The sequence below is a fragment of the Chironomus tepperi genome, unplaced genomic scaffold (genome assembly GCF_022539635.2).
Source record: "Chironomus tepperi strain 1889 unplaced genomic scaffold, CSIRO-AGI_Ctep_v1 contig_346, whole genome shotgun sequence".
In the NCBI taxonomy this organism is placed as follows: domain Eukaryota; kingdom Metazoa; phylum Arthropoda; class Insecta; order Diptera; family Chironomidae; genus Chironomus; species Chironomus tepperi.
The window spans coordinates 412,653-525,728 of record NW_027226468.1 but is presented as its reverse complement, the minus strand read 5'-3'; the positions used below and the strand labels follow the sequence as shown (position 1 = coordinate 525,728).

General features: G+C 30.6%; 11 protein-coding genes and 1 long non-coding RNA gene across 17 annotated transcripts; 5 read left to right on the top strand and 7 right to left on the bottom strand.

The window, feature by feature from the left end:
* Positions 1 to 5,982: 5,982 nt before the first annotated feature.
* LOC139093856 (uncharacterized) lies at positions 5,983 to 13,342 on the bottom strand. 2 transcript variants are annotated; one of them, XM_070644708.1, is made up of 7 exons: positions 13,219 to 13,342; positions 12,959 to 13,145; positions 12,041 to 12,355; positions 11,574 to 11,627; positions 11,188 to 11,514; positions 10,523 to 11,127; positions 5,983 to 10,413 (listed from the first exon to the last, which is right to left on the bottom strand). In XM_070644708.1, the coding sequence occupies exons 2-7, from the start codon at positions 13,034 to 13,036 to the stop codon at positions 6,495 to 6,497; spliced, it is 5,298 nt and encodes a 1,765-aa protein (XP_070500809.1). In that variant the 5' UTR covers positions 13,037 to 13,145; positions 13,219 to 13,342; the 3' UTR covers positions 5,983 to 6,494. The 2 variants fall into 2 exon arrangements, with proteins under 2 accessions (XP_070500809.1, XP_070500807.1); XM_070644706.1 differs by having other exon boundaries at positions 12,959 to 13,336.
* A 765-nt stretch (positions 13,343 to 14,107) lies between these two features.
* On the top strand, positions 14,108 to 14,836 carry LOC139093858 (pre-rRNA-processing protein TSR2 homolog). The gene is made up of 2 exons (XM_070644710.1): positions 14,108 to 14,291; positions 14,347 to 14,836. The coding sequence occupies exons 1-2, from the start codon at positions 14,178 to 14,180 to the stop codon at positions 14,797 to 14,799; spliced, it is 567 nt and encodes a 188-aa protein (XP_070500811.1). The 5' UTR covers positions 14,108 to 14,177; the 3' UTR covers positions 14,800 to 14,836.
* A 6-nt stretch (positions 14,837 to 14,842) lies between these two features.
* LOC139093857 (uncharacterized) lies at positions 14,843 to 16,730 on the bottom strand. Its single transcript, XM_070644709.1, has 5 exons — positions 16,474 to 16,730; positions 16,367 to 16,413; positions 15,513 to 16,309; positions 15,303 to 15,428; positions 14,843 to 15,244 (listed from the first exon to the last, which is right to left on the bottom strand). Exons 1-5 carry the CDS (start codon positions 16,673 to 16,675, stop codon positions 14,956 to 14,958), a joined length of 1,461 nt encoding a protein of 486 aa, XP_070500810.1. The 5' UTR covers positions 16,676 to 16,730; the 3' UTR covers positions 14,843 to 14,955.
* Positions 16,731 to 17,080: 350 nt separating this feature from the next.
* DZIP1 (DAZ interacting zinc finger protein 1) lies at positions 17,081 to 19,140 on the bottom strand. The gene is made up of 3 exons (XM_070644756.1): positions 19,020 to 19,140; positions 18,397 to 18,966; positions 17,081 to 18,315 (listed from the first exon to the last, which is right to left on the bottom strand). Exons 1-3 carry the CDS (start codon positions 19,129 to 19,131, stop codon positions 17,081 to 17,083), a joined length of 1,917 nt encoding a protein of 638 aa, XP_070500857.1. The 5' UTR covers positions 19,132 to 19,140.
* Positions 19,141 to 19,325: 185 nt separating this feature from the next.
* Sld5 (DNA replication complex GINS protein Sld5) lies at positions 19,326 to 20,275 on the bottom strand. The gene is made up of 3 exons (XM_070644755.1): positions 20,016 to 20,275; positions 19,911 to 19,953; positions 19,326 to 19,852 (listed from the first exon to the last, which is right to left on the bottom strand). Exons 1-3 carry the CDS (start codon positions 20,079 to 20,081, stop codon positions 19,326 to 19,328), a joined length of 636 nt encoding a protein of 211 aa, XP_070500856.1. The 5' UTR covers positions 20,082 to 20,275.
* A 621-nt stretch (positions 20,276 to 20,896) lies between these two features.
* Positions 20,897 to 23,536, top strand: LOC139093977 (rhodopsin-like). Its single transcript, XM_070644844.1, has 5 exons — positions 20,897 to 21,203; positions 21,700 to 21,842; positions 21,920 to 21,952; positions 22,027 to 22,059; positions 22,464 to 23,536. Exons 1-5 carry the CDS (start codon positions 21,029 to 21,031, stop codon positions 23,214 to 23,216), a joined length of 1,137 nt encoding a protein of 378 aa, XP_070500945.1. The 5' UTR covers positions 20,897 to 21,028; the 3' UTR covers positions 23,217 to 23,536.
* A 2,891-nt stretch (positions 23,537 to 26,427) lies between these two features.
* Positions 26,428 to 32,579, top strand: Hey (Hairy/E(spl)-related with YRPW motif). 2 transcript variants are annotated; one of them, XM_070644841.1, is made up of 4 exons: positions 26,428 to 26,617; positions 27,202 to 27,968; positions 28,281 to 28,495; positions 31,806 to 32,579. In XM_070644841.1, the coding sequence occupies exons 2-4, from the start codon at positions 27,712 to 27,714 to the stop codon at positions 32,546 to 32,548; spliced, it is 1,215 nt and encodes a 404-aa protein (XP_070500942.1). In that variant the 5' UTR covers positions 26,428 to 26,617; positions 27,202 to 27,711; the 3' UTR covers positions 32,549 to 32,579. The 2 variants fall into 2 exon arrangements, with proteins under 2 accessions (XP_070500942.1, XP_070500943.1); XM_070644842.1 differs by lacking the exon at positions 26,428 to 26,617 and adding an exon at positions 26,792 to 26,919.
* Positions 32,580 to 54,220: 21,641 nt separating this feature from the next.
* LOC139093939 (uncharacterized protein DDB_G0283357-like) lies at positions 54,221 to 65,586 on the bottom strand. The gene is made up of 2 exons (XM_070644802.1): positions 65,108 to 65,586; positions 54,221 to 56,561 (listed from the first exon to the last, which is right to left on the bottom strand). Exons 1-2 carry the CDS (start codon positions 65,147 to 65,149, stop codon positions 55,488 to 55,490), a joined length of 1,116 nt encoding a protein of 371 aa, XP_070500903.1. The 5' UTR covers positions 65,150 to 65,586; the 3' UTR covers positions 54,221 to 55,487.
* LOC139093988 (uncharacterized) lies at positions 57,070 to 57,774 on the bottom strand. Its single transcript, XR_011544744.1, has 3 exons — positions 57,613 to 57,774; positions 57,375 to 57,543; positions 57,070 to 57,321 (listed from the first exon to the last, which is right to left on the bottom strand). It is a non-coding gene; the product is annotated as an uncharacterized lncRNA (long non-coding RNA).
* A 2,180-nt stretch (positions 65,587 to 67,766) lies between the features above and the next one.
* fs(1)M3 (female sterile (1) M3) lies at positions 67,767 to 74,573 on the top strand. Its single transcript, XM_070644754.1, has 9 exons — positions 67,767 to 67,786; positions 68,156 to 68,257; positions 68,339 to 68,432; positions 68,498 to 68,930; positions 68,986 to 69,266; positions 69,334 to 69,767; positions 69,840 to 70,149; positions 70,275 to 72,558; positions 72,728 to 74,573. The coding sequence occupies exons 2-9, from the start codon at positions 68,210 to 68,212 to the stop codon at positions 74,571 to 74,573; spliced, it is 5,730 nt and encodes a 1,909-aa protein (XP_070500855.1). The 5' UTR covers positions 67,767 to 67,786; positions 68,156 to 68,209.
* Positions 74,574 to 75,127: 554 nt separating this feature from the next.
* On the bottom strand, positions 75,128 to 78,288 carry hpo (serine/threonine-protein kinase hippo). Its single transcript, XM_070644826.1, has 6 exons — positions 78,105 to 78,288; positions 77,790 to 77,916; positions 77,582 to 77,716; positions 77,245 to 77,516; positions 76,151 to 77,183; positions 75,128 to 75,892 (listed from the first exon to the last, which is right to left on the bottom strand). The coding sequence occupies exons 1-6, from the start codon at positions 78,125 to 78,127 to the stop codon at positions 75,722 to 75,724; spliced, it is 1,761 nt and encodes a 586-aa protein (XP_070500927.1). The 5' UTR covers positions 78,128 to 78,288; the 3' UTR covers positions 75,128 to 75,721.
* A 1,420-nt stretch (positions 78,289 to 79,708) lies between these two features.
* On the top strand, positions 79,709 to 110,944 carry yki (Transcriptional coactivator yki). 4 transcript variants are annotated; one of them, XM_070644790.1, is made up of 7 exons: positions 79,709 to 81,324; positions 107,468 to 107,628; positions 109,448 to 109,630; positions 109,794 to 109,888; positions 109,960 to 110,101; positions 110,180 to 110,244; positions 110,300 to 110,944. In XM_070644790.1, exons 1-7 carry the CDS (start codon positions 80,492 to 80,494, stop codon positions 110,315 to 110,317), a joined length of 1,497 nt encoding a protein of 498 aa, XP_070500891.1. In that variant the 5' UTR covers positions 79,709 to 80,491; the 3' UTR covers positions 110,318 to 110,944. The 4 variants fall into 4 exon arrangements, with proteins under 4 accessions (XP_070500891.1, XP_070500892.1, XP_070500890.1 ...); XM_070644791.1 differs by having other exon boundaries at positions 79,710 to 81,324; positions 109,448 to 109,570; positions 110,318 to 110,944; XM_070644789.1 differs by having other exon boundaries at positions 79,710 to 81,324; positions 110,318 to 110,944.
* The last annotated feature ends 2,132 nt before the right edge of the window (positions 110,945 to 113,076 follow it).

Sequence of the window (113,076 nt, the reverse complement as noted above, 5' to 3'; positions counted from 1 at the left end):
AGCATGAATGCAATAAAAAGCTTTTTCCCGATGACCTCAATTATCGTTCCTTCAATTTAGTATGGAAATTTTCTTGACCCTTTTTCCATTTTTCATTTCTGCAAAGAAATTTTCCCTCATTTTTCCCAGAATTGAATCGATTTCACGTCTGACCGTTGAAATGAAAATTACATTCTCATTAAGAATTAAAGTCATTAAAATGTTAAAAATTCAATCCTTTTGCTGTCCACCATAAATATTGCAAAATTTTCTAATGTTATTAAGTATGTAGGCGTCATTAATTATTCAAAATATTCTAAATTGAAATTTTATTTCTTTTCGTTGTTATTTTAATTTTAAATTCGCGTTTATTGCTCTTCTTGCTGTCAGTTTCTTAGTGTAGGAAAGAAGCATGGAAACGAAAAAAGATAATTGAAACTCTTTTTATGGCCAAAAATGTCTTATTATTAAAGAAGAGATAAAAGTTTTCCCGAGTGGCATAGTTGGATAGGTCATAAAATGTGATGAAATTGTGTTCTCATAAGAATGAAGTCATTAAAATGGAATTTTTGAAGCTTTATGACACAACATGTGGTGCAACATATGTGACACAACATAAAAAAACAATTGAATTAAACTGGATCAAGTTGTTACACTGGATTATAGCTTTGTTTGAATTATATCTTGTCGAGTCGCACAACGTCATTGTTAGAGCTCGCCGTACTAACGATAAGACGCAAAGTTGCCTTACTCTCTGTGCCTGAATATCAAAGGTAAAAATTGACTCAAATTTTGTATGTAAAAGTCCAAATTCGAGTCGACTTTGAGCTATACTGAATAAAGAGCATGAAGATTTGTGGGAATCTTAGTAAGAATGCTTTACAGAGTTAGTTCTAAGTGGATTAACTGTGTCAACAAACACGCAGAAGTGCTGGAGATTAGAAACTGGAAGAGTTTGCCTAAGGAAAGACCCAGCATTCAACGAATTCTATTATGTGGCAAAGTGTGCTTTTGCCAAGAAACTAAGTTGGTCTTGATCAGGAAAGTACAGATGTTGGAACCAAGAAGCTTTCAATAAGAGCATTTGCGCACTTAAATCTGAAGCCCAAGTTTGACATGAAATAAACTGATTCATTACAGCTGGAGCATATCCATGCAATTTTTGATGGAGAATTACATGGAACGCAAGTATTTAGTACAAGGAAGGGTTGAGGTTGCTATTTTTAAGTTTGTACCCTTAAGTTGGAAGTCTGACTTCTGCACTGTATCCACAAAATCCTAATTTTCAATACAAATACTTCCATTTCTACTCCAAATTCCACATCATGACTCAATTCCGAAACTATTTTTACGATATTTAACTTAACGACCCATGCAAAATCATTAAAAATCCATATTTAATAGTGTATTGTTCGGACACAAAGCAAAGATGTTGAAGCAACAAAAAGAGTCTATTGTGTGGGAGATAATACTTTTATGGCATCAATTTACAAGAAATAATATTTGAATAAGATGAACTTTTGAGCATTCCAAAAATTTCTTATATACTCCATAAATATGCAGCAGTGATTCACATGACAACGACCAAAAATGCTCAGAAAAAGAAAGCAGTTTCAGAATAGGATATAAAAATTGTTACACAATAGCCGTTAAGCTGGCGTCTAAATGACTCATTCAAGCTAATAAAATAAAAATACTACAGACACGCGTCGTAGCACCATGACCTTCATCAAATTATGCTAGGCTAACAAAAAACTTAATGGCGAGCATCTTATTGATTTTAAACATATTGTATAAAGCAACAGTGGTGGGCAACTTGTGTGTCGCGGGGTAATTTTTTGTGAAACTGCCACGAACCGTGTCTCGTGTACGATTCCGGTCACTAAGGTCCACCACGAGCATTTCGAACTGGCAGAAATCCTCGAAGGACAGAGGACCCGGCTTTTGGGGTTCTCTATGCGAGGCAATGGCACCCAAACCAAGGAAGGAAGTAAGCAAGTGAAAATGCTATGAACCGTATCTCGCATGCGGTTTTGGTTGAAGTTTTCCTCGAAGCTTCAACGTGCTAATGGGCCTACGTAAACTCCACTAAGGTATGCAGTGAACCTGATATTATAGACGGACACACCTTGCAGGCAAGCCTCTACTGAACACGAGATGCGATTCATGGCAGAGAATCGTAATTCGTGTGCGGTTTCGGTCGAGGCTTACCCACAAGGCGTGCCCGTGGACAATCCCAGTTTGCGAACCACTGCTACAGAATATTGTATACATTTTCAATGCTAAGCATGACATGAAAGAGCTAATAAATTAAGGCAACTTAGCATACATGTGATGATCTCACAGAGAAGATGAAGAGAAAATATTTTGTATTTAGTGCCAAAAAAGCATCTGTTCATCAAAAAAAGACTTACTCTTTCGGACGCTCCTTTAGTTTCGCTTTGATTTTAATTTCATCATCAATTTTAGGTCTTGTTGGTAACATTAATGTATAGTAATTGCTCATTTTTGGTGATTTAGTATAGTTGTTAAGGTTAGTGCTGTTACTTTGGTTATTATCCTTTGGTAGGCATGAAGTAAAAATATGAAGACAATTATTCACACGTTCGAGACAATCTCCCATTACTTTCCAAGGGAAAAATTCACTTTTGAGGGATTCAAAATATGAATCCAAATCACTCAAAATTTTCCTTTGAAATATGCAATGGATTTAATAATTATTACTGTTTATCAATTATCTATAGAATGTAATTGTTTGAGTTTCTTATCGACAAGATAACGACAATAAGGTTTTGTTCTCTTTTTTTCACTTTATAGTTAATTAAACTTTTTTGTAATTTAAGGCCTTATTTTTCACTTTGATGTTCTGGTACTGCTTATCGAATTTCGTAAATTTTTATTTTTTTTTTTATTTATAGATTTTGAATATATAAAAAATTTTCTTTAAGGCATCACAGCGAAGAAAAAAAGAAATAGCGAGCTACGTAGTTTGCCGGCAAATTTAAAACTGAATGAAAATCGTACATTGAGAAATGAAAATAAATACTATACACATGTGAGGTGAGCACAGAAAAATATTTTGAGAGAGAGAAATGTGGAATTCTTTCTCACGATTTATGCTTAATATAAAAATGAATTAGAGGCATTGTATGAAGAATTATGCATTGACTTATAAGAGATGTCAACTTGTTAATTAAATATTTTTTCTTGAATTGTGGAACTTGAGTGAATAAATAATTAATTATGAGAGATGTGATAATCATGTCAAGGATATTTGACATTGACATTCAAGGAAGTAAGTGTATTACACCATTAAATGTAATTAAAGTACTTAATAAACTGAATAAAATCCAACAAAAAAAATGTAACTGTCAAAATAAATTTGAAATTGTCAAATTAAATTCAAATTTTCTAACGATCAAATTGAATTTGAATTAATTAAATTCAAAAAATTAACGGTCAATTGGAATTCAAAATTATCAACCGTCGAATTAAATTCAAAAAATCTTTCGTTCAAAATTTAACGAAAATAGGAATTCAAAAAAAAATGACGGTTATTTTTCAAATTTCCAAAAACCGTTAAATTTTACTGGTTCAAAAAAACTCTCGTTCAAAATTTAACGAAAATGGAATTCAAAATATTAATGACAGTTATTTTTCAAATTTTTGAAAACCGTTAAATTTGAAAGGAATATTCTAGCATAATTCCAACTAAATACCCCTCATTTGCATTACAATATTTGTTCATGAATTTTTATTATAGCATGAAGCTTTTTTTATCACGTTTTACAATGTATATACGTTGTTAATTTAAGTAAAATTCTTTATCAATTAACAAATAATAAAATTATAATTTATGGATATCGACGATCGACTATTGTTATAGTCATCATTTATCTCAAAAGTGCGATTTTTGGCCAAAAAATCGAAAGAAATAAAACTTAAAAGTTAATTAAAACATTAAACAGAGCATCAATAAAGCTCTTTGATCGATGAAAATGTTCTTATGCATGAAAATCTCTCTTAGTAACTTTTATTTTGTGCTAAAAATAGCAATCAAAAATCAGAGAACATCGATTTTCTCTGCCGCGGTTTATTGATTGCTATTTCAAGCAGAAAACAGAAAACTAATTGAAAACTTCAAAATGAATCGATGCATCTTGAAGTTTTCAAGAATTTTTCATTTCCTCTTAGTTCCGTTACTAAAAAGTCATCATGCATTCCTTCCTATAGCAAATTTTTTGAGTCTCATCTAGTCACATATCATCATAGTGTGCACACTGTTACGTGTAAAAGTCAAGTTTGGATATATGAAACGACGAAAGTCTAAATTTGGATAGAAAGAGATGTAGACAAAAGATTAATAACAAAAAAACTGAGAGAAATAAGTGGAATTAAAGAGATTTGTCCGGTTTTGTGTCATCAATGAAAAATCTTACGTCATTTTCCATTTTTAATGACAAATCTTCGATCATCGATACCAGTAAAAATGTGAATCACGTGGAATCACAATAATATAAAATACAGCATTAATTTGTGTAAAATAAAAATAATAAAAAGTCGGGCGCCTAACATAAAAAATAAATCCACAAGAATGTGAAAAATTGAATGAATTCGAATATTGAGAAATTCCCCATAAAATCCGTGGCTTAACATAATGTCGTCATCAATTTAACAGTAAATGAAGTAAAGAACTTTATCCCGGAAGCTTCCAAAGGCAATTTTGAAACATTAGTAACCCAGCATAACGTTGACTAATGGCATTTTTTGTCTGTACACTTTGAATCCATATGACGGATGCTTTATTGCAATCTCTGGCGATGCAATATCATTTGAGTCAATCTCGTCAATATTGTAACGAATGCATTTCTTTTTCCAACTGAAAATATGTTTTGGAAACGCAATTAAAATGGAATTAAAATGACTAGTCTACTTACCAGCAAGGTTTGCACCATTTATCCCTCTGTGCTATGCCATATCTCGCACGACACTTTTTTTTGCCGAGAGCTATAAGATTATTAAGGATAAAGTCTAGATTAATGCAGTTAAATGAATTTATTGATGATTATTAGTTCCTATTGATCTGTTCCTGGCTTAAACTGCTCCTTTTGCTAGTTGCTGTGCCTTCTTCTTCACAGATGTTGGGGAAGGATTCCAAATTTATTGGGTCAAATTAATCTAAATATCGTTTACACCTACGCTGAATATCGAAATGATTGTTAAGTGGCTGAACTGGTCATTAAAAGTAAAGCTTCCCAAATACAACTTGTTCGTTAGGCCACCGCTACGTGGTCGTATTGACGATAAGACGCAAAGTTGCCTTGACGTCAAATTTCACTGTATTACTCGGGATTTAATTTCAATTACTCTTATCAATGTCATACGATCCACGACGTATTTATAGGAACTAATCATCATCTAGAATATAATCTCAAAATGTACTTAAATCAATGGATTTATTTTAATCCCAAGATTTATTTGAACCCAATTTTTCACATTTAGCAAATTTACCATTATAAATTGATGAATCGTCAATATGCTCCTCACTATATATCGGTTTATAATGCCAGCTGTTTTCGATGATTTTTGGCTCAACATGATAACCGGTCTGAAAGAAACAAAAATATTAATAATTAAATTATTAGAGTTGACAACATTAGTTAGTCAGGGTCAGGGTCAGGGTCAGGCTACTTTAAAGATATTTAATTAAATAAAAGTCATGTTTTTTTAATATTTCATAATTTATTATTTTTATGCTTCAAGTATCTTAAATGTAAATTAATTTAATTATTTTCTATCAAAAGACATTCAGATCACAACATTATTATCGAGGCTTACTTTCATGTTCGACCGTCAAATTCAATATTAATACATTTAACTAACATTTATTTAAATTGATATAATTCTGTTATAAAGGAACTAAATAATAAATTCATTACTCATGCTTTCTTAGAATTATTTTTTACATTATTTACAAGAAGTGCTAATTAATTAGGTAATAATAATATCAGCGAAAAACACGTGGATCAATTAACTTAAATTAGCAAATGATATATAAGAAGTCAATGCGTGAACATTTCGGATTGATTTAATTAATGCCAAATTTTTATGATTATATACAATATAGTTTTTTAACGGTTTTTTGACATTCAAACCATTTTTCGAAACCTATAATTCTGTAACGGTTTTCAAAAATTCAAAATTTAACGGTTTTGTTAGATTCAAATTTCGTTGTTTAGAATTTTTATTTTCAACTGTTTTTAAAAATTCAAATTTTCAATAATTTTAAAAAATTCAAATTTTTAAAGAACTTTGAAGTATTCAATGATATTCGACAGGCATCAAATCTAAGCTTCTACTTCGAGATTTTTCGATTTCCTACATTCAGATCAAGCATCATCAGTGCGTTCCAACCACAAAGTGCACTACCATCATACCCCGAATAGCAGTGCGTTCATTCCCAAATTCCATTCCTTAAAATAATTGATTCACAAAAATTCTCAACCTTATTCTTCTCATTTCTTCTGTCGAGGCTCAATAAATTTAGTCTTCTCGAGAGCACTCCTGCCATCACTTTCATCAGTCATTCGATTCCAATCCGTATGACCAACAATAAATCCAATCTTTCTCATACGTTCCTGTTCCTTCTTCTCCTCAATATCAGCCCAACGTACTCTCTTCTTTCCACTTTGCGACGGTCTCATTGACCACTCATTGGCATCGTCTGTTTGTAAATAATCAGCCATTGTAACACATTTTGATTTACTTTTGATGCCATCAAGTCGCTCAATATCCGGTGTCTCATAATCATCCCATTTACTTGTCTGTGCTGACATTTTAAATTTACCAAATGATAATTCATTATTTTCGTCATTTGATCCATCATCATCGACTTCCATTTCAAAATTATCATTAAAAATGTCACCATTTTCATTAAATTCATATTTATATTCTTGATACAAATATTCAGGATCAAGTAACGTATGATCTTTAGGCGTCTGAATCTCACGCATCATTTTATTACGTTCCAAAATAAATGACTCATCCCATTTATGATCGTTAAACTTTTTGCATGTATTATCATCTTGATTTAACTCAATTGTATAGCAAGTAAATCCAAACGAAACTGCTTTTTGCCACATTTCATTATAATATTTCAAGTCACAAAAATCAGCGTCTAAAACGACAAAAGCTGGTCCATCAGTTTCTAAAACACTTGTGAAATTTTCATCAAGTTCCTGCATATAGTCATCAATATTTGCTGCATCTGCATTACTTTCGATGTACTTTTCATATTGTCCTTCAAATTCCGTGTCACGATATTTCACTTCCTCAAAATATTCATCAATTGATAGCAAATTAAAGTCTTTTTCACATCCTTTTTCAAATTCTTTCCTTAATATTAGCGCCGCTAAATAAGTCTTTCCAGAACATGGAGCACCTCTAATAAAAATAGCAATTTTTTCAGGACGACTACTTCTTCCTGGTTCCTCTAATAATTCTCTTATGTCTGTTATATTCTCATTAAACCAATTAAATTCGGGTAAATTTGATGGTGGACTTGAGTTCCGATCGATGAATTGGCCATTAATGTTGATTCTTTGATTAAATCGTGCCTGGAACTTTTCATGCAATGTCGAATTTGCTGAGTTCGACTCATAAAGCTTCTCCAAATCTTGTGAATGTAAATTTTCAGCATTAAATGATGTATTCGGCGATGTTTTAAGTGCTGACTTTAGAGGACGATCAGATGAAGCAACTGTAGATTGATGCTTATAAAATACTGAAGCATCAAGTAAGATATGATCGTTAGGTGTTGGATTTAAGCTCATTTCTTCTAAAACACAATCAATTTCATCCTTTGGACGTTTATGGACGTCATTTTCTAAACATACAGCTGGATCTTGATATGTCTCAATTGTATAGCATTGATTCTGTTTGGACAATAGCTCATAAATTTGCATATAATGTGAAAAATCACCAGTCTCAACGTCCACAATGATAAAAGTGTACATTTTTGATCGCATTAATTCCAGTAACTTCCTTATTAATTTTTGTACATTTGTGTCTAGTTCACGACTATTAAATTCATACTTTTTAGTTCCTTCATTGATGAAAAATTCCTCAAAACTTATAAATATACAATTTTCATTTCCTTTCTCACGTTCCTTATTCAATATTACGGATGCCAATTCATTTTTACCAGAACCGCCAGGTCCTCTCATTAAAATTGCGACATTTTTGGTCCTTTTTGATCTTCCTGGTTCTTCCAAAATCTCCTTAATGTCAACAGTCTCACGATTATGCCAATTAAATTGTGGCATCACTTCCAGGTAGTCATCATCAATGGTTTGGACGAGATAATTTTGATAATTCTTAATCGAGTCATCTTTTTCTGGAACTTCTTTGGGTTTTTCAGGAACTTCCTTTGGTTTCTCATTCGACAACAGTGGATTAACAAAGCAGTTATATTCCTCATAGAGTGCAGTTGGAAGTAGCAGCAAATGATCTTTAGGAAGACGATTTTTATTCAATAAATCTATTGACTTTGATAGGTCATCTTTAGACGAGACTCTTTTGCTTTGTTTCATGCAAATATCGAGCGTTTGATATAATTCAATTGTATAGACTGAAAACCCCATTGATGTGCCAATCTGATGAAATTGATTATATGAACTTAGATCACAGTTCTCAGCATCAATAATAATAAAATTGTGTAAATTATTGGAAATTGTTTTCTTTAAATGCTTTTGTAAACTTTCTATATATTCTCGTGTCAGCTTTTGTCTAGTTTTTGGATCACAATCTTCATCTTCCTCAGTCAAATAATAATCATCAATTGATAAAATTCTTATGTCAGAATTTCCCATTTCCGTTTCTTTCCTTTTAATTAGTTGCACTAAATGAGATTTTCCAGATCCAGCAGCACCACGAAGGATGATTAAAATCTTATGTGGTCTGGATTTCCTGTCAGGAAGCCACAAAATATTTTTAATACTAATTGTTCTTGGGTGTTTGTATCTATTAAAATCAGGAATTGTTTTAAAAATGTCTTTAAATTCGTCATAGACTTCTTCTTCCTCGTCCTCATACTTTTCAATTCTTGGGATTTTCGCTGGTTTTTCGTAAGAATCGATGTCACTTCCTTCATCATCCGATGAAATTGCTTCCAAATCCATCTGCTCATTTTCATCCCTAACATATCCTTTTGTCATCCATGAATTTTCATCACGTTTATTTTCCATAAGAATTCTTTTAATTTTGGCAGTCATACGCTTCCTCCTTTTGCTTTTTCTTGGTGGACGTTCACGTTCTAGAATTTCCCAGTTTCGTGGATATTTAGGATTACTCACTGTATCCTCAGGTCTTTCAGCACTTCTTAAATATTCTAAAATTTTCTTTCTTAATGCTATAGCTTTCCTCTTCTCTATGACTCGATCAACATCTATGTCCTTAATAAATTCATTTAATTTATAGGATGTTAAATGATTATAGTCAATAGTTCGAAATACTTTAAATTCCATTAATGATTCCTCGAATGTCTGTTTATGGACATGATTATAGTCAACTACTTTTGCAGGTTTAAAAATTGGACAATCTTCAACTGAGAAGTTAGCCAAATTTTTAGGTGTAAAAGGTTTCGGTGGAGGTTCTCGCATTTGATGCATTGGAGGTTCTCGCATTGGATTCATTGGAGGTTCTCGCATTGGATGCATTGGTGGCATTCTATTAAAATTTGGCTGCTGAAACGGTGGCGGCTGCTGATGAAATGACTGAACTTTTTGCTGCTGATTTTGTGGTTGTAAAGGCATTGGCTGACTTGATTGATTATTTTTCATCTGTGCTTGCAATATTTGCATGACATTTTCATTTTGTAAAAGTTGTGCTATATTTTTTGTAAATTCTTCTGTTGTAGGCGATAGATTAGCGGTGGGTGGTGCTGGTGCTGATGCCGGTTGTGGTTTTAATTTAGGAAAGTAAAGTGAGCTTGGATCTAATAGCTTAATTCTTATTGGCGTTGAGAATCTTACTAAATCTTCATTTGCAGTTCGAATATCAATAATACTTCTATTATATGTATCATATTTATGACAAACTTCAGATTTTTGATGAATTTCTATAGAATAACATTCATACTTTCCCATACTGAAAGCCATATGGGCAATCTTATTAAAATGTTTTATGCCACATCCATTAAGAACAACAATGGCAAAATTATTATACCCTATTTGCATTAATTCTCTACACTCATTAAGCTGCTGCACATCATACTCATCTGCTTTACGTGGATCATAAATATTATTAACAATAAAATTTCTAATCGATAGTATTTTGCATCGATCATTACGATATTCTTCAGATTCTTTCTTATAAATTAAATCTGCTAAATGATGTTTGCCACTGCCAGGTGCTCCTCTAATCATTATGAGTACTCTGTAATTACAGAAGAAGAATAAATAAGAAATTGAAGAAAAATGACAAACAAAAAATATTTAATCTTAAGGATTAAAAAATTAATCTATGGATTTAAATTTATAATTACTTGTTAGGTCTAGTTGATCGCCCGGGCTCTTCAAGGATATCATCAATTAATGTTATACTTCTAGATTTTGTTCGACAAAAATTAGGAAGTGGTGGCATTGGAAGAGGGGATTTTCTAGATTCGACTACCTCATTTGGAGCTACAATCACAACATCATCATCTTCTTTCTCTCTAATTGGCTCTTTCGGTGGTTCTTTAAACGTTTCGAGACCAGGAATAGTTGCTTCTGAATTTTTAAAGCTATTCTTATTAAAATTGGAATAATTTGGATCCATAATAGCATGTTCAAAGGACATAATATTCTCTTCTTCAAATTTATCATGTGCAAAACTTAATTGAGGAATTTCTTTTGTGCTTGCTAATGATGATGATGAGCAGCCAAATAGAATTGATGATGCAGGCAGATCAGAATTTGATACAAATGCTGGTGGCAATTGTGTTGATGACGTTGTTGGATTATAAACAGTTTTAGAAGAGCTTGATGACTCAGCAGTTGTCGTTGTATTTTTATTGGGATCACCCGCAGTCCATTCCGTACTAAATTTGATTTGTTCATCGGTCATAGGCGGATTTGAGAATGATTTCTCTTTCAATTTTAGTAGACGCTATGTAAACATTTTAATTGATAATTTGAATTTCACCATTTATGTATTACTTTTACTTACTGTTGATAAAGCTTCGCGATATTGCATAAATTGTTCCTTATATTTTTCATATTGTTCCTTATCTGGATGATCTCTCATTTCATGCTGCCATTTCTCAAATTGCTCTTCCCATTTTCTAAATTCATCCTCAAAATTTGTGACATTTGTTGGAGCAGCACCTGGATTTAATGTTATTGGCTGAGATGACTGCTGTGGAACTTCATGTGCGAATTTTAAATTTGCATTGGGATTTATTTCCTGACTCTGACCTTGATTATTCTTATTCTTGTTCCAGTTTCCTTTATTGGTATTATTTCTATTATTATTGTTGTTGTTCTTATTCTGATTCTGATTAAATAAATTAATTATTAATATTAGACATTAATTGATAATTTTTTAGCACTTACACCACGCATATTTCCAAAATTGCCTTGCATCTGATTTGGTTTTGGGTCATTAAACTATGGAATAATTAAAAATTAGAGAAAAAAATATAAATGATGTCATCAAATCATGTATGTGCTTGAACCATATTTGAATGATTAATGATGATACGTAAATTTAAATTTACTAGAATAGTAGCGCGTCAGAATTGTCAAAATGTGAATCCTTGTATCTAATTAAAACCAAGATTTTGAAAAGTCCTGAATTTTAAATCCTCGGATTTAACTATTCTTAAAATTAATGCATGCACGTGGAGACAGACAAATGTCCAATATTATCAATTATTATTTTTAAGACAAAATATATTAGCTGATAACATTTAATACTAATCATAAAATAAATTGTAATATATGTTATTTCCCATTTAATCTGTTTTAATCGCGGAATTCTGATGATGAAATTCAAGTATTTGAAATGTATTAAAACTTACATTTGAATTCATGCTGTTTGAATTTTGTGAATGAACATTATCATTTGAAAAATGAGCACTGCCTCTTAAATTTCTACGTCCACCTCTGGCATTATTATTATTATTCTGCTGCCTATTATTATTATTCTGTTGTCCACGATTATTGTTAAATCCTTGATTAAAATTTCCTTGCTGTCTTCCTCTATTCATGTTCATATTTTGATGCTGCATATTATCTGATGTAGATCCTTGATTTTGATTTTCAGGTGGTGGCGGTGGTGGAGGTGCTGAATAACGGTTTGTGTTATCATATGCCATAGATTGAGAATTCATAAACTGGAAATAAGATTTGGGACATTTAAGTAAATTTTAATACTATTACATATTGCTGTATATTTGTATTGGTACATTGAAAATATCATATTTTCCTACTGAATTTAATTAATTTAAAATTTCTGATTTAAGGACTATGTGAAAGACTTCTTTTTCGATATGATGTCTGTATCTTAACAATATTCCAATAATTACCTGTTGCGATAAAGCTTGCAGCACACAAACCTAATATTGATTTTTCTTATTATGGTGAAATTAAGTCTCGTCAAATTTTTTAGACACAATCTTATGTATTATTTCTATGTAATACATTTCACTCTCATAAAAACCAACAAAATTGTCATTTTAATGTTTATATACTTGTTAATATTAAAATTTTCTCGTTTTTATCAATGACATTGCAAATGAACTGTATACTCAAAAAGTAAATTTTGACTGATTGCGAACGGAAAATACACAGATAAAGGTTTTATATATTTTAAATAATTGTATTATAAATTTTATAATACGAAATGTATTACTTTAAAGTAGCCTGATTGGTAAAGTTCACATTCCTTGAATAATAAATAAATTTATCAACATGATAGATTTGATTAGTTAACTTACGGGTGGTGGATAGTTTAGTTGCTGACTGGATTGTTGGAATCCATATCCATAAAGATTGCTGTTCGGGAAGTTGCTCATGTTTTATAAATTATTTTTTCACTTTAGTCTTGTTAAACTTGATTATATCCTTTATTTAAACACGTCAAGGAGTTTATATTGACACTTTTAATAATGAAATTTGGAGCGACTTTAGGCAAAAAAATTGAATTTGACAATTTTCACAAAAAACTTCATTTTTTTCAGTAGAACTTTATATTTACCAAGTTTAATGCACTCAACACTTGTCCTTTTAACTATTTTTGATTTAAAATCAATTAAATATCACGTATTATTAGTTATTTTAAAGGAAATTCTCTCACGACAATCCAGCTCGTTCAATTTGTAGAACCAGAATGAATTTCGAACATGATTCAAATCATTAAATGTTCGTTAATATTTTTGGTGTCAATGTACTACAATTCAAACTTAATTTAAATAATGTTAATTTTTACACTATGTATTAATGAAAATGAATGGGATTTTTTCATACTATAACTTAATGCAGCTGATAGTGACTTCCCTATTCATTGTATTACTTTCTAATGCCTTATCAATTTTTAATTTAAATTTTGACCGTTATTAAATTTCAAAGCATGCTTGATTAAAATGGGAATTTCCTGAAACTTATATTTTATTTATTAAGCACCAGTCATTAAATTTTTATTAGGACATAATAAAAATCATAAAATTTATTGAGTTTTGCTGATGTTAGGAAGCCTTTGATTAGTCATAAGTCCACATGTTATGGAAATAAATCCAAATCTGCTCTGAGAGGCTCACAAAAATTGCAAGCATATAAGTAAGATCAAATACACTGACAAACTTACTTATACTAAAGACAAATACATTTACTGTATCAAGTCACACACAAATATTCTCACCGGAATGACATTCACGTTGATGGTGAAATTCAGAGCAAATAAAAAATTAATCAATTTACAGTTTCAAAGTGTTGTCAGGCGAATTATAATGAATTATTGGGTAAAGAACATTAAAATATAGACTTCCTTTGTCCTACAATGTCTATAATTTAAATATATTAAAATTCATCATACAATTTTCGAAAATGTCAACTGAATTTTACAATTCAAATGACTTCAAAGTTCGAAAGTCACAAAATTTTCGTAATTTTTTCGAACATAAACATTGAGTGCCGGACAAATTAACAAGAATTAAAGAAATGTCAACAGAAATAAGGAGGAATCAATTTAAAGAGATTGTTGAATGTATATTCAACAGATGGAGTGCACTCAAGTTAGCTGTCGAACATGGCATGGCTAAAAATGGCTTACAGGTATGATATTCATGAATTTTAATCAACACGTGCGATAACTTTAATTCCATTTTAGACAGCACTGGATTTTGTTGACTATGTTACAGATTCGTGTGTTATGACGAATTCAAAGGTCTGCGAAGAGGATTTAATAGATTTATTAGAGGATATTTTAGATCAAGAATTTGACACAATTTGCGAGGATCAATCAACAAAGGAAATTAGTACTATTCTATTAAGGCACTTAGAATTATTAAACAATGGACAGTTTGAATTAATAAAATCAGAATTATCAGCACTTCCACCATGTAGCAACTGGATTGTTAAAGGAAATAAAATTAATATTGTAAAAGATCCAGAAGATGACAGTTCATCAGGCAGTGACGACGAAGATATGGAAAGTGACAATACAAATACCCGAGTTCACAGTGACATTGGACCAAGTACAAGTGGAAGTACGATGCAAGTTGAAGAAGAAGATGTAGATCCAGGTTGGACAGTTGTGAAAAAAGGAAAACGAAAGAATTAATGGAATAAAAACTTGTGTATATTGAATTGAACATAAATCAGTGTTACTTCCTAATCATTTTTATTTCAAGAATGCAATAGTATCTGATATTCATAATTAAAATTAAATTCATATATTAATGACAAAATTATCTTAAATCATACAAAGAGTAATTATTTATGATTGAGATGGTTCTTGTTCCATTGCAGTTTCTGGAGGTGGATTCTCGCTTTTTTGCTTTGCTTCCTCCTCTTCACGTTTCTTTTTCTCATCGAAATACTTTACGCGTTTAATATTAACATACTCACAATATGCTACAAATTTGCGCTCATCGGCGGTCAAGTCTGCATCATTTTTCTTTTTGATGTTATTAAGTCTTCGCTTTGCAGATCCTGGGAGAAGTTTCGGTAATTCTGCTTTCTGTGCCATTTCAAACAACTTGTCAACTTTCTCTGAGAAAGGTAATCTGGAAAAGGAACAGAAGATTGCTGAATCTGTGGATATAAACAGGATAAATCACTTACTCTTCCAATGGCACTTCTCCAGCTGCAATTGCCTTTTTCTTTTCAATAACTTTTTGGATCTTATTATTGACTTTCTTTGCTCGTTTTCCAACTAAAGCAGGGCGGGGGTCTTTTGTAATCAACTTCCTGTAATTCAAAATAGAGCATACATTAATCTAGTTACATTTTAATCCTGCGATTTAATTTTAAATCCTCGGATCGTTAGCTTACCATCTAGTATTTGGATAAACATCACGACGTTTGAGTTCTTTTTCAATTTGCTCCTGTGATGGTTTTCGTAATGGTCCACCAAATCTGTCATTTCTTCGTCCAAAATCTCTACCACCTCTATTTTGAAAATCTCGTCCACCTCCACCTCGATTCATACCACGACTATCTCGTTTATCAAATCCAAGTCCTCGTCGATCACGTCCTTCACGTTGATTATTATCACGTCCACCTCTTTGATCATCCCTACTTGAGTTTCGTCCAAAGCTTCTGTCATTATTACCACCAAAACTTCTTTCTCTACTTCCAAAACTTCTATCATTGTTTCCTCCAAAACTTCTTTCCCTGCTTCCAAAACCCCTATCGTTATTACTTCCATAACTTCTATCATTACCTCCAAAACTTCTGTTACTAGAACCACGATCATTTGAACCATAATTACGATCATTAGAGCTATAACCACGGTCATTTCCCCCATAACTTCTATCATTTGAGCCAAAATCACGTCCATATCCACTTCCTTGCCCATACATGTCATCACGATTATCACGAGAATATCCTCCTCTATACTGATCATCATCTCGAAAATCTTTTTGTGGCTTTGAGTCAAACTTGGACAAAATTGAATTAGCCATTGCATCTGCAGCAGACAAATAATTATCAAATGAATTACTTGAACCTCCACCACCAGGTCCTTCATTGTAAATTTGTTTGCGCTTTTCCATCAACTTTTCGCGGACATCAAGGAACTTGTTTTCATATTCTCTGTAAGCAACTCGATCTGGATGACTAGCATATGCCTATGATTAAGATAATGTTATTAAAAACTCAAAATTTATGTCCACTGTATTGCTTACTCTCTTCCAATCTTCAAAGCTTTTCTCCCACTTTTTAAATTCATTATCTGCAATAAATTATTGTAAGTTAAAGATATTAACTAGTTTAAAATGTAATAATCATATACCGAATGCTAGTTGTTCAGGAGTTTTGTAGCTAGAGGACGAAGAAGATCCAAAATTTTGTGATGAAAATAAATCATCACTGTAATTATTTCGAGTTGTTCCAGACTTTAAACTCATAAGTGGAATTGCCGAATTTGATGAATTATAGTTGTTTGGAGGTCCAAAGCGCGATTGCCGATCTCGATCTCTACCCATATTGTGCATTTTATCCAAAAATTTTAATTAAAACTATTCAGAATATATTTTCACTTGTTTTGTATTTTTCTACAATTTTTTATAGCAAACATTCAAACAATGCCGATGTCTTCAGTTTGTCCGCTTGTCATATCATCCAATAACCATAGTTTTTGACTTTTTCTGAAGATTAGACAGATATTTAGAACAATTGTATAGCGATAGAGATATAGAAAAGCTTAATTAGTTCGAAATATGATATTAATATTGAGTATATGCGTTTCGTTCTTTATTTGATACTTACTATCTAACTTGCAAATTTACAATAATTTTCCTACAATTATCAACGGTTTTGTAAAATTTGAATTCCTGAAATTATTTGAAATTTTTGTTTAACGGTCATTTAAAGAAAATTTAATAAGAAAATAAATTACTTTATTTAAAATCATCTTCTAGGGACGTAAGGTCAAAATCTGAATCTTCATTGGACTTAATATGAACATTCGACTTATAATCTTCATCTAAATTAAACAAAACTTTCTTTTTCGGCTTTTCATCGACTGGATTTTCATCTTTTAATTTCACTGGATCTTCATCTTTCAATATCACTGGATCTTTTTTAACAGATATGGACTCTTCTTTCTCAGTGTCTTGTACATGACTTTTAAACAGTTCCTCGACTTTTTGTTTGATCTTTTTACGATTTATAAAGAAATGCGGATATGTTTTCTTTTGGATTTCCCGACGATTTGCTAGTTCCACTTCAATTAAATCGACTTTATTTTCATTTAGCTGTTCTGTATGTTCATCAATATTGAATTCCTTTAATCGATCGTTAAGGAGCTGTTCAGCTTTAACTCTATCTTTCACTGGAACTTCTTTTGGCTTTTGTTGACTTTTGTCTCGGTTGAACCACTTCTGTGCTGAAAATGTTTTTTTCTTTTTCTCTCGAATAGAGAACTTTTGGTCTGAGTATGTGCTCAAATGCAATGGCTGTTGTGGGATATTTTTAGGCAGCGTGTCCAAAACAGGTCTTACTTGCTTAATTGGCTTTGGATCTTCCGAAACATCTTCATCGCTACTGGAACTAGTCTCTTTTGGTTTTCTTATTAAGACACGCGGCACTACTTCCTTTTGGACGGTTCTTGGAACAGGAGTAATAGGGACTTGATTAATTTTTGCACTCTCGTCTTTCAACTGCTTCATTGAATCTTCCAACTTATTCAGCTTTTCAGCATATGTCTTTTCCATATCCTTCATTGACTGTGCCATTTGTAGCTGATTGTGCTCATACATTTTCTCTAATTCCTTAAATCTTGTTTTCCATAAATTTTCATTATCGGACTGCGGTGGAACTACTTTGACTTCTTTTGGTTTTGGTGGTGCAAAACTTTGCTGCAAAGGAACTGTAGATCTAGGAGCAGGAAGTGGCTGTTCAGCACGTTTGATTTCATTTTGTTTCAAAGTTTCCATAGCTTTATCAAGCATGTCTTTCAGTTCTGAAATTTCTTCTTTGTGCCGTCTTTCGTCATATTCCTTATATTCCTGGAATTGTTTCATCTGCTCAGCCATCATCTCTCGGATGTTCTCACTGTAGTCTCTAAATTTCTCACTAGTGTTTTCCTTCTCTAAGTCATCCTTCTCCTTTTCCTCAAAATTGCTTTGGATGCCTGTTGAATAGAATTGGATTAAAAAATCGTGTGTTTAAAAATAAATCGCAGGATTAAAATCTTTGGATTAAAAATACTTGCCAATATTTTTGAATATCCTCCGCTCGTTCTCAAGGCACTTTTCACATGTCACATTTTTGGAATCCATCAGTTCCTTTTCTGTCAAGTTTAATTTCTCTTTCACTTGTTTCAATTCCAGTTCCAGTTTAATTGTATTGATCAAATCTTGATCTTTTGACTCGCGGTGCTTCCTTAACATGTGACTGTCGAGAAATAATTGACTTTCAAAATTTTTGGTACACTTTGTGCATGGATATATTTCTAGAGGATTCGACTCCAACTTTTTAGCTTTCTTCTTGGCTTGATGAAGTTCTGTATTTCGTTCCTTAAGCTTTTCCTGGAGGTCTAATGTCTCTTTTTGACAGCTATACAAATTTTCACGTAATGTCGACACAGACTTGTCTAAAAATCTCGTACAAAACAGCAGGTACTGTATACTTAGTTGTGACAATGTGAAAATCTTCCCAATAGCTGGATCTAATATCCTTGTATTCAATAAATTGCTCAATGACGAGTTGATCAAAAATGGAATGCATTCATCAAGCTTCTCAAAATTTGATTCTTTTATTACTCGATGTGTATCAATTGCCGCTGTAATAAATAACATGATAACAACAATCAGGATGGCATAAATGCATACTTACCAATAAAACGCCAATCGATCCGAACATCACTTCCGTCATTATTTTCATTCGAAAGCACAAATCCTCCATTCCTGGCTATTTCTGCCAGATTATGATAGAAATTGTAAGACATTCAATAAATTATTTATGACTGATATTTAAAAAAGTTATGTACTGTAGCAGTACTATTAGCAATAAAAATAATGTGATCGATACAGTTGCCAAGACAACGATGTGCCGTAAAACATAACAAAATAGTCAAAAAATTGAAGATTTAAAAATTTATTAAAAAAGATTACTTAGATTAACAGAACAAATAATTTATTTTTAGATCAGAATAACATCACCTTTATTAACTAATTCACAAACAAGTTGGTACGGTAGCATGTGTATTGAATTTTCGGAAAGATCAACTTCTTCATCATTTGTATTGACTACAACGCCACATGATTTAATAACTTTAATAAACACATTACTCATTAAATTTGGACGAATAATTCGCTTTGACACATCATCTTGTTGTGGTGGGATATGCCTTAATGCTAATTGCTGGAAGTGTTTCTCAATACTCTCAAAATAATCCTCAGCAAATTTTGTTTCGGCTTCGGACAGTCTTTTATTCTCAGCTGATCGTTTCATTTCCTCGGATATAATGTATTGAGTAAAATCTTCAATTTTCTGAAGACGACATCGAAGATATGCAGCTATTATAAATTTTATTCTTTCTAGTTCCATCTTGTGAGCTATTTTACGAAAGTCATTTGATGGAATTGCTTGTAGATTCTCTTCCATATGCGATAATTGTCCCATCATTAACTCAATCATTTCACTTTGATATGGTAGAATGTCTGGAGCTGTAAAGATGGTTGTCATGAGCGAGATTTAATTAAATTTTGATTCTTTGTTACTTACCAGAATGCTCATTCATCCACGCAATCTCTATTTTTCGTAACAGCTGTGGATGTCAATTAAATCATCAGTTTACTGTAGAATTGTGCAGAATTTTGTTTAACTTACTTCTTGTGGTGTAATAAACTCCTCAGCATCGTCGATTTCATCGCTGTACTCTTCATCTTCGCTCATATTTTCTTAAATTTTTTTCGGAATTGCTGGATGTCAATAAATTATGTTTTAATTCTGGAAGTTGTAAATTATTTTGCACAAAGATCAGTTTTGGACACAAAATGACAGATTACACATGAATTATGCTTTTATTAAGACACTCTTTCTATTAAATTTAAGTAAAAATTGTTTATTGACACTTTTTAAGCGGCAAATTCTTCCGCGCGGAATGGGATGTGTCGACCGTTATTTATAGGGCAAATGACATTGTTATGAACCGGTTCAAAATTGATCAATCACCCTAAATTTTTTTGAATTCTTTCCGTTGACACGTGGTCGAGTGTAAATTTCATTCACAGAACTAGAACTAAGGATTTATGAATCAAGATTTAATTCCTTCAATACCTAATTAAAGTAATATTTACAATTAATATACAGCCACTATAAAAACATACAGCTGAGTTTTATGTCTTATTCTTAAATCAAGCTGTTAGTAATGAAGTAAAAAGAAGAGAAGCATAAAGGAATAAGTGAAAGCTTGGCCATTTGTAATCGCATTATGAGAATAATAAAAGTGAAAAACATGAACAATTATAACGAAGAGGCTCATAACCTTCCACAATAAGGATTTTATAAACATACAACGTAAAATGTTGTTGCCAAAATGTATTAAAGGCTATGAAAGACGATACATCTTCAGCACGAAAATCTTATTTAGGTGTGAACTTACAACCTTAAAATCTTATATGACATTCCAGACTTTGTGCTCAAATTAAATTATTAAATATGACAAAAATTGAGTATAAAATCAGGCAGATTTCATTGTGGAACTGTCAAGTCTTCTGCTATATTTCAAATAGTTCAGTGGTCTGTGAAGTAGTTCGGTGATTCAAACGATTTTCTTCAAGACAAGTTACTAGAAGGACTTCCATATTTTAATCAATTATCTAAAAATATATATAATCAACATGGCATTTAATGGATATAACAATTATGGACCCCAAACATGGCAAGTTGGAAGCCCAAGGGCTGGAAATATGACGGTTGTTGATATGGTCACGGATGATATGCGTCACTTGATTGACAAACATTGGTATCAATTTCCACCAATGAACCCATTATGGCATTCATTTTTAGGATTCGGTAAATATTTGGGGATTATTTTTCAATAATTTTGGGTTTGTTCGGAAGTGACGTCCTTGCCTGCTCTATATCTTAGTGCTGTGTTTTAAACAAGCTTTTTACTAAGGATGGACCGGCAGAGATTGAAGTCGACTTGAGTTCGTTAAAAACGATTCAAAATTTGTATGAAAATATTTCTGCTAGCTCTTGTGAAGTATATAATTTTATACAAATTTCAATGGATTTTAACGAAATTTATTCCATTTTCATTTTCTGGGCCCTAATCTTGGCAGAGATCGAAGCCAAATTGAGTTGGCCACAGTTCGATAAAACCGATAGGAATTCATATGAAATGTTATACTTCACAAGAACCAGCAGAAATGCAAATTTTTTGAATTCCATGCAAATTTGAATCGGTTTTAGTCAGCCAGTCGACTGCGATGTTCTAACTTTGGACATCATTACCGAACACCTCCATGTGCTGTTGACAAACTAACCCATTGTCTTCACATTTCAGCTCTTGCAATTTTCTGCACCATTGCATTACTCGGTAATCTTTGCGTCATTTACATCTTCGCAAAGACTAAATCTTTAAGGACACCATCCAATCTTTTCGTTATTAATCTCGCTGTTTCCGATTTTATGATAATGTTCTCTATGGTAATTATAAGACTTTTATTGCTCAAAATTTAATGGAGCATTTAATTAACATCATAATTTAATTATAATTCAATTAGGGACCACCAATGGTTATTAACTGCTACTATGAGGTAAAAATTAAGTTGCTAATTTAATGAAATTTTTTTCGTGTAATTTATATTTTCATTCAATAACTTCTTTTCAGACATGGGTATTTGGTCCTTTGGCATGTCAGATTGTAAGTTCAATGAATCTTAAGCAGAGATGGATATATGGGATTTTGGTTTTGTGGATTGAAGGAAATTGGGATTTTAATCAGGTTATCCTTGAATACAATATTCTTCATTCAGAGCTTGATGCCGACTCCAATACCGAGTTGACATCTAGTTCTTCCTTATAATACAATTCCTTGCTGTCAATCCATAGCCATCTACGATCTAGATCTGAATTTGAGTTAATTGTCAATCTTAGATCTGGATCTTTGTGGATTAACAAACATAAATCGTAAGATGGAAGTGAATCTTGCAAACTCTAGACAGTTCTATACATCAGCACCCCATATCCACCCCAAAATCTCTTAATTCCATCCCTGTTCTCAACAAAAGATTTAATTAACTGATACTGATGATTTAATTCTTACAGTATGGAATGTGTGGATCACTTTTCGGTTGCTCCTCAATTTGGACAATGACAATGATTGCCTTCGATCGATACAATGTGATTGTTAAGGGTATATCAGGAAAACCATTAACACATGGCGGTGCTATCCTTAGAATTTTCTTCGTATGGACTGCATCACTGATTTGGACAATTATTCCATTGTTGGGTTGGAATAGATATACACCCGAGGGAAATATGACTGCATGCGGTACTGACTATTTATCCAAGGATATATTCAGTCGTGGATATGTTTTCATTTATGCTATCTGGTGTTACTTCTTACCACTTTTCCTTATTATTTACTCGTACTATTTTATCCTTAAGGCTGTTTCTGCTCATGAAAAGAATATGCGTGAACAGGCAAAGAAGATGAATGTTGCATCCTTGAGATCATCAGAGAATCAAAGTCAAAGCACTGAATGTAAATTAGCTAAGGTTGCACTTATGACAATCTCACTCTGGTTCATGGCATGGACACCTTATTTGATCATTAACTTTGCTGGTATCTTTGAATTCGCAACATTAAGTCCAATCTCAACAATCTGGGGAAGTGTCTTCGCTAAGGCAAATGCTATTTATAATCCAATTGTTTATGGCATCAGTCATCCAAAATACCGTGTTGCCTTACTCAAGACATTCCCGTCATTGGCTTGTGGAGATAAACCAGAAGGAGATACTGCATCACAGGCATCAGGCGTAACAGCAGTTCAACTTGATGAGAAACCATCTGCTTAAATTTATTTACTGACCTTCAATTAACAATTAAATGACTTTATGCTCATTTTTATTCTTTTAAATGGAAAAAAAAAAGTTAATTGAATTTTGAATGTGCTCCGTAAATGGGATGAAGTTAGTTGGATGTTGTAATCATTGTGATTTATAAAACATGTTAATCAAATATTGAATCGTATAGAAAATTGTCATGTTTTAGTTTTTAAGCGCAAGAGAATTTGTCTTTCGAAAAATTAATTTCCTGTTTTCTGAGCAATTCGACAGACGAAAACAGGAAGATTTTCTTTTTTGAAATAAAATAGCAAATTCACGAAAAAAATAAAGTCACAATTAGCTTTTTTATTGTTTCACGAATGGATTGATGAAGGATGGCCAAGAATCTATAAATAATCGATCATGGGATGATAGCAGTTGATGATGCGGCAAATAAAATATTTTTGAACCCTTTTTGCACGAGAGCACGTGACTATCGATGACTTTGAAGATATATACGTTGATGTTTTATGCTCATTTCATATGATCGATTTATGATTTTTATTTCTTATGTTGAATTGATTGTCATCAAAATCAAATAGAATATTAAAGGGATAAGAATTGGTTGGGTCTTGTTGTGTTGATGGTTAGGCACGCATATATGCTGGGCAGGATTATTATTTGATTGATTTTCCGGCTTTTGTAGAATTTTTCTATGATTTTTTGGTGAATTTTCCAAATTTTTTTGTTTTTTCAATAATTGGTTCAAAACTCCACCGTTGCTGTACAGTTAAAGACGAAAACCGGTCTGTTACCCTAATTTGGTTCCCTATCTGAAGAAAAGCTAGTCTTATAACTTCACTTAAGCTAAAATATGCCAAACGACTTTACAATAATAATATCAATGTTTACTTTTTGAAGTTCTCATACAAACTGAATTTTTGCATGAAAAGGGGTTTTCAACTATGTAAATGTAAATGTGTAAATATTATTTAAATCTCAAATGAACGTTATATCACATAAAATCCATTTTTGTTCTAAAAGAAGAGCCAAATATAACGGAAATTTTGAATTCAAAATTCTGCATCAATTTTAGCTTAAAAAGATGCTAAATTATTAAAAATTTCCGTTACACAATGATCTAGATTCGAAAAAAATGTTCAAAATGTGAAATAATTCAGTATATTTTTATCAGGACTTTCTGGTGTAATATGACAGATTCTTGCTTCGTCTAACATGTCTCCAAATATCCAAGCATGAATCTATGTCTAACTCGAAAAAAATTTATTAGAACGTTCATAGATGATTGTTTACATTTTTGACACAAAATTTAAATGACTAAAATTTCATGCTTTCTTATGACGATTCAACTCATTTCTACTGTCTTATGCTTAAAAAATGTATAAAGTTTGTCACTATGAATAATAATAGTTGTGTTAAATAGTTTAAGTGGGAGAAAAATCGATTTAAAAAAATGATATTTTTCGAATTTTTGAAGTAAAATAAGTCACGAGTACACACGAGTACAAACGCGAAATAGGCACAAACTTAAAGAATCAACTTACATTTATTCATAAAATCAATTGGATGCTCCCAAATTCTCCCAGTAAAGAGAATTTTCACTTTGAAATTTAGTGAATTTTTCAAAATTTTCCATATAAAAATTTACGTGCGTAAAATTTTTCGATAAACTTTTACAAAAATTTTGCAAAAAAACATATTTATGCTGATTGTATTGATGTAATATTTCGAGGACTAACCCAAAAGTCCATTTTGAATGTATTATGGTCAATATACAATTTTAAATCAGTAAAAATTTTTGCTTCATTAAAGTGTCAACCCGAATTTGTGCACAGTCAACTTTTGAACATTTTTTTCAAATCTAGATCATTGTGCATGCGGACAAAATGATGACTAAGCGAAACTAAATCATGTTAAGATTAATCAATCCCAAAAAAACTTTAATGACAATTATGAGAAACAACCAGATAAAAATAATAATTTCAATTGAAACAAGAATGCGGAAGGATAGACAATGAATTGTTCCAAAAAAATTGAAAAACTGTCCATGGATGATGGATGGAAATAAAAATGCTTATTTCTCCCTAGAACAGCACGCGAAATAATATTCATCCCTCGAGCGTCACACGAGTGCATGACAATTCAAAAACAGTTCAATAATTTTAATCACAATATTGTTGATCGTAAATTTTTATATGTTCAAATAAAATTCATAAATTTTGATTTGTCAGGAATACGCAATTGAATAAGGCCCAACAAATCGTAAAATTTTGTAATTTTATGTAAAATTAAATTTTCCTATTTATACGTGACTGGTAATTGACTTTTGAGATTTTGCCATTAAAAATCATGTTTGCATAATCAATTGCAACAATAATAATCCGAAAATTCAACATTTATTGTTATGTAGGAGAGGATAATTTAATTTTTGATACAAAATTAGATGTCCTTTCACCAGAATTTTAATTTTTTTTCCTTTTTGTGGAATGAGATGAAATTAACGAGCCATGACCTTACCAAAAAGAATTACCATGAACATGACAAACTCAACAGAGCAGGTCATTCTTCTATTGTGTAGATAAAATAAGAACAATTTAATTGAAAACAATAGAGTCATCTCACAAGCATTATCATCCCTTTCCCAATTGACCATTGAAAATTGATTTTTCAATTATATTGAGGCGTACCATTATTATTATTCTTTTCTTTTCATTCTTTATTCTGATTTTTTTTTTTGGCAATGAATTTGCAATTTTATTTTTAAATTTCAAAATTGTACAATTTTCATTACGTAGAGAGTAAGAGTCCACAGAGAGGCAAACAATTGATTTATTATTGGTACACGTTTAAACAATTAATCATTGAAATTTAAAGTTACAATTGCTGAGTGTCTATTGAAATTAATAGACTACTTGTGACACTTGTTACAGCGAATAATGTGATGAATTGGCTTTAACGGATGAAAATGAATTTGAATTTTAACGGATTTTAAATTTTTGAATCTATCAAAACAAATTTTAGTTGCATTTAAATTTTTTTAAACACGAAAAATCAACACATTTTATAAAAATTTAAATTTAAATAGAAAAACGCGTGTGCTGTAGCCGGAATAATAGACAAGTTTAATAATCTAACTGTGTTTACTAAGATTTTAATTGATAAAAGTTAAATAAGACTCAAAAAATGATAAAATTCATAAATTAATCAAAAGCAACCATTGCAAAACTTCGAATAAAGACAAAACTTTTAATGAATCAATACTAAGTAACAAAAAGCTGAATCCTTAAAGCAGAAAGCATTAAATTACATAAAAATCTGTACACAATTTAAATTTTGCCACAAAATTATTTTTCAATAATTAATCAGAGCTTTAAATATGTCATTCAATCGAGTTGTATTAATTTCAACAGGTACACAATTATCTGATCATTATCTGATTGAAATTGGATTAATAACATTTAAATGTTCATAAATCCTCGCGTGCATTTAATTGTTACAAAATTGTCATAATCCAGTTGCAAAACTTACACAATTCAGTTACAATTATTGAATCATCATTGATTAATCGGTTTAAGAGTCGTGAGTTTAAAGTCAGGCGTTTATTACGAATTACAAAGCGTGTTCATTGAGCACGTGAGTTTATTTAAATTTCAATGTTTCCGACATTGTTGGAAAAATTTCTTACAATCATGGTAGTAAGTGAATCTTAAAAGTAAGTATGTAAGCATAATAATAAGAAGGAAATAGACAGTGTCGAGACATTATTGGATAAAAATAAATGAGGGTAAATGAATTTTTGCTCATTCATTGAATTTTTTGTTATACTGCAATTTGCTAACACAGTGATTCATATAAGAGTTTAACTTCCCCTCCAACCATATAAACCCTAACATATTCAATGTTGAATGTTGTATTTACCAAATTTTCTCTCTCACAGCATAAACATAACTCTCTCATTTAACTTTATTCTCTCTCTCTGTTATTTAAAATTAAGGAACTGCATTCAACAAAAAGCATCAACAGCATAGTAAGCATGCAACAGGAATAAAAGAGAATCAACATGAAGGAGGTACAGAGTATGAGGAGTGGGGATGAAGTTAACCGGCATAAGGGCATAATGCAATGCGTGTGTACAGCCGACGTTCATGACAAATACAGAGTGTTTAAAATTTTTATTCGAACGCCGTTCGACGTAAGGTCCACACGTGAATTACAGAATCGGGAAGAATATTATTTTTTTAGAACTTATACATAACAAATTCGCACAATCATTTCTATCATAGAAGTAAAGTTAAGAAAGTAGGACATCGCGAAACAAGTGTACAACCGAGTGTGTTGAGCACATGTCCTTATAATAAAATATTATAGAATAGAAAATAAAGCTAAGATTTCAAGTTTTGTGTCGCCAATCGACTGACAAGTGACAATATTATATAGTGCGGTTGATATAAATCAGTTAACATAATTATAGTGTAAAAAAAGCGTATATATTTATAAATAAGAAATGGAACAACACAGCATGCATCATCACCATCATCATCATAGTATTCAAAATACTCAAGGTCATCATCCCATTCATTGGAATTATTCATCACCATCTACAAACATTTCAACAGCTCCATTGACATCAACACCTATTGCGAATAGTAATCCAGTCAGTAATCAAGCAACATGGACACCACCATCGACAAGAGGTCTCAAAAGAGCAATGTCAGAGAGTGATTGTGATGACATTTATTCTGAAGAATCATCAAAAGAGCAGTAAGTATTTATTTTTGGCAGTTCATTCAAAGTTGTGGTTCGAAGATTGTGAACAAAAAAAAAAGTTTAGAATTAATATTCAGAAAGTTTGATAATTTAGGTGAAAAAATGTAAATCAGATCCATAAATTAGCAATTAGCAAACTTCCTGCATACTAAATATTCTCAGAACCACAAAAAATTTGTGAATTCACACATTTTTTTGTTCACAAGAAAATGCTGAATGAACACATCTTAATGTTTAAATGACATTGAACATATTCTCATTTCGAAAAAATTTTCCACCTTCTTCCTCCACTTTTACTTTCTATAGTCCATCGTCTATTGAAAATGACAGTTGTCAGCTAATGAGTCGTAAGAAACGACGAGGTGTAATTGAGAAGAAACGAAGAGACAGAATAAATTCATCGTTGTCGGAACTAAAACGACTTGTGCCATCCGCTTTTGAAAAGCAAGGTTCGGCTAAACTGGAAAAGGCTGAGATTCTTCAACTAACAGTAGATCATCTTAAAACGTTACATTCAAAAGGTATGTGAATTATTTTCTATTTCTTTATTCGGGTATATAATGTAGAATTTTATGGGAAATGTAAAAATGGAACACAAAAAAATTGGCTTCTTAAAAAATTCACCACCTGCACTTCCGTCTACCAAAAATATCACAGAATGAATATTCTCAAAAGTCATTTACTTCTTTCATCTCATCTTCATTTTCTTTCCCTTTCTTTCTCCCTCTTACTGTATAATATTCATAACAAGGAACTATGGATAAAATTTCATAACAACATGCTGATACTGTATTTTATGAAAATTATTTTTTTTTCTCCTTCATTCCATTCCTTTTCATTTTTCCCATCACGTTACTTTAAAGTGATAAAAAGTCATTTAAATGAAATACTTGAGACACATTATGCAATTTTTCTTCCTTTTTCTGTTGTCCTTCTTCGTTTCACTTCCTGGCAAAACATTAGCTAAGATATGTAATATGATTCTTGTATTGCCGACACTAGCCGGTGTCGGTGTTGGAGTATATTGAGTCTTGAATTGCTTTTAAGAATTTACATATGAACTTTGAGTTTGTTTACGTAATTCTTTGTAAGATTTTCGAAATTACGTACGTTTTTTTCAATTACGTACGTATTTTAACATACGTTTTTCAATTAACGTACATTTTTTACATACGATTTTCGAAATTACGTACGTATTTTAACTTAAAGTTTTACATTAACGTAACATAAGATTTTCAAAATTACGTACGTTTCTCAATTTACGTACATTCTTTATGTAAGTTTACTGAATTACGTATGTAAATTTACATTGATTTACATAAAACCTTCAATTTTTATTAATGATTTTTAAGTAACTATTTACCTGATTTTATCGTACACAAAACATCAAATTTAATATGAATATCATTATCAAATCAAATATTTACTCTGGAATTCAAAAATCCACGCAAATAACCCATTAAAAAGCAAACAAATTGACATTTAAATGAACCATAGCAAAAACATACAGGAAGACTATTATTTGCTTAATAATCATCATAATCTATATTGCAATATCATTGAGAAATGAGTATCAACATGAATAATCAATAAGTTATAATAACAATAATAAAAAAAGTGTGAGGGTGGAGAAAAAACTAAAAATCAAAAAGCTTGTGTCGTTTCACCTCGTCTCAGCAAATAATTCGCGTGGCAATGCGATAAAATTCACTTTCCCACGTTCTTCTACTGCAACAGCCAAAACAACACCACACAAATATATTTATTTTGAATTATAACAAAAGGGACCTTCTTACCATACATATATTATTCTCCCTCTCACTCATACAGTAGCGTCCAAAAAGATAGAACCACCTATGAAAATATCAGTATTTTGGCTATAAAATCGTTAAAACTCAACCAATTTTGATGATTCTTTCGGTTTCTGAATCATAATTAAATGTTTGATCAAATAATATAGATTTTGCATCTTAATTATAGTACAATAATTTTTTGAATGTTTTTCAAGTGGGTCAAAAAGATAGAACCACTTTAGTCTTAAATAAATTACATTATTATAGGACTTCTCTCAATATAAATTACAATTGTAATGTATAAACATCATGTTTATTGTTGTATATAAACATTAAAAGTTATGCTAAAGTATGTTTATGCAAAGTTTTGAGCATAAAAACATTCCATGCTTTTTTTCAATGTTTTACTCGATTTTTTCGAATTTATAAAAAAGTATATTTGCAAATTGATAGCATTTTTAAAGACCTTTCGATTGATGTAAAAGCACAACATAAAGCATTGCAAAGATATCAATGAAAATCTTTACAAAAATAGGCAACAAATGAAATTTTGTAAAATTCTTTAAGAATAGCCGTAAGTTTTACAGTTTTTGGACATAATTTAGTCAATTAGATACTATTCTTTAATTTTATGCTCAGTTTCGTGAGCCTTGATCCATTTTTCAAGAGTAAATTTATGGTTAAATATTGACATTGCATAGAAGCTCTTTCATACAAAAACTCGATCACAAATTTTTTGGCAAATATCAAGTTTTATACATCAGAAATCATTTTATCTGATAAATAATACCTACTGTAAGCTATTTTAATCAAACTTTGAAGTCCAAGTTGGTTCTTCACCAAAAAATTTGAGATCGAGTTTTTGTATGAAAGAGCTTCTATGCAATGTCAATATTTAACCATAAATTTACTCTTGAAAAATCAAGGCTCACGAAACTGAGCATAAAATTAAAGAATAGTATCTAATTGACTAAATTATGTCCAAAAACTGTAAAACTTACGGCTATTCTTAAAGAATTTTACAAAATTTCATTTGTATGAAGCCGCCATATTGGATTTTTGTAAAGATTTTCATTGATATCTTTGCAATGCTTTATGTTGTGATAATGTTTTGTACATCAATCGAAAGGTCTTTAAAAATGCTATCAATTTGCAAATATACTTTAATTTATAAATTAAAGACTTCCGAAAAAATCGAGTAAAACATTGAAAAAAAGCATGGAATGTTTTTATGCTCAAAACTTTGCATAAACATACTTTAGCATAACTTTTAATGTTTATATACAACAATAAACATGATGTTTATACATTACAATTGTAATTTATATTGAGAGAAGTCCTATAATAATGTAATTATTTAAGACTAAAGTGGTTCTATCTTTTTGACCCACTTGAAAAACATTCAAAAAATTATTGTACTATAATTAAGTTTTTCCATGCAAAACGCTCTATATTATTTGATCAAACATTTAATTATGATTCAGAAACCGAAAGAATCATCAAAATTGATTGAGTTTTAACGATTTTATAGCCAAAATACTGATATTTTCATAGGTGGTTCTATCTTTTTGGACGCTACTGTACATCCATAGATAATAAGACTGCACTGATGATGAGTGAGCGAAATGGAATGATTGAAGGGGCTTGAAATACATGTGTGTGAGGGAAAGAGAAGTGCAAAGAAGAATAAAAATTTTTATTTCCCATAGAAAGAGCAATGAATGCCGCCCTAGCACAACTTAACAAAAATTGATGACGATTTATAATATTTTGAAGAACATTGTACACAGAGAATCCCTTTTTCTCATGCTCGTTGTTAGATATTAATAGAGTTATACGGCAGAAATTGTAATTTTGGACTGTGAGAACGAGGGGTTGGTTGATATGTAAAATAAGGAAAAGTATTTAATTTTTTTGGTTGTTCCGTGAAGGGTCGATTTATGGGAAATTATTGAAAATGCTTTTGTAATTGATAAAAAAAACTCATTATAATTAATTACATTTGACTAATTTAAAATGATCTCTTTTTTATTTACAGGCATAGATTCCATGACATTCGACCCACAACGTTTTGCAATGGATTATCACATCATTGGTTTTCGTGAATGTGCATCTGAGGTAGCACGTTATCTTGTGACAATTGAAGGAATGGACATACAAGATCCATTGAGATTAAGGCTCATGTCACATTTACAATGTTTTGTTGCTCAACGTGAACTAAGTGCAAAGTCATCTGCCACGTCGATGACAGGTACAAATTGGACAAGTTTTCAGAATTCCTATCAGCCAAACTATACAGCACAAGGCTATCAGACATATCCAGCAACACCAATAACACCAACTACAAATCAGCAAACTAACAGCAATCAACATAACAATAGCTTTAACTCATCGTACATGTCAGCAAATGCATCATCGTCATCAGCATATCTCATACCACAATCGCCTGAATATTCATCATCGGGTTATGGAACGACAACGAATAATTCATCATCTAGCTCAAATGTCAATACGTCATCAAATAATAATAGTGCAACCTCAACATCACCAGCTCCAGTTACATCAACAACCGACCCAGCCCAACAACAGTCACAAGACAATCAACAACCTATTTATACAGATCTAACAAACACTAATGATCGATTACAATTGAATTTGGGTGGAAATTATCATTATGGTAATGCAAATCAATTGTATGGCAATAGTGCCAATAATGGATACAATAATAATAATAATAACTCAAAGCCATATCGTCCATGGCACCCAGAAATGGCATATTAAAGTACGGTTCAACTAAACTTTATCAAAAAAATGGAAGTCACGCACATTTGAGATATCAATTATGTGCAAAAAAAAATACAAAAGAATTAATCCAAAGGATATCATTTTATATGAATATACACAAAGGTGGAAAAAAATTTTAGTCATTAGTATATAAGGCATAGATTTTAAGGTATATCCAAAGGACTAATACGTGTGTTCCAAAAAAGCAGTTTGTTTTAAATTTTATACTTTTTGTTTCAACAATTGTCATAACTGAAACGTGAATTTTTGAGACTCGTCACACAGAGTTGCGAAACAGGCAACTGTGACAGACAAAAACTGTATAAATTCTTTCAAAACCATACAAATTATCGAAAAATTGTACGGTTCTTGTCTGTCTTTTTCTTACAAAACCATACAAATTATCAAGAATTGTACGGTTTTTGCCTGTCACATGTGCCTGTTTTGCAACTCTGCTCGACACACATCCAAAACACATAAAAAATTGTTTACAAAAATCAACAACTTGACAATGGCAAAAAAACTTGTATATCTCAGGATTTCGTAGCTTAAAAAGTTTCCTTTTCTATATAATACTTTTGCTCTCTCTTTTCTTGATTGAATCAACAAGAGAATATCCACTGAATTTTGTTTCCTATGAATTTTTCATACTTTTTTTTTTGATAGCATTGCAAAAATTTATTTTATTTTTTTTTTATGAATTGCGTCACGTTGAGAAAGTAAATAGAAAAATATTTGGTTTTGGAAGCGTGAAGAAATAAAATATAAAAATTTTGATAAAAAAAGAAGTGATAAAAAAAATGTGTAGGATAGATGAGATATCAAAAAAAAAATTCATTTTCGGTGACATAGGGGAATGTTAGGGAATTACGGAAGGTTGAGGATGGAGTTATTAGGACCATTTTTTTTCGGGGCACACCTTGATGGTTAACCTCGACTAAAACCGTACAAATTATACGGTTCATAGCATTTTCCAAATTCTATTTGCGACACGCACTAGTGTGTCGCGACACACAAGTTGCTTATCGCTGCCCTAAGCGTTACGTGACTTCCGAATGTTCCTTAAGGGACCGGTCACTTATTACGTAACGCTCTTGGGAGAGATGAGATTAAAATTTGGTTTAACCTCAAATAATGACAATTTTTTGAAACATTGTTACGGATAGAATCAAAAAATCGATTTCCTAAGTTACGTAATTCCCAAACACACCCTAATCACATTTCTAAAAGTCGTAAAACTTATTTAAAAGACGGATAAGTTTGACCAAAAAAATTTTTGAGCTTTAACTAATAAGAAGAAATTTGAAACAAAATGAAAAAAATAAATCATACGATAGACTTTAATTAGATACTTTAAGGAGAATATATGAAGAGATTTTTATACTATATTTATTTTTGATACGAAAAAAAAGTGCTGATGAAATGAAATAAATCAAGAGAAAAAACTTTTATAAACAGAAAATATCTTGAAGTTTTTACTTTAAATTATGTTTTATGGTTTTTTTATGACAGTTTCTCATAATTTTTAGATTACATCGACTTTGGTTGTACTGATGGTGTCAATGACTGTGATCAATGGAGCTTAAACATGACAACTGTTTTCTGAGAAGTTTTTCTCAACCAAAATTGATCCGTTTTGCGGATAAATTGAAATTTATCTAAGAAAAGGTCATGGAAGGTCACGAAATTTAATTTTTGCGACACTTTTTCATAAATTTGTGCTGAGCAAACAGAGACAAAAAGGCTTGATAAATATTGACTTACAACGTTCATTTGAGATTTGAATAATATATATTTTGCGTAGTTGAAAACCCCTTTTCGCACAAAAGTTTAGTCTGTTTTTAAATTTCAAAGAATAAACATAATAGTGAAGAAATAAGATCCGTAAGAAGAATTCTTAATTACTAGGGTTTTCAATCCCGGGATCCCGAATACCGGGATCCCGGGATTCGGCTCGATTTTCCAATACCGAAATCCCGGGATTGAAATTTCGGTATTCCGGTATTACGGTATTGAGAAATTCTTAGGATTTTCAATTTTTTTTATTCAATATTCCAATTTAAAATTTAATTTTTTTGCAAAGAAAAAGTTTTTCCTGAACTTAAATTGTTCACTAAATCTACCATTTGATTAAAAATTTAAAATTTTGACTAAAAAACGATTAAAAATCTTTATTCACAATTTATTCTATAATATCTTGTTGCACTTATTTAAGACTGGTTCAAAATGGTCTGATCCAAAAACAAATCATCGTCGTTTTCATTAGATTAGTTATTTCTCAATTGATTAACATCAACTTTTCAGTTCATATCATTAGAGACGTTAAAATTTATCGGGATTAGGGTCTTGAATAGCGGAACTGATTTGTATGAAATATTGATATTCAATACCGATATTGCAAAGATTTTAATACCGGTATTGAAAATCCTAGTCGGAATTAAACTCGAATATGAAAACCTGAAATCTGTCTTTACATATGAATCAATATGAACTAGAAACTTATTTAAAGTAGAGCTAAAGAAGTCAGTTTTTGAATTAGATTCATTTTTAAATGACAAATCAACCTCAATTTAATTCAAATTTAGTTAGTTTCAGTTGTTTTGAACCGTTTTGAGCATAATTTGATACCGGATTTTGAGTAAATTATAATATCAGTATTGATCCCGGGATCCCGGGATCCCGGGATTGAGAATTTCCCAATACCGTAATCCCGGGATTGAGATTTTGGTCCGGTATTGAAATCCCTAATAATTACATTTACACTCAGCCACAATTAAAAAATTAGATCTAGTGACCTTTACTTTATTCTAATAAAGTTTGACAAGATTTTGTGAGTTTTTTGCTCACATTTCTACCGATTTTACTCAGTTTCTACATGAGTCAAGCAGAGTTCTGATTGCTTCATCTACCTTGTCAAAATCCAAAGTTAAGAAATTATGGCAAGTTTGAAGAGTTGCTCACCAAACTCAAACATTTCATAATTGAAAACCTGAAATTGGACCCAAATTCAATGCTGTAAATAATTTACATAGAAATAATGCTAGTCAATTCTATTGGAAATAATTGATCAGCGGTTGGCAGCGAAAATCAACTTCAAACGTCATCTAATGTAGGCCATGAATCACAATTGATCTGTATGAATAGCTAAGTATGTAAATAAGTAACCCGAATAGCTCATCATGTTTGCTAGGACAAAGTTGCGTCGCCGTATTAGCAATGAGACGTGAAAATATCCTGACAGCACCGTGGCGGCTGCTTTTGAATAATTTTTAATGCGAAAATTGAGGTTTGCAACATTGTGTCGCTCGGGTAAGTACTAAATTAGAACTAAAAGGCACTTCAATTACCATCATCAACAACCAGTCTAATCATCTGCTCATATTAGAACCTTTCCTTAAATTTTCTCACGAAAAAAGCATTAACCCTTCTAAAATTAAACTAAATACTTCTCCTTTTATACAAACAAAGTACTTCCTTATTGAAGTAGATCCATCTTTTTCATTTAGCAATTAATTCCTTTTTTGCAAATTTAATTTTATCTAATTAATGACTTTTGTCAACTTTAAATGACTGAATGGAGATATCACAATGGACTAATTGAGTTTCCTTGAACTTTATACAAGAAAATTAATTTACATCACATGCTGCAAAAAAAAAAGGAAACACCCTTTAGGCACCACAATGTCAAGCATCTGATGAGGTTTGAAGACTTTTTTTTTTGAGATCTCCAGCTCGTTAATTAACAAAAAACATTGTTGGACATAAATTTAGAAAACTATACATTATGTACATGTGTATTATGGTGATCCGAGACTATAATGATCCCTTTTTTGTTAAGAAAGGGTTAAACTATAGGATACTCGAACTGTCGTATCTGTCTAAACCCACAAAATCTATTGACCATTACAGATGAATAAGCAATTTTAATAATCATTATGGTCAGTTGCTTATTTACGGAATTATGAATCATTTGTGCTAAATATTAGTTAACAATGGACGGCACTTCTTATTATTCAATAGATTATAATTTACATAGCTGAATTCTGCATGAATGACGCATAAACAGCTATTATATATATATATAGGTGTTTGCTGCCACGGAAAATTTCGAATATAATTTGTTAGAAATATCACAAAAAAGTTTGTGTCCTCATTATACGAAATAAGGCAAAATTATGTAGAAAAAGCCCGAACATGGCACATTTGACTGTGGGAGTTTAAAGCGTACTTTTTACTTATTTTGTTCTATAATTAAGATCAAAATGATAGACACATTTATGGTGGTTCATAAAAAAAAACAGAATTCTTACAATATCCTTGTGAATTGCTTTTGGCACATATGTTGTGGGAACTTTTTTTCTTTTCTTATTATTAGACCGCGCCAGATGTGAATGGAAGTATATTAATTAAGTCAATGGTTGATTGTTCAACTGAATTCAAATGTGCTTTATTGTTCTAAATTTATCTAATATGAGCTCGATTCAAATGAATTGAACCGAACTTTGCTGAATTGTGGTGAAATTTGCTGGTTTGAGCTGAAATACGCTGAATTGTGTTGCACTGATTTGAAATGAGCTGAATTGTGCTGAAATGAGCCGAACTGTGCTAGATTGAGCTGAAATACGCTGAATTGTGCTCAAATGGATTGAACTAAAGTGAAGTGATCTTGATTTAGCTAAATTGAACCGAACTGAATTGAATTGAGACGAACTGCATTGAGGTAAAGTGTGCAGATTTGAACTGAAATTCGCTGAATTGTACTGAACTGTATTGGAATATTATAAATTGAACAGAATCGTTCTAGAATACGCTAAAATGAAGTAAATTTAACTGAATTGAGGTGAACTGTGATGATTTTAACTGAACTGGACTGAATTAAGTTTAAATGCACTGAATTGAGTAGAAATGAACTAGATTTAACTGAATTGTGCTGAGTTAGATTATATTTAGCTGAATTTTGTTGAACAAAGTTATATTGAGCTAAATTATGATGAACTAGGTTAAATTGAGTTGAATTATGCTGAATTGAACTGAACTCAAGTCACATTGAATTTTCACAAGCTTACTTGAATTTAAATTTGCATTTTCCGTTAAAAACAAAAATATCCGAATTCAAATGCTCTAAATATCCGAATTCAAATGCTCTAAATATCCAATTAAACATACAAACATATAAGGTGTCACCCGGGCTGCATTAGTAAAATATTGAGTCAATGAATTGGAATAAACTGTCAAATCAGCAGAAAAAAAAAAATTATAGAAAAAAGTCTGCACTCAGCAATAAGGACTATAAATATGAAAATAAATAGAAATGCTTGGCAACTTATGTGTACATTTATATTCATACATAATCATAATAATTGATGATGAATGTAAGTGCTTAACAATTGGAATTTATAGCAACTTATTTTGGATGTGAAAATAGATCATTTACTTGCCAGCATAAGTATCACTTGCTTATACAAACAGATGGCAATCAAATATATTTTAACGACATTTCTGGGTTTTTATTTTGACTGCAATTCACCTCTTTTTACATTATATTTAACATTATTGTATTCAAAAAAAAGTTAAGTGTTGTGTGACTATTATTATTATTCACACAAAAAATTTAATATTCAGATGCGCGGATGACGGCAATAAATTATACTTTAATAATCGTTGCGGTTCATAAAATTTCACTATGCGAATTATTGATATCAATCCATTCTGTTATTTTTCCCTATTTTTTTGTCGCTATATTTATATTATTTTTTAAATCAATTCAGTTCTTTCGTTTATTGATTTCGATGCTACTCAGTCAGTTGTTGTCATAACAAATATTTATATCAGAGATCTAATTCAATGAGAGCTAAGAACTAGAAGAAATCATTGTGTACCTTTGAGACTTGAGAGAAAGAAAAAAAGCATGCTGATAATCTAGTAACAAGAAGATGTTCATGAAGGTATCAAAAGGGGATTGCTTTAGGCGCAGTTTATGTATTTCTATGGGATGGGATTTGTATGAATGTGGAAAAATGCAGTGTTGAACTGTGAACTGCCTGAGAGGTACAATAAGGTGAACCGCATTTTTTGCATTAAAATGGATCAAAATCAGACATTACGGTGCTGTTAAGGCAACTTTGCTTACCGTTATTAAAGCAATGTAACGATGTCCTAGCGAACTCGATGTGATGTTCGGGGTTATTACTGGAAAATGTTAAAATTTGTTTTTATTGAGTGGCCGTTCACTTATTATGTTCTTCTTATTATTATGTAAAAAGGAAGAATTCTGCTCAAGTTTAAGTTTTGTCAAAAATTCAAAAAAGTTTTCAAAAATTTAAAAAGTTTAAATTTTCTACACAAATTTTCAATCGAGTAACCTTTGTATTACTCGATACAACCTGCATTCTATGTACCGCGAAATCTTTTCAAAAAACCTAAAAATAGACAATATTTTTTTAAATTTTCAATTTAAATTATGAAAAATTCTGAAAATGGATAAAAATAATAACAAAAATTTCAAGTCAAGAGTTATATTATTGAGATTTTTGAACTCAATTTTGAGGTTTATGTTCAACCAATTCAAATCAAATCAAATGAAATTGAAAAGATTCAATAAATTACATTACCGTATGAAAATTTTTATTTAATAAAGTGTGCCGTGCAAAAATTTTCTTGAAAAAGATGAATTTCCACAAATTTTTTTGATTGAAAATTTCAAACTTCAAAGTTTTTAAATTCAAAACTTTAAATTTTAAAATTTAAAATTTTAAACTTCAAATTTTTAAAGTTAAAGCTTTAAATTTTGAAATTTAAAATTTAAACTTTTTCAAACTTGAAGTTTTAATTTTAAATTTTTTGAAATTTCAATCTTTAAACTTTGAATTTTGACAATTCAAAAAACTTTAAATTTCACAACATTTTCTCAGAATTTCATCACCAAACCTATTATCTCCAACTAACTAAAAAATTAGATCAACAGAATCAATATCAATCATTGAGATCCTCAAAGTGAACATAATTTTCTATTTACACTAAAAATTCAAGATAAGAGATGAAAATAAAAATCCAAAAAAATAATCTCATAGCCTCCACGAAAGATATCAAAGGAATGTCGAAATCAAAAGAATTCTGTGTCTATAAAATACCATAAGGAATATCAGATGTTAAAAGATAAAAAACAACAAAAAAAATAATTTTATTTCAAATTTTTGAGAAAATAATAGCGACAGGTGGTGAAAATGTTAAGAATGTCTCTCTTTTCTACCTTGTCATATATAGTAAGTGACTGAATATAAATGAAAAGAAATGAAATACAACATAACGATCGGGGTAAAAATATTTTTTACTGTATTTTCCTTCTTCTTACACACAAAAAATTTAATTCCGCATTACTTCATATGTACATGTCTTGAAGGGCTTTATTTCATTTCTATATCTATATATATATATTCACATATAGTCTTTGATGAGCGTGGGATAATTTTTCATTCCCATATATTCCTTCATTCGTTCCTTTATAATGGGTCGTTGTCACACATAAAAATAGTTCACTGCAACCCTCGCCTATTCTCTCTGTGTTTTCTGCCTTGAGCCTGTATAATAATAAAAATTGATATGTGAATAATATGGAATAAGAGAAGTTAAAAAGTTTATATAAACAGAGTCCTCGAACTAAAAAGTGTGTGAATGCGCATATATATTGAATATCATTAAGGGGTGGAATGTGTTTTCATTAAGAATATAATGGAAATTTACAATATTCAATGACTCTTATCGGGAATTGTTATTAATGATAATAACCTGCTTTACTCAACTCAAATCGGATTAAATACTTAATAATGTATAAAAGTTTGTCTTCTCACGTTGATGGAAGTGTGTGAAATAATTTTATATTTTCTCGAAAATTTTTGCGTAAAAACTTTTAATTGTTTTTAATTTTCAATAATAGGAGAAGTTGGAATGGATATGATGTTATGCTGATGGGGAATAGATGGAGAGGATGGAAGCAGAATCTAGAATATTTTAGAATTGTGTCCAAAGAGCAGGGTTTAACCTCAAACTTGTCCTTTCTGAATTTTTCACGGCACACTTTGATCATAAGCCTAGACTGAAGCCACACACGGCACACGATTCATGGCATTTACAAAACATTTTGGCTTCACACTGGTGTCACGGCACACGGGTGGTCCACCACTATTCTATTCAACGACAACAAATATTGTACGACACAGAGTTGCAAAACAGTCACCTGTGACAGACAAAAACCGTATAAATTCTTGATCATTTGTATAGTTTTTCTTACAAATTCGAATAAATTATCAAGAAATTGTACGGTTTTTGCCTGTCACAGCTACTTGTTTTGCAACTCTGGTACGACAGATTAGAACCAGAATCAGATTGTTATGAAGACTGTTGCAGCTTCAACTAATAAGACGTTTTTGATCGAAGTGCTCATGGTAAGATGCTACTGATAGAGACATCATTGTTCTTTACATTGCTAATTAGCAATAGAACTAGCTTTTGACGCCATCTAGATTGACCATGGATCACCATCTTTAGCGACACAATCCGACGAATTGCATTTTTGTCATTGTAATTGATCCAAATCTGTGCCGTCAGGATAACTTTGTGTCTTATCATAAATACAGCAAATTAGCAGTTCCCTAGCAAACACGTTGTACTTCTCGGAAGCTGATCTACACGGTCAGCAAGCAAAGTAAACAACCCGTGCAGACATTTCACCAAATCAAATTTTCTTGCTGACTAAATGGTTCTAAGCGACTATATTTTGCCGCTCGAGTAGGCAATTCCTAAACGACTGTAATGTTGTGGGCTTTGTGCAAATTCTTGTCATACCAACAACATTCTTTGTTATGATTGAGAGCTTGACCGCTTGTGGGAATCAAGCCCACATTCTCATATGAGAAAAAGGTTAAGGATTTCCGATTCATTTACTAACCAATTGGCTGCTCTTTTTGGCAGATTCACCTGCGATGTCCAATTTGTGATGACACCACTGTTACACGGAATCAGAACATCCCCTCACCTCAAATATTAAACAATCAGTCTTCTTTTAAGTTCATGTTTATGCCAAAAGTAAACTGAGATGTTTTTCGAAGCTTACTTGAGGTTTCAGAACGCAAATTGAATCTTGTGATATTAAGAAACCGTATCCAACATACCCAATATTACATGGAAAACCTCAATCAAAACAAATCTCAAGTTATCATGTAAAACAGTCGAGACTTTTTCTCTTAAATTTCCGTACTTTAAGCATCAATTCAAGCTGATAGAAATTGTGCTAATTTTTGTTTTGTTTAAAATAAGATCCATTCACAGCCATTCTGTAGGAAACAAATAGTATCAAAAATTTCATAGCCTAGTTGATTTCAATGGAAATTCCTTTCTTCGTATTTATTTACAACAACAATGCCTTATAAGACTTTAAAAGGCCCGTTCTCTTTTACTATTTTTTATTTCCTTTTGAATTTTTTTACACAAACAATTTCCTTTTTAAGGCTTAACCCTTTTCTTTTTCTCTCGCAGTAATCGGAACTTGATTACCTGAATAATTTTATCGTTCTTTGCTTTTTGTATTAAAAATATGTGTTGGTAAGTTTAGATGATTATTGGATTGTGTTAGGGATTAGGAGCATTTTAATGGATACTTAAGTTGCACCTAGATGACATGCATGGACAGGTTCATGACACACTTGAATTCCTGCTTATGGAATAACCTCTGATAGAAAACGTATGATACCGAATAACGGATCCCGAGTGAGATTCGAACCCACGTCCTATGATTTCACATATTCGCATGCTCCTACCACTGAGCTATCGAGGGTTATCCGACTATATGGCAAAGTGGCACATATAAATTATACATATTATGTATCCATCTTACTACTGCACTCCAAATGATATGTATGAGGTTGAAAAGCCATCACAGGAGTCCAATTCCAATATTGTATATAACGTGTGTTGCTGACTTTGCACAACACGCATATGATCATGTGGTGACACAGTAGTACAGTGTTGAGCAACTTGTGTTCCGTGACACACTAGTGTGCCACCAAGAATCCTTGAAACTGATGGTTCATACCAAATGCTACCAAAGCATTACCATCAAAGTGTGCAGTGGAAAAAATGTTAAACACAACTGCAGTAGTGTGTCGCGGACCTGAGCTTAAGGAACAAAGACCAAGATCCCTTCTAAGACAAGGGTCAGAATTGACTAAGGGTTCGCAATTATTTTGTGGACTTTCCGGTTCCAACCTTCAATAAAAATTGAAATATACTGCAGTAAATAACCAAGAAATCATAAAAACATCATAAAAACTTGATGAAAACCTTAAAACTACAAAATTGATTTAATTTTAAAATCTCCAAAACCCATAAATTCACACATCTTCAGGAATTAATGTTGAAGCATTATCAGGAATTTATTGCTATATATGTACATTCTTAATACTCACATACAATATTTCCTCAACAAAGTATGCTAAAATGAAATCCTACACACGAGTTATTGAGAGCAGTTACCTTATTAAAATGAATTGAGGGCATCATCTGTTGCTTCAATATTAAAGAAATGAAAGATGCATACATACGATATATACATAATAGTTCCGATTTACATTGGCATGACTGAATCGGAAATATATTCATATTTTTATTGTTATACATGCTCATCAACTTAAGTTACTTCCTTTTTGTACCTTTTATAATGATGACATTGAAACTAGAGAAATTCCTATTTATTCATCCGACATCTCTTTTATGTTAAGGAGAGGTTCATGAGCTAACATACCCTAATTTTTTATTCGGTATTTTCACACGATTTTATACTTTTTTTTTGCATTTATGACAATAACTATTTAATGAGAAAATTTCAAAATTCATGGTGCTATAAACCCCAAAGAGAACTTTAGTTATTTAATGTATTTTATTATTTTTTGCACAGAAAATTGCTCTTTTATGTTTCTCTTTGTTCATGTACAACAGAACATTGCTGGATGTAAAGGCAAACTTTTTTTTCTCCCTTTACTTTCCATGGATATTTAATATAGACTACAAAATTATTATGTTTATGGATAAATGTTTGGTAAATTACTTAAGATAAGTTAAAAGCTGTCTATCTTGTCGCTTCCACTTTTCGGCACATTTCCTACAATCTTTTGAGGCCAATTTACGTAAATCTGTTGGACTTTTTTTATATCTTCATTATTATAGCTTCATTGTTGAAATTTTCAATATCCTTTCAAGCACAATCATCTTTATTTTAGATTGAGCTAATACTTGAGTGCTTCCTTTATGTCTTAACTGCTAATTCAATGTAATTTATAGTAATGTTTTGCGGAATAAATTTATTGTTTACATTTTCTATTAGCTGAATAAGTGCTGAATATTGCTGAATTGGAATTCATGGCAAGCTTTAGTAAACAATGAAAATTGCCGAATTGTGCTGTATAGAATTTCTTAGCAAGCTGAATTGAATTTCATAGTAACCTTTGTAAACAATGAAAAATGCTGAATAGTGCTGAATTGCAATTTCAAAGCAATCTTTAGTAAACATTGAAAAATTCTTTAAAATTTAAATTGTCAAAACATTATACATGTAATACCTGTTGTCAACGTCAAGTTAAAGTCTCAACCAGCATTTCATTTATAATAATTTCCAATGAAATGCAAACATTGTATTTAGTAAAAAATCATTTTTTCATGAAGAAGCTCAATGATATTCACACTGTAATTTGAATCCTTCACATGAATAAGTTTCAAGGATGTTATGCATGTGAATGGAAGCAATATTATGCCAACCGTCATTTCATCTTCTAATGAAATTATTTGTAAACACATATTCACAAAATAATAATAAAAGTGATATGAAAGCAGCCGGAAAAATGCGTTGTTTTGCCATACCGTCAATTACCATATACTCGTCATCGGCATTAAAAGCATCAACAGCGATAACTTAATTGGTTTTTTATTCTGCTCGATCCATTTACGATGGAAATGAAACGAATCAAGAATGAAAACAAAAGTTAATAATTTGATTTGTCGTTGGTAAAGAAAGGAATAAAGGAAGAAAAGACTTGAATCCATTAAATCCTCCATCCTACATAATTCCTAGTGAAAATTATTTAATGTTTTTATTAAAAAGCAAACAATTTAATTCGCAATCATGGGAAAATAAAATATTTTTCAGAAAATTGTTAAGCCATTAAAGGTACTTAGGGGAAATTAAATGATATTTTTTAATAACCGTGTGTGATTGAATTTCAGCTCTGCTTTATAGCTCATTTTTGAAAATAAAATGACGGTTATAACCTCACTTTGACCGGTTGGCTGGATGAGGTGTGAGATCTCAGCTTCCAGACATCGTAGAGACTTCTAGTTTGAAGTATTAGCTCCGTACCACCGAGTTACTAGCTAACCGCTTGATCTGATAGTTAAAAACAATGATTAAATGCTTTAATTATTGATTTTTCAATTTTCCATACAAAAAAACACGTGTTTTTCGTCCCTTGAAATTTTGAATCATTTTTGGCCGTTAATTTTCAAATACAAATTGACAGTTATTTTTCAAACAATTTTCATTCACAAATGCTTGTCTATATGAATTTTAATGCGCTTATGACCCTCGATCAATAGCACGAGGACTTTTTAACATATTTTCACCCCTCCCTGCTTGCCTTTATTGCCTTGTATATTCTTCATACAGATAGCAATGTATTAAAAATTGAATACACACATTTTTGACTCGTGGGATCATAAAAACTTCTGTTTTCGCATGGTATGGTGGAAAAAAATTAAAGTCATAGAGTGCATGGATATACCCACCCTCAAATTAAATACAAATGTTTATTATAAAGGAAGAAAAAATACGTTTTTATATATTATTATTATGAATGTGGTCTTATTCAATTGTTGAAAAGGATTACTGTAAAGTGTATAAGCTCATTTCATTTTCATCTCTCGTATTCGTTTCCCATGCTTCTAATGAGAAAGTTATTATTTTTTTTTATTGGTGTCAGGAATATTTTTCTCTAGAGAAATCCTCAAAAAATACATAAAATCGTGAGAAATTGTGAATCTTTGGGGTGAATTAAAGTTTAAAGCATGCAATAATTAGTTGTGTGGAGTAGGAAAACATCAAAAAAATTACTGCAAAAAAAGTTTTTGATGATGTGATGAGATTTAAGGGAATTTGGCAAGGGACTTGTATCTTGTAATTCCATCCATTCATACTTACATCTTTCTTATGGGAAAGAAGAAAGGAATAAATAAATCAAGGGAGAAACAGAAAAGAAAACAGACAATTTATTACGTATTTTGCACACGTTTTATGTACCTATGATGTCTATCTACCTTTCCGGATCCTTATGTATAAAAATATTTTTGTTTTTCTGATAATTTACCAATTTTAAGTGAATGAAGATTGAATCATGTAATAGAGTAGATCATGTTTTATGAAGCTATTCACATTGCTTTGACATTTTTTGAAGTAGGCTTATTGAATTTTAAATTGTCTATTTGGTCAGGATACAGTCGGAATCTAAAAGTTCATATCTGTGTTTAAGCAACATTTACTTACTTACTTCGATGGTCGTATAGATCAACTGTGATCCATGGCCTCCCTCAGATGTCGCCTAAAGCTGGTTCTATCGCAGAGTTCCGTCTTCCAATTGATAAGCAACATCATTGAACCTAATTTGATACAACACAGTCGGTAAGACACTGCCACATTGCCGTGACAACGTCAAAACATCAAAATGACGTAAAGATGACATGACTGCACCCTGCAGGCTGTTCTTACCACATTTTGACTTCGAAAAACGAAATTTGCCTCATTATGCTGTTCGGGAAAGTGACTACAAGATACAAATACCTAGAAGAACTACAATACTTGCTTGAGCTCGATGTCATCTTAATTGTTTTGAAGTCTACTTGACTTGGTCATATAAAATGTACAAAAATCAACTCGGAAACAACTTCAACTCAACATCACTCAGATTAGACTCGAAAATATCAAATCGACATGAGTTCTGAGCGACACAACATGACAATAATTTTATAAATGGATTCATCATGATATATTTGTGCAGCATGACGATTTAAAGGCATTTGACGTCACCAATACGTCATGGTGAATGGATTTACAATGTTGTCGTCATTCAGTCAAAGAATTATTAGTTGCTATGATATTGCCATAAAATCAGTTGTTGCTGAAGATGCCACTAGTGGATACATAACTGAAATCTGGTGTGAATATGGAAAGACTTACAACTCTTTGGAAGGATGAGAATCTGATACATAAATATTTTATCTTCAGGTCAACATCGTCTTTGTTGATTACCTACTAACTTTTTTATGGAATTACTTTCATGGATGTTATATTCTTATTTAAGTTGTCGGAAGAAATGGTTTTCTTGGTTATGTTGAAAATTTAACGGTTTTTTTAATTTTGAAATTTTTTTTTTGACGAAAATTTTTTCGTTAAATTTTTGAAAATGTTCGTTAAAATTTTTAAATTTATTTTGTCCGTTGAAAATTTGAATTTTTGGTATATTTATTGTACAGAAATCATAAGGGCGTAGATTCAGGTGTCAAAATCTCACTTTAGGTTAGGCTCGACCAAAACCGCACACGATATACGGTTCATGACAATTCCAAAAACTTTTGGCGGAACATTTATGTGCCGCATCACACAGGTTGTCCACCACTGCTCTAGATAGACAAACATCTTCAATTTCCTATGACTTTTTACAGTAAACTTCAAGAAACCTCAAAAAAACTTGCAAAACCTCTACCTTGAGAACTTTCTGACTAAGCTCCTGCATAGACGTCTTCGACTTTTGCCAACTCACATCAATTTATGTCTGGTAAGAAGAAAATCACTTCTACCTGCCGTGACAACAATTTTACTTCTCATGTATTCATTCTATATCAATTTTGACTTGATATACATACATAAAAAAGTTTTCTCGTTAAATAGATTCCATCAAACTTTCTACATCGTCACTTTCTTATTTATATAACAGAAATACAATGAAGGAAGTTCCTCAGAAGATATCGGGTGATGGATATACATACTTTTTTTTGTAATTAATTAAACGCATGATGAAGGGAATTTTACAGCAAGTCAAGAAAAGAATTTTTTGTGGGAATTTTTATTTCTGTACCTTGATTTACCTAGCATATTTGCATGATTTGCCTTAGGGTTGAATAAATTAAATTAAATATAAATTTTTTTGGATTGAATCAACGCAAAAATGTTATTTGCTCTTTATTGATAAAGTTGAAACATCTTTAACACGTGTTTTTCGGTTCCAATCATTGCATTCATCCACAATATTAAGCGAAAAAGAAAACAAAGTGCCATAAAAAAGGGCACTGATGTGCGACAGAACATACACAGCACAACACACAAAAATCCCTCAATTTAAATTCACATTTTTTTATTCCTTAGGAATTTATATATAACCATAAAAGAATGTTTTGGGGATGAGATTTTTGGATACGAAAAAATGTGTCCAAAAATTGAGTGACATATTTAGTATGTGGATGGCAAGTAATTGCATAATATTTCAATACATGTAAGCTTTTTAAAAATGATTTATTGTGGCAAATATGTTGAAAAAGGAAAAAAAAAGCCACACGACAAGCGACATTGAATTGAGAATCACTCACATGCTTTTGACTCTGTTTTCACTTTCGTTATGATTCACTTATTTTTCATGTGTGTACATGGAGATGGTCTATTGAGTGAATTGACTCAAATCGATTTCTCATTTTCCATCCTTCTTATTAAATTTTTTTTATGCTTCTTTTTAAAAATAGGCAAGGCTTTTTTGCTTGTGATCGAAATTTTGGATGCGTGTATGGAATTACAGAGTGCATGGATAGATGTGTGAAGATATAATTGGATTTTTCTATCAAAATTGACAATCTGAATTCTACAATTTTTAACGATTTTTTAGAATTCAAAAATTACGTCTGAAAAAAAGCAAATTTGAACATTTTCAAAAATTTCAAACTTAAACGATTTTAAGAAATTCAAATTTTAGCAAATTTTCAAATTCAAAATTTAACTAACTTCAAAAATTCAAAATTTAACAAAATTCAAAAATTTAAAATTTAACAAATTTCAAAAATTCCAAAATTTAAAAAATTTCAAAAATTCAAAATTTAACAATATTCAAAAATGGAAAATTCATCAAATTTCAAAAATTCGAAAATTCAAAATTTAACTTATTTCAAAAATTCAAAATTTAACAAATTTCAAAAAATCATAATTTGGCAAATTTCAAATTCTAAAAGTCAACGACTTTCAAAAATTCAAATTTAACAAATTCAAAAATTCAAATTTAACAAATCTTAAAAATTCAAAATTTAACAAATTTCAAAAATTCAAAATTTAACAAATTTCAAAAATTCTAAATTTGGCAAATTTCAAAATTTAAAACTTTCAAAAAATTAAAATTCAGAATTTCAAAAAAAGTCAGAAATTTAACGACTTTCAATAATTTAAAATTAGACGCATTTCAAAATTTCAATTTTTTTACATTTCGATTTAAATTTCAATTTTACGTTAAAACTTTAATCAATGGTTCTAGATTTCAAAAAAGTCACTTTTAGCCATAACTTCTGCATGATTCATTACTAAAAGGCAGTATTGTATATTTCATGATTTTGTAAATTTACACTGATATGTATTTGGAAGGGCTGAAAAAAAAATGTCGAAATACTTTCAGACTTTTCAAATAAAATGATTGAATAAATTGAGGTAGGTTTTATGATGATGACGAGAAGGAATTTTCAAGCTTTCATGCTCGGATAAAATATATTTCTTTTCGTTCAATCAACTCGATGTCATAAGACTGACATTAAAGAGGGAAAAAAAATATTCATCTGGTGCGAGGCAAGCGTACCAATAAAATGATTAGATGAACTCAGATGAAGTGAAAAACTTTGTTAAAGATTTCAAAAAAAATATTTCCTCGAGCTTCTATTATTTCAGCACTTACTTCTTCTACCAAATCTTCATTTTGACGAATGCTTAATAAATCATTCAAGGAAACATTCTATCTTTAAATTGAGTATCTCCGAAAGGACCGAAGCAATTCATTATTTTTTTTCGTATTTCTGTCCCAATATACAAATTTGGATATGGAAATAGCAAAAAATTTATTGTTTTTCTTTTATAGACATTCAATTTTGACTTGCTTTTTACAAAACAAATGATCCACTTTTGTTCAATTTTTTGTTTTTCCGGAATTTATTGTATTGTCTAAGTGGGTTTGCTTATTACTTTGGACATAACATTTATTTAAATTATTGTTTTCTTGTTGACGGTTTCTGTTAGCTTCAATTTTGATTCTTAATGGAGATTGTGCAGTATTATTTTTGGAAACATTTTTTTAAGGAGATTTACATGCCTTTTATGAAGTGATTCCATTAATATCCAATTTAGTAAGAATTATTAAATTTAAAATTTTAACGTATTTTGAAAATTTGAACTTTTGCATCAATTTTAGCGTTTTTTGAGAATTTGCATCAATTTTAGCGTATTTTGAAAATTTGAATTTTTTGCGTATTTTAAGAATTATTCAATTTAGCATCAATTTTAACGTATTTTGAGAATTTGAATTTTTGCATCAATTTTAGCGTTTTTGAGACGTATTTTAAGAATTTTAATTTTTGCATCAAATTTAACGTATTTTGAGAATTTGAATTTTTGCACCAATTTTGACAAATTGAATTTTTGCAATAATTTAAACATATTTTGAGAAAATTTTGCGAAAATTCAAATTTCATAAATCAGTTATTTTTAAATTTAATTTTAGGAATCTTTTCAGTACTTTCAAGAACTCCGGATAATCGTTTAATATTCTTAACAGCATTATCCGCTCCAATTCATCGAAAGTTCTCACAATAACTACCACAATTCAATGAAAATCAATCATAATATATATCCCCAGGTTGTTTTATTGAAATTGTCCATTAGATCTAAGAAATCCATGAAGTGTAAAATTCCATTATACAAATGTTCAGGTTCCAAATGCGAAAGATTAAATAATTTGTGATGAAAATATTCAATTTGAATGAAATTTAATTTTTTTCTACCTTCAACAGAAAGCAGTCAGTGGAATGGATCAGAAATTCAATAATTCAATGTAAATTCTTTTTCTCATTCAATAAAAACATATTTTCATAATAAATTGGATTTGCGTAGAGAAGTAGTGGCAACAAAAAAAAAGCAATAAAAACTTGACCCACCTAAAAAAAGCGTAATCGTTAAAAGAATGTGTAAAAGGAAGTTTATGGAAAATTACATTTTTCTTTTCGTCAAATGGAAATGACGACAAAAAAAATCGATGCGAATAGAAAAAAGAAAGCTTTTTAATAATTCTCTCGCGTTTTTAGCTGACATAACCATACGCAAGACTTTCTTATCAAATTTTCATGAAGAATTGCGACCCTTTTTCTAATTTTTTTGTTATTTTTTAATTTCCATCAACATTTTTTTTTGTGTGAAGAAGTTTAAGCTTGTCATTATGTATAAATATAACGCTGAATTCTTTAATGAATGACGTATAAAGGAAAGAAAAAGCTCAAAAGTCATCGTCCAACGGACAATTAAAGGGCAAAGTTTTCTGTCTGATTAATGATAAATTAGCTTAGAAAAGTCAAGGACGACTTTGTTGGTTGACTTAATTAGAATTTTGGATGTTTTAGAAGTGTTGGATCTTGAAATTATCAGACTGTAATGTTGAGAATATATCAACTGTCATTTAATATTCAAATTATATTTGCAAATACAATTAGTTGATTTTCCCCTTTTATAGTTGTTGACCCCTTCATACAAATAATTAGTTTGTTTTTAAACTTCAAAGAATAAACATTAAATTTACTTAAATCCTAAAGGAAGTTCTTATTATTATACTTATCAATAAATCACACCAACATATAAGCTATTTATCATTAAAGGTTCAATCATACAAATATTCAGTTTGTTTTCATATACTGAATAAACACGATTAAAGTTTTTAAATCCAAATTTGAATTTAAGTTCTTATTATACTTATCAATAAATCACACCAACATATAAGCTATTTATCATTAAAGGTTCAATATCATGCTGAATATTAAGTTTGTTTTGATACAAATCTTCTTGAATAACAAAATTGTCACGATTAAAAGTTTTGTAAACAAATTTGAATTTAATTCTCTTAACTGAATCTAAAGCAAGCAGTTTACTACATATTATATCCCAAGATATAGTTCTGTTATCTAAAAAGTTGTGAAATAGGTTTATAATCCACTAAAATCCATTATATACATACCAAATATTAAAACTTTAAGGATACGATGACTAATTGTGTATAAGACGATAATGGATAAGAATATCAACATGCTAAAATATCGGAAACACTTTCATTAGCCTTAATTTAATTTCTGTCTTGGCACATTTTGAATCCCATAAAGTTTGCAGCTTAAACTGTTTAGTCGCCAACATCCATAACTCTTCTGACTACACTGATATGATAACAACATCCTTTTTTTGATTCATTACATTCCACATGAAGGAAAAAGTAAATGAAAATGTTTGTATGCGATGAGCTTCCTTCTTCCCTCCCGAAAAAAAAAATCATTATTTTTATTGTTCGCTGGCTTAATTTTTTTTTTTCACACGACAGAAAAAAAAGTCAAATGTATGTGCTGAAATTAAGCAAACAAGATATGGCTGTAAATTTTGATACATGTGAGAATTAATACGGCATATAGTAAAATGAGCCCTGGGTATTGTCGATATTTTATTGCATGACTCAGCTGGTGTTTCTGAAATGAATAAAAAGTAAAACAATAGAAAAAGATGAAAAAGTGTGTGACATGGAGCAGGGGTTTATCTAGAATTTTTTGAGGTTAGGATCCAAAATTTAAGGAATTTTAGTAGTGATTTTACCTCGTTTTGTAGATTCTCTTATATTTCCGATTGGAACATGTTCAAATGTTTTCATCGTGGCTACGAGCAGGCAGTTTACTTAGAACCAAGTGACAGGAACTTGGCGAAAACAGCCAAATTTGGCAATTGGCTGCCACGTGGTTTTAACAATGTTGCCGCCTCTTCGTTATATTGAGAGATATGCTAACGTTATGCTGCCTAATCAACACTCCAGATTCCATTCTGCTATGGCACCACCAGAAGAAATCCTGGTTAGCTATTTTTATTTAGATGAGGATCCATAGATAGGTTGATACGTGGTTAATTGCAGAACAACAGATCTCAAACTATGCGACACGCAACACTTCTGTATCGCAACACAATCTTGGATGTTGCGCAGAGATTTATCATTCAGAAATTAATTTTTTAGTGTGTCGCCTGGTGAAGAGTGGCACTCACCCGGCTTCGAGATCTGGTTGCTAAGTGATAGTTTTCCTGTGTTAAGTCCGAGCAGCACAATCAAGTCACTTGGAATTGAGTCATCTTGAAGCTGCGTTAATGGCACCGTTACTGTTGTTTTTTGCTCATTTCCACGGTGAAATATGGCATTTCCCGGAGCGTGTCATTTTGAGTGAGGCTTAAGGTGTAGTGTAAATTGAGCCATCTGGTAATTCAAAAAATAGACTAGACAGCGAGAATACTTAGCCTGCTCCGATTCCTCCTGAATACACTCCTTGTCCCAGATAATACAAAATTCACACAAGAATTTACTCGTTCGTGATGAAACAAAAAAGGTGAAGCAAAGGCATGCAAATCATTACAAACACGTTGAACGATTTTCAATTTAATTTCATATTTTATTCATTCTTTTTTATGATTTCTCATTTAATCACATTAAACTTGAACATTTTTCGCTTTATATTTTCTTTTTTACTTTATAGGTAGTAAGTACCTCGAAAGAGAAAAAATCAAGAGGAAAATAGAATCGTTTTTCTGCCTTTTTCATTTCTTCTTTTAAGGACAGAAGACAGTGTGAAAAGGAAAAATAAAAGAGAAATTACTTCTCATTTCATAAAGCATGTAGTCTCGGTATAAATTATTAATAATTCTAATCATTATTCATTATCATATTTTCCGATCTGTTCTCTCTTTTTTGCCGTAATTTATTTATTATTATTATTTTTTTTTTTGGTAAGCACAAGGAAAAGTGAGACGAAAAACGTTGCTAATAATCTACTTCTTGATAAAAAGCTAGAATGGTCTTGTTTGTTAAATTATTAGTACATTTCTAAACAAATTTATTGGGTAATTAAATAATATCTTCAATTTATCTTACATCTTAGGTTCTTATTTCTTTCTTTTTTTGATTAAATTAAAATTATGTCTATCCTATGTTGCACAAAATGGGTCGATTGCCTTAAATTAGGTCAATTTTTGGGTTTAAATTAAATTATTTTAATTTTGTCTTTTGAGGTTAACTTTTAAATCCTAAGATTTAAATTTTGAGAATTAGATTAAATTTTAGATTAAATTTAGATTCAAATTTTGACAGTATAGCCTTCAAATCTTAGGTTCAAATTTTGACAGTTTAGCTTTTAATCCTTAGATTCAAATTTTGACAGTATAGCTTTTAATCTTTAGATTCAAATTTGGACAGTTTGGCTTTTAACCCTTAGATTCAAATTTTGAAAGTTTAGCTTTTAATCCTTAGATTCAAATTTTGACATTTTAGCTTTTAATCCTTAGATTCAAATTTTGACATTCTGTATTAATTCTGTCCTAAGATAGTTTGATCCCAAATAAAAATAAATTACAGAGGAACTAAACTCCTAGATTATAATCAATAAGATATATCATCCATCCCTAACACAAAAGACTGTACAGAAGGTCAAACAAATGTCTCCGAAAATTACCCATTTAAGGCAAAATCGACCCATAATATTTCATATGTGTTATTGATAAAAGTACATCATTATTTCATCTTTGGTCTAAGACATTCCCATTCTTTTTTTGACAGGTGAGTGTGTGTTGCTTTACTTCTTGTGTAAATGTTAATATGTTAAATGGCAATAAAATATACGTTTTTTTTTTCTTGTCCCCGAAAGGAATGTTAAGGTGATAAAATATTTGAATAGAATGTATTATCAGTGTCATGGAAGGTATATATACTAATTGTGTACTTGATATTGAAATATCTCCTTTACACTTCTTTTCATTGTATATCATTGACCTTTTTTTTATTGTTGTTGTAAAGGAAAGTCTTTTTATTTTCGATATGCGACACTTTTATATACCTACTAGGTTCTTTTCATTATTTGTGTATATATATGAAATAAATTTTATTTATAACTCAAGTGCCTTAAGCTCGAAGGTTGAGAATTTTCAAAGTTTTTTTTTTTTTGCTTCTCTTTTACATAATAAAAAAAGAGAAAAAGAAGGAAGGAATGAACGAAAGGAAATTTTCTCGTTTTGATAAGCGAATCTTTTAGTTTCCTTTTCTCTTTTTTCAGTGCCTGCCTAGTACATTTAACGCATTTTTTCTGATGAATCATTGACTATGTGACTCATTTTCACGAAATTGCTTGGCTGATCACGGAATTGAGTTCTAGTTCTATTCATAGAGTACGTGCAGTCATCAAAAAACTTCAAAATCGCAAGTTTTATGAATTTCCGTTAAAATAATATTCAAATTTCATAGACCAAAGTAGGTTAAATTTTTGAATTTGAAAAAACCGTTAAGAAATTAAAATTAAGGACGGAAAATATCCAATGAAGAACTCGACAAACAAATGCGCTATACGAATATCCGTAAATAGCATTACAAATCTAATTTCGGATTCTCATTCTATTCCGAAAATTCCACATCAATAAAAATGTTTATTCTATTTCTAATGCGTATCAATTCAATGTGAATTCTAATAGAACTAAAATTTCTTTTCGTATTCCTACATCTTTCTCATGTGTGTGTGTGTATGTGAATGTGAAAGAAGAAAATTAAGAAAGTTAGGAGAGCTTTTCAGCGGTAACGTGATTGATATTGTTGATATTATTAAAATGCGCACTTTGTGAACTTGCTTTATATAAGTCGGGAAACATTATAGAGACACGCTGTTCGAGTTCTTCATTAAATGAATTGTCATACGTTTCATCATCCTGCCATGTATCTAATGCTCTCATATTGTTATTACTATTATTATTATTATTATAATTCGTCGTGAAGAACAGCTGAGATCCAAATCCACTGTCATTTAACTGACTTACATTATTAATAGGCTTTCCATGTTTCCGATGTTCTAGGAAATTTTTCCATTGTATATCATCTTCATCGTCAGCTTCATATGATGTAATAAATGTTGAGCTGGTCAGGATCGAATCATCGTTCCTCTCGTCATCATTATTATTTGTTACGTGAATGTAAGATGATGGCGATTCATAGTTATTGGACGAGCATGGCGATGAATTCTTCACTTTAACTTTCTCAAATACAACATTATCTAGGGAAGTTGTCGATAAACATGACTGCTCTTTCATCATATTAAATTTCAGCTTCTCTTCGCTATTATCAATTGCGCTTGGTGATGTCGATTCATTATCATCGTCATAACTAAAATCATAGTGCCTTAAAAATCCATTTAATTTGCACGGTCCACTTGTGGGATATATGACTCTTCGATTCTTTTTCAGTGAATTATTTGAACCAAGGGACGAATGATTTCTAGCACTTAAACTAATATAAATTTTATTATCTGTAAATACCACATTTTCATCTTGAATACAATTAATTTGTTTCTCGTAATTATTGTTAAGACGTTTCTTAATGCAGCTCTTTAAATAGCTTTGACGCTTACGATCTGGTACTGTAAAATCATCATCATCATCATCCAGATCATCATTTTTTGACTTTTTATGTCTCGTGCTATCTCTTTTATTATTTTTATGACTTAAACGTTTCATTCTACTATGTCCATTCGATGATGGCGATATTGTTATCGAATGGTTCTTTTGGGGTTGATATTTTGCTTTATATTCGTTGCTACTAGACTCTGCCGATGACTTGAGTGATAATTTACGAAAAAGCTGTTAAAGAAAAGGAGAAAAAAATATTATTAAGCATTAAAAATGATTAATCTTCTCTCTCATTCTCTCTGTCCTAAATTGTCACAATTATTATTATTTTTTTATATAGCATGAGAAATTCATGATTGCAATAAAAGTTTAAGGAACAACATAAAAATGTCCAATATAATTTTAACCATTCTTGTGAACCATAAAGCGCACTTTTCCTTCAACAAGGTCACATACAGTCACAATTGTACAATGTGCATTAAAATGGAAATTTTTTTATCAAGAACATTATGTCGCATGCAGCGAACTGTACAATGTGCTAATAAAAGACAAAGAATCTCATCTAGGATGAGATGGCATCTCATTGTTTTTTCTTTCTCATTTAGACAGTAAATTCAATTATGGACAATTAAAAGAATACTTCATTTTCCACGTGCATAAGCTTGAATCTTTTTTTTCCTTCCTTCCTTATTTCCAGAGCAACAATAAAAATTGTTTAACATAAATTTTCACAGACTAAAATGAATGTAAATGTGTAAATAATACAAAGAAAAGCTGTATAGGATAAAGTTGAGATACTGATGACTGATATTAATCAAGCTTGAAATGTTCAATAGTGATGTAAGTAGTTTCTCAGATGAAGCTCCATTTGCTCTTCTGGGATTTTGAATTCATTGATGAATTCAAGGATTTTTTGACGATGCGATATGTTATCAATCCCAATTGTTATCAAATCCTCATCAGAGAGTGTGAAAAATGCTGTTAAATTGATCTGTAAGAGTTGATACGGTGTCATAAATTGATGAGCAAAAAGAACTAACTTACTTCCTCATTTTGGAACTTTTCTAAATATTCTGATAATCCCAAATCTTTTAAAACAATTCTAACGGTCAATTTTAGATCCAAAAGTTGATTATGAACCTCATCAGATAGTTTGACTGAGAACGACGGTCGACGACGAAGTTTCGAATTTTCATATTTTTCCCTTGTTTCCCTATTTTATCATTGAATTAATGTTCCTATCAATTCAATTAAAGAATGTGTATTCTATTCAAATACTCACTTAAATGAGCGTGTGCGCTTTATTAAGGATGACGATGCAGATCCATTTGGCTTAATTATAGTACAAATATCGGGTGTTATAAGCTGATTTATTATAAATGGCGAAATATTTCGACAAATACATGGGCTTAATACTTTTTTGAGAAAATCTGGTGGCGCAATATAGTTATTATTTGGCGAAGCTGTTGATAATATACTTTAATTAATGATGTTCAACATCTTTAAAATAACCTTGAAGTACCGTTATTGAGATTTGAAGACATTTTTATTGATATTTTCTTTGATTCTTCACTGTTATTTTAATTAATTTACGATTAGGAAGTTTAAAATTTATTTTTTACAGTCAAAAAGTTTAAAATAATTAAGTTTTGTTGAAATTTTTAGTCAAAATTAATTTTTGGCACAATGAATTATTGCCGGTCACAAAATTTTCAAAAAATTAAAGCCAAAAAATGCGGGAAAAATTCAAAAATTTCTGCTAAGTTTCGTTAAAATTCGACAAATTAACGAAATTATTAATTCACAGCATTTAATAGATTTACAAGTGTCAGGTTTATAAAGCATTCATACCTGTAAATAATATCTACCATCCCGTGTGTATTTCACTTTAATACAAACATTTTCTCATTTGTTATTCAACATTTCAATATTTTTAAAGCATTTTTTCAATTTCAAAAGCTTACTAAAAAGCATAACATCAGTTATCAGAGAATCAATTAGGAAGGAACAATTCAATTGCTGCACATATGAAAGATTTCAATTTATTATGTTCCGGCAAAAGGAAATTGACATGTAGGTATGTAAAAATGTTCAACTACATGCCGCTTGCATGTTAGGTATAGTCAGTCATAGAGCAAAGTAGAAAAAAAGGCAAATGCAAACATATTAGTTTCAATATGTTGAGTTCATACGTGCAATTTGCTATAATAATTAAGTTTTGCATAATTTTTATGTTGCTGAATATGGTAATGAAGCCTAACAAAAACAAAATAAAAAAATTATGTATGAAAGTCAACGTTTATGTCATTTTATGCATGTCTATGGTCTATATGATGTTGATGAATTATACTATAACAACAAGTTAACGAGAATGTAGGACAGCGTATTTGCAGCAAAATTTAATTATAAATATATAGGAAGGACTATTTTTTTCTAAGTAATCTGTCCAAATGAGATGAAGCAAGGCAAGGCATGGCAACAAAAAGGATGAGTAATTTTAAGGGTGGTAATTTGAAAGCTCTCAATTGGATAAACATAATTATTTATGCATGTATAGAATAATAAAGAATCTCTATTACATCTCCCCATAATGATTACATGAAGGATCTCATTCAGGACTTAAATGTATAGGATGTGAGAAAATAGAAATGAATAACGATGGAGGCATTTGAATGCAAATGAAGAAAATATTTTATTCAGTCTAAAGGAGTTGAGTATTAAAATTCATCGCATGTAAAGCAGCAATTGAATCACCAGGGAGCGCAATGACATGGAATAAAAAAATGGTCAACATAAAAGGAACTGTATTTTTCTTTTTTAACGATATTTTCACGTCTCCAATCGTTTTCGTTTCAACACTAGCGAATGTCAAAGGATTTTTTTAGTCACTTCTTCCGTTTTGCCAACTTTAACCTTCTCAAAATTAATTTAGTTTTAGCGGATTTTTGTCAAAAAGGCAGTTTAAGGAGTTCACATCGGTCCGCCAAAGGGAACAGACGTTTTTGCAATTAATTCAAAATTCTCAAAAGCTCCAGATAACAACAACAGAGATTAAAGTTTCGAATCTCAGTCTTGTTCAAACAACCAAAATGGTAGACATCGTTCAGAACCCGTGCTTGGATTTGAAGCATGGATCAATTCGTCCAACCATCCGTTTCATCGAGTTATCTAGTGCTAGCAAAAAGAAAGATGACAACAAAAAACAATTTGACTTCTCATGCCAGGTTGCTCTTTTTCAACTTCAGAAGCGAACAACCAAAACAAAGTGAAATCCATCATCGAAAGACATTAACATGTATATAACTAGTTAATTAATGATTTTATGATCATTTCATATCAACGGAAACGAAAAATTCATTTTTCACACCTATGCAAAGCGTTGCTTTCAATGAAATCGTAGAATTTTTAAAACGGAAAACATTACCAGTTAAAATTGTCAAATTGACTAAAAAATCACGTACCTTCTGTATTTTAATAAAGTACAGGAAGGTAACATTTTGGAAAACCTTCGAAAGGTTAACTGTGTCTACGGCTTCAAAGTAAAATTAAATACTGGATCGCTGTTTGCAGTTTGGTCACAAAACAAACCACTAATGTTTCGCTGAAGTCTCTCGATAAGGTCGAGTACTTTTTCTCAAACATCAGGAAACAAATAATTTAAATTCAAAACAGACCATCAGGTGAACATTCCACGAAATCCTTGGACAAAGGAATGCTTTATTCTGATTTACATCACAAAGACCAGCTATATCCCAGAACCGGTATTAACAACATCTTCCGTTTTATAAACCTCCGCACCAGTCACCATAAAATTCATTCTTTCACAGGTATCGTCAAAACAAAACACGAAGAAACAGGAGAAGGGGAAGGAATGGAAATAACAACAGGTCAAAGCCAAAGACCAATAACAATCAAACAGAACTTTGTAGAAATTATGTAGACTTCAATACTAACTTTGCAAACATCGATCCTGAACCTTCAAGTGGTAATACGGAACAAATTTGCCCAAGGCAATTTGAATGCATGTTCTTCATGCCACCTAAAAGAGGAACAGGTACAACAAGCCATCGGCCAAAAAGTTGCCAAAATCTACATGAGTCAACATGGATTGTAGTCACCAAAGAATCAACGTTTTACTGGAATTTTGCAGATGATGTTAGCATATGCATGCAAAACGTTGATGTTGCGTGCATATCGGAAACATTCCTAAAACCAAACTCCAAAGTAGACTCGCATCCTGACTACGTAATTCATCGATTTGATCGCATTGATAGACCAAAAGGCGGTGTTGCGATCATTGTCAAAAGAAATCTAAACATCAGCTTCAACCAAGTTACAACACAAAGCTAATAGAATGCTAATAAAAGTCTTCATCAACGAATCAATAAGCTGCCACATCCTCTCCGTTATCTTCCAGGAGGAAGCAAAGGAAGGAAATAGACGATTCTAAGAGATGACATATAACAAACAAGAGGAAACTTACATCTGCGGAGACTTCAATGCAGACATCGAGAGTGGAATTGCAACGTGCAAACAAAGCTGGGACAATACTACAGGATATGTCCGGGGAGTTCATGATCTACTACCCCGATTCACCAACGTATTATCCAGAAGAAATCAACAATCGACCTGATGCTCTCAAATTCCAGTCTGAACACTACAGAACTAAAATGCACAAGGCAATGAGTGACCATTTGTGTATTTTCAAATCAGGACATGTTGATAAACAAAAATTATGACTACAGAAATGCCAATTCAAATCGTATATAACTCGTCGCATCGAAGACAGCACTCTGGAAAACCCATGCAACACCGTAGAGGAGATAGAACATCATATCGAAGTATTCTCAGAACTCATCATGGATTCCAGAAACAAAACTGTGAAGAAGAAAAAGATCAACTTTTCGACAAAGCTCACACCAGAAATCAAAGACTTAATCAGGACGGAAGTCTTCGACGAAGATGGCAACGTAGCAGAGATAATCAAATCAAAACTGAATTTTCTACAGAAAGTCATAACAAAATTAAGGAATCAAAAATACAAACTGGAATAAGCGGCATTTCAGAAATGTAACCATGTAGAAAAGCATTTAAGAAAGGTTATCGATGCCACCGTTGATTGATGCAGATAGAACATTCATCACTAATAAGGAAAAGGCCAGCGTTCTCAGTGACTATTTTCGTTCACGAAAATCCACTTGAGGACGACAACCCAGTACATACCCAGGAAGTAGACAACGCAGTGAAGGAAGCATTGGAAGGAGAAAATAGTGACTGCACAGAACTTACAAATGTAGAGGAAATCTCATACATTGTAAGAAATCTGAAAAATCCTAAAGCACCAGGATTAGACGATGTCAACAACATACTTCAAAAATCTTCCACCAAAAGGCTTCGAATATTTGAAGTTCATCATCAACACGTGTCTCAAACTTAACTATTTTTTTAAAAAAGCTAAAGTAATCCCGATTGGCAAACCAGTCACATTTTTGCCAATTTGTTAAGCAAAATACAAAGAGTATTCAATAGAATAAACGAGCATCTGAGGATTTTCCGACTCAACTTGAAGGACGATCAACATTCACCAACTCATCAAAGTAATCAAAACAGCAAAGGAACAGGAAGAAATCAACAGGAATGATCGTTCCTAGATTTTTGACAGAGTCTGGCATAACGGACTCTTGTTTAAAATGATCAAATTTTTCCACTACCACTTATAAAAACTGTTCATCTTTCCAAGTGAAAGAACTTTCTCAGTTTTTAAAAGGTCAGTTACTCAGAAACCAATGAAATCAAATTCGAGTAACAAGGAGCAGTGCTTTCACCAACTCTCTAAACAAACATATGAAGAAAAATTTTAAAAGCCTAATTGTAACTGCATCAGCCGATATTGTAAAACAACACACTGGAAGAAAAGTACAACAATACATGAAAATTAAATCTCAACAAACAGAAGAAACCTTAAAAGAAGGTTCCAGGCAACTTCCTAGAGACAACATAAATTCCTCAACGAAAACATCAAATGGGAAACCGAAGCTAAATATCTGGGATGATAATCGACAAGATGTGACATTAAAGCAGCATGTAGAATATGTGACCAACAGAGCTCACACTGCACTAAGTACTTTATCCCCTCATCAGCAGGAACTCAGGAGTTCGAAATCAAACTTCTTTACAATCCGTGAAATCTTCACATTTTTTGAACGGATGGCAAAAACACATCTACAAAAACTTTACAAAACAAATTCTTGAGAATTTTTCCAACAAAACAAGATATTAAAGGATATCAGATCTACATACTGAAGCAAAAATACCCTCTATTGAGGACTACGTCGGAAAGTTGCAAGCGAATTTCAACACTCGTCTTGCGTCGCGATAAACCACAACATAAATTAAAGCAAAACAATTTCAAAATAAAATCAAAAACTAAGTGATGCGATAAGCAGAATCCTTATCCAAACTTTGTACATAATTAAGATGAGTTTATTTAAAAAAAAAAAAAAAAAAAAAAAAAAAAAAGCAGTTTATTGTAGTTCGGTTTTCTAGATAATGGACGGGATCTCGGCACCAGTCATCATAGAAAATTCGGAAAGCATTAGCTCTGTGTCATTGAGTTTTTCAGGTATCATTTGGAGGAGGGCTCAAAACAATCTCTATTAATGTTAATTAATGAGTTTTCATTTCATAAACAAACGAAAAACAAATTAAAGCGTTGCTTTCAACAAATTTGAATTTTTAATTAGAAAATTTAAACGATTAAATCATAAACTGTTTAAGCATCGCTGAAACAAAATGCGCTGAAGTCTCTCGATAAGGTCGAGTACTTTTTTAATTCTTTTTATTTATTTTATTATTTAAATATGTATTAATTCATTCATTCCGTTTTATAGCCCCTGCCTTCATTCTTTCACAAGTATCGTCTTACACACGACTTAGGTACAATAAAAAAAAAAAAGAAATTCATCTAATTCAAACGCTTTATTGTAGTTTAATACTTTGCCATTAAAACGACATTTGGAATTTTGTTTCATGCACACTTCCTAATTTTTTCATTCTTTTTTTTTTGTGATTTTATGGGTAGAAGCTTTAAAACAATACCTAAAAAATCAATGCTGAATTTTTTTGTGAACATATAAAATTTGTCAGACGTGTGATGGGTCACGACATTGAAAAACTGCTGGAAAACTGAATGTCATTTTGTAACTGATAACAAAAATTTGAATATTCTGTTTTCGAAATTTATTCGAAGATTGTAAAAAATATTTTTTTTTAGTGAATTATGCGGGCAATGCTCATGTATTTTTGATAAGAATTGCAATAATGCATGTAGAATTATAGTTGTCATCATGGAATGAGTTTGTTTTTCTTGTTATACATGGATTAATTAACTTTTTTGCTGGTTTTAATTTTGTCACATTTTTGTTTGTTTACAAACATTCAGAATTTCGAGATTGAATTTTAAAAAATTTAAAACCGTTAAAATTTACGGAAAAAAATTTCTGAACAAATTTTGAAGTGCTTTAAAAATATTCAATCTAGCAACCATTTAAATATTACTTGAAGTGTAACAACCAAACAAAAGAAGAACAAATTTTAAAAGCCTAAAACTCATCATAAAAACCAATCCTCCGAAAATTGAGAAACAAAAGAAGTTCCATAAGATCCCCATCGATGCACAGTTGTGTTGTGAGTTATGAGGTAGCGAAATCAATTTATTTTTGAATCATGGAAAACTTTTTTTTTATTTTCTCTCTTTTTATTTTTTCCAATCATTAAAATAAACAAAGAACAAGATAGGAAGCACAAACTTACATTGATGAGCTTACGTTAGACACACAACAACACAACACAACAGTATGCACATAGGAGGGCTCCCTATTAAGAATATATTCTTTTTAACGAATATTAATCGATCTGAAGCATAGTAACAGAACTGTATATGGAAATGGAAAGCAACGGAAGAAAAATTTGTTGTTTATATTATCGACCAAATAACAAATGAAATCAATATCAAACAAAAAGAAATGCTATGATGATATTATAGCAGGGAAGGTTGACAAATTACGTCAAATGATAGGGATGGGAAGGTTTGAGTGGTGTTTGGATCAAAATTCTAAGGCTTAAGCTGAGAAAATATCAAATTGGTCACAACAACAGTCGCGGTGACATTAGAGTAACTTTTTGTCAATTTGAGGTAGTCTAGCGACTGTATTGTGCCCTGGTGCATTTTGAGGCAATCCTCTTTTCTTTTTTGACCAAAACCCTAGCAGCACCTTAATGTAACTCTAATTTTATACAGTTAAATTGATCAAAACAACAGTCACTATGACATCAGAGCAACCTTTTGTCATTTAGCTGTAGTTTAGCAACTGTATTGTGCCCTGGGACATTTTGAGTTCATCCTCAACTCTTTTTTGACCAAAATCTTCAATTTCATGAAGTTTCTTGTGTCTTTCGGGCAAATTAGTTGAAAACAGTCTTCTTCGTGCTTTTAGAGCATTACATTTCATTTTAAGGTTAACACTGCAACGTATCAGTGACCTAGCAACTGTTTCGTCCTACTCGTATATGTTACAGTGACATAGCAAAGACCTATGACTTTTAAGATTCAAGTTTCTAAGAATATGCCATCAAATGACGCAACCTCGACTAAATCACAAATTTCCCAAATGCACTTCATTTACGAACATCCCCTTATGAGTACATAGCAAAAATTAGGGTGAGAGAGAGCGAGAGATACAATGAGTGAAAAAGAATGTAAATTGAGTTTTGCTTACCTTCAAGACATTTTTTTTCGTATGACGAAAAATTTCCGACATGATGGGAGATAATTTTTTGCACAAAGATGCTTTTTATATCCTTACTACTTCGTTACTTCTTTGTTTTCCGTTGGGTGCACTTCAAGTGAGTGATAAAAAAGAAGATGCAGGCGTTGTTAAAGGAACAAAATTACAACATGTTTCACGTAAATTTGTAATATAAAATGCCTAAATCCTTAATCTGGGTTATGTCCATACACAAAGTTCACCTTTTAATCACTGTTTTTTTTGTGGTCTCGTCTCACGACTAATTATGTTTAATTGCACAGAATAATAAAGGAAGTAAAGCCGTTCACAATTTTTTCACATCAATAATCCAGTTCCTGGTCATATTCCTATTGTATTTAATTCCACCCCTTTTTACACTATATTCACTATTTTCTTGTTTTTATTAAAGGTGCCGCTACGGAACGAAAAGTCTACACATCTATGCTACATGCCATTTGAAACCGAAATGAAGAGTAAAACAGCTGAGAATAATGTTGAATGTTGCACGTTGCTTCCCCTGCTGGATTTCATTCATACTTTTACAATGTTGAATGTTTTGTTGCTCGCTCTCTCAATTTTCTCATGTCTCAGCTAGGAGGGCTGTTCATTTTGGAATGAATTTCTCCTCACACACAGCATGAATCAGATCACATTGAAAACTTACCATTAAAAATTATGAAAAGAAATCCTTTCTTCTATCCATTTCCCTATTTTTATATTATTTTTACTCAATGATGATCGTTACTTTGACAACAAAGAATAGGAACGTATAAATTTTCTATTAACGACGTGTGTCTGACGCAAAAAAAAAAGAAAGAAACTTAAATTTATTTTGAGTCGCGTGTCGTCGACCGTGGCTCATGAAAATTATTGTAAAAGACGAAATAACACTTTATTGGATGGGATTTATAGTCACTGAAATATAATTGTCACAAATAATTTCTTAGGGGCTGTTCTTAAGTGATATCCTGTAAATCGTTCAATGATGACTACGTTGTTTTTGCTCGTTGAATTTTAAATTTTTTATCATTACTTTTTCAAAAAATTTTTGACCGTTATTTTTCAAATTTATTTTGACCGTTAATTTTCAAATTGATTTTTCTGACATTTTGAACCTTTAAAACTCAATTTTAAGTTATCATCATTTATAAACAATCCCCCAATCTATGTTCCTACATTTATTATCTGAATGTCCCACTACTCGACATTTCTTTTATCACAAGAAGATATTAATGATTTTTATATGCATATAATTGTCGAACAAGTACAAATTTCACCCCAAATAATGTTGTGAATTATATGTAGAATTAACCATTACAATTCCATATCGAATTTGGGACATTTCTACATTTCAAATGTGATTTTTTTTGTGTGAAAAACATTTTAAATTGAAAAATGAAGATAAAAAAAACTTGAAAATTTTACACCGATGTCAATCATTTGCTATGTTATGCAAATAATAGAAAAAAAGACATAATGTTGATGATTGGGAAATGGAAATTTCACACATAAAAAAAAACTTGTGACGATAGAAGAAACATCATGAAGAGCATAAATAATCAAAATTTAAAGTAATGTTGATGAGTAAAAGGTGATTAAAGGGTTTGAACGCATTTTTGTTGTTGACATTCACCAAAACAACATGAACAAGATGAAAATGTGAATTGAGAATTTCAATGAAATTGAAAATTTTTTGAACGGTTTTGAGAATTTTGAAAATTTTTTGTAAAGTTTAACGTTTTTGTAAATTTTGAAAATTTCAACGGTTTTGCAAATTTTGAAATTTTTTAACGGTTTTGTAAATTTTGAAAATTTTAACGGTTTTGTAAAAATTGAAAATTTTAACGATTTTGTAAATTTTGAAAATTGAATCGGTTTTGTAAATTTTAGCCAAGACACTTCTTGATAAATTCAAATTTTAAAATTAACGACTTTTTCAAATTTTCTCATTTTTAATTGATTACTGAATTCCCGCCAAAAGTACAAAATGCCTTTAAATCCTCATTTTCTCGTTCAAACGCTCTTAAAAAATTGTACAATAGTACTCAACTAAAATAGAATAAAACTCAATATAAGTGTATTTGACTCTAAAGTGTTTATTTTGGTCATTTTTCATTTATTTTTTTAATCCATCATTTTAAAAGCATGGACATGCACACAAAATTCACTTATTGTGCGGTTTTTATTTATCTTCAATTTAAAATTCATCGCTTTAATCAAATAAGATAAAAGTGTGTCAGAAAGAATATAAATGAATTAGTTTTAAAAACACATGCATTTGGAGATGTGAAGGCATCAAGGGGGTGAACATGAATATGCTTAAAACCACCTGATGACATCCAGCAAGACAAGAAAATAATATTTTTCATTAATATTTGATACATTTTGATGAAGTACATTGTTAAGGAGCACGCGACATACACACTTCTCGTATAATCATCATTCGACGGCATTCGACATAAAAAACTACTTTTAAGCTGCACAAAGAGATCAAAAATGTTTGTGTCTAAAAATCGCAAAAAAATGGCTCATTTCAATTATGATTATGAACATCCTTAACGTTAGTTGAAAAGAACACACAGTAAAATCAATAAATGTCATTGCATTTTAAGAGTCTACTGTTGACAATGCCATATATAAGAACATCAAGTAGGACGACTGAATGTAAAAAGATGAGAATGTACTGTTCATACACACTTTGTGGATTAATGTTTATTATTTTGAAGGCACTATGCACTTTCTTTGTTCTTTGTTTCATATTACTCGTTGGATGAAGAAGATAGCATAATAGACAATGACATGTATTTCTTTGTAGAATAACTCATTAAATGTAAAAACTGATTTTCAACGGACTTTTAAAATTTAAATTGAACTAATTTTGAGTCTTTTGAAAATATTTAAATAATTTTTGTCCGTTAAATTTTTTTCTCAACTTTTTGTTGATTTTTCTTTGCAAAATTTTTTCATCCTCAAAAAAGTTGATTTTATTTAATTTTATCACGTATTATATTTTATTAGTGCTATTAAAGTTGTGCATGTGTACAAGAAATGTAATGTAATTGAAGTGAAATCATGTATATAAAGCAGTTTTGTATTATTTTAGTTTTCTTCTGTTTGAAGGTAAATAAGATTAAGTTTAGTGCTCAAATTAAATGATAAATTAAATTAACATGCTTATATGTCATTTGATATCGTCCATAGAATTATGCAGAAGAACAAGCAGGTACTGTAGGTGAATATTTAAATAGGAAAATTGAGGTTATTAATACAAAAACAACAGAACTAATAGAGCATGGTAAGGACACTAATTCTCTTAACAGATACACTTCCCATTGTATTATACAACATTGTATTTGATAGATGTAATTAAGCTGAAAGAGCCGCCGGCATCTCTAGGATGTGATAATACAAAAGGAGACAAAATCAAAATTATACGAGACATTGACGGCTATTTCTTCTTCCTGAATTTCAATGAATTACTTGCAATCAAAGTGAATGAAGAGAATGTTGCTGAATATTATAAAATAGGAACGTTATTGGATATTGAAGAAAATGATCCAATCATTGATATTCAAATGGAAAGATGGAAGAACTTTTACATGATTGTAATCCATCAATCATCAAAATTAAAGATATATCTAGTTAAATTTGATATAACCGATAGTCCTGATATCAATCACATCCAGAAAATGAACATAGAATTGTTAACTGATAAATTCAAGGTATTCAAGAAAGGAAATGATGTACATATGGTGATTTATCATATAAATGAGAATACAGAGAATGAAATGATGTAAGTTCTATGTCATCCTGTTCCTTTATCAGCTAAACATACTCTTTTTCTTTAGATTTTATACATGGCACAATTCGTATTTCTCGAAAGAATCAACAGAACAAACAGAATTGCCAAATAAAAGCAACTTATTTGTATTCAATGAAAGTGCCAACGAAACAATAATATTGTCAATTGGCTATGGATCCGGAAATCAGTCAACACAAGTAACTACTTTTCGGCATGATAAACAAGCAAATCGCTGGAAGAAACCCCAAAAAATGCAATTTAAGAAGGATTATATCGAGCACTTTTCCATTCATGATAAATTATATCTTATTGGATGTGCCACAGACTGTAAGTTCCCATCCTTTTTTATTTGTTCCACATTTTATGTTATAATAAATTAAACTTCTTTATGCAGCATTCTGTGCAATCTACAAATGGAGTGGATCACATTTTCAACGACATCTGAAAATATCAAGTAGTGTCTTTGAGATAATAAAATCCATTTATTCACGACACAACATCATCATAATTGAGAATTTTCAGAATAAGCTCTCATTGTATTCACGTAGTAATATAATTGGTATTAAAGCAGGATTAGTACGTTCAAAAACCGATGACATATCCGAATATACGCTTTACAAGTCAAGAGAAGGACATTTGTATTTTGTTGAAATAGCTAAGAATGAAACATCAATGCGTGCTAGATTCTATGAAATGTCAATAATTGAGGTTGCTGATGTGAAAGGAGTAAGATCTGAAGAAAAGGACATTGATCCCATAGAATGTGTAATGCAACTTAAGGCTTCAATGAAGAATCGAGTTGGTGGAATTAAGTCGTCCGAACGCAATGTAAGTAATTAGTAATTTATGTCGTGCTGTTTGTGGAGAATGCAGATTTAATACAATTTGAATATTTTTCAGGCAAAACGACTAATTGAGAATCCTGGACAACTGGATATCAACAGCAAGAAGTTCATCAATGCAAAATATGTTAATCTCAAAGATGTAGTTGTTGGATCCTTGAAAATGCCGTACAATGTGAGCGTGATGACAAAAGACCTGATGGAGAATATCATAAGCTCAAACGTGCAGTTGGAGCAAATTAAACAAAGTTTGGGTGACGGCTCAACATGGAAAGCTTATGAACGAGCACAAGAAGCATTCGAGAATGAGTTCAAAACCATAAATGTGAACAATCTGGTCTATAATGGAAATCAACCTATATTTAAAGGTATGTGAATTCGTCCTGAGATTAAATAAATCGTTGGATTTATTTTTAATCCTTGGATTTATTTAATCCTGGTTTAAATTCTTGGATTGCAATTAACCCATTTTTGAAACATCTCATCTTTCCAGGAATGGTAAGGAAGTCTCAGCCAATATTAATATTCACCGATCAAGTTCGATTGAGTAACATCAGTGCTAATAAGTTAGACATAAAGTCAAACAGAATCAATCTTATTCCATTGAATAAATTATTGAATGCGACAATAACAAAGTCAGTAAAAGGAACAAAAAATCTACAGACATTAAGAATTGATGAAACACAAATAACAGAAATGATGAATAATGTTCCATTAACATTCCTGAATTCAACGGAAAATAAATTGAAGCAATCAAGGAAAATCAACTTTAATGGTGATATCAATGTTGAGCATTTGAGAGTTAAAATGCTTAATGGATTTGATGTCACAAAATTGATGAATGATTTGTATTTGAAGGATAAAAGAACAAACATCAAAGGAGATTTATTTATCAGAAGCTTATTTAATGTTGAAAATTTGATTGCAAACCACATAAAGTCAATTCCAGTCAATAACTTTATGACAACATCTACAGATCAAGAAATTCTGTCAGATACTTTAATATCCAAGTTTCATGCAAGCGTTATTAAAGCTAATACAGTCAATACTGATGATACATCAAATTATGCATTAATTAATGCACAAAATTTCATTGAAATTCCAACAAAGTTCATGTTTTTGAATGTCAAAGAGAATTTGAATATTAAGGACGGTGATGTTGATGTGAAGGAAATACAACATTTTATACATCTAATTAAGCGTCATGTGATAGGAACTGAGTCATCTGATTTAGCTCAAATTTATAATGGAAAAGTTGTGATTCAAGGCACATTGACACTTAATAACATGAACATATTCTCACCAAAAACTAGAATTTTTGTGAATGATATGGCAGTTCCGCAAAATATCACTGATAATTATTGGACTAAAAGCACAAAGCAGGAAATTTATGTCGACAATTTTGTCATCACCAATAATGCTGTTATGAATGGAATCATCACAAAAAGTTTAAATAATCATCCAGTGATTAATTATCTTCGAATTGACAATAATGAGTACCAAGGAGATGCTCGACTACGATTTGAAAATGCAATTATTGAAGGTGAAGTTCAAGGACATCCGAAAAATTTCCCATCTTTATTGCTACAATTGAGTCAGAATGTAATTCCACTTAATGGACCGCCAATGACTGTTTCAAGTCCAATAGAATTCCGCAATAAGCTGATTGTAAGGAAGTTATACACTGGTTCTATTAATGGAATTACCGCTGATACTTTGGTCCACAAACATCTTCAATTGATTCTTTTTGAAGCACCAAAAGTTGTTGAGAATTTAAATGTCAATAATCTCATAGTCGATAGCAGCATATCCATCACAAATTACAATAATGTAAATCTTCCGAAATTCTTAAATGACGCAATACGTATAGACATGCCAATTCTACTTGATTCCCTCAATATGAAGTCATTCACTGCATACAACTTGACTGTGGTTGATTTAGAGCAGCACAACCTTAATGCAATGATAAGAAATCTTGTAGAGGAACTAGATTTTAATAAGGAGTCAAATAAGGCAAAGAGAAGCATAAGAATTCATGGAGATGCTACATTTAATGCCAATATTTTCATTGATCTGCTCAACACCAAAATGGACTTTAATGAATTTGTGAATCTGCTAGCTTTAAATGTTCCGGAACCACAAGAAATTGGTGGAAAGAAAATATTCCAAAAAGGATTAATAGTCGATAATTTGGACTCAAAAAGCATCAATGAATTCTCAACAGATCGTTTGCTACACTCATCGTTATGTCGAGGTGATAAGCAGACAATTCAAGGACAAATTTTTGTAAAGAATTTAAGAGTTAATGAATTGCACACAAATAAGTTAAATGAAATTTTATGGAATCAGCTGATTGATAAGGAGAAGCTTAATTTACCATTGAGGATTAACATTGATTTGGATGAAATTGAAACTGAGGATTTATACACAAATTCACATTCATCAGATTTTAATGAAATGTTGAGAATTATTAAATTTCCACAAAGAAGAAGCTGGAATTCAATAACAACGTTAAAAGGCTCAGATATTCTTTTTGGAACTGACACATATTTAGATACATTGATTAATGATGGTGTTGTGAAAAGTGCTCCGCAAGAAATATTGGAACAAGTTGAAATCGAGAATCCATTCTATATGAGAAATGTGAAGAAAAGGGATTATTTCATAACAACGAGAACGAAAACCATTGATATTAAATTTCTGAATGAAGACTCCGTCAAGGACAACTCACCGAACGAAATAATTCGTGGAAGAAAGACTGTAATTAATGGATATAGGTAAATAATCAAAGAAATTTTCAACGACTTTTTAAAATTTGAATTTTTAACGACTATATAAAATTCAAAATTTGAATCGGTTAAAATATTGAATTTTTAAAAACCGTTTAAAATTCAAATTTTTGAAATCCGTTAAAACTTAATTTTCATTCATTTATTAATTTTATAGGTTTGATGCCAACAACCTGATAATTGGTCACCAATGCAACTTCTATTCAACTTATATCAATAATGTGAACGTAATGGAATTAAATAAAACAATTTGTCGACGCGGTGAAAGCTTAAATTCCCACAAGAGATTTGCTAATTTAGAAGTGGATGAATTGTACATGCAAAGTGGATTATTGAATGGCGTGGCGCTTCCGAGTATTTTTCAAATTACCCACGATAATATTAGATTACCAGAGCTGAATTTCGATTATCTAGAAGTGAATAATTTGAAGACATTTTCATTTAATACATATTCGTTGTTGCTGTTCCTAGAGTCAAGATTAAGGAAGTATGGATCAAAATCTCAAAGCATTAAAAGCTATCTTACTATCAATTCGGTACAATTTGATAATGATACAAGTATTATGGCAATAAACAATGTCAATTTAGATGATGCTGTATATCTTAAATCCGATCAATTACAAATTATTGATGGCCATAAGATTGTTACTGGAAGTGTCATAATCAAAGGACCGGCTCATATTGGTACAATAAATAATGTTGATATAGTCGAATTTCATCGAAATACTGTGGATATCTATCAAGATTATCGATCGAATGTTCCACTTAAATTATCACAAGTTGAGCTTAAGAATGGAATGCATATCACAAAGAATATAAATGATCGGAATATTGATGAATTACTCTCTTCAAATGCTCATAGTCCTAAACTTAATGACCTTATGACATTGATTGCAAATGTTACTAAACAAATCACAGACATCGATCATGAAAAATCATCAAAACGGAAGAAAAAGAGGATGCTATACATAGATGTTGATGAGAATATTGATTTTCAATTTAAAACACCGAGAAGTAATGATGGAAATGAGTGTTCTGTACGAAATGAGATTGACTTTAAGCCATATTCTAAAGGAGTTATAATAACACAACGATCTGAGTTGGAAATGTCTGTCGATTTACCATCCGTCAAGTTTAAATTGAATCCTAATTTTGAATGTGATGGAAGTGATGTGAGCAGTCGAAAGCTTGATTTATGGTGGAACTATCCAAATGATAAGGAACGATCTGAAAATACATTCTTTAGAAATTTCACATTTGAAAAGACAGTGACGGACGTAAAGTTTATGGAATCAGCTGATAACAAATTTATATTGATTGCCGTTGCACTTCAGAATAATGGAACATCTGAAATTCTATTTTTAAGGCTTGATAAAGCTACAGATGAACTCATACCACATTCACCGACAATTGTTAATTTTTATGAGACATCCAAAATAGCATTTGTTGAATCGAGTGATAAAATTAATTATTTAGTCGTATCATCATACCAAAAGGATACAGAAAAGGACAAAGTTTTCATCTACAGATTTGACTCATCACAAGGTCTATTTGTGGAGTCACAAAAGCCATTTACTGGTGGTAATTTTGATATAATTCTTGGAATTAATGTAAGAACTTTGGCTGGATTTAGAGGACGTACATTCATCATATTTGCAAAAACAAATGGAAAACAAGTCCGAATATATCAGAAGAAGGATGAAACCGGTGAATTTATTTTCCATAAAATGATTGATGACTTTAAAGATAATATTGTGGAAGTTCTAGTGCTTTATATCAATGAGAAGCCTTTCATCATTGTCAGTCAAAAATCAGGTCTATTCTGTCTGTATGAATGGCGTGGAATTGAAAGTTGGAAGAGTAAATCATGTGGACGATTTGAAAATATCCAACAAATGAAATCGTTTGAGTATCTTAATAGACAGCATCTGTTTTTGGCATCGATTGCTCAAAATTCAGCACCGTCAATTAATGCATTAACTATTTATAGTCAAGGAAATTAATGTCTAGATGTTATTATTATTAGCATAAAAGTCTGCTAAGTCTTCATATTTAAAAAATTTATTGTAAGGATGTTAAAAATAAAGTTGAAAATTGAGAAATAATTTTCTAATAATTAGGAAGTAAAAAATGATTTTTTGTTGTTTTGTGGCTTGTTCCTTAGCCCATTATTAAGGAAAAATGCAGTGACATGTTTAAAATGTGATTAGATTAAACATTGGAATTAAATTAATCCGAAGATTAAACATTGAACTGAAACAATGGGTTAAAATAACTTACTTACATCGCTGGTTGTACAGATCAATTGTGATCCATGACATCCCTCAGACGTCATCTGAATCTCCCTTCCATCTGTCAACTACCGATACCAAATGCCATTCTACTTCTATTAACAGAACTTGATAAAACATTGGATTTAAAATAAATCTCAGGATTAAACATTGGATTAACATAAACCTAATCCTAAAACATTGAATCGAGTTTTAAAGGACTAAGATTGAATGGAAGTAAAACATCAAATTTTTTAATTAAATCGGGGGAAAAAAATCTTGCAACATTTTGTTCCATTTTTATTTAAATGTCTAATAAGGAAGAAAATCTTCTGGGTTTCTTTTTGGATATCTTTTGTTCCGGTTGTTAATACAAATTCTTCATATGTGTTTTTTTAATGTGTATAAAAATACCTTTACTGATTCTCATCTCTTTTTTTCATCATGCATGTACGGTCAATGAATCAGCATAATCATCATAATGTTCTATAGTTACAATAGTCTTCTAAAGTGCAATCATTTCAAATTTTACAAGTCTTTGTGAATTTAATTCATGCTTTATTTTTTAAATAAAAACAAAATTCATTTTTTTCTGAGAGAATGACGTGATTGAGAATTAAAAAAATTTATTAGTACTAATCATTATATGCTTAGGTTCGATCACGAGAAGAAATTAAAAAATATACGAGGATATAGAGAAGAATAAATACGAGAGTCGTCAGAAAAAATGAAACAATATTTCATTAATTAAAATATCAAGGAAAAAAGTATTTTTTTTTTTTGCTAACTTAAAAGCGCTTTTGATTAAAATATCAGAAAATGGCAAAAATATGTGTAAAAAGCCATTAATGCACCAAACATTTTTTTTAATGCTATTAATTTTAAAATTCCTCAATCTTTTGCTTTCGCTTTTGTTGCTTCGCTTCAATAGCTTCAATAATTGGCTTTCGCTTTGCCTTGTAACGTTTCTTCGTCTCCTCGAACTCTTTATCCATTTCCTTATCAAGGCTTGCTAGTCTTTGTTCCAGTTCTTCATAACTTAAAAACTTTAACTGAAATGTCATGCAAGAATAGGTTATTTAATTAGAATTTTCATAAAATTGGGACAATTAAGGGTCGATTTGGATATTTAAATGCCTACAGAAAATAAAGCATTTAAAAAATTAACGGAAAATAAATTTTTAAAAAATAACCGTCAAAAAATATTTGAATTTTACGTAAACGTAACAATTCCTTGCGTAATTTTAAGTAACGTAGCAGCCTTTAAACAGTCCACAAACGACCCCAACTTTATCTCAATACCAACTTACAAACTCAAAATCACTATCCAACGCATTCATTCTTTGATATTTCAACAAATTATCAGCTTGCTGTTGTTGCTGCTGAAATTGCTGTTGCTGAATCTGATGCTGTAAATTTTCACTAATTTCAGACGGAATCGGCGCCGATGCGATCGGAATTTGAGCATGAGAATTTAGTATATGCTGTTGTTGTTGTTGATATATTTGCTGATGATCAATTTCAGGTGCTGCTGCTGGTAAAGCAATCATCATTTGTTCTTGAATCTGTTGTGGAGTGTTTTTGGCTGGCACTTGCATTTTGGGTACTTCGTGATTATTAACGTCTTCTTTGATAAAATTGCTAGTACATAACAAATTTCCTTCTGCTTCCTTCTTATCAAAATGATCTAAAAACAATGGACGATATTTTGGTTTGTCTGGATTCGTATCATGTCGCTTCATTGTTGATTCTTCTGAATCGGAATTAATAACCATAGTTCCTAAATTTGATTGCAATTCAATCATGGTTCCATTATCCGGCACTAATGTTCCACAGTCAGTATGAGCGATCATTGTTAATTCGTCGTCTTTTGATGGAACTAATGTTCCGCAGTCGGGAAATTCTTTCATTGTACCTGAATTATCCTCATCGGAATCATCATTATGACTTTGTTGTAATTGCTTATTAGCTTGTTGAATTGCCGCTGCACGAGTATAGCTTTGATTCTCACGTGTTTCTTTGGCTTCTGCAATCATTAGACTTAGAATACTGTTTGGTTTCGCATTACGAATAAATTCATGCTGAAGTAAATCGGTTGCAGTAGCACGTTCTTCAGGATTTTTGACTAAACATAGACTAACAAAATCAATGAATTCTGGTGACCAACGATCAGGTTCACGGAAAGATGGTGGCGGTTTTGTTGGAATCATAAAAATTGCTCTCATTGGATGAATTTCGCCATATGGTGGCTTTCCTTCAGCCATTTCGAGTGCTGTAATTCCCAGAGACCAAATGTCTGCAACACAATCATATCCAATTTCTTCAATCACTTCAGGCGCCATCCTAATAAATAATTAATATGATAAATACTGTTTATTTACTTAATAAATAATGAATGTATTACCAAAACGGTGTTCCTATAACTGTATTTCTCTTTGCCATTGTGTCTGTTAGTTGTCCGGCTACACCGAAATCGGCCAGCTTTGCATGACCTTCAGAATTTAATAGAATATTACCCGCCTTAATATCTCGATGAATTTTCCTACGAAGATGTAAATATTCTAATCCTTTCAACGTATCACTCAGTATTGTCGCAATTTCATCCTCTGTTAATGTTTTCTTTCGTAATCTCATAATGTCACTCACAGAACCGGCTCCACAATATTCCATAACAATCTAATACATGAAAATTTTTAATTTTAACCATTCATCCATGAATTAGAGTGAGTTTCGCAACTTACCCACAAGTCAGTATTTTTAAAATAACTTCCATAATATTTAACTACGTATGGCGAATCGCATTGCTGCATAATCGAGATTTCTTTGATTATTTCCTGCAAGTCTGTATCTACTGGAACTTGCTTTATGGCTAGAATCTAAAATAAAACAAATATATACAGCATATAGCCTATGTATGAGTAAATTCCAAGCATTTGATTGTTATCTTACTTGATCACTTTCTTTGTGTAAGGCTTTGTAGACTGATCCATAACTTCCTTCGCCAAGTTTGCATATAATATCAAAAACTTCTTCCGGTTGTCTCGTAAGACTTTCCTCTGATAATTTTTTTAGTGATCTGAAATTCATCATCAAATATCAATCGTACAGACTGTATGATAATAATGCATAAATAAACAGCTTAAACGTAAAATTTCTCTATAAATAAATGATAATCCCGTTAAAGGAGAAAGAAACAACCTTGAAATTACACATTTTTTTTTGTATTTCCAATATTCCTTCTTTCACAAATTAAAATTTACGTACCTTTTATTGTTATTGTTTGACATTTTTTACAAATCAACTAATTTACAACGGAAAATACATCAAAACTTGAACTAAATTATATTGCTTTGTCCTTCTATTATAATATTATGTTTATTAACAGGCAAATTATGTCCTTTTATCAGTTAAAATCAATTAAATTGCAAGAAAAATTTTAATTCTGAGTAAGTTGAGATGTATTACAAAGCAATTTTTATAGTCGCAGCGTGCTTTTCACTTGCGAATCTTTTGAGTTTTATTTTGGATTTGCACAATTTGTTTTTCTAAAATTTTGTGGAACAAAGCATTAAAATAAGATATTTTGTGAATACAATCGATTGGTCTTGTAGTTTATTGTAATATGCAGTTGACGGAATTGGAATTAATTGAGGGATTGCTGAGAAAATCATCAAAAACAATTTATATCGGTAATCAGATTAAAAGATTTGATAACTCAAAAACTAGACATTATGGAGACTCAAGGCTTTTATCAATCAATTGATGCCTTTTCAAAGAAGAGCTGTGACTATTTTGAGCAAGGTAAGAACAGACATTGATGTTAAAAATTCAAAAAATCGTAAATTTAGATGAAATTTTTCAATTTTTCACGCTTTTATTAAACTTGTTGATTAGTTTTGTTGCTATTGACAATTTTTAATGGAACTGATCTAGATAATCTTATAAATCAAGATCAAAACGACAAATCCAACGGACTTTTGATGTTGCGGTGTGAATATGCACGCAAAATCATTCAGTCTTTGCATTATTTTTAATTTTCCAACAGCCGTTTGGAACTGACGAATCACCTACAGTACTACTCATCCTTTTTATGTTGACATATAAAGCTATTTTAAAAATTTATGACTAGATTTATGTTTTATAGTCAGCATTTTTTATTGGATGTTATTGATTGGTTTTCAATCAGAATTAGTTTAAATCAATAGCTTTAACTCGTTATTCAGTCTAATAAGACTTGATTCTTATTAGAAGTTTTGACATTCTAATTGTCTCAACAGTACCATGTGATTGAAATCTTTATTTTAAAAATGATTTAAATTAATAAATTAACGATGATTTTAAATTTAAATTTTCAATTTCACTGCTTTTGGGGAGTTCTGTTTGAATTTTAAAACTTTTATTGTAATAATTTAAATAAATTTAACAAAGAAATAATAGAAAATTGCTGTTAAGTAAGCTTTCATTCAGATATTCTTTCTATAAATTAGTTTGCTATAAAAATTTTGATAAAAGCTTCAAAATCAACATTGAATTGTAAATTTTCACAAAATCTAACATAAATCCACTAAAAATCATACAAAAGTCAATAAGTTACATAACATTCCATTCAATAAATACAGAAAATAGAGCAGACATGACAATAACAAAGAGATTTTTATAGGAAGATCAGGTAAAGTTATGGAGAAACCATAAAAACAATGTTGGAGCTTATAACAAAAACAGAGACGTTGTTACGAACATTTCAAGTATATAGCATGAATTGCACAACAATATATGCTACGCCCTTGTCTTTCTCTCATTCTTTTTTTGAATGAATTCCGACAGTGATCAACTTGTTTAGTTTAGAGATGACTGCAAAAGTGGAAAGATCACTTGCTCATAACTCTTTTCTTAATTTTTTTAATTAATTAATAATTTTTTTAGTAGTTTTAAAATAACAAGAAATTAAATTCATATTTTAGTGAATTTTGTGCCTTTTTCGTATAAAAAAAAAGAGATAAAATCGCGATTTATAAAAAAAGTAAATAAAATGTTTAAAAGATAATCAAAGGAACCTTAAAGTGCAATTATTTTTCATAGTACAGAAAAGTTGATATTTTTGAATATTTTGTAATTACAAAGATATTGTGGAAAGAAAAAAAAAGTTTTTATTTGTAAAAAAAGAGTTTATTAATTAAACTACATAAAAAAAATCAAATATAAAAATTTTTAAAACACGAGAGTGTATAGGTTCATACAGTACATATATTAAATTTATATATATATATTTCTTTAACAAAAAAAAAAGAAGAGAAAAAAATAACACATAAGAAAGTGTATAGGAATTAATAAATGAATAAATGAATACACTTGAAAGCTAAAAAAAATTATACACACCAAACCAGTCTTCTTTATATGTTTCTCGCTTTAGAAGAAAAAAAGGCTACGAATGAGAAAAAAATTAAGAAGTTAAGTTTAAAAAAAGATCGAATAATAAGAAAAAAAGAGAAGGAGAAAAAAAATATAAGATATATAAGAAGAGAATAACGAGAGAAGACAAGATACAAGAAAGAAATTAAGGAAAAAAAAGAAGAAGAATCATCATTATAATATAAAACGATATATAAGAAATAGAAGAGAAGAGACAGTATAATAATAATAAGAAGATAAAAATGGCCTTTAACAATACGAGCAGTGCTCAGTCACAACAAACAAATCAGCTACAGCAAGGTGCCAATGATGATGATGCATTACAGCAACAGCAGAAGAAAAATAATCTCATTATATTGGTTGATAAAGATTCAAATGACAAATTGGATGAATTGTTTGAGAAAACATTAAACAATACAACGTCACTTCATAAGCCATATAAGATGCGGAAGCTACCTGCATCGTTCTTTAAGCCACCATCATCCGGATCAAAATCACCGTCTGTATCACATTCACGTGAGAATTCAGCAGATTCAGCATTTGGCTCTGGTACGACAATATTGGGTGGTAATAGTGTTGCTGGCAACCAAAACAATAATTCTGCTCATCAAACGACAATAACACCCGCATCAGCCATCGCAAATGGCCTTGCAATACATCATTCACGTGCACACAGCAGTCCCGCTAGTTTGGGCAAATTGCCGTTGAATATTAATATTAATTTGAGTGCCTTAAATCTTGGAACCGTAACGCCAACAAACAGTAGCCCCAGTCCAAATCATTCATCAACAAATATCAGTAACAATAACAATTCCAATAAGACGACACTTGCAAGTGCAGTTAACAGCAATTCTAATGTTGCAACAAATAATATTCTAAATAGCAGCACAGCTACTAATAATCAAAGTAGCACTAATAATAATTTACCACACAATATCTTGGATAAAACATTACATTTGCATAGTCGTGGACGTAGCTACGATGTATCAAATTTACAACATCAATTGCAATTTAGTGAATTGCCACCAGGATGGGAGCAAGCTAAAACACATGACGGAAAGATTTACTACATTAAGTGAGTAATATTTATTTACTTCTCTCTTTGACCATTGGATACTTCCAATTCATATTTTTCTTTCTCCTACTTTGACAAATTTTTATAAATAACTTTTTTCCGTGTTGCAAAAAAAAAAATAGATTTTATTGCCATAAATAACTTGATCGACATCTCGTCATTTTTCTTTAATTTATTTTCCTTCTGTTTTTTTCTTTTTTTGTTTTTGAATGAAATGCTTATATGTATATCATTCACAAGTAAAGTCACACAGTACTCGTAGCACATGATGTCATCATAATTTAAAAGAGTATTCTGACTAATTCCGTTATCACTTGAAAGTTTTTCATTATATTTTTTTTTCTTTCTTCTCTCTTCTTTTTCTTCTTACGCGTGTATCTATCTGAAGTGTACGGAATGTATTATTTTTCCGCAAGCACTTCTGGATAGGAATTTAAATTTTTCCACTTCCTTATCAGTTTTGAGTGTTTAGGATTTTTCTAGTCGATTGATATTGTTTCTATTCAGCGAATTCAGCTAATTTTTTGAGATTTTGAGTTTTGTTCAGCCAATTCAGCTACTTTTTCATCTCTATTCAGCAAATTCAGCTAGTAATCTGAAATTATAGCTTTAATTCAGCTATTTTTAAATTAAGATATTTTTAATTCAGCTAATCTGACTATTATTCAGCTAACCTTCAGTAAATTCAGCTTCTATTCAGCAGACCTTCTGCATAAGAATTAATGAGTCCATGATATTAGGGCTCATTTGCTAGCCCATAGCTGAGTCAATCTCAAAGAATTCCTCAAAAAATATCCATTTTCGAGCGAATTCAAACAAAGCTAACATGAGACTTTTGAACAATATATATATGCAGTGCGTCGCAATTAAAGAAGAAAAAAAAATCTGTAAGGCAATACATGAAAAAAAAAGTCAGTATATGACTAATTATGGCACACTTCTGATTCTCGTAAATCGATTTTTATTGAGAAGCTTGAGAAAGCCAGCAGCACACAGAATGAGAAAAAAGAAAAACTTTTTCCCTCGCGTATTTACTGAAATAGTAAGGAAAGAAAAAAAAATATCGTCTTTTAAATAAAGCGAGCATTGAATTTGAGAAACAGTAAAAAAGAGGAAAAACACTTCTAAAAATAATATTTTGTTTAAAACGCATTTGTACTCCGACGACGATATAGTCGACGACTATAGGCCGCAGTAGCACACATATGTTTTTTGCGCTCGTCTCTGTCTGCTTCAATCGAAAAAAAAGAGAAGGAAAGAAAAAGAGTTTTCATTTTTTTTATATACTTGTGATATACACATATTTACAAAAAAAAAACTTTTATGTGCGATCGTTGTGCGAATAAGCATCATTTGATGTGTGAAAATTCTCAACATCATTTCATCTTTCTCTGTTTTGATTGTTGGGTACTAGTTTATTGGGGATTTTACTAGTTCTTTTCACAAAAATTGGGTTTGTTTGTCTTAAAAATTGTATTGTATAGGCTACAAACATCAAACATTTATCGATTTTCATCGAATTGAGTTAGAAATGCTTAGTTTTGAATTTATTCAGCGGATTCAGCTACTTTTTTCATATTTAATTAATGGAATTCAACATTTATTCAGCAAATAATCACTTCATTCAGCTACTTGTCACTGAATTCAGCTTCTCTTCAGCAAGCTTCTTAGCTTTTACTTTATGAACTCAGCAACTCTTCAGCAAGTTCAGAGAATCCAATTGAATGTTTATTAAGTGCATTAGGATTTGTTTTAGCTTTTATTCAGTTAATGATCATTATATTCTAACATTATTCAGTGAATTCAGCTACTTTTTAGCGAATTTAGTTACTTCTTATCAAGTTCTACATCTAATCCATCAAATAAGCTGCTTATCAACTAATTTAGCTACTTTTTACCAAATCCAGCTACTTTTCCACAAATTCAACTTCTTTTCAGCCCAAAAATTATAAACAAAGTTAGATCCTGACAAAAATTGCAATCAGATCCAGTTTTTCATGAATTCTAATAGTGTTGACCGAAGTAGTCTTTAAAACAAAATTTTCAAGAATATCTCTTAATCTTCATACAAAGCCTTGTTCTAAAGAGTCTAATTGACTCCAATCGACAGACACTGATCATTTTCTTTTGTTCTCACACTTACCACATATATCTGATTACTGGATGTAATAAAGATGTGACTTAATAATCAATTAATTTAAGGGTTATATCATTTGCCCTCATATCAATAGGAAAATTAATGTAGTACATTTATATCGGCCCTTTTATTAAGCTATTATCTAATTCTTTCCTTTCAATAACTTAATCATATTAAGTCATTCATCAATGAAATAATAAAAAGGGTTATCTTTAAATTGTAATAAAAAAAATCCCTCATATAGTCCCACATTGAATGGACGTCCAATTATTATATGGACAATGAATGGGTGAAACAATGAAATATTTATCACTTAATAAAGACTAATTGTCTATTATGTTAACGTCGTAATGTCGCCGTCGAGTGTCGTCTTGCTTCTCTGATTTTTATTACTTTTCCATTCTTTCTGTGTATCTTAATTTGTAGTAAGTTATCAAGCCATCATTCTACTAATTGTAGATTGATTAGTTCTCTCTAAAAAGTACCCTACGGAAAATTTTCCCATATTGCTTTGATTTGCTCATTTGCTACGTCACATACGTTGTGTTACATTAGATCGCATGTTTTGTATTGTGCTGTACATGTGACTTTTAACTACAATATATTTGTAAATGATTCTATCAGTAATTTTGTGACTGACTTTTTTTTTATCGACAATTTACATTCTGTGTTGTGCTAATGGACCTTAATTTAGCATTTAAAGAGTCAGTTGATTTCACTTTAGGACAGATCAGTAGGCTTTTTGTAAAAAAATAACGGTCAGTCAATCAATTGGCACACCCTGAAGTGAATATTGTGTAAAATTTCCCCAAGTTTTTTTTATGGGGAATCCACTTTTTTTTATATTCAAAGACACACAGCAGAGAAAAAAAAAAACATTAATGAAATCTAGCACAAGTTCTTCGTACATACGCAAAATGCACAAAAGCAGAAGAAAAACCGGAAGAGTGTATTTAAAAAGCTACTCATTCACTTTTTTTTTTTGTTTCGGGCTTCCGTTGTGAACGTGCAATATAGAAAAAAATAATAGTAAGCAGATTCAATAGCAACAAAGGCAAAAAAATCATATAAAAACTAGTATAGACGTGGTCACTCGTGATCGACGGTAGCGCATTTTACCTGCACAGAAACAGAACATTAGATTCTCGAAAAATTCGAACTCAACTTATTTTGAAATTAAAATTTACGTTACGAAGAAAAGTAAAAGTAAAGGTCAAAAAATTAGAATATTAATTAGTATTATTTGTAGATTAGTAGTTGATCGGCAGATGGACAGACAGACGGACAATAGCGTCTTTTCCCTTTGTAAAAATGCATGAAAAGTCGACATATACAAAACAGTTACACACTTTGATATTTAAATAGCCACGAACTGACAGTGAACGTACGGCTAAAAAACTGCTCAGTTTTTATGTTCTGGTTGGCTTTTGATTTTTAACTTAATTTCATTTTACTTCCTCCACTCACTCATTCACTTATTATACTATAGACACTTCATTTCATTTCTTACAATGACACTTTTCAGTTTTGTGTTCTGTTCTGTTCATTTCTTTTTTCATGGAAGTTGTTAAAGAAAGTATGCAATGATCTCGTAGACATAAAGATCTCATTCATAATGAGATGTCGAGGCTTAACATTATTTACTTGACTGTTCTTGCTTCCTCAATGGGATATCAGAGTTGTTGTATCTGGAAGGAATGTTTGAGTTGGGAGGACTATGGACTGAGTTGTTGTTGAGGATATATGCAAAACAGCTTGGACATTGCTAGTATCAACAAGAACTAGGCATTTTATAGAAGCTTTGGGATCTCTACATTATATTCTATTCTATGCATTCTGAGTCAGTCGTAAGTTCATAAGTTTGTCTAACTTTGACTTACAGGGACAACTAGTTGGTCTAAAGGGAATCGAACTAATGCCATTGAAAGTAGATGACTAATATTTCTGTAATCCGGATTTTCAAGGTATCTGCTTCATTTAGATCAGATTTAAACATCGATCCTGCTTAAGTAGATGAACTGAATCAAGCTCTAACATTGATTTATGTTGAAAAAACAGTTTAAAATTTTGCATTGAACATGATAGGCTTATCTATTCGAGATATTGTTTCCTGATCCCATGTTCTACAAAATTTGATTGACTAAATCTGATTCTATTTCAGAATTCAAAGTTGATCTTCAAAATCTCCAAATGTAGAACAGAACTCGACATAATTCTAACAAGAAGTCATTGAAAACCGATCATAAAAACCCTTTCCGACAGTAGAATCATTCACAAATATTAAGAAATTTAATGGAGATCATAAAACTTACTAGATTCTCAATGACTTCCAAATTAAAACAGCATTAAATGACATAAAAATTCGAACGAAAACGTGCCATAAAAAATGTTTTGTCCCAAAAAAAAAATATCGGCCTAAGTTCAAGAAGAGTAACAAGTATGACATAATAAATTCATTATGTGCGCGTGCAAAAACAGAGAAGTTAAAAAAATTAATGAATTCATTAAAAAGTTTTAAACTTGACGAAATTTAACCGTTAATAATTTTTTGTTGATAAAGTAATGCAACTCATGCAATATCAGTCTATATTGTTTCTCGAAACAAAAAATATGAGTGTTTTGTATCTTGTAAACATGACATTTATTTCAGTCATTAAACCAAACGACTTAAAAGCACTCAACTTACTCCATTTAGTTCTATTCAATGTAATAAATTGTCTATCCATATATAGTGATAAATGCGTGTATATAATATATACTTGATTTTTTTTAATCATCGTCACACTACCGATTCATTCATTACACATTACACATTTCATTCATGAAAAAAACTTCATTATCATTTCATTTTGCAGTTTGTATTTATTTCTCTATATATAAATAATTTTTTTTTTTATTTCTGAATGAAAGCGTTCTGTGTGTGATGAAATCGTTCGTAATCATAAATATGAGCGGATAAGTTAGACGGTCGCTGATATGAAGCGCATATATGCTCTCTTAATGTTATACATTATTTCTCTGAGAGAATTTGAAATTCAATTTTCGAAATTAAGAATTTAAACTTAAAATTTTATAGATGCCTAGTTAGACATGAATTTTAGACTGTAAGTGACAAATTGACTCAATTTGAGTATTCCCCAGTCTAGAAATTAGCTTTAAATCAAATTTTAAAATCTTTGTTTACAAACATTTGAAATTTGAATCTTTTTGTTTTTATAAAATTTCAAGTCAAAACAGACTTTATGATCGTCAAAATATTGATCATCTTACATTAAACAACTACAAAATAATTATTATTCAAGATCCAGACAATATTTGATACCGACAAAGTCATACTTATCACTTTAAGAGCAATAGAGGTTAAGTCAATCTAAAAGTTAATGAAATTTAATCTTTATATTGATCATAAATCAGAATTAAAAGTCTACTAAGCTACTATTTAGCAAATTACCTCCCTTATATGCAACATTAGTCAAATGAGTAACTGAAAATCCGCTTTCTTTTCAAAGAATTAAGCTTTATTACTCTAATTTAATATGTAAAGTTAGATCTAATTTCATAGTAACCAAACCAGACAACAGATGTGATCATAATGATTCATACATTTTGCAAAAAATTAAGCTAAAAACGAGTACGAAAAGAAAGAAAACACTTATTTACGACTAACAACAAGTATGAGCAATAAACCGGATGTTTGAAATTAGATATGACCTTTTGTGAATTTATTAATACACTTTTGCTCACTTTTGAAGATGAAAAAGAGAAGCGAAGAAGTGATTGAAATAGCACAGAAAGAAAAAATAAAACCTTTTCATGTACGCATTGTATGTCTTCTTGTGGATAAAGTTGCTTCGTTCCGATCTTCTCGTTCAATTATTTTAATCTTTGGTCTTCAATTACTATATCGCGGCTTCAACATCTCATTTGATATTTTCATTCATTTATAATAGATAATTTTCCTCTGCTATTGAGGAATAGAATGTAAAGCAGAACAAAAATCATGCAAAAATTCTATTCAAGAAAATTAGAATATAAAAAAAGGAGATTAAAATGAGATTGGTATAAAGGCATTGATGTATATTGTGGTTTCTTATTACAGTTCCTTTCATCTTATAATCATCTCTCATGCTGCCTGTTGCTCTCTTTTTATACTGTATTGTTCGTTCTCATTATTATTGGGGATGGTTTCATTGTGACGACCCTAATACCCTACTTATCCCAAGTAGTTCTGTCGCTAGGGTGTCACTGTGTCTCATGGTTGACTGCAAGACTTTAGGGTGCCTGGCGGCAACATGTTCGCTGTGTTAGATCCAAACTTACGACAAAAATGAAATTTGCTCCACCGATCTATTCCACGAGTCACCGCGACACACTGCCACCCTCAAAATTTGACGTCATAATCAAATGATCCCAATAAACTCGTAATTGCTCGCACTGTTTACCTTCTCATACTTAATTCCATATAATCGATTCGATGATGTCATTCATTCAATCGGTTATCTCATGGCCTATGATGATGACAAACCGAAAATCGTGATGGATTCCCGGAAATACTGTGATTAATTTCCGTTCTGTTTTCATTCATGATTCTTAATTTCATTTTGGTGTTGGTAAATGCTCATATATAGACAGAGTTCATTATAGTTCGTAGACGATTTATGAGACAAGTGCGATGAAAATTAAAAAAATGAAATTTATTGACTAGAAACTCGTTAGATTTGTTATCAGCTTTCACATACATTTCATATTAATATGATATTTATGACATGGATTAATAAACACAAATACCAAGATTAATATTTCCATCCACTTGCTAATTATTTATTGGAATTAGAGATGTTTTGGATCAAATGATCATCTAACTGGTTTTGATTGTCATTAATTATTCATTTCATTTCTGGTTAATCACAAAGAATTTCGTGATGATTTTTAATGACATAATTAAATATTTTTATGTCAATGAGATCTTTATCTGATTATTAACTAGACAATGTGGATTTTTAAGGCAATTAAAGACTCTGTAGTGTCCAGTTAAGTGATAAGATCTTTCAATAAACTTTTTGTTGCTAACGGATATTTTTAATTTGAAATAATTAGAATTCAGCTGAATTCAGCTTAGATTGCTTTCAAGTTTTGCTTCCAACGATTTTTTTGAATTTGAAATCAGTCAAATTCAGCTGAATTCAGCAATTGTTTTTTCTTCTACTTTGTTTTGAAAAGTTTTTTTTTGAAATATCAAAATTATTGAATTTGAAGTTCATTTCAATCACATTAACTCTTTTTCATAGAAACAAACAGCATAATAACTATTATTTTTATGTAATTAAAATTGCATTAAGCATCTCTTCCATAATGAGCACTTTAAAATCCAATTATATTTTCGTACGAAAAAAAGCTGCATTATAATATTTAAAGAAAAAAAATGAAATTAATAGACTAGAAAACCGATTTTTTACTTAAAGATAATGAAGCATACTTAATGACTAATAGTAAAATAGCAATATGTGTACATTTAAATGGGCAAGAGTAGCATGTATATTATTATTCTGCTTAAATGTTGCTCAAGAGCCAAAAAAATCTTAAAAATTGTAACCGAAAAAAAGCCATGAATGGTAATGCTTGCTTCCTTGTGAATGAGAATTTCTCGTGAATTTTGAATACACTGTGATTCGATGACTCAGCGATCCCTCTTTTTTTTTGTTATTTTCAATCCTCAATGCACGTTGTTGCTTCTTTTCCTCTTTCATATTCTTTCTCACTTTTTTTTTTATTAATGAAATCTTGTCGTCGATCACTCACAGCGGAGCCTTTGCCAAAAAAATTGGCGCGCGAGATTATTCATATGAACGATTTATGTACTTTATTATTGTTGATCTTCAACGTGTAGTGAATGTTGAGAGGGAGGAAATGAAAGGAATGAAAGAAAAAAAGAATTAAAATTGCTTCTGCGAAATAATAATAATATTTGTCTTAATTATACTACACTTTGTGAATCTTAAAGGCTTCCTTTATGTTTTCTATTGAAATTAAGTTCAATGGAATCCTGTTCTATTCAAATAGTTGATCAAGGGAGCAGAGGCGTAGTGGTTAGAATTTCGGACTACCGATACTAATGGCTTGGGTTCGCTGGGTTGGATCACAGGTAAAGGTTAGTCGAATTCGGGTGCCTTTTTATTGTTTCTAGTCAAAACCAACTCTATTTGTGTATTCGCGACACACATTGTGGCTAAGTACATTGTTTTGGTATTTTCTGGGCCATGCAACTGTGTTATGATCTTCTGGATGTCATCCCGTCAGAAAGAATATCTAAAATCTAAAATTAATTTGAAAAAGCTGCTGCTTAATCAGTAAACCATTCCCTGCTACAAACCTTTCATAATATCCATTTGTTATTCCTATAAACATAAGGAGCCATAGCATTTCTCAATGATAAATTTGGTAACACAATTTACGATGTTTAGTTTAGATTTTAAAAATACATAAACAACATTCTAATGATACCCATCAGCAGTTTCTTTGATTGCGAAAGTTGTCGCATCTATTCCATTTGCATCATACAGCACATATCTAAGTTAAAAATCATTAGATATACTGATGAAAAGCGTATTTATGTACTTTACGAAAGCAAAAAAAAAAAATAAATAAAATATCTAGAAAAAAAAGATATTTTATTTTTAGAAACGACATCTATTTCTCATGTCGCGTGTTTAAAAAGGCTTTATTATATCTGAGGAATAAATCTTATAAAAAGAGTTTAAAAAAATGAAAACAAATAAACAGATATTGCGAGGAGATAAAAAAATCCTTAATTTCTTTTCATATGAATTCACTGCGGTCATTCACGGTGACTCAATTTTGAAACGCCGATGAGGTGCTGCTTATGTTTCTTTTTGAGATCAAGTTCCTTTTGATCAGTTGTTTATTGCAAAACATGAATTAATTTGTAATTTACCAACACAATAGAGGAATTCAGCAGAATTCAGCTTACTCAGGGTTTTTTGCTTATTCAGCAGAATTCAGCTTATTCAGCCTTTAATTTGCTTGCACAACTTTATTCTTAATTTGTTGCATTTTTAACCCAGGTGTTTTACTAAAGATTGACTTTTCTGCACATTTGTTGACACAACTTGAATTATTAATGCTGTATTTCATATTGACATTTGAAACGGATCTCAAAAAATTCAAATTAAAAATGACCGTTATTCTCAGAATTACAATTAAAATGTTCTGACACAGAAATGAGTCACAAAATTAAAAAATCTACTTAATATCATTTTCACATGTAAGACATAATCTTTATCTAAATGTGCTATTTACAATATAGGAAGGAATCATAAAAAAGTCACATACTATCAATGTTTTGTGACTTTCTTTAACGTAAATACAAAAACTAAAAGCTGAGAAACATTTAATGACGTAAATATCAGAGAATACATTTATTGAGCGTTTTGAAATGATGATACAGAGTTGATGATAAATTGACTTATCTTACACAGTAATCTCTGCTAGCTGTCGTGAGAAAAAAAAATTGAAATGTAGAAAATTGAAATAAAAAAGAAATTAAATAAAAATATGTTATTAATGAAATTAAATTAAATAAATAAATAAAAGTTCAAGTCATAGGAAAAATGACTGCAATTTGATCTTGCAACAATGTATGAATGCGAATGAATGTTTATTTATTTTATTTAGCATTAAGCATTCATACTTTCTGTTCTGTGAGTAAAAGAATAATGACCACGTCAATTGCACTTCTTAATTTCTCTTTCTCCTTCTTACATTTTTCGGAACGATTCCTACGCTTTACATTAGTGTTTCTTGTTGCTCATCGTTTGTCACTTATATGTAGATATGTATACATCTGCGATGAATATTTATAGATTGCGATTTTTATTTATCTTCTGTCGCTTAAGTTTTTTTTCTTTTCTTTTCCCTTTGCTTTGCTTACTTACTCTCGATTCTGGTAAAGGGGTTGGATTGGATGTTATGTAACCTGGCCTGAATGGCGACCTTCTGTGTGCATGGCGTAACTCTGGCACACTCTGGTCAATTCTGATAAACGTGCAGGTCTCGTTTCTACTGTTCTTACTATTTTCTTCATGTTCCTGACTCATCCCTCAATTTAGAGGTTCTAGAGACCGAGACCCAGACATACCGCGATTTCGGTCTTGAGATTTGTCGAGACGGATTGAGACTTCGAAGAATTTTCTTTATTCTCACTCTAGATCTCGAATGTCGTCGAATTCTGGATTTTGTGAAACCCCATCTTGATCCAACGTTATCCAGAAATCCAAATACGTCTTAATTTCGTATATTAGGCACTTATACTATCTAAAAGCTTCTAAGAAAGTACGAAATTCGGGATGATACCTGAGTGTACAAAAATAATTTAAAACTAGTTGATGGCAAGTTAATGTCCAGTTGATGGACTAGTTCTAATGTATTTTTGTCCTCTCATGAAAGGATTCGAACCGATGACCTTCGAGTTGCCATATCGAATTTGAGCCAATTGTCTTGCCTGTTCCTCCATCAAACTGTTTAAGGTTCAAATTGAATCCAGATGTACACCGATATAATGTCTGTCTGATGCTTCAATTGTGGTTTTCCCGATAACGATTCAAAATGAGTGGTTTTTCCTTGAATTACTCACAAATTTTGATTGAATTAACTGATTAGAGTCTCTATTATGACGAAATTCTAGTATTACGTATTATTCTCATGATCCCTAAACTGAAAAGACACATCACATCACATATTCACACTCACAATGAATGTACCATATTAAAAGAAAAAAATAATAATTTTCTTCATACACATCTCCTTCTCTCTTTATGTACACACATTTTCGGTTGTAAAGTTAATAATAAATTATAATATGAAACAAATTTGTCATATTAGCCTCGCGAATCATGGCGCCGTTCTCAAAAAAAGAAAATAAGAAAAAAAAGGAAAAGAAAAATCATCTCATCTCGTAGTTCATTCTTCACGTCGATCGGTCGGTCGGGTCTATAGAGTGTTGTGTGGAAAGAAAAATAACGTTGATGATGATGATGATGAAAATAAAGAAGATGTGAGATTCTCTCTTTCGCACAGTTAAATCTAGTTAGCTAGCCAGGTTATTGAGGCATTATACAAATTAGTAACATTTTACAGCTTTTTTTTTACTCAATATCTATAACATAAGGTTTATTTTTTTTGTGTCATTTGAGGCTGGTGATGTTGAAAATCTCTTAATATATCTTATGTCATATAGAACATGAACATGGACTGTGTGGCAAGCTTAATATGCTCACATTGACTTTTTTATTTTATATTTGGCTTAAAATTATAAATTATTATGTGGACTGTGTAAGGCATACGTCTATCTTTGTGTATATGCATAAAAAGTATATGAAATTCTCCATATAGCGTGTACACGTGTTGTGTAATTAACATGAAACAGTCATTCATTCATTCAATTTTAATACTTTTTTTTTTTTTGCAGTCAAGCTCAGAAGGAAATTACATTTTTTTTATGTTCATTGCTCTTGCTTGGTCTTTTTTTTTCTTTTTCTCTCCAACTACACGTATACATAGCACCCGATGTATGTCTAGAAAGATAAGCAACATTTATAATGAATAGAAAAAAAAAGAAGTCTAACTTGCTTAGTGGGTGCATATATTTTGATGTTGACATGAGGCTAATTGCAGACTCAGTAATTTTTAAGCGAGATTATAAATTAAAGCCTTAATAGTTGAGAGATAAAAATTGTTTATAGGAAAAACCATTTCTTAATCCTTAAAAACATTCATCAGCATTTAATATGTGTGTATATCATTAACATTGCATGTCAAAAAAGAAAAGAAATAAACTAAAATTGTTGAAAGCTTCAATCTAGTTCTTGCTCATTCGCTTGTCTGCTTGATTTACTTTAAAAAACAAGTAATTTCTGCATGAAAACATTTTCTAGTTGACAGTGATTTCAACAGCAAAATAATATATAATATATTTTTATTGAACATCATAAAGAAAAGAATGTTTATAATAATTTTATGTATATGAAGTGTTAACAGTTAACCTCTTTCTAAAGGTTCAATCATGTGGGCATATTTAACTTTTCATTATCATACTACTTTTAATTGAAAATGCGCGACGTCGAGACTATACGCTTCTTGTTTATTTTTCTGTCAATGCAGTGGATATTCTGTTATAAATTGTTGCATTGAACTTTTTGGTTTGAGGAAGTCGATTTTAAGTTTTTCAATTTGTTTTTGATTAAAAATGTTTTTGATTAAATTTTAACGGGTTTATGTGAATTTTGCTTCTTATTCTGTGTTACTGCATGTTGCGAAATTTTGTATCGTTTTTAAACAAATTTTAACTGTTATATTTCAAAATTGCTTAATTTTATCAAATGATGCGAAATTTTAACAGCCCTATTTTAAATTTTGCTTCTTTTTGTCAAATGATTTAACGATCATATTTAAAATTTTGATTATTTTTGCCAAATTATGTAAATTTTCAAAAAGATTTTTAAACAAATTTCAATTTTTTACGTCTTTTTATCAGATGATGCGAATCTTAAAATTGTTCTGAATCATTTTTAACTGTATTATTTCATATTTTGCATCATTTCTGCGCCTTTTTATTTATCAAATGATTCGATTTCTTAATAGATTCTTAAACCAATTTAAGCGATTATCTTCTGCATCATTTGAATTTGATGCAATTTTTCGAACCTCAATTGCATCATTTGAAATTGACGCAAATTTCTGCATCTTTAAGGCCAAACTGAGTGATTTTTCTTTCAAATTTGTCCTTTAAATGTGTCACAAAATCCAACATTGTCACTAATAAGCTTCAAATAGACAAAACAAGGAAGATGAAAGTGAATTTTGAAGGCAAATCTGATTTGAAACTCGCGAATTTATTTATTTTTTTTTTCTCATAATAAACCAGTCAATACACACCCAAATTTAAGTTCATGACGTTTTATTTCTTAATACTCTTTAAATGAGCTTATTTTTTATTATTTTTTTGCGGGTAGCACATGACGCCTCTAAGAAATGAATCATTGATCAGTTAGCTTAAATGGCAAAAAATATATATTAATATATATTGAAGATGTTCAATTGATGCAATCATTCTCTGAAACTGAAATACAAAGAGCAATGAGAATACATTGTCTTTTTTTTGTGTACGCTGTGTATGAGAAGATAGAAAACTTTAAGGTTTGGTAATTTGAAGGTTGTTCTGTTTCTGATTTTTTGCTTTTTTTTTATTTTCATATTTCGCTTGCTTCACGTTTCTCTATTGCTATAACGTGATATATGCGTGATGAATGATGTAATTCATAGCTAAGCGAAGTGAAAAGTTGTATTGTAAAGGTTTTTAATAATTTCTTAATTCATGAAAAGGTAATAAATCAATAGAAGCCGTACATAAGTATATCAATTTATCAATATCGAAAAAAAAATGCTTGTCTTTATTAGCAATTCGCAATCCTAGACACAGTATTATTAAATAAGAGCACTTTCACTTTTCCTTGTTACTGTCTAGATTAGCTTGATTTTTTATTATTATTACAGATTTGAATTTGTTCAAAAATGTTATTAGAGGTAGTACTTGCACCTATTTACTAATCCCATACTTGATACAGTTAATAAACAAAATCTGAATTTCCTGTTGTTGAGCTTGTTAACTATTCATTCCTGTATGGAAATTTTGATTTAATTATTCTAATTTTACACCAATCGACATTGACAATTTGTTAATATTTCTGCATCTAGTTTCAGTCTTCAAGTCTAGTTAAGTGTTTTCATTGAGCAATAACAGGAAAAGTTTGAAGAGAAATATGCAAAATAACAGAATATAGCTAATGATAATCCAATGTTTACTATAAAATCACGGCGAGGAATCTATTGAGAAAAAATCGCACAGCAGTTGAAGTTAGGAAAACAAAATTTCATTATGTTTTGATTACGTTAGCATTTGAAAATCCTAATCTGAAGGTTTTTGTTTGAAGAATCGATTGAACTGATTATTGCTAATTGTTATTATTCCTGAATCGTTTGATGTGCCGCTAAATGACATCATCTGCTAATCACTGTTATCAGTAAATTTAATTAAATACATCCTTTGAAAGCTTATTTTCCGAAATGTAAACAAAAGGGGAGGAAAACTTCTTTCGTCAAACTTAACGAAGAAAATTTAAATTTTAAATGTCAGTTATATTCCAAATAGGAATGTTTATTCCGGAACTAAAGCTGTATAACACTAAAAGTGTCATATTATTCCCAGAAAATCTACAAAAATCATGACCTAGTCCAGCATTCAAAAGATTAAAATTATTACATTTTGTCTATGACTCACTGATCATCGAGACAAACAAATATGCTTAATCATTAAGCGAATTGTGTATTTCTATTCGCAAACTAACTTCTTATCATCTTATCATCAACAAACACATTAAGAACATAAAGAAAAATTGCACATTTTTAATGATAGATCGTAATTATTTCCTTTCAAATAAATCTTAATCTATTCACTTAATTGTTTACTAAGTATAATGGCAATTTTAATTATTAGTACTATAATATGTAGAAGGAATAATAATAAAGCATAGAAAGAACCAGTTTTATGTACACAAATAAAAATACTTACATGTACTTTGCTCTCGCATTTATATGTATACATCCAATATTTACACTACTAGTGCAATAGAAGAAAAGAAAAGACAGAATTAAATTCAAAATAACAATCGACTAGCTTGCAACTTGCGATTCAAGTTTATCAATAGCTAGGAGAAGAAGTCTTAACACATAAAATATTATGAGTCAATTAAAAGCTGTTTTATCTAGTCATATCTAAGCATGTTGAGTGCTAGAATCAAGATTTTTATTGCTTAATTGAGGCTTATATTTCATTTGAAGACATTGACTGTAAATAACGGATTATTGAAATTTGAATAATATTTATTCAGCAATATTCAGCGATGAAATGTTTACGAACAATAAAAAATTTAATTAAAATTGAAATATCTTCAGAAACGCGAAAGATAATGATACTAAATTTTTGCTTACATATCCAACCAGCTCATATTGCATAAATTGTCTTTGTTTGTCTCTTGCCTTCGTCATTCAAAACTGCATTTTGAAAAAAACGCAATCACTTCTTAAAATGTAGAATTTTATTTTTTTCTCTCTTTTTCATGTATTTTTCTTTTACACAACAACAGCCTTAATGTTCATTTCTTTATATCTATTCTCTTCACCTTCATTTTTTTTTGTCTTGAACGAGAGAAGGAAAGAATGAAAAACACGGTAACAAACACATTTTACGAATGTATTCTTTAATGATCAACGTGTGTCGTACATGAGTATGTGTTGAGTCAGTATTTATATTATGTATTTCATTTATGTGTGTTGCACTGCTTTTTGTGTACATATGCGAGACAAACAGAAAAAAAAGAGTTTTCAACAGGTGAAAAAGCATTGTTGCCATATTACTATATACTTGGCATGATTTTTTTTTTGTTCCTTTTTGGTTTCTGGTATAGTAATGATAAAGAAAAGGCTGATGATGATGCACAAGTCGTACAATGATATGCCATTTAGTGATCAAGAATTGATATGAGATACATGTTCTTGGCTGTTTTTTTTTATATAACAGACACAACAATAGAATCGAAGATGTTCTTTGCACATAATGACTACATACTTGTGATATTAAATACACATTATTTGATGTATCTCATGAGAACCTTTTTTATTTTTTGGACTTTATACCTCAATCAATCTTAAGTCTCTTTTGCGTATCGGTTCTTTTGTATCCAAAAAACGTAATGTTCTTATCACGTTCAAGTTTATCTAAAAAAAACTATTACTATTATTTATGATCGTGAAGATATCATGTACATTTTTCGTGTGTGGCGTGATACAACACATGCAGAAAATATCTTCAAAGTCATTGACGTAGTTGACAGAGAGGACAAAGAAGGGAAGAGAGATAGATAGAAGTCAAGAGAAAAGGAGAAAAAAAGCTAAACAAACAGGCAAGTGTTAGACTCGACAAAATAAAAACTGGTTTCCGCGATTTTTCTTCTCTCTTGCTCGTAATTTTTTTTTTTCGCTAGTATGTCTATTGGTGGACCACATATTGTGTTTTGATTTTTTTGTATGTTTTATTTATTTTAACCAATTGTTTGTTTATGCTTGTTGTATATCCATTGATCTATCTATCGTTCGTCCATTTGACTTCATTTTGGTTTAATACCCGTTCTTTGTAACTCTTTTTTATTTTATTCTCATACTTCTCACTGCTATCGACCACAAAGTGTGTGATGGCCTATTTAAGTGGACATTGAATATTTATCGATACATCGACCACGATGTCTTTATACACATATATATGCGATATCACTGCTATGCTCATAATTCTTTCTTCTGTCTCTCTTTCATTCTGCTCATACGACGATATCTTAAGTCTTCACATCATCACATATGCGCGTAGCTCTTGTGGACTATGCTATTGGTGATGATGGTCTTCTTTCAATAAAAAAAAACTTTTTTCCCATGGCGATCAAGTTTGATTGCTTCTTTCTTCTATGTTTTTTTCTTCTTTCCTTTATAATATATCAATAAACTTTCGAATATCAAGCTTGATAGCAGAACTAAAGTCTGTAATTACTCTTTTTGCTATTGTTGGTATGTTGCGAATTCAAATCAGTTCTTTTCTTTCTGGATCTTGAAAATTCCTTCAATTTTGTGTATTCTTGGTTGATTTGACTATTCAGATCATTGATTGTTACTTAATATTGTTGTTGAAGCACTTAACTACTTTAAATAACTTTATTTATTTACTCTAAAATGATAAAATTAGTGAACTTAAAATTTCATTTGTTTACAACCTCAAATTTTGATGAAAAATCAAATTTCATGGGAAGAACTTCGATTTGTTCATAATTGACTGACTGACAAAGCAAGAAAATCTTCAAGTTTATATAAATCGAATTGAAATGATGATCAGATAGTTAAATACAATAAAATTTCATAGGATTTCTTGTACTCTCTCTTTCTTTCATTCCCGTGGTTTTATGATGTAAGAAATAATGAAAGAAAGAACTTTGATCAAGCGCAAAAGAAGGTCTTTCGAAACTTCAATTACTAAAAAGAATTTTATTTGGTTCTCAAAGTGAGCACATCGATTCCAAGAAATTTTCTTATTTCTCTTTTATCTTAATTTCTTAAGTTTTTTTATACACATGTATACATTATTTTTTTAAACTTTACGTCTCTTCTATGTTCTTCTCAATTTCAAATTCTCTTTTAAACTTTACTTCCTCGCTTCGTATGCAATGCACGATCAACTTTGTTTCTTCATGTATATATGTGCTGAGAAAAAAAAAATAAAGTAAAGAATGAGAAATAAAAGGAGAAAGATTAAGAGAATACTAAAAAGCGATAAAGAAGCAGAATAAATAATAACAATGATATTATACGTCATGAATAATGTTGAAAAGCAAAAGCAAAAAAAGTAGAAATGTCATTATAGGCAAGTAGCTGGTGATCTTTTCTTGCACAATATATCACAAGGTGGAATTTCTTGTGTCATAAAGTAAAGCAGACTTATTTAGTGGGAAATTAAAAAATTTTCAAAATTTAACGGTTTTCAAAAATTTAAAATTTCTTTGTTCAAAATTTTCAAAAAAAAAAAAAATCAAAATTTGAATATATTCTGTTCAAAATTTTCAAAAAAATCTCTAAAACTTTCAAGAACTTGAAAAATTGTTCAAAATTTTCGAAATCTTTTGTTTCAAATTTTTGACTAATTCATTTCAAATAATCAAAATCCGTTAAAAGTCAAATTCCCACCAAATAAACTTTCTCATAAACAGTCACAATTTTGACAAAAGCACTTAATGTGATCTTCAAAAGAAGAACTCTCCCAGAAATATCAAAAAAAGATTAAGTTCATATGAGTGAAAAATTTTGTTTCCCATAAGAGCTTCAAAATGAAATCTTTCATGCAATCTCTGTCTTTCTCGGTTTTGTTCATTCCAAAATATCACAGTAAAGTGCAACAATAAAAATAAATAAATAAAAGTTCTTTTGCTTGCACATTAATGGCTCATAATATGTGTTGAGAAACCTTGAGACATTCGAAAATTTATATGCACAATTTGAATTTACCTTTAACAGAACGGATACATCTTCGTTAACTGTGTGTTGAATAAATTATCATGGATACCTAATAGGTAGTCACAAATCAAAATCCATGTGAAAACATTAAGTTGCATTTAAAAATCCACAGAATAAGGGATAGAAAAGAAGGACACAAACAAATAAACAAACAAATAACGTGATTAGTGTTTAAGTCTCAGGAAATTCCCTCTCTTTCTATTCGATATTCTCTAACATTTAATGCTTTATGCTCATTTTTAAGTCCTTCTCAGAAGAACCTTATAACTTGTTTGATCTTTTCTTTCCCATCGATTGATTTTTTTTTACTTTTTGTAGCAAAAGAATAACCTGATTTTTCTTTTTTAATGAATGAACCTTCTCCTTTATGATCCTTTTTTACTTTTTTTTTCGTGAATGAACTTGCTTGTATTGTGAGAAAGGTGAGTCAAGTTAGTTCCCAACTATACGATCAACAAACGAATGTTTTCAACCGCAATTCTACATAAAAATTTTCTAGTGAGAAATTCATTTTTTATTTCTATTAATTTTTTGTTTTGCATTCACTATGGTTAGTGGGAGTTGTTCGGGTATGATGGTCAATAGTTTCAGTAGCAGGACACCCACCATCCCCAGTCTCTGGTCACTTGCAAAATAGACCATTTTAGAATTATCTTGACTGAAATCTATTTAAAAAAGGTTAAAAACTAAGTCAGAAGTGGAACAGTGGGGAGAACGGTGGATTGGATAGGCATTCCTGTCTCAAAAGGATCCTAGAAAATTAAAGAATTTTGCCACAATAGAAGAAACGTCCTGACTCTAATCATCATTGAATTTGAAAATTTCTGAAAAAACTACCAATTTTCTCGAATTTTTAAACGTAAAACTCGCGAATTACAGACTGTTCATCACTGTCTAAGAGTGATTACCCTGTCAAATACTATCCCGAACTGCTTAAGTCGGATAATTGATCCAAAATTCGACACCAGGCCGGGATGCCACTGTCATGGTGTCGGATTTAAACCGAATCAGGCTCCAAATCAGAGTTACATCGGTCTCCAGTCGGATTTTTGATCGATTAACCAATTTGTGCTGTTCAGGAATAGTGTAGCTAGGTTATATCCGTGATACCGAGTCCTATCCAAGCCTCACACCTAGTTTCAATGTCCCCTCAAAGAAAATAACTTTGTGACATTGCCCAGAAAGACAAGATTGAAGAAAAATCACCATTGTTTAGTAGACATCATGGTGAATGACCCCATAAAGCAGTAATAATAAAATTTTGTGGCTTTGAAGCACTCTAAAGAATTATCGACATTAAAGTTGAGAGAAGAAATAATAAAAAAAAAAAAAACATGCAAAATATTGCACATTTAACGTTTGCATAAAAATTTTCAGCTTATGCAAGCATAAAGTCGCGCTGGTCGGTAGGTTAATACGATTGTACATTCTACAATAACTCGACTAAATGAACACAAAAAAATATATATTTAATATGTATCGAAATGCTATTACGTCTTATTTTAAATTCACAAAAAAAAATTTCTTTCCATTCATTCAGAACAGAAAAAAAAACAAAGTGAGAAAGATCGGATTGCACATATGTAAATATAAATTACTTATTCACTGCTCGTGCTTTACACATTACTTATGATGTCTTAATAAAAAGCATGAAGTCTAATTTCTCTGTGATTTAAAAGTTCAACTTTGTGGGTTCATCTGGGAACGACGCAACATCTAAATTATTGAGAATTAGATTGGCTGTTGTTTGTGTAATTTAATTGATAGATCATTATGTGATTGAAACTTGTCAAATTGCAGTGATCTTGGAAATTTGTTGGTTTTTCAAAAAAGTTGCTTTCAAATTCAAATATTTTTCTGTCTTTGAAAATTGAAAAAGTACAAAATAACATTTTATTGACTCAAAATCGCTAAGTCAAGCAACTTAACAATTCCTTTTGGTATCAACAACAAATTTTTTTAAGTTTTAATGAATAATTTCATTAAAATTCAATTTTATTTTTATAACGGTCAATTTTTATTTGGATTGAAGAAATTCGGAATTTTTCAAAATTAAAAACCTTTTAAAGATTGAAAGGAATTGAGACAGAGTTACAAAGCAGGCGCCAGTTACAGGCAAAACCGTACAATTTCATAATTGTGTGTATGGGTTTTGTTACAAAACCATACAAATTATAAAGAAATTGTGCGGTTTCTGTCTGTTTTGCAACTCTGAATTAAGAAATAAAGTTTATTTCACAATTGATGCTTCAAAAGGATCTAGTTCAGTGGTGGATAACCTTTTATTTTACGCGACTCACCATGGTAGCAAGCCTCGACCGAAACCTCACAAGATATACGGTTCATAGCATTTCCAAATATTTTTGGCGACACACTGTTGTCCCGCGACATACAGATTGACCACCACTGGTCTATCCACTTTGTAATAACATTTAATTCTTCTAAAGGACGTAGTAAAATGAAGCTACAAAGCACAACTTCAAGTGTGATCATTTATGAGTCGAGAAACGATCAAAAAAAGGTTAATCTAAAATCATCTTGTTAATTGCACACATAAAACGAGAGAGTACAGTACGTCCACCTATTCATCCTTATTTTCTTTCCTCTCTTTTTTTTAACGTGCTATTATTATCAATCACATGTGTGTACAAAACGAAACGACTTTTTGAAAAGAAAATAAAAAAAAATGAGATATAAAATTAAAATTAATGAAATAAGAGCTGATTCATCATCAATCGTAACTAAGTATATTAAATTGCGGCGCCACACAATTTGACTTCGCCTTGCGCAATTTTCATTTACAGTTGAGATATAAATGAAAAAAATAACAAATAACAAATAATGAGCGATTTATCGCAATGTTGAGAATATAAGTGAAAGAATTAAAACGACTAATTAATCACGTCGATAGTGATAACATGAAAAAGAAAAGAAGAATCGGCATACACACACGTGTATGATGTACTGTAACGAACGTTTTTTCCGCTTTTTAAATTTATTTTTTGGGTCGGCATAAGTAATGACGAAATGGAAAGGGGAGGAGTGATTATGGGGAGTTGATATGCTTTGTTGTTGTGAATTTGAGGTTAGTTTTTCGGATTTTTGGTGAATTTTCTGGTGAGGTTGCTTTTGGGAAGGTTTGGTGTACATGTCTAAACTCTTTATATTTTGGCGAATTTTTCTACGTTTTGAAAAATTTCTTAAACCTCGTGGTGAGTTTCTACATTTTCGTGGTGAGTTTCTCGAGTTAAAAGTGAATTATTCTAATTTATGTTGAGTTTCCTGATACTATAGTGAGTTTTTGTAGACTTTGTTGAATTTCTTAGAATTTGTGGTGAATTTATATAATTTTGTGGTGAATTTCTCAGAAAGGGGTGTGAATTTACAGATTTTTGACTTGAGTTTCTAATAATAAAGATCTAAATTGAGGTGAATTCGTTAACTTTGTGGTGAATTAATGAATGATCTTTTAAAAAGAAGAATTAGGGAAATCCAATTTCAAATGTACATCACTTACGACTGATCCCCAAATTGAGGCGTTCGAAAAACAATAATAAAAGTTATAATTATAGTTATCTATTCTTCAAACTCATGTCACTCGCCTCTTATTATTATTATTATTGCTCATCGTGTCTCTCTCGACCGACATTGCAGTTTTTTTTTTTTTTTTTTTTGTCAAGCGCGCTATTTTTTTCTTTGATGGTGATAAAAGAAGACGCACTATCATAAACAACATGAGAGCTGAACGAGCGATTGGAGGTGGAATGAAATGAGTTGTTTTGTCAGTCTGATTAAACATTAAGGCAATAATTAATTGTAAGAAATTTTGCAAATTAAAAATGACTACAAGGTAGAAAAGTCATAGCACAAGAATACATGCTTATATATAACTCAAATTTAATGTCTTGTGTGCGGTAGCGTGGAGGAGGAATTATATTATACTAAAGTTTTTTTCGGGAACAGAATTACTAATATTTGATGAGAAGATTTTTCAAAATTTTGTAAATAAAAATAAAAAAATATAAAAGATATTGTTTGTTTAAGGCGCCATCTCGTACTAAAAATATCTCTTGTTAGGGCGTTCATTGATTCTTTTTAAATCTGGCGGAAGTTGGTTGATCGAAATTGACCTCACAGCTTGTTTTTTCTTTCTCTCTAATCTATCAAATATTGTGATCCTCGATTCTCTTGAGAATAATGTCTTGACTGGATATTGAGCTAATATTTCGTCTGGATTCAGCAAAAACAAAAAATCAATTTAATTTATCTAAATTTAGCAAAATATGGAAATCAATTAGGGGTTGTTTGTTAATGATGTCTAACACTCAGACCGATGTCTAGCACTGAACAGCACAAATTGGTTAATCGATCCAAAATTCGCAGCAGGCCGGTGTGACTGTGACATGGTTCTGGATTCCATATCGTCAGGATCATGTCATAGTCATGCCAGCCTGGCTTATCTGGTGAACCAATTGATTAATTATTTGATCTTCTTATGATCTTTTATTCATGTTCTTTGCCAAACCTTCTACTGTCTCTCTGACTACTGGGACATCTTGCCTTGCCCATCTCAAGCGATTAACTCGGAAAACCGTAACTTTATCAGTTTCCTAGAATATATGATATTGTTTGTCAAAGACTTGACGTTGATGCTCCTCTATCCTACTTTAACATAGTCATACCTGGCCATAAATCCTTTGAAGCACACATACACACCTTTCAAAGACATCAAGTTCTTCCTCATCGATTGACATTAAATTCTAAATTTCCCTATCATATAGAGCAATCCATAGCATATTATGATTAGACGTCATTTATGACAAAATCCCAATCATTTTTGCCCAATTCAGTCATTCTCATATGTTTATGATGAGATGATAAAATAAATTTAACCATATACCAATCAGCCTTTCAGACGATCGTAATTTGTTGCTGTGATTTTAATCGTCTTTCCTTGTTTTTCCTACATATGAATATATATAATAAAAAAAATACGAAAATGTGAAAATCATGTTAGCGATTTCCATCAGACTAATCGTGAGACCTTCACAGTTTGTAGAAGAAAACATCAAATACAAAACAGTGGAAATTTTGAAATGAAAATTTATGTATATAATAAGATTTTTCAATGATCATTGAATGAAAAACAAAACTCTCAAAAGCTCTTGTTCATGGTCTAACTGCCGCCACTAATAATTGAAATTATTGCTAGAAAACTTGGGAAAAATGACGTCATTTTTTTGACTATATACATTTAGATGTTCTGCTCTGTTTTTGTTTCTGAACTTTGCGCAAGATGATCAATTGGCAGTGAATGTTTGCGAATTGATGATTGAATTGTTCAATTGAAATTTAACGGCGTTTTCATTTTCAAAAATTGGCTGTTGTAAGGTTCTGTTTTGAAAGTTTGTGAAAATTGGTAAATTTAATTGAAAAATGTGTTTTTCGGCATGGGAAACAGTCAGAAAGTAGTTCTAAGTACCTATTAAACCTAGCTAAGCAGTGTTAACATGAAGAAGAACCGTATAATCACAGAAAGAGCCAAATTTTGAAAATTTCAAAAAGTTACAATAATTTCTCCAAAGTTAACCTAGACCTTCATCAACTTTATAGTATAGATTGCAACGAAGGAAAGTATTAACAACAGATGTTGAAGTTTTATCAATTAATCAGAATAGATCAAAAAGGATAAATTAAAGTTTCAAGACACAAATTTTAGCTGTTGTAAAGTTTTGCTGAATTCAAAAATTCAAAAAATAACCGCCAAAAAATGCCCATGCAAATAAAAAATTGCACACAAAAAGAGTAATAGCGCCAAAAAGTCATGCAAAGCAAAAAGGAAAAGAAACGAACAAAAACAAATCTCTTGAGAGCATGCAAGCATGTACCTTCCACAACAGACAACTACGCGTATATTGTGTGTTTATGCCATGCCTAATTATAGTATTTTTATTATTGTATATCAACCAATTGACGTTTCAGCTGTTCATTGCGCGCCCACCCTAATGTTAATTGAATGTATTTGTATAATATACAGATCTTCGCTAATATTCCTCAATTTACGATGAAGAAAAAAAAAATATATCTGAATGAAAAACTCACGAGTTTTTCTTTCTCTTTAAGTCAAGAAACAGAAACAGTTCATAAAACTATGACGTAGACGCGATTTAAAACGGACATGTTTATATTGTATCTCGTATGTATAACATCTATTCCTTCACGTTGATGTAATGAACGATGTATTTTCATTTGTTCTTGTAATCAATTGAACATGCCTCCATTTAAACTTCCGGAAGTTGGAAAATGATTTTTTCATTTATGCTTTAATGTACATGGGATCTTCTTACCTACCATACAGAATAATATCGGCATGGAAAGGAGGGAAAAAATAAAAATAAATAATTAAAAAAGAAAAGAGATGTAAAGAAATGAAACATTGAATATTGTGGGCATATAAATAGATAGAATAATCTTTTCACATCTCTCATATTTTTTTTTTCGCATATATATTAAAAATATATATTTATAGACAAAAATAAATCTCTAAGGCGCTATTTTCATTCGACTCTTCATTTTTCAATAATATTGTCCCTCCAATGCCAATTTTTCTTTTCCCTGTGCTTGCAAACAAGAGGATGACATGAATTCGTGATGTCTCTCTTATTCTCTCACATTTCATTCATTCAAAAATAGACATTAATAATTTTATTTTTATAAAAACCATTACATTAAAAGAAATAACAGTCAAAAGGCATGTGATATTGATTATCATGTTTTCTCAGCAGATTTATTTTTATTGCATCATTTGAGAAGCTTTTTCCTCAAAGGAATTTTTAAGAGGAATTTTGATGAACAAGTTTTTTTTTTCTTGATGACTTGAAGATTAATGAGGAAAATTGTTTTAGTGATGGCTTTAAATTTTGGAATTTTTTAAAAATATTTTGCTGTTTTGAGGTTTTTGATCTTGAGGTATTTTGCTGTTGAATTGTTTTAGATTTCTAAGATTTCAAAATTAACTGTTGAATGGTTTCGATCATTCAAATTTTGATGTCATTCAATTAGAAATTACTGTTATGAGGTTTTGATATTACATATTTTACTGTTGTTGGGTTTTGAATTGTTTTGATCTTTTAGAATTCAAACTAAAAATAATATTGACTGTTGAATGGTTTTGAATCACTTCTGAAGATGTTGCAGGGCATAGCTTATATATCATTTTGCTGTTATGAGGTTTTGATCGTTTATTAGTTTTGCTGTTGAAAGGTTCTCTTTTTGTTTTGCTATCCTCAAGTTCAAAACTTAGCTTAATTATCCAGAATATTGAATCAAATTTTCATTCGACCTCATTCGAATTTCGCTGTCATCTTATATTGTGAGATTTTGAGATCCATATTAATGCTGTTGAGAGGTTTTAATACAGGAAAAACTGTCGCATCAATCCAAATTTGTTGTTGTAAAGTTTTAAATTGCAAATTCCAATAAATTTTCGTTTTCCTCGAAAAATCATAACAATTCGCACAAATTTGAAAATTCCTTCAGGCCGACTTTCCCCTGTCAGAATTTATTTTCCATGTAAACATCAAATGTATTCAATTTCCCATGTGAGAAATTCTTTTTTTTTTTAAAAAAAAAAATTATTATGCCGAAAAAACATTTCGTTGAAGTTTGTTTTGAGGCAAGACAGTCGCCATAGAAATAAGACACATCAAGAAATTTTCCAATCCGTAACCAAGTATGTTGTAAAGGAGAAAGGAATGTGGGAAAATCCAATGATTTATGGTGAAATGTATCGACATTTTTATTCATTATTTTTATTCTATTTTGCAGTCATAATGATCGTACAACACAATGGGAGGATCCAAGATCACAGCTAGCCGCCGCAGCATTATCACATGGAAATTTATTTTCATCATCATCAGAGCATTCAAGTGTTGAGACACTCTTCAGTACACCCACACAAATAGCTTCATTAGGATCATCGCAAAATGGTATTTATTACTTTTTATTCATTTCCTTATGTCTTCTTGGTATCTTAGCTATATTATGGATAGTCTAATCACACACAAAAATGTCAATAGCATTTGATTACTTAGTCAGATCACGTGCATATTTACTGTTATTTGCTATAAGATCAATTAAATGAGTGAATTGCTTATATTTGCCAGGGAATTTACATTGGGGATTTGTGGATATGTGGATGTAGTCAAGGGATGGGTATAGGATTGGGATGGGGTTAAATACGTGGATGTAGTCAGGGAGATGGGGTTGAACCCTAACTCTTAGAATTGAAATTTGTTAGGAATCTCGACCTTCTCATCCCTCAAAATGCTTCAATATTGTAGACATAAATTCTACAATGTCATGCTCCCCATGTCTGCACCCCTGAATAAACTCTATGTGTACGTAAACAAGTGATTCCCCAAACTTTTTATTACAACACGAGGTTTTGCAATTAGAATCGAACAAACATGTTTTTTTTTTCGTTCCGTTTTTCGTCGAATTTTCCTCGACTTTCCCCGACATTCAATTTATTTTCAATTATTAACTTCACGAATAAATGTGTTACTGCTTCTTTTCCTTTTTTATTACATAAATATCAATAATATATTAATAACAGAAACTGCATTATGAATCATTCATACGTTGTAATGTCTTGATTTTGAAATTACCTTTTCCTTTCTTTACGTTTGCTTCTAAAAAGCACAAAAAAAACCATAACATTAATCTAAACAACCTATACCAATAAATGTGTAGCTTATTTTTACCTTTACAAAACGCCAACTAAATGTCTATCAATTGAAAACGAATAAATAAATAAATTGAAAATTCATACATGTAGCTTTTTTTTATATATTTTCGCAACGATATAGTTTTTTTGTGCATTTAAGAAATCAGACAGAAGAGAGAAATAAGGAGAACATGCTGTTTCATAAAGATCCAAGCAGACATTGTTGTAGTTTCATAATTCTTTGAATTTGTTATTTTCTACTTCTTTTTTTTGTATAATTGCATGCCATGATCATGCATGTTTAATGAGTAAAATGAATTAAAAGTGGAGATATTATTGACGTTGCTAATTAATTCGTTTTTTTCAATCAGTTAGAAAAATCCGTTATTTAACGAATTAATTTTGAAATTTTTTGAATTCAGCAAAACGGTTTTGCGCGGGAAATAATTTGAAAAATTGTCTCAAAAGTCTAATTTAATTAAATTAACAAGGAAACAAGTTCTATCAACAGTATTTCAAAGTTGAATCACCTAACTAAGTAGTCAACCAACCAAAATATCACAAATGTTGATCAAAAGCTGTGCTTTTAACAGATTAAATCGCTAAAACAAAATTTTTTTTTTGTTTATTTACATTAATTGAAATTTGATTTTCGTGCGATTAAAACATTAATTTAATTAAGTACTATCAAGATAATCTCTGAAAACAACATCAAAAAAGTATAATGTCTTGCTCATTTGATTCACGTAATTATAACAATACTAACAAGAGTGGCACTTAACGATGTCAATAAAAATCACATAATATATTATGTATGTTGTAAAATAAATGCAAAAAAAGAGGAAGAACACAATGTGAAAAGTAAAAAAAAGAAATTATATCAGATAATGAGAATGAGTTGGTGGCAGTTGTCTAATAAAGAAAAGCAACAACAACAACAAGACAGAAGCAAAAAAAAAGATTTTGCCATTTAATTTATGAATATTTTTAGAAGAGAATAGGCAAGAAAAGAAAAATTAAGAATGAAAATTCACAATTTTCTCTCACACTTTCTCTATCTTTCTCATATGTCTTTATAGTTATCGATTCACAATCTCAAACCGCCATCATAGCGCCGACACTAAGTCAATTAGCCGGCAATAACAGTACTAATAATTTGACGCCATTAGAGTGGCCTTGGGAAGAAGGTCTCACGGAAAATGGTGAGCGATATTATATTAACCACCTCACTAGAACAACTTCGTGGCGAGATCCAAGATTATGTACGTGTCATATGCTCATAATATAAGCACAATTTGATTACACATTTATAGTAATAGAAATCAATTATTTATTTTTTAAAAATTTATGTGATGCTAATTAACAAAAAAATTGGATTGATGAATTAATTAAAGAAAAAAATGTATTTTCTTGTATAATTTATAGCAAATCAAGAATGGGAACAAAATCTACGCATTTATAATTTGCAATTGGAACGAGAGAGATTGAAGTCGCGCAGGCAGGAAATTGCAAAATTAAATGTAAGAATTCACTTATTATTCAATGCATTAAGCTTAACAACAACTAATAATTTATATTTAATACACAACAGATTGGAGAGGATCCATTTCTTCCAGGAATAACTGACCATACGCGGCAGGAAAGCGGAGACAGTGGTCTCAGCGTCTCATTGTCACATACACCTGATTTCCTTTCCAGTATTGATGATAGTATGGATGGACTTAGTGTTAGTGGTAAGTAGAATCATAGCTACATACTGAATCTATGTCTAAATGACTAAAACTCTTGAAAAACCAAATTCTTATTTTTAGTGAATGATTCAACAATGGATATAATATCATTTAATGAAGCAATGGAAACACCAGATGAATTTATGGTAAGGAATGATGAATATAATTGAAATGTCAGTTAAGCAAGAAGTCTCTTTAAAGAAAACATTTTCATTTTAGCTTAATGATCCTCATTTGTTAGAGAAAATTGATGGTCTGATATGAGGATAAAATGTGTTGATTGGAGAGAAGTAGGAGAAGTAAAAAAAACAAGAACTTTACATCAAATCGGTGATGCAAAAGTGCCTTATCTATAAATTATGATAAATAATTAATTAAAAATTTCATTAAATTATAGTTTGAATGCATTGAAAAGAAAATGAATAATTAACTTCATGTTTACTTAATTATAATTTAGGGGGGTTTTTCCAATACATTATTACTTATTTTTCCTTTCGACGTTTTGCGTTTCTTTTATGATGTCAGAATGAATGGAAATAGACATGTCCAAATTTGAACGAAATAATCTCGTGTGAGCGTTAAATGGCATTTATCGACTAGTTATTTAATTGGTAAATGTCAATTTAATGTTGACATGAGATTTGAAATGCATTTAAAAATGTGAACGAGACTTAAGATTCCAGGTAGATTCCTGGATGTTGAATGCAGAGTTGCAGAACATGCATCTGGCATAGGCAAAAACCATACAAATTTTTTGGTAATTTGTATGGTTTTGTATGCAAAAAGTATGTCATAGACAAAAACCGTACAATTTCTAGATAATTTGTATGGTTTTATATACAAAACAGACACTTTTCATAGACAAAAACCGTACAATTTCTTGATAATTTGTATGGTTTTGTAAGAAAAACTATACACATTATTCAGAAATTATACGGTTTTGTCATGATTTTGTGAGAAAAAACCATACTCATTATCAAGAATTTGTATGGTTTTTGCCTATGACAGATGCCTGTTTTGCAACTCTGGACTTGAATGGATTGATACAAGATGACATCACAAAATAGACGCAAAACGAAAGGGAAATAGTAATCATATCAAAGAAAACAAATATTTGTCATAGCTCAATAATTAAATTAAATTAAATGTAAATCGGCAGATTAATTTTAAAAGTTTTTCCATAAAAGTCTTTGATCATTTAAACGCATTTAATGATTATTGAGCTAAACGACAAGAGTTTTTTTGAGGAAGTTTCCTGTAAGCCATAATTTATGCATGAGTAAGTATAATTTACTTTTCAATGTAAATACTATACACTTATGTTGACAAGTGCCTTTTATCAATGTTTTTAAAATATGTAAAAAAAAGTGCCTACAAGGAAATGAAATGAAATGAAAAAAAAAAATCAAAATTCAAAAAGAATTGTTAAGTTTAAGTAATGAAAAACATAAAAATAATAATAATAATAATAATAATAAAAAATACAGTGTAACAACTAAGGTGTTGAAAATTATCTATCTAACAAGGAATGTGGATCATGTTTATTACTATTACTTTTTATTATTTTTGAAAAATAATATTTGACTATCGCTTAAGAAAAAAAAAATGATAATTATACGAATTTGATTTACGTTTACAATATTAAAATTATGGCAATAAAAGTTAATTTAATGAGAAAATATGAAAATTATGAAGTATAGACAGCTTTTAGGTAATATAAATTTTAAAAAAATAAAATTTCCTTTTTTTTTTATTTCGTATCTAAAATGAATGGGAAAATGTGCCACATATTTTATGCTATAATATATATTATTAATAATTCTTAACTTTAATTGCACTTAATATGCAAAAAAATTAAATAAAAAAAAAAACGAGAATGTAAATTAGGGAAATATTTTATCCACTTAATGATCATGACGATAAAAAATGCACAACTGCAAAAATAGTATTACACACACACTTAACATTTTTTTTTTTAAATCAATGGAAATATCTTATATTCAATCAAAGTATACCATAACTCTTATTCTTCTTCAAGTTTTTTTTTTTTTAATTAGACTAAAAATACATTACTTAATTGATTTAAATTTTAAATAATAAAAAATAGCAAATTCGGTGTTTAAATCAGGGTAAATTCTACGGTTAGGCAATTTTGTAGGGCTTATTTGATACGTCGTCTAAAACCCTACAAATTCAGCAGCTTCTAATAGTTTAGTTTCTCACCCTGAGTCTGTTTCTTGATGAATTTTAGTTAGACCCAAAAAAGCCAAATCTATTGATATATTTCCAGCAGCATTTATTACGCTGTCTATATTTCATCATTTTTAAATTTGTTTTTTGAACAAAAAAAAAAAAAACATGTGGGAAAAGAAAAAAGTGGTAAAAAAAGTCAAAAATTATTTTTCAACGATAATAAACAGCTTTGATTCACATAACAACAAACTTTGACGGATAATGATTCAATGACACACAATATTTGAGTTCTTAGTTTCAAAAATTATGAAAATAATAACGAAAACAATGCCGTCCAAAAAAAAATATGATTTTGTCATCAGAGATTTTTTTCTTTTTGTTTTTGAAATTAAATCAGAATCAATCAGGAGCTTTTATTACTTTGTAAGATTACAGTACAGTTTTTTTTTCTTTGACGAAATTTGTTCTTTAACGTGTTGCTTTTTCCTCTTTTTTACACCAAAAAAATGTAAATTTTTATTTGTAACGGAAAATGATTATTTGAATTTAAAACCTTACAACAGTCAATTTTAGCTGAATAAAGCTGAATTGAAATGAAAATCAAATTTGTAACGGAAAACAATTATTTGAATTCAAAACCTTACAACAGTCATCTCAGCTGAATTGAAATGAAATTCAAAACCTTACAACAGTCATTTCAGCTGAATTGAAATGAAATTCAAAACCTTACAACAGTCATTTCAGCTGAATTGAAATTCAAATTTGATTTTTCCGTTAAAAAAAAT

Coding starts and splice junctions, on each gene's coding strand:
- LOC139093856 (XM_070644708.1), bottom strand. CDS start 13,036: ATGAGCAACTTCCCGAACAGCAATCTTTATGGATATGGATTCCAACAA. Junction 11,515..11,573: donor ATTTTGGAAATATGCGTGGT/GTAAGTGCTAAA, acceptor TTATTTAATCAG/AATCAGAATAAGAACAACAA. Junction 10,414..10,522: donor CGATCAACTAGACCTAACAA/GTAATTATAAAT, acceptor CTGTAATTACAG/AGTACTCATAATGATTAGAG.
- LOC139093858 (XM_070644710.1), top strand. CDS start 14,178: ATGTCAACAGAAATAAGGAGGAATCAATTTAAAGAGATTGTTGAATGT. Junction 14,292..14,346: donor TGGCTAAAAATGGCTTACAG/GTATGATATTCA, acceptor ATTCCATTTTAG/ACAGCACTGGATTTTGTTGA.
- LOC139093857 (XM_070644709.1), bottom strand. CDS start 16,675: ATGCACAATATGGGTAGAGATCGAGATCGGCAATCGCGCTTTGGACCT. Junction 16,310..16,366: donor GCTTTGAAGATTGGAAGAGA/GTAAGCAATACA, acceptor TCTTAATCATAG/GCATATGCTAGTCATCCAGA. Junction 15,429..15,512: donor GTTTATCCAAATACTAGATG/GTAAGCTAACGA, acceptor TTTGAATTACAG/GAAGTTGATTACAAAAGACC.
- DZIP1 (XM_070644756.1), bottom strand. CDS start 19,131: ATGTCTTACAATTTCTATCATAATCTGGCAGAAATAGCCAGGAATGGA. Junction 18,967..19,019: donor GATCGATTGGCGTTTTATTG/GTAAGTATGCAT, acceptor TATTTATTACAG/CGGCAATTGATACACATCGA. Junction 18,316..18,396: donor GAGGATATTCAAAAATATTG/GCAAGTATTTTT, acceptor TCTATTCAACAG/GCATCCAAAGCAATTTTGAG.
- Sld5 (XM_070644755.1), bottom strand. CDS start 20,081: ATGAGCGAAGATGAAGAGTACAGCGATGAAATCGACGATGCTGAGGAG. Junction 19,954..20,015: donor AGTTTATTACACCACAAGAA/GTAAGTTAAACA, acceptor TGACATCCACAG/CTGTTACGAAAAATAGAGAT. Junction 19,853..19,910: donor GTGGATGAATGAGCATTCTG/GTAAGTAACAAA, acceptor CCATCTTTACAG/CTCCAGACATTCTACCATAT.
- LOC139093977 (XM_070644844.1), top strand. CDS start 21,029: ATGGCATTTAATGGATATAACAATTATGGACCCCAAACATGGCAAGTT. Junction 21,204..21,699: donor GCATTCATTTTTAGGATTCG/GTAAATATTTGG, acceptor TTCACATTTCAG/CTCTTGCAATTTTCTGCACC. Junction 21,953..22,026: donor TTATTAACTGCTACTATGAG/GTAAAAATTAAG, acceptor ACTTCTTTTCAG/ACATGGGTATTTGGTCCTTT.
- Hey (XM_070644841.1), top strand. CDS start 27,712: ATGGAACAACACAGCATGCATCATCACCATCATCATCATAGTATTCAA. Junction 27,969..28,280: donor GAAGAATCATCAAAAGAGCA/GTAAGTATTTAT, acceptor TACTTTCTATAG/TCCATCGTCTATTGAAAATG. Junction 28,496..31,805: donor TAAAACGTTACATTCAAAAG/GTATGTGAATTA, acceptor TTTTATTTACAG/GCATAGATTCCATGACATTC.
- LOC139093939 (XM_070644802.1), bottom strand. CDS start 65,149: ATGTCGGAAATTTTTCGTCATACGAAAAAAAATGTCTTGAAG. Junction 56,562..65,107: donor CGAAAAAAAATGTCTTGAAG/GTAAGCAAAACT, acceptor TTTCTTTAACAG/CTTTTTCGTAAATTATCACT.
- hpo (XM_070644826.1), bottom strand. CDS start 78,127: ATGTCAAACAATAACAATAAAAG. Junction 77,917..78,104: donor TCAAACAATAACAATAAAAG/GTACGTAAATTT, acceptor GATGAATTTCAG/ATCACTAAAAAAATTATCAG. Junction 77,517..77,581: donor TTAAAAATACTGACTTGTGG/GTAAGTTGCGAA, acceptor TTCATGTATTAG/ATTGTTATGGAATATTGTGG.
- yki (XM_070644789.1), top strand. CDS start 80,492: ATGGCCTTTAACAATACGAGCAGTGCTCAGTCACAACAAACAAATCAG. Junction 109,631..109,793: donor GTGGCGAGATCCAAGATTAT/GTACGTGTCATA, acceptor TATAATTTATAG/CAAATCAAGAATGGGAACAA. Junction 109,889..109,959: donor AGGAAATTGCAAAATTAAAT/GTAAGAATTCAC, acceptor AATACACAACAG/ATTGGAGAGGATCCATTTCT.